The sequence below is a fragment of the Chlamydotis macqueenii genome, chromosome 35, assembly GCF_036417535.1.
Source record: "Chlamydotis macqueenii isolate bChlMac1 chromosome 35, bChlMac1.mat, whole genome shotgun sequence".
NCBI classification, from domain to species: Eukaryota; Metazoa; Chordata; class Aves; order Otidiformes; family Otididae; genus Chlamydotis; species Chlamydotis macqueenii.
In genome coordinates, this window is record NC_141590.1 from 140,020 (window position 1) to 279,533 (window position 139,514).

The following is a 139,514-nucleotide window of genomic DNA, read 5'->3' on the forward strand; positions in this document are numbered from 1 at the left end:
GGAAACAGTCAGGATTTGGGGTAAACGGTCGACATTTGGGGAAAAAAGTCAAGGTTTTGGCAAAAACCATCAATGTTTGGGGCAAAAGGTCAAGATTTTGGGCCAATGGTCAAGGTTTGAGAGAAAAAGCGTCTGAAATACGCGGCAAACAGTTGAGGTTTTGGGCAAATGGTTGATATTTGGCCAAAAATGTTTGAGGTTTGTGGCAAACGGTCAAGGTTTTGGCCAAAAATGGTCGAGATTTGGGGCAAAAAGATCAAATTTGGTCGAGAATTGTTGAGGTTTGTGGTTAAAGGCTGAGGTTTGGGGCAAGAACAGTTGAGATTTTTTGGGAAACAGTCAAGGTTTTGGGGAAAACGGTCGACGTTTGGGGCAAACGGTCAAGTTTTTTGCAAGAATGGTTGATGTTTGGGGCAAATGGTCAAGATTTGTGTCAGAATTGGTCAAGAGCTGAGTAAATGCTCGAGGTTTGGGACAAGAACGGTTGAGATATTGGGCAAACGGCCAAGGATTGTGGTAAAATCAGTTGAGGTTTGGAGCAAATGGTCGAGATTTGGTCAAAAACACCTGAAGTGCGGGGCACAACTTGGAGGCTGGGTGCCACCACCACCACCAGCATCAGCTTTCGCGCAGAAGTAGGTGGCGGTGTCGTCGGCCCTGAGGCTGTTCATCTGCAGCGTGAGCGTGCTCTGGGAGTTGTCCCTGGAGACGGTGAAGCGTCCCTTCACCGCCGGCGCGTATTCTGTGTAACTACCATCGCTGCCAATACTCGCGACCGGTTCGAGCCCCTTCCCGGGCGCCTGTCGCGCCCAAACCATGTGGAAGCTGCTGAAGGTGCCCAGCCCTGCCAGGTAGGCCCCAACGGCGTCGATCCCCCACCCGGGCGCGGATTTGGGGATTTTGAGCCGGGACGACTCAGATTTTTCACCTTTTCTCTCCTTTCCGCAGGGCTGCGGGCGGCCGTGCAGCTGGTGGAGTCCGGAGGCGGCCTCCAGCCCCCCGGGGGGTCCCTGACCCTCGTCTGCAAGGCCTCCGGCTTCACCTTCAGCAGTTTCTACATGGTTTGGGCGCGACAGGCGCCCGGGAAGGGGCTGGAGTACGTCGCATATATTAGCAGCAGTGGTAGCACAAGGTACGTGCCGGCGGTGAAGGGACGCTTCACCATCTCCAGGGACAACTCCCAGAGCACGACCACGCTGCAGATGAACAGCCTCAGGGCCGACGACACCGCCACCTACTTCTGCGCGAAAAGTAGTGGTGGTGGTGGTGGTGGCCCCGACCCCAGGCCTCAAAGTTCTGCCCCAAACTTCAGGTGGTTTCGACCAAACCTTGACTCTTTGCCCCAAGCCTCAGCAGTTTTTACTCCAGATCTCGACCATTTGCCCCAAACCTCAACTGGTTTTACCCAAACCTTCAACGTTTGCCCCAAACTCAACCATTTGTGACCCAAAACTCGACTGGTTTTGTGCCCAACTCAACCATTTGCTCCAAAACTCCACAAATGTTGCCCCATGTTTTGACTGTTCCTCCCCCAAACTTCAACCATTTCCCCAAACCACCATCTCTTACCCCAAATGGCTGCCTTTCACCCCAACCCCTGACTGTTGGCCTCAAACCTCAACTGTTCTTGCCCCAAACCTCGAGCATTTCCCTCAGATCTTGACCATTTCCACCAAACATTGACCATTCTTGCCAAACCCTTGACTGTTTTCCCCAAACGTCGACTGTTTACCCCAAAATCCTGACTGTTTCCCAAAAAATCTCAACTGTTCTTGCCCCAAACCTCAGCCTTTTACCCCAAACCTCAACAATTCTTGAGCAAATTTGGTCTTTTTGCACTAAACCTAAACATTTTGGCCCCAAACCTTGACCTTCTGCACCAACCCTTGACCATTTCCCCGAAATCCCAACCATTTGCCAAAAGCGTTGGCCGTTTGGCCCAAACATTGACCATTCTTGCCAAATCCTTGAGCGTTTTCCCCAAACGTCGACCGTTTACCCCAAATCCTGGCTGTTTAGCAAAAACCAGTCTCTACATTTGACCCCAAAACTTGAGCGTTTGCCCCAGACCTCGACCGGTTCCCCAAACCGAGGCAGTGCTGCTGAAGGTGCCCAGCCCTGCCAGGTAGGCCCCAACGGCACCGATCCCCCACCCCAGGGCGCGGATTTGGGGATTTTGGGCTGGGACAACTCAGATTTTTCACCTTTTCTCTCTTTTTCCGCAGGGCTGCGGGCGGCCGTGCAGCTGGTGGAGTCCGGAGGCGGCCTCCAGCCCCCCGGGGGGTCCCTGACCCTCGTCTGCAAGGGCTCCGGCTTCACCTTCAGCAGCTTCAGCATGGTTTGGGTGCGACAGGCGCCCGGGAAGGGGCTGGAGTGGGTCGCGCTTATTACCAGCAGTGGTAGCACATACTACGCGCCGGCGGTGAAGGGACGCTTCACCATCTCCAGGGACAACTCCCAGAGCACGACCACGCTGCAGATGAACAGCCTCAGGGCCGACGACACCGCCACCTACTTCTGCGCGAAAAGTAGTGGTAGTGGTGCTGGTGGCAGCCGGCCCCAGGCCTCAAAGTTCTGCCCCAAAATTCAGGTAGTTTTGACCAAACCTTGACTCTTTGCCCCAAACCTCAGCAGTTTTCACTCCAGATCTCGACCATTTGCCCCAAACCTCAACTGGTTTCACCCAAATCTCAAACGTACGCCCCGCATCTCAACTGCTTTCTCCCCAAACCTTGACCCGTTCCCCCAAACCTCAACTCTTTGCCCCAGACCTTCGCTGTCTCCCCCAGTCCTTGATCGGTTTTGCCCCGACTCTTTCCAGTTTTCACCCCAAATCTCATCCATACACCCCAAATCTCGACCGTACGCCTCCTAATCTTGACCGTTTATACCCCGATCTCAACCATTTGCCCCAAAAAGTGACCATTGGCCCCAGACCTCAACCATTTTTGCCACAAACCCTGACCGTTTACCCCAAACATTGATCCTTCTTGCCAAACCCTTGACCGTTTTCCCCAAACGTCGACCTTTTGCCCCAAAATCTTGACTGTTTCCCAAAAAATCTCAACTGTTCTTGCCCCAAACCTCAGCCTTTTACCCCAAACCGTGGTGCAGTCTGTGTAACTACCACTGCTGCTAATTTCCGCGACCGACTCCAGCCCCTTCCCGGGCGCCTGTCGCACCCACTCCATGGTGAAGCTGCTGAAGGTGAAGCCGGAGGCCTTGCAGACGAGGGTCAGGGACCCCCCGGGGGGCTGGAGGCCGCCTCTGGACTCCAGTGACGCTTTGGGGAAAACGGTTGAGGTTTGGGGCAAAACCAGTTGAGGTTTGAGGCCAACAGTTTGGGGCAAACGGTTGGGATTTTGGGCAAATGGTCAAGGGTTGGGGGAAGAAGCGGCTGAAATATGCGGCAAACAGTTGAGGTTTTGGGCAAATGGTTGATATTTGGCCAAAAATGATTGAGGTTTGGGGGGAAACGGTCAAGGTTTTGGCCAAAAATGGTTAGGTTTAGGCCAAAAAAACCATGTTTGGTCAAGAATTGTTGAGGTTTGGGATAAAAGGCTGAGGTTTGGGGCAAGAACAGTTGAGATTTTTTGGGAAACAGTCAAGGTTTTGGGGAAAACGGTCGACGTTTGGGGCAAACGGTCAAGTTTTTTGCAAGAATGGTTGATGTTTGGGGCAAATGGTCAAGATTTGTGTCAGAATTGGTCAAGAGCTGAGGGAAATGTTCCTGATTTGGGTCAAGAACGGTTGAGATATTGGGCAAACAACCAAGGTTTTGGAGCAAATGGCTGAGTTTGGTGCAAAACCAGGTGAGTTTTGGGTCAAAAATTGTTGAGATTTGAAGCAAACGTTGAAGGTTTGGGTAAAATCAGTTGAGGTTTGGGGCAAAGAGTCAAGGTTTGGTCAAAACCGCCTGAATTTTGGGGCAGAACTTTGAGGCCTGGGGCCGGGTGCTACCACCACTAGCAGTAGCTTTCGCGCAGAAGTAGGTGGCGGTGTCGTCGGCCCTGAGGCTGTTCATCTGCAGCGTGGTCGTGCTCTGGGAGTTGTCCCTGGAGATGGTGAAGCGTCCCTGCACCGCCGGCGCATAGTATGGGCTACTACCATCGCTGCTAATACCCGCGACGTACTCCAGCCCCTTCCCGGGCGCCTGTCGCATCCATCCCATGCCGAAGCTGCTGAAGGTGCCCAGCCCTGCCAGGTAGGCCCCAACCGGGCCGATCCCCTTCCCCCGGCGTGGATTTGGAGATTTTGGGCCGGGACAACTCAAACTTTTTGCCTCCTTTTTCTCGTTTCTGCAGGGCTGCGGGCGGCCGTGCAGCTGGTGGCGTCCGGAGGCGGCCTCCAGCCCCCCGGGGGGTCCCTGACCCTCGTCTGCAAGGGCTCCGGCTTCACCTTCAGCAGTTTCCCCATGGAGTGGGTGCGACAGGCGCCCGGGAAGGGGCTGGAGTACGTCGCGAGTATTTACAGCGATGGTAGTGGCACAGACTACGCGCCGGCGGTGAAGGGACGCTTCACCATCTCCAGGGCCAACTCCCAGAGCACGCTCACGCTGCAGATGAACAGCCTCAGGGCCGACGACACCGCCACCTACTTCTGCGCGAAACGTGCTGCTAGTGGTGGTGGCAGCCGGCCCCAGGCCTCAAAGTTCTTTGTCTCAAACCTCAACCATTTGTGCCCCGAACGTCGACCACTTCCCCCAACCTTGGCTACTTCTGCCACAAGCCTTGAGCATTTACCCCCACTCTTGACCATTTGCCCCAAATCTCAACCATCTCTGCCACCAACCGTGACAGCTTACCCCAAACCTTGGCCGTTTGCCCAATATCTCAACTGTTCTTGCCCCAAACCTCAGCCTTTTACCCCAAACCTCAACAATTCTTGACCAAATTTTGTCTTTTTGCCCTAAACCTAACCATTTTGGCCCCAAACCTTGACTGCTTGCCCCAAATCTCGACAATTTTAGGCCAAAACCTTGACCTTTTGCCCCAAACCTCAATCATTTTTGGTCAAATATCAACCATTTGCCCAAAACCTCAACTGTTTGTCGCGTATTTCAGCCGCTTTTTCCTGCCAAACCTTGACCATTTGCCCAAAATCTTGACCTTTTGCCCCAAACATTGACCATTCTTGCCAAACCCTTGACCGTTTACCCCCAATCCTGACTGTTCCCCAAAAAATCTCACCCCTTTTTGCCCCAACCTGCAACCGTTTGCCTCAATCCATGACCACTGACCCCAAATCTCTACATTTGACTCCAAAACTTGAGCGTTTGCCGCAGACCTCGACCGTTTCCCCAGCAGCGAGGGCCGGGGGCCGCCCGGCCTGGCTGCCTCCTGCGGTGACACCGCTCGCCCGCGGTTTTCCTGCCACACACGGGGTCGGGGCCGCCGCCACCGGCGCCACCACCAGCAGTACCAGCTTCTTTCGCGCAGAAGTAGGTGGCGGTGTCGTCGGCCCTGATGCTGTTCATCTGCAGCGTGAGCGTGCTCTGCGAGTTGTCCCTGGAGAGTTTGAAGCGTCCCTGCACCGCCGGTGCGTACCATGTGCCAGCACCCCTGTCAATACTCGCAACCGACTCCAGCCCCTTCCAGGGCGCCTGTCGCACCCAGGCCATTGTGGAGCTGCTGAAATCGTAGCCGGAGCCCTTGCAGACGAGGGTCAGGGACCCCCCGGGGGGCTGGAGGCCGCCTCCGGACTCCACCAGCTGCACGGCCGCCCGCAGCCCTGCGGAAAAAGAGAAAAAAGGTGAAAAATTTGAGTCGTGCCGGCCCGAAATCCCCAAATCCGCGCCCGGGGTGGGGGATCGGCGCCGTTGGGGCCTACCTGGCAGGGCTGGGCACCTTCAGCAGCTTCACCATGCAGTGGGCGCGACAGGCGCCCGGGAAGGGGCTGGAGTACGTCGCGGGTATTGACAGCTATGGTAGCACATACTACGCGCCGGCGGTGAAGGGACGCTTCACCATCTCCAGGGACAACTCCCAGAGCACGACCACGCTGCAGATGAACAGCCTCAGGGCCGACGACACCGCCACCTACTTCTGCGCGAAAGTAGATGATGATGGTGCTGGTGGTGGCCCCGACCCCAGGCCTCAAAGTTCTGCCCCACACTTCAGGTGGTTTTGACCAAACCTTGACTCTTTGCCCCAAACCTCAGCAGTTTTTACTCCAGATCTCGACCATTTGCCCCAAAACTCAACTGGTTTCACCCAAACCTCAAGCGTTTTCCTGAAACCCAACCATTTTTTACCCAAAACTCAACCATTTGCTCCAAAACTCCACAATTTTTGCCCCATGTCCTGACTGTTCTTACCCCAAACCCGGACGCCCCTGCCCTGCCTCCCAAAATCCCACCACCTTCCCCAAAATCCTTGCCCCGAGCGTCAGCACCCCTGCGGCCCAAAATCCCGTTATCTTCCCCAAAATTCCTTTCCCTGAGCACCAGCATCGCCAGTCTGAATCCCCAAATTCCCAGTATCTTCCCCCAAAATCCTTGCCCCGACCATCAGCATCCCAAATTTCTGGCCTTTTCCCCAAAACTCCGTTATTTTCCTCAAATTCCTTGCTCCCATCCCAGTTATCCCTGCGCTGCTTCCCAAATTCCCAGTATCTTCCCCAAAATTCCCAGTATCTTCCCCCAAAATCCCAGCATATTCCCCCAAAATTCCCAGCATCTTCCCCCAAAATTCTTATTATTTTTCCCAAAATCCCAGTATCTTCTCCCCGAATTCCCATTATTTTTCCCCAAATCCCAGTATCTTCCCCCAAATTCCCAGTATCTTCCCCCAAAATTCTCATTATTTTTCCCCAAATTCCCAGCATCTTCCCCCAAAATTCTCATTATTTTCCCCCAAATCCCAGTATCTTCCCCAAATTCCCAGTATTTTCCCCCAAATTCCCAGTATCTTTCCCCAAATTCCCAGCATCTTCCCCAAAATTCCCAGCATCTTCCCCAAAATTCTCATTATTTTTCCCTAAATCCCAGTATCTTTCCCCAAATTCCCAGCATCTTCCCCAAAATTCTCATTATTTTTCCCTAAATCCCAGTATCTTTCCCCAAATTCCCAGTATCTTCCCCCAAAATTCTCATTATTTTCCCCCAAAATTCTCATTATTTTCCCCAAATTCCCAGTATCTTCCCCAAATTCCCAGTATCTTTCCCAAAATCCCACTATCTTTCCCCAAATTCTCATTATTTTCCCCCAAATCCCAGTATCTTCCCCAAATTCCCAGCATCTTTCCCCAAAATTCCCAGCATCTTCCCCCCAAAATTCTCATTATTTTTCCCAAAATCCCAGCATCTTCCCCCAAATTCCCAGTATTTTTCCCCAAATTCCCAGCATCTTCCCCCAAAATTCTCATTATTTTTCCCCAAATCCCAGTATCTTCCCCAAATTCCCAGTATTTTTCCCCAAATCCCAGTATCTTCCCCAAATTCCCAGTATCTTTCCCCAAATTTCTCATTATTTTCCCCCAAATCCCAGTATCTTCCCCAAATTCCCAGTATCTTCTCCCAAATTCCCAGTATCTTCCCCCAAATTCCCAGCATCTTCCCCCAAAATTCTCATTATTTTCCCCAAATTCCCAGCATCTTCCCCAAAATTCCCAGCATCTTCCCCCAAAATTCTCATTATTTTTCCCAAATTCCCAGCATCTTCCCCCAAATCCCAGTATCTTCCCCCAAATTCCCAGTATCTTCCCCCAAAACCCCCGTCGCAGGGGTGGGGGAGGGGAGGGAGCTCCGGAACCGCTCGTTTCCGGCTTTTCTACCCCAAAACAACGCCGATGACGTCAGCCGGCAGCGAACTCCGGCCGGAGAAGCAATTAAATAATTAAGCGGAGGGCAATTAAGTAATTAAGCGCGAAGAAGTCGTTAGCGGCGCGAAGAGATTGTGACTAAATAATTCGGCGTCAGTAATTAATCAGGGCGATGCAGAGACTGCAGTTTAATTAATTAGGGTAAATAATTAATCAGGGTGCTGCAGAGACTGCAGTTCAATTAATTAGGGTAAATAATTAATCAGGGTGCTGCAGAGATTGTAATTAAAAAAATCGGTGTAACTAAATAATCAGGGTGCTGTAGAGATTGTAATTAACTTAATTAGGGTAAATAAATTATCAGGGTGCTGTAGTGATTGCAATTTAATTAATCAAGGTAAATAAATGATCAGGACTCTTCAGAGATGGCAATTAAATTAATCAGGGTAAATAATTAATCAGGCCACTGCAGAGATGGCAATTAAATTAATCAGGGTAAATAAATTATCGGGATCTTGTAGTGACTGCAATTAACTTAATCAGGGTAAATAATTAATCAGGGCTCTGAAGAGATTGCAATTAAAAAATTCAGCATAAATAAATGATCAGAGTGCTACAGAATTTTTAATTAATTTAATTAGGGGAAAAATGATCAACATGTTGTAGAGATGGCAATTAAATCAGTCAGGGTAAATAATTCGTTAGGGCACTGCAAGATTAATTAACTTAATCGGGGTAAATAAATAATAAGGACTCTTCAGAGCTTGCAATCAAATTAATCAGGGTAAGTAATTAATCAGGGCTCTGCAGAGATTGCAATTCAATTAAGCAGGGTAAATAATTAATCAGGGCTCTGCAGAGATTGCAATTAAAAAATTCGGTGTAAATAATTAATCAGGGTGCTGCAGAGCTTGCAATTAAATTAATCAGGGTAAATAAATGATCAGGGCAATGCAGAGATTGCAATTTAATTAATCAAGGTAAATTAATGATGAGGGCGCTGTAGAGACTGCAATTAAATTAATCAGGGTAAATGAATGATAAGGACTCTGCAGAGATTGCAACTTAATTAATCAAGGTAAATTAATGATAGGGGAGCTGCAGAGCTTGCAATTAAATTAATCAGGGTAAATAATTAATCAGGGGGCTGCAGAGATTGTAATTTAATTAATCAGGGTAAATAAATTATCAGGATGTTGTAGTGATTGCAATTAAATTAATCAGGGTAAATAAATGATGAGGGTGCTGCAGAGATTGCAATTGAAAAATTAAGTGTAAATAAATGATCAGGGTGCTGCAGAATTTGTAATTAAATTAATTAGGGTAAATAATCAGGGCGATGCAGAGATTGCAATTTAATTAATCAGGGTAAATAAATGATCGAGATGTGGCAGTGATTGCAATAAAATTAATTAGGGTAAATAAATTATGAGGGCGCTGTAGAGACTGCAATTAAGTTAATCAGGGTAAATAATTAATCAGGGCGATGCAGAGATCGCAATTAAATTAATCAGGGTAAATAAATGATAAGGACTCTACAGAGACTGCAATTAAATAATTCAGGATAAATAAATTATCAGGATGTTGAAGTGATTGCAATTAAATTAATTAGGGTAAATAAATGATGAGGGATCTGTAGAGACTGCAATTAAATTAATTAGGGTAAATTAATGATGAGGGATCTGCGGAGATTGCAATTAAAAAATTCGGCGTAAACAAGCGATCGGGCGCTGCAGACGTCGCAATTCAATAATTGCGCGTACACCTGCGATTAATTCCCTGGAGACGCCGCAATTAATTAATTAATGCGGCCTAGGTCGCTGACGAATTCCCCAGAGACGTCGTAATTAAATAATTGCCCCTACACCTGCGATTAATTCCCTGGAGACGCTGCAATTAATGAATTCCGTCGATTCCGGCGAGGCTAAAATTAAACAATCCGGCGTAAACAAGCTCGCCGTTGAACGGCCCAACGCTAACGAAGGCCCTGGCCGAGATTTGCAATTAAAACGCCCGGCGGGGCCTTGAGGGGGGACGCGGGGGAGGCCCCATGCAAATCCCTGCCGCCCCGCCGCCTTTAAAACGCCGCCGCGGCCGGCATGGTGGCACATCCCCTCCTTCCTCCTCCTCCTCCTCTCCGCCATGGGCGCCCACTTGGCCTCCACCTTCCTCCTCCTCCTCGCCGCCCTGCCAGGTAGGCCGCAACGGCGCCGATCCCCCACCCCGGGCGCGGATTTGGGGATTTCGGGCCGGCACGACTCAAATTTTTCGCCTTTTTTCTCTTTTTCCGCAGGGCTGCGGGCGGCCGTGCAGCTGGTGGAGTCCGGAGGCGGCCTCCAGACCCCCGGGGGGTCCCTGACCCTCGTCTGCAAGGCCTCCGGCTTCACCTTCAGCAGTTTCGGCATGGAGTGGGCGCGACAGGCGCCCGGGAAGGGGCTGGAGTGGGTCGCGGGTATTAGCAGCGGTGGTAGCACATACTACGCGCCGGCGGTGAAGGGACGCTTCACCGTCTCCAGGGACAACTCGCAGAGCACGACCACGCTGCAGATGAACAGCCTCAGGGCCGACGACACCGCCACCTACTTCTGCGCGAAAGCTGCTCACGGCGCCGCCCGGCCGGTGCGCGGCTGGGCAAAAACGAAGAAAAACGCCCAAAAAAAAAAAAACCCACAAAACAATCCATCCCCCACCCCAAAAAAAAAAAAAAAAATCACGAGGCGGCGCGGTCGCGCTGGGAAATGGAGGGCGGCCAGGCGGGCCGGCCAGGCGGGCCGCGCTCCGGCGGCTTCGCGCGGCGCCCGAACCCCCTTGCACGGAGGACGAGACCCTTTCCACGGGGCGTAGACACCTCGCACGGCGCCCGAACCCCCTTGCACGGAGCCCAAAAAAAAAAAAAATCTGTGGAAGAACTTCCCGGGGAAATATTTCAGCCATTTCAAAAAATACGGAAAAATTTCTGCCATTTCCGCCAAAATTTGCCTAAATTTGGGCACACTTCGCCTCTTCGCAGCAGTTTTGCCCTGAATCTGGGAATTTTTTTTCCATTTCTAATTATTTTTGCCCAAAAAAAGAGGAAAATTTTCCCTTTTTTGGCCGTTTTTGCCACAAATTTGGGGACGCTTCTCCCGTTGCGACAATTTCTGTCAGAAATTCAGCCAAAATTTTCCTCTTTCAGCCCAGTTTGGCCTCAAATCTGGAGGCGCCTTCACCTTTCTGGCCAGATTTCCCCTAAATATTGAACTTTTTTTGGATTTACGGCCATTTTTGCCGCGTATCCGGGAATATTTTCCCCTTTATGGATAATTTTGCCCTGACTGGGTGAATTTTTTTGCCTTTTCTGGGCATTTTTGACCCCAAAATGGGGTTTTAGTTCACCTTTACGGCTCTTTTAGCGCCAAATTCTGGGATGGATTTGTTCTTTGTGGCCGGTGGTGATGTCTGGATGATCACGGAGGTGCAGGCGGTGACAAAACCACCGTTTTCTGCCAAGCGTTGGGGCGGAGTTTGGCCTCTTTGGGGCGGTTTTGACCCACAGTCGAGCGCGTTTTGCCTCTCAAGGCCATTTTTGACCAGATTTGGGCAAACTTTGTCCCCTTTGTGCCATTTTTGATCCAAATCTGGGCTCGGTTCACCTCTGAAGGCCACTTTTGCCCCAAATCTGGGCCTGCTTTGTCTCGTTGGGCCAGTTTTGACCCAAATCTGGGCACGCTTTCCCCTTAGGAGTTCAGTTTTGCCTCAGGTCTGGGCACGCTTTGGCTCTTTGGCCATTCTAGGCCCAAATCTGGGCAAGTTTTGCCTTTTATGGCCAGTTTATCCCCAAATCTGGCCATCCTTTGTCCTTTATGACCCGTTTTGCTCCCAATGTGGGCCCACTTTGGCTCTCTGGGCCAATTTCACCCCAAATCTGGGTGTGCTTTGGCTCTTTGGGGCAGTTTTGACCCAAATCTGGACACGTTTTGACTCTGAAATCCAATTTTGACCCCAATCTGCACACGTTTTAGATCTTTGGACAAGTTTCAACCCAAATCCAGCCAGGCTTTTGCTCTTTGGGCCCTTCTTCTCCCAAATCTAGGCGTGTTTTGACTCGTCTGCTCAGTTTTGCCCTAAATCTCATTATGATTTGGCTCTTCTGACCCATTTCACCCCAAATCTGGGCAGGTTTTTTTTTCTTAGGGCAAATTTTGAACCAGAATTGGGCACATTTTGACCCTTTGGGCCAGTTTTCCCCCCAAATTTGGGAACGCTTTCCCTTTAGGAGTGGTTTTGGGTGGGGAGGGCCCAGCTGAGGCTGTGGGCGCTGGGGCGTGCGGCCCCGCAGAGGAGGGGGCTGCGCCGGGGGATTTTGTGCGGCTCTGTCTCACCGTGGGTGCTGGTTGTTGTGGTTATGAAGCTCCCGGTGGTGCAGGCGGTGACAAAAACGCTGCTGGGGGCTCAGCTCCCGGGGGACCAGCCCCCGCTTGTGCCCCCTTCCCCTTCCTGCCCACTTCCGCACCAAAACTCAGCATTTCCTGTCCTTTCTGCCCAATTTTGCACCAAATCCAGTGACACTTGGCCTCTAAACTCCATTTTCTATCAGTCTTTTGGGGGAATTGTAGCTCTTTGGGCCAGTTTTGACCCACAGTTGGGCACATTTTGGCTTCCAGGCCAGGATTGACACAAATCTGGGCACACTCTGCTTTTTTTTGGCCTGTTTTGACCAAAATTTGGACATACATTGGCTCTTCAGGCCAATTGTGACCAAAATCCATGATGCTTTGGCTCCGTGGGCTAGTTCTGACTCAAATTTGGGCACATGCTGGCTTTTTGGGCCAATTTCAGCCCAAATCTGGAGTGCTTTCAGCCAGTCTCAACCCAAATCAGGGCATATTTCCACTCTTCAGGCCCTTCTAGGCCCAAAAGTGAGAATAGATTCATCTTTTTGATGAATTGTGACCCAAATATGCCCATGCTTAGCTGTTTGAGCCAGCTTCAACCCCAAATCTGGACCCATTTTGGCTCTGAGGCCCCATTTTGACCCAAACCTGGAGATGTTTTGGCTCTTCAAGCCAGGTTCTTCTCTCCCAGTGCTGGTTCTGGCCGGGCTGGGTTTCCCATGGGCCTGAGCTGGGAGGGGAACTGGAGCTGTGGGCGGGGGACGCAGCTGGGCTCAGTTTGGCCCAAATTGGCCCCCAGCTGGGGTCAGTCCACCCCAATTGGCCCCAGGGCTGGCCCGTCCCATGGGACACCATGCCCAGTATATCAGTGAGGAGGGGGCTGAGGGGCGGCTCCTGCTACTGGGGGGGAAACTGGGCCTCAGGATTGGCTGTGAGCTCTTGTGCCGCGCTTTTTCCTCTTTTCATCCAAAGTTGATGCATTTTTGGGGTGTTTCTTGAAGTTTCCGAGCACGTGTTGGGCTGTTTGGCCTTTGGTGTCGGGTTTGGCCCCAAACCAGGCCACCTTGTGCTCTGGATGGCCGTGTTTTCCCCACATCCCAGTGCGTTTTCCCCTGCGTGCCCGCTTTTCCAGCCAATCCGGTGTCTCCCACTCTTCATTGTCTTTTTTTTCCCGAGGGATGAGGACGTTTTTGCTTCGTGTTCCCTGAAACCGGGGCCTGGTTTGCCCTCTACGGCCTGGTTTTCCCCAGATACTCAGGTAATTTTCCATTTTCCCCTGTTTTTCTCTTAAATCCTCGGATGCGTTTGCTCTTTATGGACATTTTGGCCACGCTGGGGATGGTTTAGCAGTTTCTGGTGGGTTTTTGAGGAAATGTGGGGTTGTTTCTGGCTTTGGGGGTCGTTTTGTGTGACGGGAGGGCCCAGCTGAGGCTGTGGGCGCTGGGGCGTGCGGCCCCGCAGAGGAGGGAGCTGCGCCGGGGGATTTTGTGCGGCTCTGTCTCACCGTGGGTGCTGGTGATTACAGTGCTGCTGCTGCTCACGGTGGTGCAGGCGGTGACAAAAACGCTGCTGGGGGCTCAGCTCCCGGGGGACCAGCCCCCGCTTGTGCCCCCTTCCCCTTCCTGCCCACTTCCGCACCAAAACTCAGCATTTCCTGTCCTTCCTGGCCCCTTTTGTGCCAAATCTGGTGTTAGTTTGCCTTTAAACTCCATTTTCTGCCCAGCTTTGGGTGGAGTTTGGCCTCTCTGGGCCAGTTTTGCCCCAAATCTGGCCGTGCTTTGGCTCTTTGGGCCAATTTTGCCCCAAATCTGAGCATGCTTCAGCTCTTCAGGCCCATTTTTCAGCAAACGTGGGGATGTTTTTTCCCTATTTTTCCACTTTTGCCCCCCATCTGGGGATGCTTTGGCTCTTTTTGCCGTTCTCGACCCAAATCTGGGCCTACTTCAGCTCTTAGGCCCACTTTCAACCCAAATCTGGGCCTGTTTTGCCTCTTTGGACCAGTTTTGCCCCAAATCTGGGCAGCTTTTGCCTCTTTGGGCCAATTTTGACTCAAATGTATGAATACTTTTGCCTCTTAAGCCCAGTTTTGCCCCAAATCTGGGCATTCTTTCACTCTTCAAACCAGTTTGGACCTAAACTTGGGCAACTTCTCCCCTTTTGGGCCTTTCTCTACCCAAACGTGTGCATGACTTTGCTTGGTTTAGCCCAGTTTTGGCCCAAATCTAGAATGTTTTGGCCTCTTTGGGGCAGTTTTGACCCAAATCTGGGCATATTTTGCCCTTTAGGGTTCAGTTTTGCCCCAAATCTGGGCACGCTTTGCCTCTTGGGGCAGTTTTTGACCCAGAGCTGGGTCAAAATTTCAGATTTTGGGCCAGTTTTCCCCCCAGATTTGGGAACGCTTTCCCTTTAGGAGTGGTTTTGGGTGGGGAGGGCCCAGCCGAGGCTGTGGGCGCTGGGGCGTGCGGCCCCGCAGAGGAGGGGGCTGCGCCGGGGGATTTTGTGCGGCTCTGTCTCACCGTGGGTGCTGGTCGTGATGTCTGGATGATCACGGTGGTGCAGGCGGTGACAAAAACGCTGCTGGGGGCTCAGCTCCCGGGGGACCAGCCCCCGCTTGTGCCCCCTTCCCCTTCCTGCCCACTTCCGCACCAAAACTCAGCATTTCCTCTCCTTCCTGCTCGATTTTGCACCAAATCCGGTGATACTTGGCCTCTAAACTCCATTTTCTATCAGTCTTTTTGGGGAATTTTAGCTCTTTGGGCCAGTTTTGACCCACAGTTGGGCACATTTTGGCTTTTCAGGCCAGGATTGACACAAATCTGGACATACTGTGCTTTCTTTTGGCCTGTTTTGAGCCAAATTTGGACATACATTGGCTCTTCAGGCCAGTTGTGACCAAAATCCATGATGCTTTGGCTCCGTGGGCTAGTTCTGACTCAAATTTGGGCACATGCTGGCTTTTTGGGCCAATTTCAGCCCAAATCTGGGATGCTTTCAGCCAGTCTCAACCCAAGTCAGCGCATATTTCCACTCTTCATGCCCTTCTAGGCCCAAAAGTGAGAATAGATTCGTCTTTTTGACGAATTGTGACCCAAATATGCCCATGCTGAGCTGTTTGAGCCAGCTTCAACCCCAAATCTGGACCCATTTTGGCTCTGAGGCCCCATTTTGACCCAAACCTGGAGATGTTTTGGCTCTTCAAGCCAGGTTCTTCTCTCCCAGTGCTGGCTCTGGCCGGGCTGGGTTTACCATGGGCCTGAGCTGGGAGGGGAACTGGAGCTGTGGGCGGGGGACGCAGCTGGGGTCAGTTTGGCCCAAATTGGCCCCCAGCTGGGGTCAGTCCACCCCAATTGGCCCCAGGGCTGGCCCGTCCCATGGGACACCATGCCCAGTATATCAGTGAGGAGGGGGCCGAGGGGCGGCTCCTGCTACTGGGGGGGAAACTGGGCCTCAGGATTGGCTGTGAGCTCTTGTGCCGCGCTTTTTCCTCTTTTCATCCAAAGTTGATGCATTTTTGGGGTGTTTCTTGAAGTTTCCGAGCACATCTTGGGCTGTTTGGCCTTTGGTGTCGGGTTTGGCCCCAAACCAGGCCACCTTGTGCTCTGGATGGCCGTGTTTTCCCCACATCCCAGTGCGTTTTCCCCTGCGTGCCCGCTTTTCCAGCCAATCCGGTGTCTCCCACTCTTCATTGTCTTTTTTTCCCGAGGGATGAGGACGTTTTTGCTTCGTGTTCCCTGAAACCGGGGCCTGGTTTGCCCTCTACGGCCTGGTTTTCCCCAGATACTCAGGTAATTTTCCATTTTTGCCCGTTTTTCTCTTAAATCCTCGGATGTGTTTGCTCTTTATGGACATTTTGGCCACGCTGGGGATGGTTTAGCAGTTTCTGGTGGGTTTTTGAGGAAATGTGGGGTCGTTTCTGGCTTTGGGGGTCGTTTTGTGTCACGGGAGGGCCCAGCTGAGGCTGTGGGCGCTGGGGCGTGCGGCCCCGCAGAGGAGGGGGCTGCGCCGGGGGATTTTGTGCGGCTCTGTCTCACTGTGGGTGCTGGTCGTGATGTCTGGATGATCACGGTGGTGCAGGCGGTGACAAAAACGCTGCTGGGGGCTCAGCTCCCGGGGGACCAGCCCCCGCTTGTGCCCCCTTCCCCTTCCTGCCCACTTCCGCACCAAAACTCAGCATTTCCTGTCCTTCCTGGCCCCTTTTGCGCCAAATCTGGGGATGTTTTCCCTCTAAACACCGTTTTCTGCCCAGCTTTGGGGGGAGTTTGGCCTCTCTGGGCCAGTTTTGCCCCAAATCTGGCCGTGCTTTGGCTCTTTGGGCCAGTTTTGCCCCAAATCTGAGCATGCTTCAGCTCTTCAGGCCCATTTTTCAGCAAACGTGGGGATGTTTTTTCCCTATTTTTCCACTTTTGCCCCCAGTCTGGGGATGCTTTGGCTCTTTTTGCCATTCTCGACCCAAATCTGGGCCTACTGCAGCTCTTAGGCCCACTTTCAACCCAAATCTGGGCCTGTTTTGCCTCTTTGGACTAGTTTTGCCCCAAATCTGGGCAGGTTTTGCCTCTTTGGGCCAATTTTGACTCCAATCTTCAAATATTTTTGCCTCTTAAGCCCAGCTTTGCCCCAAATCTCGGCATTCTTTCCCTCTTCAAACCAGTTTGGGCCTAAATTTGGGCAGCTTCTCCCCTTTCCGGCCTTTCTCTACCCAAACGTGTGCATGCCTTTGCTTGGTTTTGCCAGTTCTGGCACAAATCTAGAATGTTTTTGCCTCTTTGGGCCAGGTTTGACCCAAATCTGGGCAGCTTTTGCCTCTTTGTGCCAATTTTGACTCAAATCTACAAATACTTTTGCCTCTAAAGCCCAGTTTTGCCCCAAATCTACACCCTTTTTTGCCTCTTTAGGCCTATTTTGGCCAAAACCTGGGAATATTTTTGCCTCTTAAGCCCAGTTTTGCCCCAAATCTGGGCGTTCTTTCACTCTTCAGACCAGTTTGGACCTAAATTTGGGCACCTTCTCCCCTTTCAGGTCTTTCTCTACCTAAACGTGTGCATGATTTTGCTTGGTTTAGCCCAGTTTTGGCCCAAATCTAGACTGTTTTTTCTCTTTGGGCAGGCAGTTTTGCCCCAAATCTGTGCATGCTTTGCCTCTTGGGGCAGTTTTTGACCCAGAGCTGGGTCAAAATTTCAGATTTTGGTCCAGTTTTCCCCCCAGATTTGGGAACGCTTTCCCTTTAGGAGTGGTTCTGGGTGGGGAGGGCCCAGCTGAGGCTGTGGGCGCTGGGGCGTGCGGCCCCGCAGAGGAGGGGGCTGCGCCGGGGGATTTTGTGCGGCTCTGTCTCACCGTGGGTGCTGGTAGTGGTTGTTGTGGTTATGAAGCTCACGGTGGTGCAGGCGGTGACAAAAACGCTGCTGGGGGCTCAGCTCCCGGGGGACCAGCCCCCACTTGTGCCCTCTTCCCCTTCCTGCCCACTTCCGCACCAAAACTCAGCATTTCCTGTCCTTTCTGCTCGATTTTGCACCAAATCTGGTGATATTTTGCCTTTAAACTCCATTTTCTGCCAGGCTTTGGGGGGAGTTTGGCCTCTCTGGGCCAGTTTTTCCCCAAATCTGGCCGTGCTTTGGCTCTTTGGGCCAATTTTGCCCCAAATCTGAGCATGCTTCAGCTCTTCAGGCCCATTTTTCAGCAAACATGGGGATGTTTTTCCTTATTTTTCCACTTTCACCCCCAATCTGGGCATGCTTTGGCTCTTTTCACCGTTCTTGACCAGAATCTGGGCCTAATGCAGCTCTTAGGCCTCCTTTCAACCCAAATCTGGGCCTTTTTTGCCTCTTTGGACCAATTTTGCCCCAAATCTACAATTACTTTTGCCTGTTAAGCCCAGTTTTGCCCCAAATCTACACCCTTTTTGCCTCTTGAGGCCTATTTTGGCCAAAACCTGGGAATATTTTTGCCTCTTAAGCCCAGTTTTGCCCCAAATCTACACCCTTTTTCCTATTTAGGCCTATTTTGACTCAAATCTATGAATATTTTTGCCTCTTAAGCCCAGTTTTTCCCCAAATCTGGGCATTCTTTAACTCTTCAAACCAGTTTGGGCCTAAATTTGGGCACCTTCTCCCCTTTCAGGCTTTTCTCTACCCAAATGCGTGCATGCTTTTGCTTGGTTTTGGCCAGTTTTGGCCCAGATCTAGAATGTTTTGGCCTCTTTGGGCCAGGTTTACCCCAAATCTGTGCATGCTTTGCCTCTTGGGGCAGTTTTTGACCCAGAGCTGGGTCAAAATTTCAGATTTTGGGCCAGTTTTCCCCCCAGATTTGGGAACGCTTTCCCTTTAGGAGTGGTTCTGGGTGGGGAGGGCCCAGCTGAGGCTGTGGGCGCTGGGGCGTGCGGCCCCGCAGAGGAGGGGGCTGCGCCGGGGGATTTTGTGCGGCTCTGTCTCACCGTGGGTGCTGGTGCTGGTTGGGGTGCTGCTCACGGTGGTGCAGGCGGTGACAAAAACGCTGCTGGGGGCTCAGCTCCCGGGGGACCAGCCCCCGCTTGTGCCCCCTTCCCCTTCCTGCCCACTTCCGCACCAAAACTCAGCATTTCCTGTCCTTTCTGCCCAATTTTGCACCAAATCCAGTGACACTTGGCCTCTAAACTCCATTTTCTATCAGTCTTTTGGGGGAATTGTAGCTCTTTGGGCCAGTTTTGTCCCACAGTTGGGCACATTTTGGCTTTTCAGGCCAGGATTAATGCAAATCTGGGCACACTCTGCTTTTTTTTTGGCCTGTTTTGACCAAAATTTGGACATACATTGGCTCTTCAGGCCAGTTGTGACCAAAATCCATGATGCTTTGGCTCCGTGGGCTAGTTCTGACTCAAATGTGGGCACATGCTGGCTTTTTGGGCCAGTTTCAGCCCAAATCTGGGATGCTTTCAGCCAGACTCAACCCAAATCAGGGCATATTTCCACTCTTCAGGCCCTTCTAGGCCCAAAACTGAGAACATATTTCTCTTTTTGATGAATTGTGACCCAAATATGCCCATGCTGAGCTGTTTGAGCCAGCTTCAACCCCAAATCTGGACCCATTTTGGCTCTGAGGCCCCATTTTGACCCAAACCTGGAGATGTTTTGGCTCTTCAAGCCAGGTTCTTCTCTCCCAGTGCTGGTTCTGGCCGGGCTGGGTTTCCCATGGGCCTGAGCTGGGAGGGGAACTGGAGCTGTGGCCGGGGGACGCAGCTGGGCTCAGTTTGGCCCAAATTGGCCCCCAGCTGGGGTCAGTCCACCCCAATTGGCCCCAGGGCTGGCCCGTCCCATGGGACACCATGCCCAGTATATGAGTGAGGAGGGGGCTGAGGGGCGGCTCCTGCTACTGGGGGGGAAACTGGGCCTCAGGATTGGCTGTGAGCTCTTGTGCCGCGCTTTTTCCTCTTTTCATCCAAAGTTGATGCATTTTTGGGGTGTTTCTTGAAGTTTCCGAGCACATCTTGGGCTGTTTGGCCTTTGGTGTCGGGTTTGGCCCCAAACCAGGCCACCTTGTGCTCTGGATGGCCGTGTTTTCCCCACATCCCAGTGCGTTTTCCCCTGCGTGCCCGCTTTTCCAGCCAATCCGGTGTCTCCCACTCTTCATTGTCTTTTTTTTCCTGAGGGATGAGGACGTTTTTGCTTCGTGTTCCCTGAAACCGGGGCCTGGTTTGCCCTCTACGGCCTGGTTTTCCCCAAATACTCAGGTAATTTTCCATTTTCCCCTGTTTTCCTCTTAAATCCTCGGATGCGTTTGCTCTTTATGGACATTTTGGCCACGCTGGGGATGGTTTAGCAGTTTCTGCTGGGTTTTTGAGGAAATGTGGGGTTGTTTCTGGCTTTGGGGGTCGTTTTGTGTGAAGGGAGGGCCCAGCTGAGGCTGTGGGCGCTGGGGCGTGTGGCCCCGCAGAGGAGGGGGCTGCGCCGGGGGATTTTGTGCAGCTCTGTCTCACCGTGGGTGCTGGTGCTGGTTGGGGTGATTGGAGTGCTTCTCACGGTGGTGCAGGCGGTGACAAAAACGCTGCTGGGGGCTCAGCTCCCGGGGGACCAGCCCCCGCTTGTGCCCCCTTCCCCTTCCTGCCCACTTCCGCACCAAAACTCAGCATTTCCTGTCCTTCCTGGCCCCTTTTGTGCCAAATCTGGGGATGTTTTCCCTCTGAACACCATTTTCTGCCCAGCTTTGGGGGGAGTTTGGCCTCTCTGGGCCAGTTTTTCCCCAAATCTGGCCGTGCTTTTGGCTCTTTGGGCCAATTTTGCCCCAAATCTGAGCATGCTTCAGCTCTTCAGGCCCATTTTTCAGCAAAACGTGGGGATGTTTTTTCCCTATTTTTCCACTTTAGCCCCCCTATCTGGGCATGCTTTGGCTCTTTTTGCCGTTCTTGACCCAAATCTGGGCCTACTGCAGCTATTAGGCCCACCTTCAACCCAAATCTGGGCCTGTTTTGCCTCTTTGGACCAGTTTTGCCCAAAATCTGGGCAGGTTTTGCCTCTTTGGGCCAATTTTGACTCCAATCTACAAATATTTTTGCCTCTTAAGCCCAGCTTTGCCCCAAATCTGGGCATTCTTTCACTCTTCAAGTTAGTTTGGGCCTAAATTTGGGCAGCTTCTCCCCTTTCCGGCCTTTCTCTACCCAAACGTGTGCATGCCTTTGCTTGGTTTTGCCAGTTTTGGCACAAATCTAGACTGTTTTTGCCTCTTTGGGCCAGGTTTACCCCAAATCTGGGCACGCTTTGCCTCTTGGGGCAGTTTTTGACCCAGACCTGGGTCAAAATTTCCGATTTTGGGCCAGTTTTCCCCCCAGATTTGGGAACGCTTTCCCTTTAGGAGTGGTTTTGGGTGGGGAGGGCCCAGCTGAGGCTGTGGGCGCTGGGGCGTGCGGCCCCGCAGAGGAGGGGGCTGCGCCGGGGGATTTTGTGCGGCTCTGTCTCACCGTGGGTGCTGGTGCTGGTTATGGTTATGAAGCTCACGGTGGTGCAGGCGGTGACAAAAACGCTGCTGGGGGCTCAGCTCCCGGGGGACCAGCCCCTGCTTGTGCCCCCTTCCCCTTCCTGCCCACTTCCGCACCAAAACTCAGCATTTCCTGTCCTTTCTGCCCAATTTTGCACCAAATCCAGTGACACTTGGCCTCTAAACTCCATTTTCTCTCAGTCTTTTGGGGGAATTTTAGCTCTTTGGGCCAGTTTTGACCCACGGTTGGGCACATTTTGGCTTCCAGGCCAGGATTAATGCAAATCTGGGCACACTCTGCTTTTTTTTGGCCTGTTTTGACCAAAATTTGGACATACATTGGCTCTTCAGGCCAGTTGTGACCAAAATCCATGATGCTTTGGCTCCGTGGGCTAGTTCCGACTCAAATTTGGGCACATGCTGGCTTTTTGGGCCAATTTCAGCCCAAATCTGGGATGCTTTCAGCCAGTCTCCACCCAAATCAGGGCATATTTCCACTCTTCAGGCCCTTCTAGGCCCAAAACTGAGAATAGATTCGTATTTTTGATGAATTGTGACCCAAATATGCCCATGCTTAGCTGTTTGAGCCAGCTTCAACCCCAAATCTGGACCCATTTTGGCTCTGAGGCCCCATTTTGACCCAAACCTGGAGATGTTTTGGCTCTTCAAGCCAGGTTCTTCTCTCCCAGTGCTGGTTCTGGCCGGGCTGGGTTTACCATGGGCCTGAGCTGGGAGGGGAACTGGAGCTGTGGGCGGGGGACGCAGCTGGGGTCAGTTTGGCCCAAATTGGCCCCCAGCTGGGGTCAGTCCACCCCAATTGGCCCCAGGGCTGGCCCGTCCCATGGGACACCATGCCCAGTATATGAGTGAGGAGGGGGCTGAGGGGCGGCTCCTGCTACTGGGGGGGAAACTGGGCCTCAGGATTGGCTGTGAGCTCTTGTGCCGCGCTTTTTCCTCTTTTCATCCAAAGTTGATGCATTTTTGGGGTGTTTCTTGAAGTTTCCGAGCACGTGTTGGGCTGTTTGGCCTTTGGTGTCGGGTTTGGCCCCAAACCAGGCCACCTTGTGCTCTGGATGGCCGTGTTTTCCCCACATCCCAGTGCGTTTTCCCCTGCGTGCCCGCTTTTCCAGCCAATCCGGTGTCTCCCACTCTTCATTGTCTTTTTATTTCCCGAGGGATGAGGACGTTTTTGCTTCGTGTTCCCTGAAACCGGGGCCTGGTTTGCCCTCTACGGCCTGGTTTTCCCCAGATACTCAGGTAATTTTCCATTTTTGCCCGTTTTTCTCTTAAATCCTCGAATGCGTTTGCTCTTTATGGACATTTTGGCCACGCTGGGGATGGTTTAGCAGTTTCTGGTGGGTTTTTGAGGAAATGTGGGGTTGTTTCTGGCTTTGGGGGTCGTTTTGTGTGACGGGAGGGCCCAGCTGAGGCTGTGGGCGCTGGGGCGTGCGGCCCCGCAGAGGAGGGGGCTGCGCCGGGGGATTTTGTGCGGCTCTGTCTCACCGTGGGTGCTGGTGCTGGTGGTTGGGGTGCTGGTGATGCTTATCACGGTGGTGCAGGGGGTGACAAAAACGCTGCTGGGGGCTCGTCTCCCGGGGGACCAGCCCCCGCTTGTGCCCCCTTCCCCTTCCTGCCCACTTCCGCACCAAAACTCAGCATTTCCTGTCCTTCCTGGCCCCTTTTGTGCCAAATCTGGGGATGTTTTCCCTCTAAACACCGTGTTCTGCCCAGCTTTGGGGGGAGTTTGGCCTCTCTGGGCCAGTTTTGCCCCAAATCTGGCCGTGCTTTGGCTCTTTGGGCCAATTTTGCCCCAAATCTGAGCATGCTTCAGCTCTTCAGGCCCATTTTTCAGCAAACGTGGGGATGCTTTTTCCCTATTTTTTCACTTTTGCTCCCAATCTGGGGATGCTTTGGCTCTTTTTGCCGTTCTCGACCCAAATCTGGGCCTACTGCAGCTCTTAGGCCCACTTTCAACCCAAATCTGGGCCTGTTTTGCCTCTTTGGACCAGTTTTGCCCCAAATCTGGGCAGGTTTTGCCTCTTTGGGACTATTTTGCATCAAATGTATTAATACTTTTGCCTCTTAAGCCCAGTTTTGCCCCAAATCTGGGCATTCTTTCACTCTTCAAACCACTTTGGACCTAAATTTGGGCACCTTCTCCCCTTTCAGGCCTTTCTCTACCCAAACACGTGCATGCTTTTGCTTGGTTTAGCCCAGTTTTGACCCAAATCTAGAATGTTTTTGCCTCTTTGGGCCAGGTTTGCCCCAAATCTGTGCATTCTTTGCCCTTTAGGGTTCAGTTTTGCCTCGAATCTGTGCACGCTTTGTCTCTTTGGCCATTCTAGGCCCAGATCTGGGCTGGTTTTGGCCTTGATGGCCAGTTTATCCCCAAATCTGGCCATCCTTTGTCCTTTATGACCCGTTTTGCTCCCAATGTGGGCCCACTTTGGCTCTCTGGGCCAATTTCACCCCAAATCTGGGTGTGCTTTGGCTCTTTGGGGCAGTTTTGACCCAAATCTGGACAAATTTTGAGTCTGAAATCCAATTTTGACCCCAATCTGTCCACGTTTTAGATCTTTGGGCCGGTTTCAACCCAAATCCAGGCAGGCTTTTGCTCTTTGGGCCCTTCTTGTCCCAAACCTGGCCATGTTGTGCCTCATCTGCTCAATTTTTCCCTAAATCTCGTTATGGTTTGGCTCTTCTGCCCCATTTCACCCCAAATCTAGGCAGGTTTTTTTTTTTCTTAGGGCAAATTTTGACCCAGACTTGGGCACATTTTGACCCTTTCGGCCAGTTTTCCCCCAAGATTTGGGAACGCTTTCCCTTTAGGAGTGGTTCTGGGTGGGGAGGGCCCAGCTGAGGCTGTGGGCGCTGGGGCGTGCGGCCCCGCAGAGGAGGGGGCTGCGCCGGGGGATTTTGTGCGGCTCTGTCTCACCGTGGGTGCTGGTGCTGGTTGGGGTGCTGCTCACAGTGGTGCAGGCGGTGACAAAAACGCTGCTGGGGGCTCAGCTCCCGGGGGACCAGCCCCCGCTTGTGCCCCCTTCCCCTTCCTGCCCACTTCCGCACCAAAACTCAGCATTTCCTGTCCTTCCTGCCCGATTTTGCACCAAATCCGGTGATACTTGGCCTCTAAACTCCATTTTCTATCAGTCTTTTGGGGGAATTTTAGCTCTTTGGGCCAGTTTTGTCCCACGGTTGGGCACATTTTGGCTTTTCAGGCCAGGATTAATGCAAATCTGGGCACACTCTGCTTTTTTTTTGGCCTGTTTTGACCAAAATTTGGACATACATTGGCTCTTCAGGCCAGTTGTGACCAAAATCCATGATGCTTTGGCTCCGTGGGCTAGTTCTGACTCAAATGTGGGCACATGCTGGCTTTTTGGGCCAGTTTCAGCCCAAATCTGGGATGCTTTCAGCCAGTCTCAACCCAAGTCAGGGCATATTTCCACTCTTCAGGCCCTTCTAGGCCCAAAAGTGAGAATAGATTCGTCTTTTTGATGAATTGTGACCCAAATATGCCCATGCTTAGCTGTTTGAGCCAGCTTCAACCCCAAATCTGGACCCATTTTGGCTCTGAGGCCCCATTTTGACCCAAACCTGGAGATGTTTTGGCTCTTCAAGCCAGGTTCTTCTCTCCCAGTGCTGGTTCTGGCCGGGCTGGGTTTACCATGGGCCTGAGCTGGGAGGGGAACTGGAGCTGTGGGCGGGGGACGCAGCTGGGGTCAGTTTGGCCCAAATTGGCCCCCAGCTGGGGTCAGTCCACCCCAATTGGCCCCAGGGCTGGCCCGTCCCATGGGACACCATGCCCAGTACATCAGTGAGGAGGGGGCTGAGGGGCGGCTCCTGCTACTGGGGGGGAAACTGGGCCTCAGGATTGGCGGTGAGCTCTTGTGCCGCGCTTTTTCCTCTTTTCATCCAAAGTTGATGCATTTTTGGGGTGTTTCTTGAAGTTTCCGAGCACGTGTTGGGCTGTTTGGCCTTTGGTGTCGGGTTTGGCCCCAAACCAGGCCACCTTGTGCTCTGGATGGCCGTGTTTTCCCCACATCCCAGTGTGTTTTCCCCTGCGTGCCCGCTTTTCCAGCCAATCCGGTGTCTCCCACTCTTCATTGTCTTTTTTTTTCCCGAGGGATGAGGACGTTTTTGCTTCGTGTTCCCTGAAACCGGGGCCTGGTTTGCCCTCTACGGCCTGGTTTTCCCCAGATACTCAGGTAATTTTCCATTTTTGCCCGTTTTTCTCTTAAATCCTCGAATGCGTTTGCTCTTTATGGACATTTTGGCCACGCTGGGGATGGTTTAGCAGTTTCTGCTGGGTTTTTGAGGAAATGTGGGGTTGTTTCTGGCTTTGGGGGTCGTTTTGTGTGACGGGAGGGCCCAGCTGAGGCTGTGGGCGCTGGGGCGTGCGGCCCCGCAGAGGAGGGGGCTGCGCCGGGGGATTTTGTGCGGCTCTGTCTCACCGTGGGTGCTGGTGGTTATGGTTATCCAGCTCACGGTGGTGCAGGCGGTGACAAAAACGCTGCTGGGGGCTCAGCTCCCGGGGGACCAGCCCCCGCTTGTGCCCCCTTCCCCTTCCTGCCCACTTCCGCACCAAAACTCAGCATTTCCTCTCCTTTCTGCCCAATTTTGCACCAAATCTGGGGATGTTTTGCCTTTAAACTCCATTTTCTGCCAAGCTTTTGGGGGAGTTTTATCTCTTTGGGCCAGTTTTGACCCACGGTTGGGCACATTTTGGCTCTTCAGGCCACTTTTGACCAAAATCCATGGTGCTTTGGCTCTTCGGGCTCGTTTTAACTGACATTGGGGCAAATATTGGCTCTTTTGGCCAGTTTCAGCCCAAATCTGGGATGTTTTCAGCCAGTCTCAACCCAAATCAGGGCATATTTTCACTCCAGACCCTTCTCGACCCGGAAGTTTGACTCCTTTGGGGTTTCCAGGGAATTTCGAGCCAAATATGCACATCCTTAGCCTGTTTGGGTAAATTTCAACCAAAATCTGGACACGTTTTGGCTGCCAAGTTCAATTTTTACCTAAATCCTGACACCTTTGGGCTCCTCAGGCCAGTTTCAACCCAAACCCAGGCCTGCTGTTCCTCTTTAGACCGTTCTCGACCCAAACATTGCGAGTGTGGTGCCTTTTCTGGCCAATTTTGCCCAAACCTGTGCACAGTTTGACCCTTGAGGCCGGTGTTGACCTAAATCTGGGCATGCTTTGACTCTTCAGGTGGTTTTCAACCCAAATGTGGGCCCACTTCTGGCTTTTTAGGCAGGTTCGACCCAAATATGCAGACGCTGAGGCAGTTTGGACCGGCGTCAACCCACAATCTGGACACGTTTTGGCTCCGTGGGCCAGTTTGAACCCGCGTCCAGGAACACTTGGACTCTTTGGGGCATGGTTGACTCCAATTGGGGCCAATTTTGCCCCAAATCTGGGCATATTTTGCCCTTTCTAGCGAGTTTCACCCCAAAGCTGGGCACGCTTTGCTTCTGAGGGAGTTTTCAACCCAGACCTGGGCAGGCTTTGACCCTTTGGGCCAGCTTTTTCCCCCAAATTGGGGAATCCTTTCCCTTTAGGAGTGGTTCTGGGTGGGGAGGGCCCAGCTGAGGCTGTGGGCGCTGGGGCGTGCGGCCCCGCAGAGGAGGGGGCTGCACCGGGGGATTTTGTGCGGCTCTGTCTCACTGTGGGTGCTGGTGCTGGTTGGGTTGCTGCTGCTCACGGTGGTGCAGGCGGTGACAAAAACGCTGCTGGGGGCTCAGCTCCCGGGGGACCAGCCCCCGCTTGTGCCCCCTTCCCCTTCCTGCCCACTTCCGCACCAAAACTCAGCATTTCCTGTCCTTCCTGGCCCCTTTTGTCCCAAATCTGGGGATGTTTTCCCTCTAAACACCGTTTTCTGCCCAGCTTTGGGGGGAGTTTGGCCTCTCTGGGCCAGTTTTTCCCCAAATCTGGCCGTGCTTTTGGCTCTTGGGGCCAATTTTGCCCCAAATCTGAGCATGCTTCAGCTCTTCAGGCCCATTTTTCAGCAAACGTGGGGATGTTTTTTCCCTATTTTTCCACTTTTGCCCCCCATCTGGGGATGCTTTGGCTCTTTTTGCCGTTCTCGACACAAATCTGGGCCTACTGCAGCTCTTAGGCCCACTTTCAACCCAAATCTGGGCCTGTTTTGCCTCTTTGGACCAGTTTTGCCCCAGATCTGGGTAGGTTTTGCCTCTTTGGGCCAATTTTGTCTCAAATGTATGAATATTTTTGCCTCTTAAGCCCAGTTTTGCCCCAAATCTGGGCATTCTTTAACTCTTCAAGTTAGTTTGGGCCTAAATTTGGGCACCTTCTGCCCTTTCAGGCCTTTCTCTACCCAAATGCGTGCATGATTTTGCTTGGTTTTGGCCAGTTTTTGCTCAGATCTAGAATGTTTTTGCCTCTTTGGGCCAGGTTTACCCCAAATCTGGGCACGCTTTGCCTCTTGGGGCAGTTTTTGACCCAGAGCTGGGTCAAAATTTCAGATTTTGGGCCAGTTTTCCCCTCAGATTTGGGAACGCTTTCCCTTTAGGAGTGGTTTTGGGTGGGGAGGGCCCAGCTGAGGCTGTGGGCGCTGGGGCGTGTGGCCCCGCAGAGGAGGGGGCTGCGCCGGGGGATTTTGTGCGGCTCTGTCTCACCGTGGGTGCTGGTCGTGATGTCTGGATGATCACGGTGGTGCAGGCGGTGACAAAAACGCTGCTGGGGGCTCAGCTCCCGGGGGACCAGCCCCCGCTTGTGCCCCCTTCCCCTTCCTGCCCACTTCCGCACCAAAACTCAGCATTTCCTGTCCTTTCTGCCCGATTTTGCACCAAATCTCGTGATACTTGGCCTCTAAACTCCATTTTCTATCAGTCTTTTGGGGGAATTTTAGCTCTTTGGGCCAGTTTTGTCCCACAGTTGGGCACATTTTGGCTCTTCAGGCCAGGATTAATGCAAATCTGGACATACTTTGCTTTTTTTTGGCCTGTTTTGACCAAAATTTGGACATACATTGGCTCTTCAGGCCAGTTGTGACCAAAATCCATGATGCTTTGGCTCCGTGGGCTAGTTCTGACTCAAATGTGGGCACATGCTGGCTTTTTGGGCCAATTTCAGCCCAAATCTGGGATGCTTTCAGCCAGACTCAACCCAAATCAGGGCATATTTCCACTCCTCAGGCCCTTCTAGGCCCAAAAGTGAGAATAGACTCGTCTTTTTGATGAATTGTGACCCAAATATGCCCATGCTTAGCTGTTTGAGCCAGCTTCAACCCCAAATCTGGACCCATTTTGGCTCTGAGGCCCCATTTTGACCCAAACCTGGAGATGTTTTGGCTCTTCAAGCCAGGTTCTTCTCTCCCAGTGCTGGTTCTGGCCGGGCTGGGTTTACCATGGGCCTGAGCTGGGAGGGGAACTGGAGCTGTGGCCGGGGGACGCAGCTGGGGTCAGTTTGGCCCCAATTGGCCCCCAGCTGGGGTCAGTCCACCCCAATTGGCCCCAGGGCTGGCCCGTCCCATGGGACACCATGCCCAGTATATCAGTGAGGAGGGGGCTGAGGGGCGGCTCCTGCTACTGGGGGGGAAACTGGGCCTCAGGATTGGCGGTGAGCTCTTGTGCCGCGCTTTTTCCTCTTTTCATCCAAAGTTGATGCATTTTTGGGGTGTTTCTTGAAGTTTCCGAGCACATCTTGGGCTGTTTGGCCTTTGGTGTCGGGTTTGGCCCCAAACCAGGCCACCTTGTGCTCTGGATGGCCGTGTTTTCCCCACATCCCAGTGCGTTTTCCCCTGCGTGCCCGCTTTTCCAGCCAATCCGGTGTCTCCCACTCTTCATTGTCTTTTTTTTCCCGAGGGATGAGGACGTTTTTGCTTCGGATTCCCTGAAACCGGGGCCTGGTTTGCCCTCTACGGCCTGGTTTTCCCCAAATACTCAGGTAATTTTCCATTTTCCCCTGTTTTTCTCTTAAATCCTCGGATGTGTTTGCTCTTCACGGACATTTTGGCCACGCTGGGGATGGTTTAGCAGTTTCTGCTGGGTTTTTGAGGAAATGTGGGGTCGTTTCTGGCTTTGGGGGTCGTTTTGTGTCACGGGAGGGCCCAGCTGAGGCTGTGGGCGCTGGGGCGTGTGGCCCCGCAGAGGAGGGGGCTGCGCCGGGGGATTTTGTGCGGCTCTGTCTCACCGTGGGTGCTGGTGATTACAGTGCTGCTGCTGCTCACGGTGGTGCAGGCGGTGACAAAAACGCTGCTGGGGGCTCAGCTCCCGGGGGACCAGCCCCCGCTTGTGCCCCCTTCCCCTTCCTGCCCACTTCCGCACCAAAACTCAGCATTTCCTGTCCTTTCTGCCCAATTTTGCACCAAATCCGGTGATACTTGACCTCTAAACTCCATTTTCTATCAGTCTTTTTGGCGAATTTTAGCTCTTTGGGCCAGTTTTGACCCATGGTTGGGCACATTTTGGCTTCCAGGCCAGGATTGACACAAATCTGGGCACACTCTGCTTTTTTTTTTGGCCTGTTTTGACCAAAATTTGGACATACATTGGCTCTTCAGGCCAGTTGTGACCAAAATCCATGATGCTTTGGCTCCGTGGGCTAGTTCTGACTCAAATTTGGGCACATGCTGGCTTTTTGGGCCAATTTCAGCCCAAATCTGGGATGCTTTCAGCCAGTCTCAACCCAAATCAGGGCATATTTCCACTCTTCAGGCCCTTCAAGGCCCAAAAGTGAGAATAGATTCATCTTTTTGACGAATTGTGACCCAAATATGCCCATGCTTAGCTGTTTGAGCCAGCCTCAACCCCAAATCTGGACCCATTTTGGCTCTGAGGCCCCATTTTGACCCAAACCTGGAGATGTTTTGGCTCTTCAAGCCAGGTTCTTCTCTCCCAGTGCTGGTTCTGGCCGGGCTGGGTTTAGCATGGGCCTGAGCTGGGAGGGGAACTGGAGCTGTGGCCGGGGGACGCAGCTGGGGTCAGTTTGGCCCCAATTGGCCCCCAGCTGGGGTCAGTCCACCCCAATTGGCCCCAGGGCTGGCCCGTCCCATGGGACACCATGCCCAGTATATCAGTGAGGAGGGGGCTGAGGGGCGGCTCCTGCTACTGGGGGGGAAACTGGGCCTCAGGATTGGCGGTGAGCTCTTGTGCCGCGCTTTTTCCTCTTTTCATCCAAAGTTGATGCATTTTTGGGGTGTTTCTTGAAGTTTCCGAGCACGTGTTGGGCTGTTTGGCCTTTGGTGTCGGGTTTGGCCCCAAACCAGGCCACCTTGTGCTCTGGATGGCCGTGTTTTCCCCACATCCCAGTGCGTTTTCCCCTGCGTGCCCGCTTTTCCAGCCAATCCGGTGTCTCCCACTCTTCATTGTCTTTTTTTCCCGAGGGATGAGGACGTTTTTGCTTCGTGTTCCCTGAAACCGGGGCCTGGTTTGCCCTCTACAGCCTGGTTTTCCCCAGATACTCAGGTAATTTTCCATTTTTGCCCGTTTTTCTCTTAAATCCCCGGATGTGTTTGCTCTTCACGGACATTTTGGCCACGCTGGGGATGGTTTAGCAGTTTCTGGTGGGTTTTTGAGGAAATGTGGGGTTGTTTCTGGCTTTGGGGGTCGTTTTGTGTCACGGGAGGCCCAGCTGAGGCTGTGGGCGCTGGGGCGTGCGGCCCCGCAGAGGAGGGGGCTGCGCCGGGGGATTTTGTGCGGCTCTGTCTCACCGTGGGTGCTGGTAGTGGTTGTTGTAGTGCTTATCACGGTGGTGCCGGCGGTGACAAAAACGCTGCTGGGGGCTCAGCTCCCGGGGGACCAGCCCCCGCTTGTGCCCCCTTCCCCTTCCTGCCCACTTCCGCACCAAAACTCGGCATTTCCTGTCCTTTTTGCCTGATTTTGTACCAAATCTGGTGATATTTTGCCTCTAAACTCCATTTTCTGCCAGGCTTTGGGGGGAGTTTGGCCTCTCTGGGCCAGTTTTTCCCCAAATCTGGCCGTGCTTTGGCTCTTTGGGCCAATTTTGCCCCAAATCTGAGCATGCTTCAGCTCTTCAGGCCCATTTTTCAGCAAACGTGGGGATGTTTTTTCCCTATTTTTCCACTTTTGCCCCCCGTCTGGGCATGCTTTGGCTCTTTTTGCCATTCTCGACCCAAATCTGGGCCTACTGCAGCTCTTAGGCCCACTTTCAACCCAAATCTGGGCCTGTTTTGCCTCTTTGGGCCAATTTTGACTCAAATCTACGAATACTTTTGCCTCATAAGCCCAGTTTTGCCCCAAATCTATGCCCATTTTGCCTCTTTAGGCGCATTTTGACCCAAACCTGGGAATATTTTTGCCTCTTAAGCCCAGTTTTGCCCCAAATCTACACCGTTTTTCCTATTTAGGCCTATTTTGACTCAAATGTATGAATATTTTTGCCTCTTAAGCCCAGTTTTCCCGCATATCTAGGCATCCTTTCACTCTTCAAACCACTTTGGACCTAAACTTGGGCACCTTCTCCCCTTTCAGGCCTTTCTCTACCCAAACACGTGCATGCTTTTGCTTGGTTTAGCCCAGTTTTGGCCCAAATCTAGAATGTTTTGGCCTCTTTGGGCCACTTTTATCCCAAGTTCGGCCATCTTTGACCATTTGGGCCAGCAGTTTTGCCTCAAATCTGGGCAGGCTTTGCCTCTTGGGGCAGTTTTTGACCCAGAGCTGGGTCAAAATTTCCGATTTTGGGCCAGTTTTCCCCCCAGATTTGGGAACGCTTTCCCTTTAGGAGTGGTTTTGGGTGGGGAGGGCCCAGCTGAGGCTGTGGGCACTGGGGCGTGCGGCCCCGCAGAGGAGGGGGCTGCGCCAGGGGATTTTGTGCGGCTCTGTCTCACCGTGGGTGCTGGTGCTGGTTGGGGTGGTTATGAAGCTCACGGTGGTGCAGGCGGTGACAAAAACGCTGCTGGGGGCTCAGCTCCCGGGGGACCAGCCCCCGCTTGTGCCCCCTTCCCCTTCCTGCCCACTTCCGCACCAAAACTCAGCATTTCCTCTCCTTTCTGCCCGATTTTGCACCAAAACCAGTCATACTTGGCCTCTAAACTCCATTTTCTATCAGTCTTTTGGGGGAATTTTAGCTCTTTGGGCCAGTTTTGACCCACGGTTGGGCACATTTTGGCTTCCAGGCCAGAATTGACACAAATCTGGGCACACTCTGCTGGTTTTTTTGGCCTGTTTTGACCAAAATTTGGACATACATTGGCTCTTCAGGCCAGTTGTGACCAAAATCCATGATGCTTTGGCTCCGTGGGCTAGTTCTGACTCAAATGTGGGCACATGCTGGCTTTTTGGGCCAGTTTCAGCCCAAATCTGGGATGCTTTCAGCCAGTCTCCACCCAAATCAGGGCATATTTCCACTCTTCAGGCCCTTCTAGGCCCAAAAGTGAGCATAGATTCGTATTTTTGATGAATTGTGACCCAAATATGCCCATGCTGAGCTGTTTGAGCCAGCCTCAACCCCAAATCTGGACCCATTTTGGCTCTGAGGCCCCATTTTGACCCAAACCTGGAGATGTTTTGGCTCTTCAAGCCAGATTCTTCTCTCCCAGTGCTGGTTCTGGCCGGGCTGGGTTTCCCATGGGCCTGAGCTGGGAGGGGAACTGGAGCTGTGGGCGGGGGACGCAGCTGGGGTCAGTTTGGCCCAATTGGCCCCAGGGCTGGCCCGTCCCATGGGACACCATGCCCAGTATATGAGTGAGGAGGGGGCTGAGGGGCGGCTCCTGCTACTGGGGGGGAAACTGGGCCTCAGGATTGGCGGTGAGCTCTTGTGCCGCGCTTTTTCCTCTTTTCATCCAAAGTTGATGCATTTTTGGGGTGTTTCTTGAAGTTTCCGAGCACGTGTTGGGCTGTTTGGCCTTTGGTGTCGGGTTTGGCCCCAAACCAGGCCACCTTGTGCTCTGGATGGCCGTGTTTTCCCCACATCCCAGTGCGTTTTCCCCTGCGTGCCCGCTTTTCCAGCCAATCCGGTGTCTCCCACTCTTCATTGTCTTTTTTTTCCCGAGGGATGAGGACGTTTTTGCTTCGTGTTCCCTGAAACCGGGGCCTGGTTTGCCCTCTACGGCCTGGTTTTCCCCAGATACTCAGGTAATTTTCCATTTTTGCCCGTTTTTCTCTTAAATCCTCGGATGCGTTTGCTCTTCACGAATATTTAGGCCACGCTGGGGATGGTTTAGCAGTTTCTGGTGGGTTTTTGAGGAAATGTGGGGTTGTTTCTGGCTTTGGGGTCGTTTTGTGTCACGGGAGGGCCCAGCTGAGGCTGTGGGCGCTGGGGCGTGCGGCCCCGCAGAGGAGGGGGCTGCGCCGGGGGATTTTGTGCAGCTCTGTCTCACCGTGGGTGCTGGTAGTGGTTGTTGTGGTTATGAAGCTCACGGTGGTGCAGGCGGTGACAAAAACGCTGCTGGGGGCTCAGCTCCCGGGGGACCAGCCCCCGCTTGTGCCCCCTTCCCCTTCCTGCCCACTTCCGTACCAAAACTCAGCATTTCCTGTCCTTCCTGGCCCCTTTTGTGCCAAATCTGGGGATGTTTTCCCTCTGAACACCGTTTTCTGCCCAGCTTTGGGGGGAGTTTGGCCTCTCTGGGCCAGTTTTTCCCCAAATCTGGCCGTGCTTTGGCTCTTTGGGCCAATTTTGCCCCAAATCTGAGCATGCTTCAGCTCTTCAGGCCCATTTTTCAGCAAACGTGGGGATGTTTTTTCCCTATTTTTTCACTTTTGCCCCCAATCTGGGCATGCTTTGGCTCTTTTTGCCATTCTCGACCCAAATCTGGGCCTACTGCAGCTCTTAGGCCCACTTTCAACCCAAATCTGGGCCTGTTTTGCCTCTTTGGACCAGTTTTGCCCCAAATCTGGGCAGGCTTTGCCTCTTTGGGACTATTGTGAATCAAATGTATGAATACTTTTGCCTCTTAAGCCCAGTTTTGCCCCAAATGTGGGCATTCTTTCACTCTTCAAACCAGTTTGGGCCTAAATTTGGGCACCTTCTCCCCTTTCAGGCCTTTCTCTACCCAAACGCGTGCATGCTTTTGCTTGGTTTAGCCCAGTTTTGGCCCAAATCTAGAATGTTTTGGCCTCTTTGGGGCAGTTTTTACCCAAATCTGGGCATATTTTGCTTTTTAGGGTTCAGTTTTGCCCCAAATCTGGGCACGCTTTGCCTCTTGGGGCAGTTTTTGACCCAGAGCTGGGTCAAAATTTCCGATTTTGGGCCAGTTTTCCCCCCAGATTTGGGAACGCTTTCCCTTTAGGAGTGGTTTTGGGTGGGGAGGGCCCAGCTGAGGCTGTGGGCGCTGGGGCGTGCGGCCCCGCAGAGGAGGGGGCTGCGCCGGGGGATTTTGTGCGGCTCTGTCTCACCGTGGGTGCTGGTGCTGGTGATTGGGGTGCTGCTCACAGTGGTGCAGGCGGTGACAAAAACGCTGCTGGGGGCTCAGCTCCCGGGGGACCAGCCCCCGCTTGTGCCCCCTTCCCCTTCCTGCCCACTTCCGCACCAAAACTCAGCATTTCCTGTCCTTTCTGCCCGACTTTGCACCAAAACCAGTGGTACTTGGCCTCTAAACTCCATTTTCTATCAGTCTTTTGGGGGAATTTTAGCTCTTTGGGCCAGTTTTGTCCCACGGTTGGGCACATTTTGGAGTTCCAGGCCAGGATTGACACAAATCTGGGCACACTCTGCTTTTTTTGGCCTGTTTTGACCAAAATTTGGACATACATTGGCTCTTCAGGCCAGTTGTGACCAAAATCCATGATGCTTTGGCTCCGTGGGCTAGTTCTGACTCAAATGTGGGCACATGCTGGCTTTTTGGGCCAATTTCAGCCCAAATCTGGGATGCTTTCAGCCAGTCTTAACCCAAATCAGGGCATATTTCCACTCTTCAGGCTCTTCTAGGCCCAAAAGTGAGAATAGATTCATCTTTTTGATGAATTTTGACCCAAATATGCCCATGCTTAGCTGTTTGAGCCAGCTTCAACCCCAAATCTGGACCCATTTTGGCTCTGAGGCCCCATTTTGACCCAAACCTGGAGATGTTTTGGCTCTTCAAGCCAGGTTCTTCTCTCCCAGTGCTGGCTCTGGCCGGGCTGGGTTTACCATGGGCCTGAGCTGGGAGGGGAACTGGAGCTGTGGGCGGGGGACGCAGCTGGGGTCAGTTTGGCCCAAATTGGCCCCCAGCTGGGGTCAGTCCACCCCAATTGGCCCCAGGGCTGGCCCGTCCCATGGGACACCATGCCCAGTATATCAGTGGGGAGGGGGCTGAGGGGCAGCTCCTGCTACTGGGGGGGAAACTGGGCCTCAGGATTGGCTGTGAGCTCTTGTGCCGCGCTTTTTCCTCTTTTCATCCAAAGTTGATGCATTTTTGGGGTGTTTCTTGAAGTTTCCGAGCACGTGTTGGGCTGTTTGGCCTTTGGTGTCGCGTTTGGCCCCAAACCAGGCCACCTTGTGCTCTGGATGGCCGTGTTTTCCCCACATCCCAGTGCGTTTTCCCCTGCGTGCCCGCTTTTCCAGCCAATCCGGTGTCTCCCGCTCTTCATTGTCTTTTTTTTTCCCGAGGGATGAGGACGTTTTTGCTTCGTGTTCCCTGAAACCGGGGCCTGGTTTGCCCTCTACGGCCTGGTTTTCCCCAGATACTCAGGTAATTTTCCATTTTTGCCCGTTTTTCTCTTAAATCCTCGGATGCGTTTGCTCTTTATGGACATTTTGGCCACGCTGGGGATGGTTTAGCAGTTTCTGCTGGGTTTTTGAGGAAATGTGGGGTCGTTTCTGGCATTGGGGGTCGTTTTGTGTCACGGGAGGCCCAGCTGAGGCTGTGGGCGCTGGGGCGTGCGGCCCCGCACAGGAGGGGGCTGCGCCGGGGGATTTTGTGCGGCTCTGTCTCACCGTGGGTGCTGGTAGTGGTTGTTGTAGTGCTTATCACGGTGGTGCAGGCGGTGACAAAAACGCTGCTGGGGGCTCAGCTCCCGGGGGACCAGCCCCCGCTTGTGCCCCCTTCCCCTTCCTGCCCACTTCCGCACCAAAACTCAGCATTTCCTGTCCTTTTTGCCTGATTCTGTACCAAATCTGGTGATATTTTGCCTTTAAACTCCATTTTCTGCCAGGCTTTGGGGGGAGTTTGGCCTCTCTGGGCCAGTTTTTCCCCAAATCTGGCCGTGCTTTGGCTCTTCGGGCCAATTTTGCCCCAAAACTGAGCATGCTTCAGCTCTTCAGGCCCATTTTTCAGCAAACGTGGGGATGTTTTTTCCCTATTTTTTCACTTTTGCCCCCAATCTGGGCATGCTTTGGCTCTTTTTGCCGTTCTCGACCCAAATCTGGGCCTACTTCAGCTCTTAGGCCCACTTTCAACCCAAATCTGGGCCTGTTTTGCCTCTTTGGACCAGTTTTGCCCCAAATCTGGGTAGGTTTTGCCTCTTTGGGACTATTGTGAATCAAATGTATGAATACTTTTGCCTCTTAAGCCCAGTTTTGCCCCAAATCTGCGCATTCTTTCACTCTTCAAAACAGTTTGGGCCTAAATTTGGGCACCTTCTCCCCTTTCAGGCCTTTCTCTACCCAAACGTGTGCATGACTTTGCTTGGTTTAGCCCAGTTTTGGCCCAAATCTAGAATGTTTTGGCCTCTTTGGGGCAGTTTTGACCCAAATCTGGGCATATTTTGCCCTTTAGGGTTCAGTTTTGCCCCAAATCTGGGCACGCTTTGCCTCTTGGGGCAGTTTTTGACCCAGAGCTGGGTCAGAATTTCAGATTTTGGGCCAGTTTTCCCCCCAGATTTGGGAACGCTTTCCCTTTAGGAGTGGTTTTGGGTGGGGAGGGCCCAGCTGAGGCTGTGGGCGCTGGGGCGTGCGGCCCCGCAGAGGAGGGGGCTGCGCCGGGGGATTTTGTGCGGCTCTGTCTCACCGTGGGTGCTGGTGCTGGTTGGGGTGCTGCTCACGGTGGTGCAGGCGGTGACAAAAACGCTGCTGGGGGCTCAGCTCCCGGGGGACCAGCCCCCGCTTGTGCCCCCTTCCCCTTCCTGCCCACTTCCGCACCAAAACTCAGCATTTCCTGTCCTTTCTGCCCAATTTTGCACCAAATCCAGTGACACTTGGCCTCTAAACTCCATTTTCTATCAGTCTTTTGGGGGAATTTTAGCTCTTTGGGCCAGTTTTGACCACAGCTGGGCACATTTTGGCTTCCAGGCCAGAATTGACACAAATCTGGGCACACTCTGCTTTTTTTTTTGGCCTGTTTTGACCAAAATTTGGACATACATTGGCTCTTCAGGCCAGTTGTGACCAAAATCCATGATGCTTTGGCTCCGTGGGCTAGTTCTGACTCAAATTTGGGCACATCCTGGCTTTTTGGGCCAATTTCAGCCCAAATCTGGGATGCTTTCAGCCAGACTCAACCCAAGTCAGGGCATATTTCCACTCCTCAGGCCCTTCTAGGCCCAAAAGTGAGAATAGATTCGTCTTTTTGATGAATTGTGACCCAAATATGCCCATGCTTAGCTGTTTGAGCCAGCTTCAACCCCAAATCTGGACCCATTTTGGCTCTGAGGCCCCATTTTGACCCAAACCTGGAGATGTTTTGGCTCTTCAAGCCAGGTTCTTCTCTCCCAGTGCTGGCTCTGGCCGGGCTGGGTTTACCATGGGCCTGAGCTGGGAGGGGAACTGGAGCTGTGGGCGGGGGACGCAGCTGGGGTCAGTTTGGCCCAAATTGGCCCCCAGCTGGGGTCAGTCCACCCCAATTGGCCCCAGGGCTGGCCCGTCCCATGGGACACCATGCCCAGTATATCAGTGAGGAGGGGGCTGAGGGGCGGCTCCTGCTACTGGGGGGGAAACTGGGCCTCAGGATTGGCGGTGAGCTCTTGTGCCGCGCTTTTTCCTCTTTTCATCCAAAGTTGATGCATTTTTGGGGTGTTTCTTGAAGTTTCCGAGCACGTGTTGGGCTGTTTGGCCTTTGGTGTCGGGTTTGGCCCCAAACCAGGCCACCTTGTGCTCTGGATGGCCGTGTTTTCCCCACATCCCAGTGCGTTTTCCCCTGCGTGCCCGCTTTTCCAGCCAATCCGGTGTCTCCCACTCTTCATTGTCTTTTTTTTTCCCGAGGGATGAGGACGTTTTTGCTTCGTGTTCCCTGAAACCGGGCACTGGTTTGCCCTCTACGGCCTGGTTTTCCCCAAATACTCAGGTAATTTTCCATTTTCCCCTGTTTTTCTCTTAAATCCTCGGATGCGTTTGCTCTTTATGGACATTTTGGCCACGCTGGGGATGGTTTAGCAGTTTCTGCTGGGTTTTTGAGGAAATGTGGGGTTGTTTCTGGCTTTGGGGGTCGTTTTGTGTGAAGGGAGGGCCCAGCTGAGGCTGTGGGCGCTGGGGCGTGCGGCCCCGCACAGGAGGGGGCTGCGCCGGGGGATTTTGTGCGGCTCTGTCTCACCGTGGGTGCTGGTGCTGGTTATGGTTATGAAGCTCACGGTGGTGCAGGCGGTGACAAAAACGCTGCTGGGGGCTCAGCTCCCGGGGGACCAGCCCCGGCTTGTGCCCCCTTCCCCTTCCTGCCTACTTCCGCACCAAAACTCAGCATTTCCTGTCCTTCCTGCCCGATTTTGCACCAAATCCAGTGACACTTGGCCTCTAAACTCCATTTTCTCTCAGCCTTTTCGGGGAATTTTAGCTCTTTGGGCCAGTTTTGACCACAGTTGGGCACATTTTGGCTTCCAGGCCAGGATTGACACAAATCTGCGCACACTCTGCTTTTTTTTTGGCCTGTTTTGAGCCAAATTTGGACATACATTGGCTCTTCAGGCCAGTTGTGACCAAAATCCATGATGCTTTGGCTCCGTGGGCTAGTTCTGACTCAAATTTGGGCACATGCTGGCTTTTTGGGCCAATTTCAGCCCAAATCTGGGATGCTTTCAGCCAGTCTCAACCCAAATCAGGGCATTTTTTCACTCCTCAGGCCCTTCTAGGCCCAAAAGTGAGCATAGATTCGTATTTTTGATGAATTGTGACCCAAATATGCCCATGCTGAGCTGTTTGAGCCAGCTTCAACCCCAAATCTGGACCCATTTTGGCTCTGAGGCCCCATTTTGACCCAAACCTGGAGATGTTTTGGCTCTTCAAGCCAGGTTCTTCTCTCCCAGTGCTGGTTCTGGCCGGGCTGGGTTTCCCATGGGCCTGAGCTGGGAGGGGAACTGGAGCTGTGGGCGGGGGACGCAGCTGGGGTCAGTTTGGCCCAAATTGGCCCCCAGCTGGGGTCAGTCCACCCCAATTGGCCCCAGGGCTGGCCCGTCCCATGGGACACCATGCCCAGTATATGAGTGAGGAGGGGGCTGAGGGGCGGCTCCTGCTACTGGGGGGGAAACTGGGCCTCAGGATTGGCTGTGAGCTCTTGTGCCGCGCTTTTTCCTCTTTTCATCCAAAGTTGATGCATTTTTGGGGTGTTTCTTGAAGTTTCCGAGCACGTGTTGGGCTGTTTGGCCTTTGGTGTCGGGTTTGGCCCCAAACCAGGCCACCTTGTGCTCTGGATGGCCGTGTTTTCCCCACATCCCAGTGCGTTTTCCCCTGCGTGCCCGCTTTTCCAGCCAATCCGGTGTCTCCCGCTCTTCATTGTCTTTTTTTTTCCCGAGGGATGAGGACGTTTTTGCTTCGTGTTCCCTGAAACTGGGGCCTGGTTTGCCCTCTACGGCCTGGTTTTCCCCAGATACTCAGGTAATTTTCCATTTTCCCCTGTTTTCCTCTTAAATCCTCGGATGCGTTTGCTCTTTATGGACATTTTGGCCACGCTGGGGATGGTTTAGCAGTTTCTGGTGGGTTTTTGAGGAAATGTGGGGTTGTTTCTGGCTTTGGGGGTCGTTTTGTGTGAAGGGAGGGCCCAGCTGAGGCTGTGGGCGCTGGGGCGTGCGGCCCCGCAGAGGAGGGGGCTGCGCCAGAGGATTTTGTGCGGCTCTGTCTCACCGTGGGTGCTGGTGATTACAGTGCTGCTGCTGCTCACGGTGGTGCAGGCGGTGACAAAAACGCTGCTGGGGGCTCAGCTCCCGGGGGACCAGCCCCCGCTTGTTCCCCCTTCCCCTTCCTGCCCACTTCCGCACCAAAACTCAGCATTTCCTGTCCTTCCTGGCCCCTTTTGTGCCAAATCTGGGGATGTTTTCCCTCTAAACACCGATTTCTGCCCAGCTTTGGGGGGAGTTTGGCCTCTCTGGGCCAGTTTTTCCCCAAATCTGGCCGTGCTTTGGCTCTTTGGGCCAATTTTGCCCCAAATCTGAGCATGCTTCAGCTCTTCAGGCCCATTTTTCAGCAAACGTGGGGATGTTTTTTCCCTATTTTTCCACTTTTGCCCCCAGTCTGGGGATGCTTTGGCTCTTTTTGCCGTTCTCGACCCAAATCTGGGCCTACTTCAGCTCTTAGGCCCACTTTCAACCCAAATCTGGGCCTGTTTTGCCTCTTTGGACCAGTTTTGCCCCAAATCTGGGCAGGTTTTGCCTCTTTGGGACTATTTTGTCTCAAATGTATGAATACTTTTGCCTCTTAAGCCCAGTTTTGCCCCAAATCTGGGCATTCTTTCCCTCTTCAAACCAGTTTGGACCTAAATTTGGGCACCTTCTCCCCTTTCGGGCCTTTCTCTACCCAAATGTGTGCATGCCTTTGCTTGGTTTAGCCCAGTTTTGGCCCAAATCTAGAATGATTTTTCTCCTTGGGCCAGGTTTGACCCAAATCTGGGCACGCTTTGCCTCTTGGGGCAGTTTTTGACCCAGAGCTGGGTCAAAATTTCCGATTTTGGGCCAGTTTTCCCCCCAGATTTGGGAACGCTTTCCCTTTAGGAGTGGTTTTGGGTGGGGAGGGCCCAGCTGAGGCTGTGGGCGCTGGGGCGTGCGGCCCCGCAGAGGAGGGGGCTGCGCCGGGGGATTTTGTGCGGCTCTGTCTCACCGTGGGTGCTGGTGCTGGTGATTGGGGTGCTGCTCACGGTGGTGCAGGCGGTGACAAAAACGCTGCTGGGGGCTCAGCTCCCGGGGGACCAGCCCCCGCTTGTGCCCCCTTCCCCTTCCTGCCCACTTCCGCACCAAAACTCAGCATTTCCTGTCCTTTTTGCCTGATTTTGCACCAAATCTGGTGATACTTGGCCTCTAAGCTCCATTTTCTATCAGTCTTTTGGGGGAATTTTAGCTCTTTGGGCCAGTTTTGTCCCACGGTTGGGCACATTTTGGCTTCCAGGCCAGGATTAATGCAAATCTGGGCACACTCTGCTTTTTTTTTGGCCTGTTTTGACCAAAATTTGGACATACATTGGCTCTTCAGACCAGTTGTGACCAAAATCCATGATGCTTTGGCTCCGTGGGCTAGTTCTGACTCAAATGTGGGCACATGCTGGCTTTTTGGGCCAATTTCAGCCCAAATCTGGGATGCTTTCAGCCAGTCTCCACCCAAATCAGGGCATATTTCCACTCCTCAGGCCCTTCTAGGCCCAAAAGTGAGAATAGATTCGTCTTTTTGATGAATTGTGACCCAAATATGCCCATGCTTAGCTGTTTGAGCCAGCTTCAACCCCAAATCTGGACCCATTTTGGCTCTGAGGCCCCATTTTGACCCAAACCTGGAGATGTTTTGGCTCTTCAAGCCAGGTTCTTCTCTCCCAGTGCTGGTTCTGGCCGGGCTGGGTTTACCATGGGCCTGAGCTGGGAGGGGAACTGGAGCTGTGGCCGGGGGACGCAGCTGGGGTCAGTTTGGCCCCAATTGGCCCCCAGCTGGGGTCAGTCCACCCCAATTGGCCCCAGGGCTGGCCCGTCCCATGGGACACCATGCCCAGTACATCAGTGAGGAGGGGGCTGAGGGGCGGCTCCTGCTACTGGGGGGGAAACTGGGCCTCAGGATTGGCGGTGAGCTCTTGTGCCGCGCTTTTTCCTCTTTTCATCCAAAGTTGATGCAGTTTTGGGGTGTTTCTTGAAGTTTCCGAGCACATCTTGGGCTGTTTGGCCTTTGGTGTCGGGTTTGGCCCCAAACCAGGCCACCTTGTGCTCTGGATGGCCGTGTTTTCCCCACATCCCAGTGCGTTTTCCCCTGCGTGCCCGCTTTTCCAGCCAATCCGGTGTCTCCCACTCTTCATTGTCTTTTTTTTTCCCGAGGGATGAGGACGTTTTTGCTTCGTGTTCCCTGAAACCGGGGCCTGGTTTGCCCTCTACGGCCTGGTTTTCCCCAGATACTCAGGTAATTTTCCATTTTTGCCCGTTTTTCTCTTAAATCCTCGGATGTGTTTGCTCTTCACGAACATTTTGGCCACGCTGGGGATGGTTTAGCAGTTTCTGCTGGGTTTTTGAGGAAATGTGGGGTTGTTTCTGGCTTTGGGGGTCGTTTTGTGTGACGGGAGGGCCCAGCTGAGGCTGTGGGTGCTGGGGCGTGCGGCCCCGCAGAGGAGGGGGCTGCGCCGGGGGATTTTGTGCGGCTCTGTCTCACCGTGGGTGCTGGTGCTGGTTGTTGGGGTGCTGCTCACGGTGGTGCAGGCGGTGACAAAAACGCTGCTGGGGGCTCAGCTCCCGGGGGACCAGCCCCCGCTTGTGCCCCCTTCCCCTTCCTGCCCACTTCTGCACCTAAACTCAGCATTTCCTCTCCTTCCTGGCCCCTTTTGTGCCAAATCTGGGGATGTTTTCCCTCTAAACACCGTTTTCTGCCCAGCTTTGGGGGGAGTTTGGCCTCTCTGGGCCAGTTTTTCCCCAAATCTGGCCGTGCTTTGGCCCTTTGGGCCAATTTCGCCCCAAATCTGAGCATGCTTCAGCTCTTCAGGCCCGTTTTTCAGCAAACGTGGGGATGTTTTTTCCCTATTTTTTCACTTTTGCCCCCAATCTGGGCATGCTTTGGCTCTTTTTGCCATTCTCGACCCAAATCTGGGCCTACTGCAGCTCTTAGGCCCACTTTCAACCCAAATCTGGGCCTGTTTTGCCTCTTTGGACCAGTTTTGCCCCAAATCTGGGCAGGCTTTGCCTCTTTGGGCCAATTTTGACTCAAATGTATGAATACTTTTGCCTCTTAAGCCCAGTTTTGCCCCAAATCTGGGCATTCTTTCCCTCTTCAAACCAGTTTGGGCCTAAATTTGGGCAGCTTCTCCCCTTTCAGGCCTTTCTCTACCCAAACGTGTGCATGCTTTTGCTTGGTTTTGCCAGTTCTGGCACAAATCTAGAATGTTTTTGCCTCTTTGGGCCAGGTTTGACCCAAATCTGGGCAGCTTTTGCCTCTTTGTGCCAATTTTGACTCAAATCTACAAATACTTTTGCCTCTAAAGCCCAGTTTTGCCCCAAATCTACACCCTTTTTTGCCTCTTTAGGCCTATTTTGGCCAAAACCTGGGAATATTTTTGACTCTTAAGCCCAGTTTTGCCCCAAATCTGGGCATTCTTTCACTCTTCAAACCAGTTTGGACCTAAATTTGGGCACCTTCTCCCCTTTCAGGTCTTTCTCTACCTAAACGTGTGCATGATTTTGCTTGGTTTAGCCCAGTTTTGACCCAAATCTAGACTGTTTTTTCTCTTTGGGCCAGCAGTTTTGCCCCAAATCTGTGCATGCTTTGCCTCTTGGGGAAGTTTTTGACCCAGAGCTGGGTCAAAATTTCAGATTTTGGGCCAGTTTTCCCCCCAGATTTGGGAATGCGTTCCCGTTAAGAGTGGTTTTGGGTGGGGAGGGCCCAGCTGAGGCTGTGGGCGCTGGGGCGTGCGGCCCCGCAGAGGAGGGGGCTGCGCCGGGGGATTTTGTGCGGCTCTGTCTCACCGTGGGTGCTGGTGCTGGTTGGGGTGCTGCTCACGGTGGTGCAGGCGGTGACAAAAACGCTGCTGGGGGATCAGCTCCCGGGGGACCAGCCCCCGCTTGTGCCCCCTTCCCCTTCCTGCCCACTTCCGCACCAAAACTCAGCATTTCCTGTCCTTCCTGGCCCCTTTTGTGCCAAATCTGGGGATGTTTTCCCTCTAAACACCGTTTTCTGCCCAGCTTTGGGGGGAGTTTAGCCTCTCTGGGCCAGTTTTGCCCCAAATCTGGCCGTGCTTTTGGCTCTTGGGGCCAATTTTGCCCCAAATCTGAGCATGCTTCAGCTCTTCAGGCCCATTTTTCAGCAAACGTGGGGATGTTTTTTCCCTATTTTTCCACTTTTGCCCCCCATCTGGGGATGCTTTGGCTCTTTTTGCCGTTCTCGACCCAAATCTGGGCCTACTGCAGCTCTTAGGCCCACTTTCAACCCAAATCTGGGCCTGTTTTGCCTCTTTGGACCAGTTTTGCCCCAGATCTGGGCAGGTTTTGCCTCTTTGGGCCAATTTTGTCTCAAATGTATGAATATTTTTGCCTCTTAAGCCCAGTTTTTCCCCAAATCTGGGCATTCTTTAACTCTTCAAGTTAGTTTGGGCCTAAATTTGGGCACCTTCTGCCCTTTCAGGCCTTTCTCTACCCAAATGCGTGCATGATTTTGCTTGGTTTTGGCCAGTTTTTGCTCAGATCTAGAATGTTTTTGCCTCTTTGGGCCAGGTTTACCCCAAATCTGGGCACGCTTTGCCTCTTGGGGCAGTTTTTGACCCAGAGCTGGGTCAAAATTTCAGATTTTGGGCCAGTTTTCCCCTCAGATTTGGGAACGCTTTCCCTTTAGGAGTGGTTTTGGGTGGGGAGGGCCCAGCTGAGGCTGTGGGCGCTGGGGCGTGTGGCCCCGCAGAGGAGGGGGCTGCGCCGGGGGATTTTGTGCGGCTCTGTCTCACCGTGGGTGCTGGTCGTGATGTCTGGATGATCACGGTGGTGCAGGCGGTGACAAAAACGCTGCTGGGGGCTCAGCTCCCGGGGGACCAGCCCCCGCTTGTGCCCCCTTCCCCTTCCTGCCCACTTCCGCACCAAAACTCAGCATTTCCTGTCCTTTCGGCTCGATTTTGCACCAAATCTGGTGACACTTGGCCTCTAAACTCCATTTTCTATCAGTCTTTTGGGGGAATTTTAGCTCTTTGGGCCAGTTTTGTCCCACGGTTGGGCACATTTTGGCTTCCAGGCCAGGATTGACACAAATCTGGGCACACTCTGCTTTTTTTTTGGCCTGTTTTGACCAAAATTTGGACATACATTGGCTCTTCAGGCCAGTTGTGACCAAAATCCATGATGCTTTGGCTCCGTGGGCTAGTTCTGACTCAAATGTGGGCACATGCTGGCTTTTTGGGCCAATTTCAGCCCAAATCTGGAGTGCTTTCAGCCAGTCTCCACCCAAATCAGGGCATATTTCCACTCCTCAGGCCCTTCTAGGCCCAAAACTGAGAATAGATTCGTCTTTTTGACGAATTGTGACCCAAATATGCCCATGCTTAGCTGTTTGAGCCAGCTTCAACCCCAAATCTGGACCCATTTTGGCTCTGAGGCCCCATTTTGACCCAAACCTGGAGATGTTTTGGCTCTTCAAGCCAGGTTCTTCTCTCCCAGTGCTGGCTCTGGCCGGGCTGGGTTTACCATGGGCCTGAGCTGGGAGGGGAACTGGAGCTGTGGGCGGGGGACGCAGCTGGGGTCAGTTTGGCCCAAATTGGCCCCCAGCTGGGGTCAGTCCACCCCAATTGGCCCCAGGGCTGGCCCGTCCCATGGGACACCATGCCCAGTATGTCAGTGAGGAGGGGGCTGAGGGGCGGCTCCTGCTACTGGGGGGGAAACTGGGCCTCAGGATTGGCGGTGAGCTCTTGTGCCGCGCTTTTTCCTCTTTTCATCCAAAGTTGATGCATTTTTGGGGTGTTTCTTGAAGTTTCCGAGCACGTGTTGGGCTGTTTGGCCTTTGGTGTCGGGTTTGGCCCCAAACCAGGCCACCTTGTGCTCTGGATGGCCGTGTTTTCCCCACATCCCAGTGCGTTTTCCCCTGCGTGCCCGCTTTTCCAGCCAATCCGGTGTCTCCCACTCTTCATTGTCTTTTTTTTTTCCCGAGGGATGAGGACGTTTTTGCTTCGTGTTCCCTGAAACCGGGGCCTGGTTTGCCCTCTACGGCCTGGTTTTCCCCAGATACTCAGGTAATTTTCCATTTTTGCCCGTTTTTCTCTTAAATCCTCGGATGCGTTTGCTCTTCACGAATATTTAGGCCACGCTGGGGATGGTTTAGCAGTTTCTGGTGGGTTTTTGAGGAAATGTGGGGCTGTTTCTGGCTTTGGGGGTCGTTTTGTGTCACGGGAGGGCCCAGCTGAGGCTGTGGGCGCTGGGGCGTGCGGCCCCGCAGAGGAGGGGGCTGCGCCGGCGGATTTTGTGCGGCTCTGTCTCACCGTGGGTGCTGGTGGTTATGGTGCTGGTGATGCTTATCACGGTGGTGCAGGCGGTGACAAAAACGCTGCTGGGGGCTCAGCTCCCGGGGGACCAGCCCCCGCTTGTGCCCCCTTCCCCTTCCTGCCCACTTCTGCACCTAAACTCAGCATTTCCTGTCCTTCCTGGCCCCTTTTGCGCCAAATCTGGGGATGTTTTCCCTCTAAACACTGTTTTCTGCCCAGCTTTGGGGGGAGTTTGGCCTCTCTGGGCCAGTTTTTCCCCAAATCTGGCCGTGCTTTGGCTCTTTGGGCCAATTTTGCCCCAAATCTGAGCATGCTTCAGCTCTTCAGGCCCATTTTTCAGCAAACGTGGGGATGCTTTTTCCCTATTTTTTCCACTTTTGCCCCCAATCTGGGCATGCTTTGGCTCTTTTTGCCGTTCTCGACCCAAATCTGGGCCTACTGCAGCTCTTAGGCCCACTTTCAACCCAAATCTGGGCCTGTTTTGCCTCTTTGGACCAGTTTTGCCCCAAATCTGGGCAGGTTTTGCCTCTTTGGGACTATTTTCAATCAAATCTACAAATACTTTTGCCTCTTAAGCCCAGTTTTGGCCCATATCTAGGCATTCTTTCACTCTTCAAACCACTTTGGACCTAAATTTGGGCACCTTCTCCCCTTTCAGGCCTTTCTCTACCCAAACGCGTGCATGCTTTTGCTTGGATTAGCCCAGTTTTGGCCCAAATCTAGAACGTTTTTGCCTCTGTGGGCCAGGTTTGCCCCAAATCTGTGCATTCTTTGCCCTTTAGGGTTCAGTTTTGCCCCAAATCTGTGCACGCTTTGTCTCTTTGGCCATTCTAGGCCCAGATCTGGGCTGGTTTTGGCCTTGATGGCCAGTTTATCCCCAAATCTGGCCATCCTTTGTCCTTTATGACCAGTTTTGCTCCCAATGTGGGCCCACTTTGGCTCTCTGGGCCAATTTCACCCCAAATCTGGGTGTGCTTTGGCTCTTTGGGGCAGTTTTGACCCAAATCTGGACACGTTTTGACTCTGAAATCCAATTTTGACCCCAATCTGCACACGTTTTAGATCTTTGGGCCGGTTTCAACCCAAATCCAGGCAGGCTTTTGCTCTTTCGGCCCTTCTCGTCCCAAATCTAGGCGTGTTTTGACTCGTCTGCTCAGTTCTGCCCTAAATCTCGTTATGATTTGGCTCTTCTGCCCCATTTCACCCCAAATCTGGGCAGGTTTTTTTTTTTTTTTAGGGCAAATTTTGACCTAAATTTCTGCATATTTTGACCCTTTGGGCCAGGTTTCCCCCCCAAATTTGGGAACGCTTTCCCTTTGAGTGGTTTTGGGTGGGGAGGGCCCAGCTGAGGCTGTGGGCGCTGGGGCGTGCGGCCCCGCAGAGGAGGGGGCTGCGCCGGGGGATTTTGTGCGGCTCTGTCTCACCGTGGGTGCTGGTGCTGGTGGTTGGGCTGCTGCTCACAGTGGTGCAGGCGGTGACAAAAACGCTGCTGGGGGCTCAGCTCCCAGGGGACCAGCCCCCGCTTGTGCCCCCTTCCCCTTCCTGCCCACTTCCGCACCAAAACTCAGCATTTCCTGTCCTTCCTGGCCCCTTTTGTGCCAAATCTGGGGATGTTTTCCCTCTAAACACCGTTTTCTGCCCAGCTTTGGGGGGAGTTTGGCCTCTCTGGGCCAGTTTTTCCCCAAATCTGGCCGTGCTTTGGCTCTTTGGGCCAATTTCTCAGCAAACGTGGGAATGTTTTTTCCCTGTTTTTTCACTTTTGCCCCCAATCTGGGCATGCTTTGGCTTTTTTTGCCGTTCTCGACCCAAATCTGGGCCTACTGCAGCTCTTAGGCCCACTTTCAACCCAAATCTGGGCTTGTTTTGCCTCTTTGGGCCAATTTTGACTCAAATCTACAAATACTTTTGCCTCTTAAGCCCAGTTTTGCCCCAGATTTACACCCTTTTTCCTATTTAGGCCAATTTTGACTCAAATCTATGAATATTTTTGCCTCTTAAGCCAGTTTTTTCCCCAAATGTGGGCATTCTTTCACACTTCGAGCCAGTTTCGGGCTAAATTTGGGCACCTTCTCCCCTTTTGGGCCTTTCTCTACGCAAATGCGTGCATGATTTTGCTTGGTTTTGGCCAGTTTTGACCCAAATCTAGAATGTTTTTGCCTCTTTGGGCCAGGTTTGCCCCAAATCTGTGCATGCTTTGCCTCTTGGGGCAGTTTTTGACCCAGAGCTGGGTCAAAATTTCGGATTTTGGGCCAGTTTCCCCCCCAGATTTGGGAACGCTTTCCCTTTAGGAGTGGTTTTGGGTGGGGAGGGCCCAGCTGAGGCTGTGGGCGCTGGGGCGTGCGGCCCCGCAGAGGAGGGGGCTGCGCCGGGGGATTTTGTGCGGCTCTGTCTCACCGTGGGTGCTGGTGGTTATGGTCCTGCTGGTTCTTATCACGGTGGTGCAGGCGGTGACAAAAACGCTGCTGGGGGCTCAGCTCCCGGGGGACCAGCCCCCGCTTGTGCCCCCTTCCCCTTCCTGCCCACTTCCGCACCAAAACTCGGCATTTCCTGTCCTTTCTGCCCAATTTTGCACCAAATCTGGGGATGTTTTGCCTTTAAACTCCATTTTCTGCTCAGCTTTTGGGGGAGTTTTATCTCTTTGGGCCAGTTTTGTCCCACGGTTGGGCACATTTTGGCTCTTCAGGCCACTTTTGACCAAAATCCATGGTGCTTTGGCTCTTATGCCTAGTTTTAATTGACATTGGGGCAAATATTGGCTCTTTTGGCCAGTTTCAGCCCAAATCTGGGGTGCTTTCAGCCAGTCTCAACCCAAATCAGGGCATATTTTCACTCCAGACCCTTCTCGACCCGGAAGTTTGACTCCTTTGGGGTTTCCAGGGAATTTCGAGCCAAATATGCACATCCTTAGCCTGTTTGGGTCAATTTCAACCAAAATCTGGACACGTTTTGGCTATCGAGTTCAATTTTTACCTAAATCCTGACACCTTTGGGCTCCTCAGGCCAGTTTCAACCCAAACCCAGGCCTGCTGTTCCTCTTTAGACCGTTCTCGACCCAAACATTGCGAGTGTGGTGCCTTTTCTGGCCAATTTTGCCCAAACCTGTGCACAGTTTGACCCTTGAGGCCGGTGTTGACCTAAATCTGGGCATGCTTTTGCTCTTCAGGCGGTTTTCAACCCAAATGTGGGCCCACTTCTGGCTTTTTAGGCAGGTTCGACCCAAATATGCAGACGCTGAGGCAGTTTGGACCGGCATCAACCCAAAATCTGGACACGTTTTGGCTCCGTGGGCCGGTTTGAACCCACGTCCAGGAACACTTGGACTCTTTGGGGCATGGTTGACTCCGATTGGGGCCAATTTTGCCCCAAATCTGGGCATATTTTGCCCTTTCTAGCGAGTTTCACCCCAAAGCTGGGCACGCTTTGCCTCTGAGGGAATTTACAACCCAGACCTGGGCAGGCTTTGCCACTTTTGGCCAGTTTTTCCCCCAAATTGGGGAATCCTTTCCCTTTAGGAGTGGTTCTGGGTGGGGAGGGCCCAGCTGAGGCTGTGGGCGCTGGGGCGTGCGGCCCCGCAGAGGAGGGGGCTGCGCCGGGGGATTTTGTGCGGCTCTGTCTCACCGTGGGTGCTGGTGCTGGTGGTTGGGGTTATGAAGCTCACGGTGGTGCAGGCGGTGACAAAAACGCTGCTGGGGGCTGAGCTCCCGGGGGACCAGCCCCCGCTTGTGCCCCCTTCCCCTTCCTGCCCACTTCCGCACCTAAACTCAGCATTTCCTGTCCTTCCTGGCCCCTTTTGTGCCAAATCTGGGGATGTTTTCCCTCTAAACACCGTTTTCTGCCCAGCTTTGGGGGGAGTTTGGCGTCTCTGGGCCAGTTTTTCCCCAAATCTGGCCGTGCTTTGGCTCTTTGGGCCAATTTCGCCCCAAATCTGGGCATGCTTCAGCTCTTCAGGCCCATTTTTCAGCAAACGTGGGGATGTTTTTTCCCTATTTTTTCACTTTTGCCCCCCGTCTGGGCATGCTTTGGCTCTTTTTGCCATTCTCGACCCAAATCTGGGCCTACTGCAGCTCTTAGGCCCACCTTCAACCCAAATCTGGGCCTGTTTTGCCTCTTTGGGCCAATTTTGACTCAAATCTATGAATACTTTTGCCTCTTAAGCCCGGTTTTGCCCCAAATCTATGCCCATTTTGCCTCTTTAGGCCCATTTTAACCCAAACCTGGGAATATTTTTGCCTCTTAAGCCCAGTTTTGCCCCAAATCTACACCCTTTTTCCTATTTAGGCCAATTTTGACTCAAATCTATGAATATTTTTGCCCCTTAAGCCCAGTTTTGCCCAATATCTAGGCATTCTTTCCCTCTTCAAACCAGTTTGGACCTAAATTTGGGCACATTCTCCCCTTTCAGGCCTTTCTCTACCCAAACGCGTGCATGCTTTTGCTTGGTTTAGCCCAGTTTTGGCCCAAATCTAGAATGTTTTGGCCTCTTTGGGCCACTTGTATCCAAAGTTCGGCCATCCTTGAGCATTTTTGGCCAGCAGTTTTGCCCCAAATGTGGGCACGCTTTGCCTCTTGGGGCAGTTTTTGACCCAGAGCTGGGTCAGAATTTCAGATTTTGGGCCAGTTTTCCCCCAGATTTGGGAACGCTTTCCCTTTAGGAGTGGTTTTGGGTGGGGAGGGCCCAGCTGAGGCTGTGGGCGCTGGGGCGTGTGGCCCCGCAGAGGAGGGGGCTGCGCCGGGGGATTTTGTGCGGCTCTGTCTCACCGTGGGTGCTGGTGATTACAGTGCTTATGCTGCTCACGGTGGTGCAGGCGGTGACAAAAACGCTGCTGGGGGCTCAGCTCCCGGGGGACCAGCCCCCGCTTGTGCCCCCTTCCCCTTCCTGCCCACTTCCGCACCAAAACTCAGCATTTCCTGTCCTTCCTGGCCCCTTTTGTGCCAAATCTGGGGATGTTTTCCCTCTAAACACCGTTTTCTGCCCAGCTTTGGGGGGAGTTTGGCGTCTCTGGGCCAGTTTTTCCCCAAATCTGGCCGTGCTTTGGCTCTTTGGGCCAATTTCGCCCCAAATCTGGGCATGCTTCAGCTCTTCAGGCCCATTTTTCAGCAAACGTGGGGATGTTTTTTCCCTATATTTTCACTTTTGCCCCCAATCTGGGGATGCTTTGGCTCTTTTTGCCGTTGTCGACCCAAATCTGGGCCTACTGCAGCTCTTAGGCCCACTTTCAACCCAAATTCGGGCCTGTTTTGCCTCTTAAGCCCATTTTTGCCCCAAATCTGGGCATTCTTTCACTCTTCAAACCACTTTGGACCTAAATTTGGGCACCTTCTCCCCTTTCAGGCCTTTCTCTACCCAAATGCGTGCATGCTTTTGCGTGGTTTAGCCCAGTTTTGGCCCAAATCTAGAATGTTTTGGCCACTTTGGGGCAGTTTTGCCCCAAATCTGTGCACGCTTTGCCTCTTGGGGCAGTTTTAGACCCAGAGCTGGGTCAAAAATTCAGATTTTGGGCCAGTTTTCCCCTCAGATTTGGGAACGCTTTCCCTTTAGGAGTGGTTTTGGGTGGGGAGGGCCCAGCTGAGGCTGTGGGCGCTGGGGCGTGCGGCCCCGCAGAGGAGGGGGCTGCGCCGGGGGATTTTGTGCGGCTCTGTCTCACCGTGGGTGCTGGTGCTGGTTGTTGTGGTTATGAAGCTCACGGTGGTGCAGGCGGTGACAAAAACGCTGCTGGGGGCTCAGCTCCCGGGGGACCAGCCCCCGCTTGTGCCCCCTTCCCCTTCCTGCCCACTTCCGCACCAAAACTCAGCATTTCCTGTCCTTCCTGGCCCCTTTTGTGCCAAATCTGGGGATGTTTTCCCTCTAAACACCGTTTTCTGCCCAGCTTTGGGGGGAGTTTGGCCTCTCTGGGCCAGTTTTTCCCCAAATCTGGCCGTGCTTTGGCTCTTTGGGCCAATTTTGCCCCAAATCTGAGCATGCTTCAGCTCTTCAGGCCCATTTTTCAGCAAACGTGGGGATGTTTTTTCCCTATTTTTTCACTTTTGCCCCCAATCTGGGCATGCTTTGGCTCTTTTCACCGTTCTCGACCCAAATCTGGGCCTACTGCAGCTCTTAGGCCTCCTTTCAACCCAAATCGGGGCCTGTTTTGCCTCTTTGGGCTAGTTTTGCCCCAAATGTGGGCATTCTTTCACTCTTCAAACCAGTTTGGACCTAAATTTGGGCACCTTCTCCCCTTTCAGGCCTTTCTCTACCCAAATGCGTGCATGCTTTTGCTTGGTTTAGCCCAGTTTTGGCCCAAATCTAGAATGTTTTGGCCTCTTTGGGGCAGTTTTGACCCAAATCTGGGCATATTTTGCCCTTTAGGGTTCAGTTTTGCCCCAAATCTGGGCACGCTTTGCCTCTTGGGGCAGTTTTTGACCCAGAGCTGGGTCAAAATTTCCGATTTTGGGCCAGTTTCCCCCCCAGATTTGGGAACGCGTTCCCTTTAGGAGTGGTTTTGGGTGGGGAGGGCCCAGCTGAGGCTGTGGGCGCTGGGGCGTGCGGCCCCGCAGAGGAGGGGGCTGCGCCGGGGGATTTTGTGTGGCTCTGTCTCACCGTGGGTGCTGGTGCTGGTTATGGTTATGAAGCTCACGGTGGTGCAGGCGGTGACAAAAACGCTGCTGGGGGCTCAGCTCCTGGGGGACCAGCCCCCGCTTGTGCCCCCTTCCCCTTCCTGCCCACTTCCGCACCAAAACTCGGCATTTCCTGTCCTTTCTGCCCAATTTTGCACCACATCTGGTGATGTTTTGCCTTTAAACTCCATTTTCTATCAGTCTTTTGGGGGAATTTTAGCTCTTTGGGCCAGTTTTGACCCACGGTTGGGCACATTTTGTTTTTTCAGGCCAGAATTGACACAAATCTGGGCACACTCTGCTTTTTTTTTTGGCCTGTTTTCAGCCAAATTTGGACATACGTTGGCTCTTCAGGCCAGTTGTGACCAAAATCCATGATGCTTTGGCTCCGTGGGCTAGTTCTGACTCAAATTTGGGCACATGCTGGCTTTTTGGGCCAGTTTCAGCCCAAATCTGGGATGCTTTCAGCCAGTCTTAACCCAAATCAGGGCATATTTCCACTCTTCAGGCTCTTCTAGGCCCAAAAGTGAGAATAGATTCGTCTTTTTGATGAATTGTGACCCAAATATGCCCATGCTTAGCTGTTTGAGCCAGCTTCAACCCCAAATCTGGACCCATTTTGGCTCTGAGGCCCCATTTTGACCCAAACCTGGAGATGTTTTGGCTCTTCAAGCCAGGTTCTTCTCTCCCAGTGCTGGTTCTGGCCGGGCTGGGTTTACCATGGGCCTGAGCTGGGAGGGGAACTGGAGCTGTGGGCGGGGGACGCAGCTGGGGTCAGTTTGGCCCAAATTGGCCCCCAGCTGGGGTCAGTCCACCCCAATTGGCCCCAGGGCTGGCCCGTCCCATGGGACACCATGCCCAGTATATCAGTGAGGAGGGGGCTGAGGGGCGGCTCCTGCTACTGGGGGGGAAACTGGGCCTCAGGATTGGCGGTGAGCTCTTGTGCCGCGCTTTTTCCTCTTTTCATCCAAAGTTGATGCATTTTTGGGGTGTTTCTTGAAGTTTCCGAGCACGTGTTGGGCTGTTTGGCCTTTGGTGTCGGGTTTGGCCCCAAACCAGGCCACCTTGTGCTCTGGATGGCCGTGTTTTCCCCACATCCCAGTGCGTTTTCCCATGCGTGCCCGCTTTTCCAGCCAATCCGGTGTCTCCCACTCTTCATTGTCTTTTTTTTTTCCCGAGGGATGAGGACGTTTTTGCTTCGTATTCCCTGAAACCGGGGCCTGGTTTGCCCTCTACGGCCTGGTTTTCCCCAGATACTCAGGTAATTTTCCATTTTTGCCCATTTTTCTCTTAAATCCTCGGATGCGTTTGCTCTTCACGAATATTTAGGCCACGCTGGGGATGGTTTAGCAGTTTCTGGTGGGTTTTTGAGGAAATGTGGGGTCGTTTCTGGCTTTGGGGGTCGTTTTGTGTGACGGGAGGGCCCAGCTGAGGCTGTGGGCGCTGGGGCGTGCGGCCCTGCAGAGGAGGGGGCTGTGCCGGCGGATTTTGTGCGGCTCTGTCTCACCGTGGGTGCTGGTGCTGGTTATGGTTATGAAGCTCACGGTGGTGCAGGCGGTGACAAAAACGCTGCTGGGGGCTCAGCTCCCAGGGGACCAGCCCCCGCTTGTGCCCCCTTCCCCTTCCTGCCCACTTCCGCACCAAAACTCAGCATTTCCTGTCCTTTCTGCCCGATTTTGCACCAAATCCAGTGACACTTGGCCTCTAAACTCCATTTTCTCTCAGCCTTTTGGGGGAATTTTAGCTCTTTGGGCCAGTTTTGACCACAGTTGGGCACATTTTGGCTTCCAGGCCAGGATTGACACAAATCTGCGCACACTCTGCTTTTTTTTTGGCCTGTTTTGAGCCAAATTTGGACATACATTGGCTCTTCAGGCCAGTTGTGACCAAAATCCATGATGCTTTGGCTCCGTGGGCTAGTTCTGACTCAAATTTGGGCACATGCTGGCTTTTTGGGTCAATTTCAGCCCAAATCTGGGATGCTTTCAGCCAGTCTCCACCCAAATCAGGGCATTTTTTCACTCTTCAGGCCCTTCTAGGCCCAAAAGTGAGAATAGACTCGTCTTTTTGATGAATTGTGACCCAAATATGCCCATGCTTAGCTGTTTGAGCCAGCTTCAACCCCAAATCTGGACCCATTTTGGCTCTGAGGCCCCATTTTGACCCAAACCTGGAGATGTTTTGGCTCTTCAAGCCAGGTTCTTCTCTCCCAGTGCTGGTTCTGGCCGGGCTGGGTTTCCCATGGGCCTGAGCTGGGAGGGGAACTGGAGCTGTGGGCGGGGGACGCAGCTGGGGTCAGTTTGGCCCAAATTGGCCCCCAGCTGGGGTCAGTCCACCCCAATTGGCCCCAGGGCTGGCCCGTCCCATGGGACACCATGCCCAGTATATCAGTGAGGAGGGGGCTGAGGGGCGGCTCCTGCTACTGGGGGGGAAACTGGGCCTCAGGATTGGCGGTGAGCTCTTGTGCCGCGCTTTTTCCTCTTTTCATCCAAAGTTGATGCATTTTTGGGGTGTTTCTTGAAGTTTCCGAGCACGTGTTGGGCTGTTTGGCCTTTGGTGTCGGGTTTGGCCCCAAACCAGGCCACCTTGTGCTCTGGATGGCCGTGTTTTCCCCACATCCCAGTGCGTTTTCCCCTGCGTGCCCGCTTTTCCAGCCAATCCGGTGTCTCCCACACTTCATTGTCTTTTTTTTTCCCGAGGGATGAGGACGTTTTTGCTTCGTATTCCCTGAAACCGGGGCCTGGTTTGCCCTCTACGGCCTGGTTTTCCCCAGATACTCAGGTAATTTTCCATTTTTGCCCGTTTTTCTCTTAAATCCTCGGATGCGTTTGCTCTTCACGAACATTTTGGCCATGCTGGGGATGGTTTAGCAGTTTCTGCTGGGTTTTTGAGGAAATGTGGGGTCGTTTCTGGCTTTGGGGGTCGTTTTGTGTGACGGGAGGGCCCAGCTGAGGCTGTGGGCGCTGGGGCGTGCGGCCCCGCAGAGGAGGGGGCTGCGCCGGGGGATTTTGTGCGGCTCTGTCTCACCGTGGGTGCTGGTAGTGGTTGTTGTAGTGCTGCTCACGGTGGTGCAGGCGGTGACAAAAACGCTGCTGGGGGCTCAGCTCCCGGGGGACCAGCCCCCGCTTGTGCCCCCTTCCCCTTCCTGCCCACTTCCGCACCAAAACTCAGCATTTCCTGTCCTTTCTGCCCAATTTTGCACCAAATGTGGTGACACTTGGCCTCTAAACTCCATTTTCTATCAGTCTTTTGGGGGAATTTTAGCTCTTTGGGCCAGTTTTGTCCCACGGTTGGGCACATTTTGGCTTCCAGGCCAGGATTGACACAAATCTGGGCACACTCTGCTTTTTTTTTTGGCCTGTTTTGACCAAAATTTGGACATACATTGGCTCTTCAGGCCAGTTGTGACCAAAATCCATGATGCTTTGGCTCCGTGGGCTAGTTCTGACTCAAATTTGGGCACATGCTGGCTTTTTGGGCCAATTTCAGCCCAAATCTGGGATGCTTTCAGCCAGTCTCAACCCAAATCAGGGCATATTTCCACTCTTCAGGCCCTTCTAGGCCCAAACTGAGAATAGACTCGTCTTTTTGAGGAATTGTGACCCAAATATGCCCATGCTTAGCTGTTTGAGCCAGCTTCAACCCCAAATCTGGACCCATTTTGGCTCTGAGGCCCCATTTTGACCCAAACCTGGAGATGTTTTGGCTCTTCAAGCCAGATTCTTCTCTCCCAGTGCTGGTTCTGGCCGGGCTGGGTTTCCCATGGGCCTGAGCTGGGAGGGGAACTGGAGCTGTGGGCGGGGGACGCAGCTGGGGTCAGTTTGGCCCAAATTGGCCCCCAGCTGGGGTCAGTCCACCCCAATTGGCCCCAGGGCTGGCCCGTCCCATGGGACACCATGCCCAGTATATCAGTGAGGAGGGGGCTGAGGGGCGGCTCCTGCTACTGGGGGGGAAACTGGGCCTCAGGATTGGCGGTGAGCTCTTGTGCCGCGCTTTTTCCTCTTTTCATCCAAAGTTGATGCATTTTTGGGGTGTTTCTTGAAGTTTCCGAGCACATCTTGGGCTGTTTGGCCTTTGGTGTCGGGTTTGGCCCCAAACCAGGCCACCTTGTGCTCTGGATGGCCGTGTTTTCCCCACATCCCAGTGCGTTTTCCCATGCGTGCCCGCTTTTCCAGCCAATCCGGTGTCTCCCACTCTTCATTGTCTTTTTTTTTCCCGAGGGATGAGGACGTTTTTGCTTCGTGTTCCCTGAAACCGGGGCCTGGTTTGCCCTCTACGGCCTGGTTATCCCCAGATACTCAGGTAATTTTCCATTTTTCCCCTGTTTTCCTCTTAAATCCTCGGATGCGTTTGCTCTTTATGGACATTTTGGCCACGCTGGGGATGGTTTAGCAGTTTCTGCTGGGTTTTTGAGGAAATGTGGGGTTGTTTCTGGCTTTGGGGGTCGTTTTGTGTGAAGGGAGGGCCCAGCTGAGGCTGTGGGCGCTGGGGCGTGCGGCCCCGCAGAGGAGGGGGCTGCGCCGGGGGATTTTGTGCGGCTCTGTCTCACCGTGGGTGCTGGTGGTTATGGTCCTGGTGCTGCTCACGGTGGTGCCGGCGGTGACAAAAACGCTGCTGGGGGCTCAGCTCCCGGGGGACCAGCCCCCGCTTGTGCCCCCTTCCCCTTCCTGCCCACTTCCGTACCAAAACTCAGCATTTCCTGTCCTTCCTGGCCCCTTTTGTGCCAAATCTGGGGATGTTTTCCCTCTAAACACCGATTTCTGCCCAGCTTTGGGGGGAGTTTGGCCTCTCTGGGCCAGTTTTTCCCCAAATCTGGCCGTGCTTTGGCTCTTTGGGCCAATTTTGCCCCAAATCTGAGCATGCTTCAGCTCTTCAGGCCCATTTTTCAGCAAACGTGGGGATGTTTTTTCCCTATTTTTTCACTTTTGCTCCCAATCTGGGGATGCTTTGGCTCTTTTTGCCGTTCTCGACCCAAATCTGGGCCTACTGCAGCTCTTAGGCCCACTTTCAACCCAAATCTGGGCCTGTTTTGCCTCTTTGGACCAGTTTTGCCCCAAATCTGGGCAGGTTTTGCCTCTTTGGGACTATTTTCAATCAAATCTACAAATACTTTTGCCTCTTAAGCCCAGTTTTGGCCCATATCTAGGCATTCTTTCACTCTTCAAACCACTTTGGACCTAAATTTGGGCACCTTCTCCCCTTTCAGGCCTTTCTCTACCCAAACACGTGCATGCTTTTGCTTGGTTTAGCCCAGTTTTGACCCAAATCTAGAATGTTTTGGCCTCTTTGGGCCAGGTTTGCTCCAAATCTGTGCATTCTTTGCCCTTTAGGGTTCAGTTTTGCCTCGAATCTGTGCACGCTTTGTCTCTTTGGCCATTCTAGGCCCAGATCTGGGCTGGTTTTGGCCTTGATGGCCAGTTTATCCCCAAATCTGGCCATCCTTTGTCCTTTATGACCCGTTTTGCTCCCAATGTGGGCCCACTTTGGCTCTCTGGGCCAATTTCACCCCAAATCTGGGTGTGCTTTGGCTCTTTGGGGCAGTTTTGACCCAAATCTGGACAAATTTTGAGTCTGAAATCCAATTTTGACCCCAATCTGTCCACGTTTTAGATCTTTGGACCGGTTTCAACCCAAATCCAGGCAGGCTTTTGCTCTTTGGGCCCTTCTTGTCCCAAAGCTGGCCATGTTGTGCCTCATCTGCTCAATTTTTCCCTAAATCTCGTTATGGTTTGGCTCTTCTGCCCCATTTCACCCCAAATCTAGGCAGGTTTTTTTTTTTTCTTAGGGCAAATTTTGACCCAGACTTGGGCACATTTTGACCCTTTGGGCCAGTTTTCCCCCCAGATTTGGGAACGCGTTCCCTTTAGGAGTGGTTTTGGGTGGGGAGGGCCCAGCTGAGGCTGTGGGCGCTGGGGCGTGAGGCCCCGCAGAGGAGGGGGCTGCGCCGGGGGATTTTGTGCGGCTCTGTCTCACCGTGGGTGCTGGTGGTTATGGTGATTGGGCTCCTGCTCACGGTGGTGCAGGCGGTGACAAAAACGCTGCTGGGGGCTCAGCTCCCGGGGGACCAGCCCCCGCTTGTGCCCCCTTCCCCTTCCTGCCCACTTCCGCACCAAAACTCAGCATTTCCTGTCCTTTCTGCCCAATTTTGCACCAAATGTGGTGACACTTGACCTCTAAACTCCATTTTCTATCAGTCTTTTGGGGGAATTTTATCTCTTTGGGCCAGTTTTGTCCCACGGTTGGGCACATTTTGGCTTCCAGGCCAGGATTGACACAAATCTGGTCACACTCTGCTTTTTTTTTTGGCCTGTTTTGACCAAAATTTGGACATACATTGGCTCTTCAGGCCAGTTGTGACCAAAATCCATGATGCTTTGGCTCCGTGGGCTAGTTCTGACTCAAATTTGGGCACATGCTGGCTTTTTTGGCCAATTTCAGCCCAAATCTGGGATGCTTTCAGCCAGTCTCAACCCAAATCAGGGCATATTTCCACTCTTCAGGCCCTTCTAGGCCCAAAAGTGAGAATAGATTCGTCTTTTTGATGAATTGTGACCCAAATATGCCCATGCTTAGCTGTTTGAGCCAGCTTCAACCCCAAATCTGGACCCATTTTGGCTCTGAGGCCCCATTTTGACCCAAACCTGGAGATGTTTTGGCTCTTCAAGCCAGGTTCTTCTCTCCCAGTGCTGGCTCTGGCCGGGCTGGGTTTCCCATGGGCCTGAGCTGGGAGGGGAACTGGAGCTGTGGCTGGGGGACGCAGCTGGGGTCAGTTTGGCCCAAATTGGCCCCCAGCTGGGGTCAGTCCACCCCAATTGGCCCCAGGGCTGGCCCGTCCCATGGGACACCATGCCCAGTATATCAGTGAGGAGTGGGCTGAGGGGCGGCTCCTGCTACTGGGGGGGAAACTGGGCCTCAGGATTGGCTGTGAGCTCTTGTGCCGCGCTTTTTCCTCTTTTCATCCAAAGTTGATGCATTTTTGGGGTGTTTCTTGAAGTTTCCGAGCACGTGTTGGGCTGTTTGGCCTTTGGTGTCGGGTTTGGCCCCAAACCAGGCCACCTTGTGCTCTGGATGGCCGTGTTTTCCCCACATCCCAGTGCGTTTTCCCCTGCGTGCCCGCTTTTCCAGCCAATCCGGTGTCTCCCACTCTTCATTGTCTTTTTTTTTTCCCGAGGGATGAGGACGTTTTTGCTTCGTGTTCCCTGAAACCGGGGCCTGGTTTGCCCTCTACGGCCTGGTTATCCCCAGATACTCAGGTAATTTTCCATTTTTGCCCGTTTTTCTCTTAAATCCTCGGATGTGTTTGCTCTTCACGAACATTTTGGCCACGCTGGAGATGGTTTAGCAGTTTCTGGTGGGTTTTTGAGGAAATGTGGGGTTGTTTCTGGCTTTGGGGGTCGTTTTGTGTCACGGGAGGGCCCAGCTGAGGCTGTGGGCGCTGGGGCGTGCGGCCCCGCAGAGGAGGGGGCTGCGCCGGGGGATTTTGTGCGGCTCTGTCTCACCGTGGGTGCTGGTCGTGATGTCTGGATGATCACGGTGGTGCAGGTGGTGACAAAAACGCTGCTGGGGGCTCAGCTCCCCGGGGGACCAGCCCCCGCTTGTGCCCCCTTCCCCTTCCTGCCCACTTCCGCACCTAAACTCAGCATTTCCTGTCCTTCCTGGCCCCTTTTGTGCCAAATCTGGGGATGTTTTCCCTCTAAACTCCGTTTTCTGCCCAGCTTTGGGGGGAGTTTGGCCTCTCTGGGCCAGTTTTTCCCCAAATCTGGCCGTGCTTTGGCTCTTTGGGCCAATTTTGCCCCAAATCTGAGCATGCTTCAGCTCTTCAGGCCCATTTTTCAGCAATCGTGGGGATGTTTTTCCCTTATTTTTTCCACTTTCACCCCCCATCTGGGGATGCTTTGGCTCTTTTTGCCGTTCTCGACCGAAATCTGGGCCTACTTCAGCTCTTAGCCCACTTTCAAAGCAAATCTGGGCCTTTTTTGCCTCTTAAGCTCAGTTTTGCCCCAAATATGAGCAGGTTTTGCCTCTTTAGGCCTATTTTGTCTCAAATCTGGTAATATTTTTGCCTCTTAAGCCCAGTTTTGCCCCAAATCTGGGCATTCTTTCACTCTTCAAACCACTTTGGACCTAAATTTGGGCACATTCTCCCCTTTCAGGCCTTTCTCTACCCAAACGTGTGCATGCCTTTGCTTGGTTTAGCCCAGTTTTGGCCCAAATCTAGAATGTTTTGGCCTCTTTGGGCCACTTTTATCCCAAGTTCGGCCATCCTTGACCATTTGGGCCAGCAGTTTTGCCCCAAATCTGGGCACGCTTTGCCTCTTGGGGCAGTTTTTGACCCAGAGCTGGGTCAAAAATTCAGATTTTGGGCCAGTTTTCCCCCCAGATTTGGGAACGCTTTCCCTTTAGGAGTGGTTTTGGGTGGGGAGGGCCCAGCTGAGGCTGTGGGCGCTGGGGCGTGCGGCCCCGCAGAGGAGGGGGCTGCGCCGGGGGATTTTGTGCGGCTCTGTCTCACCGTGGGTGCTGGTGCTGGTGGTTGGAGTGCTGCTCACGGTGGTGCAGGCGGTGACAAAAACGCTGCTGGGGGCTCAGCTCCCGGGGGACCAGCCCCCGCTTGTGCCCCCTTCCCCTTCCTGCCCACTTCCGCACCAAAACTCAGCATTTCCTCTCCTTCCTGGCCCCTTTTGTGCCAAATCTGGGGATGTTTTCCCTCTAAACACCGTTTTCTGCCCAGCTTTGGGGGGAGTTTGGCCTCTCTGGGCCAGTTTTTCCCCAAATCTGGCCGTGCTTTGGCTCTTTGGGCCAGTTTTGCCCCAAATCTGAGCATGCTTCAGCTCTTCAGGCCCATTTTTCAGCAAACGTGGGGATGTTTTTCCCTCATTTTTTCCACTTTCACCCCCCATCTGGGCATGCTTTGGCTCTTTTTGCCGTTCTTGACCCAAATCTGGGCCTAGTGCAGCTCTTAGGCCCACTTTCAACCCAAATCTGGGCCTGTTTTGCCTCTTTGGACCAGTTTTGCCCCAAATCTGGGCAGGTTTTGCCTCTTTGGGACTATTGTGAATCAAATGTATGAATACTTTTGCCTCTTAACCCAGTTTTGCCCCAAATCTGGGCATTCTTTCCCTCTTCAAACCAGTTTGGACCTAAATTTGGGCACCTTCTCCCCTTTCAGGCCTTTCTCTACCCAAACGTGTGCATGCCTTTGCTTGGTTTTGCCAGTTTTGGCCCAAATCGAGAATGTTTTGGCCTCTTTGGGCCACTTGTATCCCAAGTTCGGCCATCTTTGACCATTTGGGCCAGCAGTTTTGCCCCAAATCTGGGCAGGCTTTGCCTCTTGGGGCAGTTTTTGACCCAGAGCTGGGTCAAAATTTCAGATTTTGGGCCAGTTTTCCCCCCAGATTTGGGAACGCTTTCCCTTTAGGAGTGGTTTTGGGTGGGTGTCCTGGTTCTGGCCAGGATAGAGTTAATATTTACCTGAGCTGGGTGGAGAACTGAAGCTGGTAGCCCCTATGGCTGGGATAGTTCAATAATTAGCTAACAGCTGGGGTTAATTTACCCAAATTAGCCAAAGGGCTATTCCATCCCATCTGACATCATGCTCAGTATATAAGTGAGGAGGGTGCTGAAGGGAGGCCCTTGCTAGTTGGAAGAGACTGGATGTGGAGTTCTGTTGTGAGTTATTGTACTGTATTTGTGTTCCATCACTGTCTTGTTTTCTTCTGTCATTACTGTTCAATTTACTTTTTGTTCAATCTCAACCCGCGTGTTTGGTTTTTTTTTCCTGGTTTTCTTTTGTTTGTCAAATCTCCTCCTATTCTCTCGGAGAGTGGGGGGAGTGAGAGAGAGACTGCGTAGTCTGGTCCCCGTTGGGGCTGAACTACGACAGTGGGGAGGGCCCAGCCGAGGCTGTGGGCGCTGGGGCGTGCGGCCCCGCAGAGGAGGGGGCTGCGCCGGGGGATTTTGTGCGGCTCTGTCTCACCGTGGGTGCTGGTGCTGGTTGGGTTGCTGCTGCTCACGGTGGTGCAGGCGGTGACAAAAACGCTGCTGGGGGCTCAGCTCCCGGGAGACCAGCCCCCGCTTGTGCCCCCTTCCCCTTCCTGCCCACTTCCGCACCAAAACTCGGCATTTCCTGTCCTTTTTGCCTGATTTTGTACCAAATCTGGTGATATTTTGCCTTTAAACTCCGTTTTCTGCCAGGCTTTGGGGGAGTTTGGCCTCTCTGGGCCAGTTTTTCCCCAAACCTGGCCGTGCTTTGGCTCTTTGGGCCAATTTTGCCCCAAATCTGAGCATGCTTCAGCTCTTCAGGCCCATTTTTCAGCAAACGTGGGGATGTTTTTTCCCTATTTTTCCACTTTTGCCCCCCGTCTGGGCATGCTTTGGCTCTTTTTGCCATTCTCGACCCAAATCTGGGCCTACTGCAGCTCTTAGGCCCACTTTCAACCCAAATCTGGGCCTGTTTTGCCTCTTTGGGCCAATTTTGACTCAAATCTACGAATACTTTTGGCTCTTAAGCCCAGTTTTGCCCCAAATCTACACCGTTTTTCCTATTTAGGCCTATTTTGACTCAAATGTATGAATATTTTTGCCTCTTAAGCCCAGTTTTCCCCCATATCTAGGCATCCTTTCACTCTTCAAACCACTTTGGACCTAAACTTGGGCACCTTCTCCCCTTTCAGGCCTTTCTCTACCCAAACACGTGCATGCTTTTGCTTGGTTTAGCCCAGTTTTGGCCCAAATCTAGAATGTTTTTGCCTCTTTGGGCCACTTCTATCCAAAGTTCGGCCATCTTTGAACATTTGGGCCAGCAGTTTTGCCCCAAATCTGGGCAGGCTTTGCCTCTTGGGGCAGTTTTTGACCCAGAGCTGGGTCAAAATTTCAGATTTTGGGCCAGGTTTCCCCCCAAAAATTTGGGAAAGCGTTCCCATATAGGAGTGGTTTTGTGTGACGGGAGGGCCCAGCTGAGGCTGTGGGCGCTGGGGCGTGCGGCCCCGCAGAGGAGGGGGCTGCGCCGGGGGATTTTGTGCGGCTCTGTCTCACCGTGGGTGCTGGTGGTTATATTGCTGTAGCTGGTTGGGTTGCTGCTGCTCACGGTGGTGCAGGCGGTGACAAAAACGCTGCTGGGGGCTCAGCTCCTGGGGGACGACCCCGCGCTTGTGCCCCCTTCCCCTTCCTGCCCACTTCCGCACCAAAACTCAGCATTTCCTGTCCTTCCTGGCCCCTTTTGTGCCAAATCTGGGGATGTTTTCCCTCTAAACACTGTTTTCTGCCCAGCTTTGGGGGGAGTTTGGCCTCTCTGGGCCAGTTTTTCCCCAAATCTGGCCGTGCTTTGGCTCTTTGGGCCAATTTTGCCCCAAATCTGAGCATGCTTCAGCTCTTCAGGCCCATTTTTCAGCCAACGTGGGGATGCTTTTTCCCTATTTTTTCACTTTTGCCCCCATCTGGGGATGCTTTGGCTCTTTTTGCCGTTGTCGACCCAAATCTGGGCCTACTTGCAGCTCTTAGGCCCACTTTCAACCCAAATCTGGGCCTGTTTTGCCTCTTTGGGCCCATTTTGACTCAAATCTACGAATACTTTTGCCTCTTAAGCCCAGTTTTGCCCAATATCTAGGCATTCTTTCCCTCTTCAAACCACTTTGGACCTACATTTGGGCAACTTCTCCCCTTTCAGGCCTTTCTCTACCCAAACACGTGCATGCCTTTGCTTGGTTTAGCCCAGTTTTGGCCCAAATCTAGAATGTTCTGGCCTCTTTGGGCCACTTTTATCCCAAGTTCGGCCATCTTTGACCATTTGGGCCAGCAGTTTTGCCCCAAATCTGGGCAGGCTTTGCCTCTTGGGGCAGTTTTTGACCCAGAGCTGGGTCAAAATTTCAGATTTTGGGCCAGTTTCCCCCCCAGATTTGGGAACGCTTTCCCTTTAGGAGTGGTTTTGGGTGGGGAGGGCCCAGCCGAGGCTGTGGGCGCTGGGGCGTGTGGCCCCGCAGAGGAGGGGGCTGCGCCGGGGGATTTTGTGCGGCTCTGTCTCACCGTGGGTGCTGGTTGTTGTGGTTATGAAGCTCACGGTGGTGCAGGCGGTGACAAAAACGCTGCTGGGGGCTCAGCTCCCGGGGGACCAGCCCCCGCTTGTGCCCCCTTCCCCTTCCTGCCCACTTCCGCACCAAAACTCAGCATTTCCTGTCCTTCCTGGCCCCTTTTGTGCCAAATCTGGGGATGTTTTCCCTCTAAACACCGTTTTCTGCCCAGCTTTGGGGGGAGTTTGGCCTCTCTGGGCCAGTTTTTCCCCAAATCTGGCCGTGCTTTGGCTCTTTGGGCCAATTTTGCCCCCAATCTGAGCATGCTTCAGCTCTTCAGGCCCATTTTTCAGCAAACGTGGGGATGTTTTTTCCCTATTTTTCCACTTTTGCCCCCCGTCTGGGCATGCTTTGGCTCTTTTTGCCATTCTCGACCCAAATCTGGGCCTACTGCAGCTCTTAGGCCCACTTTCAACCCAAATCTGGGCCTGTTTTGCCTCTTTGGGCCAATTTTGACTCAAATCTACGAATACTTTTGGCTCTTAAGCCCAGTTTTGCCCCAAATCTACACCGTTTTTCCTATTTAGGCCTATTTTGACTCAAATGTATGAATATTTTTGCCTCTTAAGCCCAGTTTTCCCCCATATCTAGGCATCCTTTCACTCTTCAAACCACTTTGGACCTAAACTTGGGCACCTTCTCCCCTTTCAGGCCTTTCTCTACCCAAACACGTGCATGCTTTTGCTTGGTTTAGCCCAGTTTTGGCCCAAATCTAGAATGTTTTTGCCTCTTTGGGCCACTTCTATCCAAAGTTCGGCCATCTTTGAACATTTGGGCCAGCAGTTTTGCCCCAAATCTGGGCAGGCTTTGCCTCTTGGGGCAGTTTTTGACCCAGAGCTGGGTCAAAATTTCAGATTTTGGGCCAGGTTTCCCCCCAAAAATTTGGGAAAGCGTTCCCATATAGGAGTGGTTTTGTGTGACGGGAGGGCCCAGCTGAGGCTGTGGGCGCTGGGGCGTGCGGCCCCGCAGAGGAGGGGGCTGCGCCGGGGGATTTTGTGCGGCTCTGTCTCACCGTGGGTGCTGGTGGTTATATTGCTGTAGCTGGTTGGGTTGCTGCTGCTCACGGTGGTGCAGGCGGTGACAAAAACGCTGCTGGGGGCTCAGCTCCTGGGGGACGACCCCGCGCTTGTGCCCCCTTCCCCTTCCTGCCCACTTCCGCACCAAAACTCAGCATTTCCTGTCCTTCCTGGCCCCTTTTGTGCCAAATCTGGGGATGTTTTCCCTCTAAACACTGTTTTCTGCCCAGCTTTGGGGGAGTTTGGCCTCTCTGGGCCAGTTTTTCCCCAAATCTGGCCGTGCTTTGGCTCTTTGGGCCAATTTTGCCCCAAATCTGAGCATGCTTCAGCTCTTCAGGCCCATTTTTCAGCCAACGTGGGGATGCTTTTTCCCTATTTTTTCACTTTTGCCCCCATCTGGGGATGCTTTGGCTCTTTTTGCCGTTGTCGACCCAAATCTGGGCCTACTTGCAGCTCTTAGGCCCACTTTCAACCCAAATCTGGGCCTGTTTTGCCTCTTTGGGCCCATTTTGACTCAAATCTACGAATACTTTTGCCTCTTAAGCCCAGTTTTGCCCAATATCTAGGCATTCTTTCCCTCTTCAAACCACTTTGGACCTACATTTGGGCACCTTCTCCCCTTTCAGGCCTTTCTCTACCCAAACACGTGCATGCCTTTGCTTGGTTTAGCCCAGTTTTGGCCCAAATCTAGAATGTTCTGGCCTCTTTGGGCCACTTTTATCCCAAGTTCGGCCATCTTTGACCATTTGGGCCAGCAGTTTTGCCCCAAATCTGGGCAGGCTTTGCCTCTTGGGGCAGTTTTTGACCCAGAGCTGGGTCAAAATTTCAGATTTTGGGCCAGTTTCCCCCCCAGATTTGGGAACGCTTTCCCTTTAGGAGTGGTTTTGGGTGGGGAGGGCCCAGCCGAGGCTGTGGGCGCTGGGGCGTGTGGCCCCGCAGAGGAGGGGGCTGCGCCGGGGGATTTTGTGCGGCTCTGTCTCACCGTGGGTGCTGGTTGTTGTGGTTATGAAGCTCACGGTGGTGCAGGCGGTGACAAAAACGCTGCTGGGGGCTCAGCTCCCGGGGGACCAGCCCCCGCTTGTGCCCCCTTCCCCTTCCTGCCCACTTCCGCACCAAAACTCAGCATTTCCTGTCCTTCCTGGCCCCTTTTGTGCCAAATCTGGGGATGTTTTCCCTCTAAACACCGTTTTCTGCCCAGCTTTGGGGGGAGTTTGGCCTCTCTGGGCCAGTTTTTCCCCAAATCTGGCCGTGCTTTGGCTCTTTGGGCCAATTTTGCCCCCAATCTGAGCATGCTTCAGCTCTTCAGGCCCATTTTTCAGCAAACGTGGGGATGTGTTTTCCCTGTTTTTCCACTTTTGCCCCCAGTCTGGGGATGCTTTGGCTCTTTTTGCCGTTCTCGACCCAAATCTGGGCCTACTGCAGCTCTTAGGCCCACTTTCAACCCAAATCTGGGCCTGTTTTGCCTCTTTGGACTGGTTTTGCCCCGAATCTGGGCAGGTTTTGCCTCTTTGGGCCAGCTTTGACTCAAATCTACAAATACTTTTGCCTCTTAAGCCCAGTTTTGCCCCAAATCTACACCCTTTTTGCCTCTTTAGGCCTCTTTTGGCCAAAACCTGGGAATATTTTTGCCTCTTAAGCCCAGTTTTGCCCCAAATCGACACCATTTTTCCTATTTACGCCTGTTTTGGCTCAAATGTATGAATATTTTTGCCTCTTAAGCCCAGTTTTGCCCCAAATGTGGGCATTCTTTCACTCTTCAAACCAGTTTGGACCTAAATTTGGGCACCTTCTCCCCTTTCAGGCCTTTCTCTACCCAAATGCGTGCATGCTTTTGCTTGGTTTAGCCCAGTTTTGGCCCAAATCTAGAATGTTTTGGCCACTTTGGGGCAGTTTTGCCCCAAATCTGTGCACGCTTTGCCTCTTGGGGCAGTTTTAGACCCAGAGCTGGGTCAAAAATTCAGATTTTGGGCCATTTTTCCCCTCAGATTTGGGAACGCTTTCCCTTTAGGAGTGGTTTTGGGTGGGGAGGGCCCAGCTGAGGCTGTGGGCGCTGGGGCGTGCGGCCCCGCAGAGGAGGGGGCTGCGCCGGGGGATTTTGTGCGGCTCTGTCTCACCGTGGGTGCTGGTGATTATAGTGCTGATGCTGCTCACGGTGGTGCCGGCGGTGACAAAAACGCTGCTGGGGGCTCAGCTCCCGGGGGACCAGCCCCGGCTTGTGCCCCCTTCCCCTTCCTGCCCACTTCCGCACCAAAACTCAGCATTTCCTGTCCTTTCTGCCCGATTTTGCACCAAATGCAGTGACACTTGGCCTCTAAACTCCATTTTCTATCAGTCTTTTGGAGGAATTTTAGCTCTTTGGGCCAGTTTTGTCCCACGGTTGGGCACATTTTGGCTTCCAGGCCAGGATTAATGCAAATCTGGGCACACTCTGCTTTTTTTTGGCCTGTTTTGACCAAAATTTGGACATACATTGGCTCTTCAGGCCAGTTGTGACCAAAATCCATGATGCTTTGGCTCCGTGGGCTAGTTCTGACTCAAATGTGGGCACATGCTGGCTTTTTGGGCCAATTTCAGCCCAAATCTGGGATGCTTTCAGCCAGTCTCAACCCAAATCAGGGCATATTTCCACTCCTCAGGCCCTTCTAGGCCCAAAACTGAGAATAGACTTGTCTTTTTGATGAATTGTGACCCAAATATGCCCATGCTTAGCTGTTTGAGCCAGTTTCAACCCCAAATCTGGACCCATTTTGGCTCTGAGGCCCCATTTTGACCCAAACCTGGAGATGTTTTGGCTCTTCAAGCCAGGTTCTTCTCTCCCAGTGCTGGCTCTGGCCGGGCTGGGTTTCCCATGGGCCTGAGCTAGGAGGGGAACTGGAGCTGTGGCCGGGGGACGCAGCTGGGGTCAGTTTGGCCCAAATTGGCCCCCAGCTGGGGTCAGTCCACCCCAATTGGCCCCAGGGCTGTCCCGTCCCATGGGACACCATGCCCAGTACATCAGTGAGGAGGGGGCCGAGGGGCGGCTCCTGCTACTGGGGGGGAAACTGGGCCTCAGGATTGGCTGTGAGCTCTTGTGCCGCGCTTTTTCCTCTTTTCATCCAAAGTTGATGCATTTTTGGGGTGTTTCTTGAAGTTTCCGAGCACGTGTTGGGCTGTTTGGCCTTTGGTGTCGGGTTTGGCCCCAAACCAGGCCACCTTGTGCTCTGGATGGCCGTGTTTTCCCCACATCCCAGTGCGTTTTCCCCTGCGTGCCCGCTTTTCCAGCCAATCCGGTGTCTCCCACTCTTCATTGTCTTTTTTTTTCCCGAGGGATGAGGACGTTTTTGCTTCGTGTTCCCTGAAACCGGGGCCTGGTTTGCCCTCTACGGCCTGGTTTTCCCCAAATACTCAGGTAATTTTCCATTTTCCCCTGTTTTTCTCTTAAATCCTCGGATGTATTTGCTCTTCACGAACATTTTGGCCACACTGGAGATGGTTTAGCAGTTTCTGGTGGGTTTTTGAGGAAATGTGGGGTTGTTTCTGGCTTTGGGGTCATTTTGTGTCACGGGAGGGCCCAGCCGAGGCTGTGGGCGCTGGGGCGTGCGGCCCCGCAGAGGAGGGGGCTGCGCCGGGGGATTTTGTGCGGCTCTGTCTCACCGTGGGTGCTGCTTGGAGTTATCCAGCTCATGGTGGTGCAGGCGGTGACAAAAACGCTGCTGGGGGCTCAGCTCCCGGGGGACCAGCCCCCGCTTGTGCCCCCTTCCCCTTCCTGCCCACTTCCGCACCAAAACTCAGCATTTCCTGTCCTTCCTGGCCCCTTTTGTGCCAAATCTGGGGATGTTTTCCCTCTAAACACCGTTTTCTGCCCAGCTTTGGGGGGAGTTTGGCCTCTCTGGGCCAGTTTTTCCCCAAATCTGGACGTGCTTTGGCTCTTTGGGCCAATTTTGCCCCAAATCTGAGCATGCTTCAGCTCTTCAGGCCCATTTTTCAGCAAACGTGGGGATGTTTTTTCCCTATTTATTTACTTTTGCCCCCAATCTGGGCATGCTTTGGCTCTTTTTGCCGTTCTCGACCCAAATCTGGGCCTACTGCAGCTCTTAGGCCCACTTTAAACCCAAATCTGGGCCTGTTTTGCCTCTTTGGGCCAGTTTTGCCCCAAATCTGGGCAGGCTTTGCCTCTTTGGGACTATTTTGACTCAAATGTATGAATACTTTTGCCTCTTAAGCCCAGTTTTTCCCCAAACCTGGGCATTCTTTCACACTTCAAACCAGTTTGGACCTAAATTTGGGCACCTTCTCCCCTTTCAGGCCTTTCTCTACCCAAACGTGTGCATGCTTTTGCTTGGTTTAGCCCAGTTTTGGCCCAAATCTAGAATGTTTTTTCTCTTTGGGCCAGGTTTGCCCCAAATCTGGGCACGCTTTGCCTCTTGGGGCAGTTTTTGACCCAGAGCTGGGTCAAAATTTCAGATTTTGGGCCAGTTTTCCCCCCAGATTTGGGAACGCTTTCCCTTTAGGAGTGGTTTTGGGTGGGGAGGGCCCAGCTGAGGCTGTGGGCGCTGGGGCGTGCGGCCCCGCAGAGGAGGGGGCTGCGCCGGGGGATTTTGTGCGGCTCTGTCTCACCGTGGGTGCTGGTTGGGGTGCTGTTGCTGCTCACGGTGGTGCAGGGGGTGACAAAAACGCTGCTGGGGGCTCAGCTCCCGGGGACCAGCCCCCGCTTGTGCCCCCTTCCCCTTCCTGCCCACTTCCGCACCAAAACTCAGCATTTCCTGTCCTTTCTGCCCAATTTTGCACCAAATCCGGTGATACTTGGCCTCTAAACTCCATTTTCTATCAGTCTTTTGGGGGAATTTTAGCTCTTTGGGCCAGTTTTGACCCACAGTTGGGCACATTTTGGCTTCCAGGCCAGGATTGACACAAATCTGGTCACACTCTGCTTTTTTTTTTGGCCTGTTTTGACCAAAATTTGGACATACATTGGCTCTTCAGGCCAGTTGTGACCAAAATCCATGATGCTTTGGCTCCGTGGGCTAGTTCTGACTCAAATGTGGGCACATGCTGGCTTTTTGGCCAATTTCAGCCCAAATCTGGAGTGCTTTCAGCCAGTCTCCACCCAAATCAGGGCATATTTCCACTCTTCAGGCCCTTCGAGGCCCAAAAGTGAGAATAGATTCGTCTTTTTGATGAATTGTGACCCAAATATGCCCATGCTTAGCTGTTTGAGCCAGCTTCAACCCCAAATCTGGACCCATTTTGGCTCTGAGGCCCCATTTTGACCCAAACCTGGAGATGTTTTGGCTCTTCAAGCCAGGTTCTTCTCTCCCAGTGCTGGCTCTGGCCGTGCTGGGTTTACCATGGGCCTGAGCTGGGAGGGGAACTGGAGCTGTGGGCGGGGGACGCAGCTGGGGTCAGTTTGGCCCAAATTGGCCCCCAGCTGGGGTCAGTCCACCCCAATTGGCCCCAGGGCTGGCCCGTCCCATGGGACACCATGCCCAGTACATCAGTGAGGAGGGGGCTGAGGGGCGGCTCCTGCTACTGGGGGGGAAACTGGGCCTCAGGATTGGCGGTGAGCTCTTGTGCCGCGCTTTTTCCTCTTTTCATCCAAAGTTGATGCATTTTTGGGGTGTTTCTTGAAGTTTCCGAGCACGTGTTGGGCTGTTTGGCCTTTGGTGTCGGGTTTGGCCCCAAACCAGGCCACCTTGTGCTCTGGATGGCCGTGTTTTCCCCACATCCCAGTGCGTTTTCCCCTGCGTGCCCGCTTTTCCAGCCAATCCGGTGTCTCCCACTCTTCATTGTCTTTTTTTTTCCCGAGGGATGAGGACGTTTTTGCTTCGTGTTCCCTGAAACCGGGGCCTGGTTTGCCCTCTACGGCCTGGTTTTCCCCAAATACTCAGGTAATTTTCCATTTTTGCCCGTTTTTCTCTTAAATCCTCGGATGCGTTTGCTCTTTATGGACATTTTGGCCACGCTGGGGATGGTTTAGCAGTTTCTGCTGGGTTTTTGAGGAAATGTGGGGTTGTTTCTGGCTTTGGGGGTCGTTTTGTGTGACGGGAGGGCCCAGCTGAGGCTGTGGGCGCTGGGGCGTGCGGCCCCGCAGAGGAGGGGGCTGCGCCGGGGGATTTTGTGCGGCTCTGTCTCACCGTGGGTGCTGGTTGGGGTGCTGTTGCTGCTCACGGTGGTGCAGGCGCTGATAAAAACGCTGCTGGGAGCTCAGCTCCCGGGGGACCAGCCCCCGCTTGTGCCCCCTTCCCCTTCCTGCCCACTTCCGTACCAAAACTCAGCATTTCCTGTCCTTCCTGGCCCCTTTTGTCCCAAATCTGGGGATGTTTTCCCTCTAAACACCGTTTTCTGCCCAGCTTTGGGGGGAGTTTGGCCTCTCTGGGCCAGTTTTTCCCCAAATCTGGCCGTGCTTTGGCTCTTTGGGCCAATTTTGCCCCAAATCTGAGCATGCTTCAGCTCTTCAGGCCCATTTTTCAGCAAACGTGGGGATGTTTTTTCCCTATTTATTTACTTTTGCCCCCAATCTGGGCATGCTTTGGCTCTTTTTGCCGTTCTCGACCCAAATCTGGGCCTAGTGCAGCTCTTAGGCCCACTTTCAACCCAAATCTGGGCCTGTTTTGCCTCTTTGGGCCAGTTTTGCCCCAAATCTGGGCAGGCTTTGCCTCTTTGGGACTATTTTGACTCAAATGTATGAATACTTTTGCCTCTTAAGCCCAGTTTTTCCCCAAACCTGGGCATTCTTTCACACTTCAAACCAGTTTGGACCTAAATTTGGGCACCTTCTCCCCTTTCAGGCCTTTCTCTACCCAAACGCGTGCATGCTTTTGCTTGGTTTAGCCCAGTTTTGGCCCAAATCTAGAATGTTTTGGCCTCTTTGGGCCACTTTTATCCCAAGTTCGGCCATCCTTGACCATTTGGGCCAGCAGTTTTGCCCCAAATCTGGGCACGCTTTGCCTCTTGGGGCAGTTTTCCCCCCCAGATTTGGGAACGCTTTCCCTTTAGGAGTGGTTTTGGGTGGGGAGGGCCCAGCTGAGGCTGTGGGCGCTGGGGCGTGCGGCCCCGCAGAGGAGAGGGCTGCGCCGGGGGATTTTGTGCGGCTCTGTCTCACCTTGGGTGCTGGTGCTGGTTGGGGTGCTGCTCACGGTGGTGCAGGCGGTGACAAAAACGCTGCTGGGGGCTCAGCTCCCGGGGGACCAGCCCCCGCTTGTGCCCCCTTCCCCTTCCTGCCCACTTCCGCACCAAAACTCAGCATTTCCTCTCCTTCCTGCCCGATTTTGCACCAAATCCAGTGACACTTGGCCTCTAAACTCCATTTTCTATCAGTCTTTTGGGGGAATTGTAGCTCTTTGGGCCAGTTTTGTCCCACAGTTGGGCACATTTTGGCTTTTCAGGCCAGGATTAATGCAAATCTGGACATACTTTGCTTTTTTTTGGCCTGTTTTGACCAAAATTTGGACATACATTGGCTCTTCAGGCCAGTTGTGACCAAAATCCATGATGCTTTGGCTCCGTGGGCTAGTTCTGACTCAAATTTGGGCACATGCTGGCTTTTTGGGCCAATTTCAGCCCAAATCTGGGATGCTTTCAGCCAGTCTCAACCCAAATCAGGGCATATTTCCACTCTTCAGGCCCTTCTAGGCCCAAAAGTGAGAATAGATTCGTCTTTTTGATGAATTGTGACCCAAATATGCCCATGCTTAGCTGTTTGAGCCAGCTTCAACCCCAAATCTGGACCCATTTTGGCTCTGAGGCCCCATTTTGACCCAAACCTGGAGATGTTTTGGCTCTTCAAGCCAGGTTCTTCTCTCCCAGTGCTGGCTCTGGCCGGGCTGGGTTTCCCATGGGCCTGAGCTGGGAGGGGAACTGGAGCTGTGGCCGGGGGACACAGCTGGGGTCAGTTTGGCCCAAATTGGCCCCCAGCTGGGGTCAGTCCACCCCAATTGGCCCCAGGGCTGGCCCGTCCCATGGGACACCATGCCCAGTACATCAGTGAGGAGGGGGCTGAGGGGCGGCTCCTGCTACTGGGGGGGAAACTGGGCCTCAGGATTGGCGGTGAGCTCTTGTGCCGCGCTTTTTCCTCTTTTCATCCAAAGTTGATGCATTTTTGGGGTGTTTCTTGAAGTTTCCGAGCACGTGTTGGGCTGTTTGGCCTTTGGTGTCGGGTTTGGCCCCAAACCAGGCCACCTTGTGCTCTGGATGGCCGTGTTTTCCCCACATCCCAGTGCGTTTTCCCCTGCGTGCCCGCTTTTCCAGCCAATCCGGTGTCTCCCACTCTTCATTGTCTTTTTTTTCCCGAGGGATGAGGACGTTTTTGCTTCGTGTTCCCTGAAACCGGGCACTGGTTTGCCCTCTACGGCCTGGTTTTCCCCAGATACTCAGGTAATTTTCCATTTTTGCCCGTTTTTCTCTTAAATCCTCGGATGCGTTTGCTCTTCACGAATATTTAGGCCACGCTGGGGATGGTTTAGCAGTTTCTGGTGGGTTTTTGAGGAAATGTGGGGTTGTTTCTGGCTTTGGGGTCGTTTTGTGTGACGGGAGGGCCCAGCTGAGGCTGTGGGCGCTGGGGCGTGCGGCCCCGCAGAGGAGGGGGCTGCGCCGGGGGATTTTGTGCGGCTCTGTCTCACCGTGGGTGCTGGTAGTGGTTGTTGTGGTTATGAAGCTCACGGTGGTGCAGGCGGTGACAAAAACGCTGCTGGGGGCTCAGCTCCCGGGGGACCAGCCCCCGCTTGTGCCCCCTTCCCCTTCCTGCCCACTTCCGCACCAAAACTCAGCATTTCCTGTCCTTTTTGCCTGATTCTGTACCAAATCTGGTGATATTTTGCCTTTAAACTCCATTTTCTGCCAGGCTTTGGGGGGAGTTTGGCCTCTCTGGGCCAGTTTTTCCCCAAATCTGGCCGTGCTTTGGCTCTTCGGGCCAATTTTGCCCCAAAACTGAGCATGCTTCAGCTCTTCAGGCCCATTTTTCAGCAAACGTGGGGATGTTTTTTCCCTATTTTTTCACTTTTGCCCCCAATCTGGGCATGCTTTGGCTCTTTTTGCCGTTCTCGACCCAAATCTGGGCCTACTTCAGCTCTTAGGCCCACTTTCAACCCAAATCTGGGCCTGTTTTGCCTCTTTGGACCAGTTTTGCCCCAAATCTGGGCAGGCTTTGCCTCTTTGGGACTATTGTGAATCAAATGTATGAATACTTTTGCCTCTTAAGCCCAGTTTTGCCCCAAATGTGGGCATTCTTTCACTCTTCAAAACAGTTTGGGCCTAAATTTGGGCACCTTCTCCCCTTTCAGGCCTTTCTCTACCCAAACGTGTGCATGACTTTGCTTGGTTTAGCCCAGTTTTGGCCCAAATCTAGAATGTTTTGGCCTCTTTGGGGCAGTTTTGACCCAAATCTGGGCATATTTTGCCCTTTAGGGTTCAGTTTTGCCCCAAATCTGGGCACGCTTTGCCTCTTGGGGCAGTTTTTGACCCAGAGCTGGGTCAGAATTTCAGATTTTGGGCCAGTTTTCCCCCCAGATTTGGGAACGCTTTCCCTTTAGGAGTGGTTTTGGGTGGGGAGGGCCCAGCTGAGGCTGTGGGCGCTGGGGCGTGCGGCCCCGCAGAGGAGGGGGCTGCGCCGGGGGATTTTGTGCGGCTCTGTCTCACCGTGGGTGCTGGTGCTGGTTGGGGTGCTGCTCACGGTGGTGCAGGCGGTGACAAAAACGCTGCTGGGGGCTCAGCTCCCGGGGGACCAGCCCCCGCTTGTGCCCCCTTCCCCTTCCTGCCCACTTCCGCACCAAAACTCAGCATTTCCTCTCCTTTCTGCCCAATTTTGCACCAAATCCAGTGACACTTGGCCTCTAAACTCCATTTTCTATCAGTCTTTTGGGGGAATTTTAGCTCTTTGGGCCAGTTTTGACCACAGCTGGGCACATTTTGGCTTCCAGGCCAGAATTGACACAAATCTGGGCACACTCTGCTTTTTTTTTTGGCCTGTTTTGACCAAAATTTGGACATACATTGGCTCTTCAGGCCAGTTGTGACCAAAATCCATGATGCTTTGGCTCCGTGGGCTAGTTCTGACTCAAATTTGGGCACATCCTGGCTTTTTGGGCCAATTTCAGCCCAAATCTGGGATGCTTTCAGCCAGACTCAACCCAAGTCAGGGCATATTTCCACTCCTCAGGCCCTTCTAGGCCCAAAAGTGAGAATAGATTCGTCTTTTTGATGAATTGTGACCCAAATATGCCCATGCTTAGCTGTTTGAGCCAGCTTCAACCCCAAATCTGGACCCATTTTGGCTCTGAGGCCCCATTTTGACCCAAACCTGGAGATGTTTTGGCTCTTCAAGCCAGGTTCTTCTCTCCCAGTGCTGGCTCTGGCCGGGCTGGGTTTACCATGGGCCTGAGCTGGGAGGGGAACTGGAGCTGTGGGCGGGGGACGCAGCTGGGGTCAGTTTGGCCCAAATTGGCCCCCAGCTGGGGTCAGTCCACCCCAATTGGCCCCAGGGCTGGCCCGTCCCATGGGACACCATGCCCAGTATATCAGTGAGGAGGGGGCTGAGGGGCGGCTCCTGCTACTGGGGGGGAAACTGGGCCTCAGGATTGGCGGTGAGCTCTTGTGCCGCGCTTTTTCCTCTTTTCATCCAAAGTTGATGCATTTTTGGGGTGTTTCTTGAAGTTTCCGAGCACGTGTTGGGCTGTTTGGCCTTTGGTGTCGGGTTTGGCCCCAAACCAGGCCACCTTGTGCTCTGGATGGCCGTGTTTTCCCCACATCCCAGTGCGTTTTCCCCTGCGTGCCCGCTTTTCCAGCCAATCCGGTGTCTCCCACTCTTCATTGTCTTTTTTTTTCCCGAGGGATGAGGACGTTTTTGCTTCGTGTTCCCTGAAACCGGGCACTGGTTTGCCCTCTACGGCCTGGTTTTCCCCAAATACTCAGGTAATTTTCCATTTTCCCCTGTTTTTCTCTTAAATCCTCGGATGCGTTTGCTCTTTATGGACATTTTGGCCACGCTGGGGATGGTTTAGCAGTTTCTGCTGGGTTTTTGAGGAAATGTGGGGTTGTTTCTGGCTTTGGGGGTCGTTTTGTGTGAAGGGAGGGCCCAGCTGAGGCTGTGGGCGCTGGGGCGTGCGGCCCCGCACAGGAGGGGGCTGCGCCGGGGGATTTTGTGCGGCTCTGTCTCACCGTGGGTGCTGGTGCTGGTTATGGTTATGAAGCTCACGGTGGTGCAGGCGGTGACAAAAACGCTGCTGGGGGCTCAGCTCCCGGGGGACCAGCCCCGGCTTGTGCCCCCTTCCCCTTCCTGCCTACTTCCGCACCAAAACTCAGCATTTCCTGTCCTTCCTGCCCGATTTTGCACCAAATCCAGTGACACTTGGCCTCTAAACTCCATTTTCTCTCAGCCTTTTGGGGGAATTTTAGCTCTTTGGGCCAGTTTTGACCACAGTTGGGCACATTTTGGCTTCCAGGCCAGGATTGACACAAATCTGCGCACACTCTGCTTTTTTTTTGGCCTGTTTTGAGCCAAATTTGGACATACATTGGCTCTTCAGGCCAGTTGTGACCAAAATCCATGATGCTTTGGCTCCGTGGGCTAGTTCTGACTCAAATGTGGGCACATGCTGGCTTTTTGGGCCAATTTCAGCCCAAATCTGGGATGCTTTCAGCCAGTCTCAACCCAAATCAGGGCATATTTCCACTCTTCAGGCCCTTCTAGGCCCAAAAGTGAGAATAGACTCGTCTTTTTGATGAATTGTGACCCAAATATGCCCATGCTTAGCTGTTTGAGCCAGCTTCAACCCCAAATCTGGACCCATTTTGGCTCTGAGGCCCCATTTTGACCCAAACCTGGAGATGTTTTGGCTCTTCAAGCCAGGTTCTTCTCTCCCAGTGCTGGCTCTGGCCGGGCTGGGTTTACCATGGGCCTGAGCTGGGAGGGGAACTGGAGCTGTGGGCGGGGGACGCAGCTGGGGTCAGTTTGGCCCAAATTGGCCCCCAGCTGGGGTCAGTCCACCCCAATTGGCCCCAGGGCTGGCCCGTCCCATGGGACACCATGCCCAGTATATGAGTGAGGAGGGGGCTGAGGGGCGGCTCCTGCTACTGGGGGGGAAACTGGGCCTCAGGATTGGCTGTGAGCTCTTGTGCCGCGCTTTTTCCTCTTTTCATCCAAAGTTGATGCATTTTTGGGGTGTTTCTTGAAGTTTCCGAGCACGTGTTGGGCTGTTTGGCCTTTGGTGTCGGGTTTGGCCCCAAACCAGGCCACCTTGTGCTCTGGATGGCCGTGTTTTCCCCACATCCCAGTGCGTTTTCCCCTGCGTGCCCGCTTTTCCAGCCAATCCGGTGTCTCCCACTCTTCATTGTCTTTTTTTTTCCCGAGGGATGAGGACGTTTTTGCTTCGTGTTCCCTGAAACCGGGGCCTGGTTTGCCCTCTACGGCCTGGTTTTCCCCAAATACTCAGGTAATTTTCCATTTTCCCCTGTTTTTCTCTTAAATCCTCGGATGCGTTTGCTCTTTATGGACATTTTGGCCACGCTGGGGATGGTTTAGCAGTTTCTGCTGGGTTTTTGAGGAAATGTGGGGTCGTTTCTGGCTTTGGGGGTCGTTTTGTGTGAAGGGAGGGCCCAGCTGAGGCTGTGGGCGCTGGGGCGTGCGGCCCCGCAGAGGAGGGGGCTGCGCCGGGGGATTTTGTGCGGCTCTGTCTCACCGTGGGTGCTGGTGGTTATGGTCCTGCTGATTCTTATCACGGTGGTGCAGGCGGTGACAAAAACGCTGCTGGGGGCTCAGCTCCCCGGGGACCAGCCCCCGCTTGTGCCCCCTTCCCCTTCCTGCCCACTTCCACACCAAAACTCAGCATTTCCTGTCCTTTCTGCCCAATTTTGCACCAAATCCAGTGACACTTGGCCTCTAAACTCCATTTTCTATCAGTCTTTTGGGGGAATTTTAGCTCTTTGGGCCAGTTTTGTCCCACGGTTGGGCACATTTTGGCTTCCAGGCCAGAATTGACACAAATCTGGGCATACTCTGCTTTTTTTTTTTGGCCTGTTTTGAGCCAAATTTGGACATACATTGGCTCTTCAGGCCAGTTGTGACCAAAATCCATGATGCTTTGGCTCCGTGGGCTAGTTCTGACTCAAATTTGGGCACATGCTGGCTTTTTGGGCCAATTTCAGCCCAAATCTGGGATGCTTTCAGCCAGTCTCCACCCAAATCAGGGCATATTTCCACTCTTCAGGCCCTTCTAGGCCCAAAACTGAGAATAGATTCGTCTTTTTGATGAATTTTGACCCAAATATGCCCATGCTTAGCTGTTTGAGCCAGCTTCAACCCCAAATCTGGACCCATTTTGGCTCTGAGGCCCCATTTTGACCCAAACCTGGAGATGTTTTGGCTCTTCAAGCCAGGTTCCTCTCTCCCAGTGCTGGTTCTGGCCGGGCTGGGTTTCCCGTGGGCCTGAGCTGGGAGGGGAACTGGAGCTGTGGGCGGGGGACGCAGCTGGGGTCAGTTTGGCCCAAATTGGCCCCCAGCTGGGGTCAGTCCACCCCAATTGGCCCCAGGGCTGGCCCGTCCCATGGGACACCATGCCCAGTATGTCAGTGAGGAGGGGGCTGAGGGGCGGCTCCTGCTACTGGGGGGGAAACTGGGCCTCAGGATTGGCGGTGAGCTCTTGTGCCGCGCTTTTTCCTCTTTTCATCCAAAGTTGATGCATTTTTGGGGTGTTTCTTGAAGTTTCCGAGCACGTGTTGGGCTGTTTGGCCTTTGGTGTCGGGTTTGGCCCCAAACCAGGCCACCTTGTGCTCTGGATGGCCGTGTTTTCCCCACATCCCAGTGCGTTTTCCCCTGCGTGCCCGCTTTTCCAGCCAATCCGGTGTCTCCCACTCTTCATTGTCTTTTTTTTTCCCGAGGGATGAGGACGTTTTTGCTTCGTGTTCCCTGAAACCGGGGCCTGGTTTGCCCTCTACGGCCTGGTTATCCCCAGATACTCAGGTAATTTTCCATTTTCCCCTCTTTTCCTCTTAAATCCTCGGATGCGTTTGCTCTTTATGGACATTTTGGCCACGCTGGGGATGGTTTAGCAGTTTCTGCTGGGTTTTTGAGGAAATGTGGGGTTGTTTCTGGCTTTGGGGGTCATTTTGTGTGACGGGAGGGCCCAGCTGAGGCTGTGGGCGCTGGGGCATGCGGCCCCGCAGAGGAGGGGGCTGCGCCGGGGGATTTTGTGCGGCTCTGTCTCACCGTGGGTGCTGGTTGGGGTGCTGTTGCTGCTCACGGTGGTGCAGGCGGTGACAAAAACGCTGCTGGGGGCTCAGCTCCCGGGGGACCAGCCCCCGCTTGTGCCCCCTTCCCCTTCCTGCCCACTTCCGCACCAAAACTCAGCATTTCCTGTCCTTCCTGGCCCCTTTTGTGCCAAATCTGGGGATGTTTTCCCTCTGAACACCGTTTTCTGCCCAGCTTTGGGGGGAGTTTGGCCTCTCTGGGCCAGTTTTTCCCCAAATCTGGCCGTGCTTTGGCTCTTTGGGCCAATTTTGCCCCAAATCTGAGCATGCTTCAGCTCTTCAGGCCCATTTTTCAGCAAACGTGGGGATGTTTTTTCCCTATTTTTTCACTTTTGCCCCCAATCTGGGCATGCTTTGGCTCTTTTTGCCGTTCTCGACCCAAATCTGGGCCTACTTCAGCTCTTAGGCCCACTTTCAACCCAAATCTGGGCCTGTTTTGCCTCTTTGGACCAGTTTTGCCCCAAATCTGGGCAGGTTTCGCCTCTTTGGGCCAATTTTGACTCAAATGTATGAATACTTTTGCCTCTTAAGCCCAGTTTTGCCCCAAATGTGGGCATTCTTTCACTCTTCAAACCAGTTTGGACCTAAACTTGGGCAACTTCTCCCCTTTTGGGCCTTTCTCTACCCAAATGTGTGCATGCCTTTGCTTGGTTTAGCCCAGTTTTGGCCCAAATCTAGAATGTTTTGGCCTCTTTGGGCCACTTTTATCCCAAGTTCGGCCATCCTTGACCATTTGGGCCAGCAGTTTTGCCCCAAATCTGGGCAGGCTTTGCCTCTTGGGGCAGTTTTTGACCCAGACCTGGGTCAAAATTTCCGATTTTGGGCCAGTTTTCCCCCCAGATTTGGGAACGCTTTCCCTTTAGGAGTGGTTTTGGGTGGGGAGGGCCCAGCTGAGGCTGTGGGCGCTGGGGCGTGCGGCCCCGCAGAGGAGGGGGCTGCGCCGGGGGATTTTGTGCGGCTCTGTCTCACCGTGGGTGCTGGTTGGGGTGCTGTTGCTGCTCACGGTGGTGCAGGCGGTGACAAAAACGCTGCTGGGGGCTCAGCTCCCGGGGGACCAGCCCCCGCTTGTGCCCCCTTCCCCTTCCTGCCCACTTCCGCACCAAAACTCAGCATTTCCTGTCCTTTCTGCCCAATTTTGCACCAAATCCGGTGATACTTGGCCTCTAAACTCCATTTTCTATCAGTCTTTTGGGGGAATTTTAGCTCTTTGGGCCAGTTTTGTCCCACAGTTGGGCACATTTTGGCTTCCAGGCCAGGATTGACACAAATCTGGGCACACTCTGCTTTTTTTTTTGGCCTGTTTTGACCAAAATTTGGACATACATTGGCTCTTCAGGCCGGTTGTGACCAAAATCCATGATGCATTGGCTCTGTGGGCTAGTTCTGACTCAAATTTGGGCACATGCTGGCTTTTTGGGCCAATTTCAGCCCAAATCTGGGATGCTTTCAGCCAGTCTCAACCCAAATCAGGGCATATTTCCACTCTTCAGGCCCTTCTAGGCCCAAACTGAGAATAGACTCGTCTTTTTGAGGAATTGTGACCCAAATATGCCCATGCTTAGCTGTTTGAGCCAGCTTCAACCCCAAATCTGGACCCATTTTGGCTCTGAGGCCCCATTTTGACCCAAACCTGGAGATGTTTTGGCTCTTCAAGCCAGGTTCTTCTCTCCCAGTGCTGGTTCTGGCCGGGCTGGGTTTACCATGGGCCTGAGCTGGGAGGGGAACTGGAGCTGTGGGCGGGGGACGCAGCTGGGGTCAGTTTGGCCCAAATTGGCCCCCAGCTGGGGTCAGTCCACCCCAATTGGCCCCAGGGCTGGCCCGTCCCATGGGACACCATGCCCAGTATATCAGTGAGGAGGGGGCTGAGGGGCGGCTCCTGCTACTGGGGGGGAAACTGGGCCTCAGGATTGGCTGTGAGCTCTTGTGCCGCGCTTTTTCCTCTTTTCATCCAAAGTTGATGCATTTTTGGGGTGTTTCTTGAAGTTTCCGAGCACGTGTTGGGCTGTTTGGCCTTTGGTGTCGGGTTTGGCCCCAAACCAGGCCACCTTGTGCTCTGGATGGCCGTGTTTTCCCCACATCCCAGTGCGTTTTCCCCTGCGTGCCCGCTTTTCCAGCCAATCCGGTGTCTCCCACTCTTCATTGTCTTTTTTTTTCCCGAGGGATGAGGACGTTTTTGCTTCGTGTTCCCTGAAACCGGGGCCTGGTTTGCCCTCTACGGCCTGGTTTTCCCCAGATACTCAGGTAATTTTCCATTTTTGCCCGTTTTTCTCTTAAATCCTCGGATGCGTTTGCTCTTTATGGACATTTTGGCCACGCTGGGGATGGTTTAGCAGTTTCTGGTGGGTTTTTGAGGAAATGTGGGGTTGTTTCTGGCTTTGGGGGTCGTTTTGTGTGACGGGAGGGCCCAGCTGAGGCTGTGGGCGCTGGGGCGTGCGGCCCCGCAGAGGAGGGGGCTGCGCCGGGGGATTTTGTGCGGCTCTGTCTCACCGTGGGTGCTGGTGGTTATGGTTATCCAGCTCACGGTGGTGCAGGGGGTGACAAAAACGCTGCTGGGGGCTCAGCTCCCGGGGGACCAGCCCCCGCTTGTGCCCCCTTCCCCTTCCTGCCCACTTCCGCACCAAAACTCAGCATTTCCTGTCCTTCCTGGCCCCTTTTGTGCCAAATCTGGGGATGTTTTCCCTCTGAACACCGTTTTCTGCCCAGCTTTGGGGGGAGTTTGGCCTCTCTGGGCCAGTTTTTCCCCAAATCTGGCCGTGCTTTGGCTCTTTGGGCCAGTTTTGCCCCAAATCTGGGCAGGTTTCGCCTCTTTGGGACTATTTTGACTCAAATGTATGAATACTTTTGCCTCTTAAGCCCAGTTTTTCCCCAAACCTGGGCATTCTTTCACACTTCAAACCAGTTTGGACCTAAATTTGGGCACCTTCTCCCCTTTCAGGCCTTTCTCTACCCAAACGCGTGCATGCTTTTGCTTGGTTTAGCCCAGTTTTGGCCCAAATCTAGAATGTTTTGGCCTCTTTGGGCCACTTTTATCCCAAGTTCGGCCATCCTTGACCATTTGGGCCAGCAGTTTTGCCCCAAATCTGGGCACGCTTTGCCTCTTGGGGCAGTTTTCCCCCCCAGATTTGGGAACGCTTTCCCTTTAGGAGTGGTTTTGGGTGGGGAGGGCCCAGCTGAGGCTGTGGGCGCTGGGGCGTGCGGCCCCGCAGAGGAGGGGGCTGCGCCGGGGGATTTTGTGCGGCTCTGTCTCACCGTGGGTGCTGGTTGGGGTGCTGTTGCTGCTCACGGTGGTGCAGGCGGTGACAAAAACGCTGCTGGGGGCTCAGCTCCCGGGGGACCAGCCCCCGCTTGTGCCCCCTTCCCCTTCCTGCCCACTTCCGCACCAAAACTCAGCATTTCCTGTCCTTCCTGCCCGATTTTGCACCAAATCCGGTGATACTTGACCTCTAAACTCCATTTTCTATCAGTCTTTTGGGGGAATTTTAGCTCTTTGGGCTTTTTTTTGACCCACAGTTGGGCACATTTTGGCTTTTCAGGCCAGGATTAATGCAAATCTGGGCACACTCTCCTTTTTTTTTTTTTTGGCCTGTTTTGACCAAAATTTGGACATACATTGGCTCTTCAGGCCAGTTGTGACCAAAATCCATGATGCTTTGGCTCTGTGGGCTAGTTCTGACTCAAATTTGGGCACATGCTGGCTTTTTGGGCCAGTTTCAGCCCAAATCTGGGATGCTTTCAGCCAGTCTCAACCCAAATCAGGGCATATTTCCACTCTTCAGGCCCTTCTAGGCCCAAAACTGAGAATAGATTCGTCTTTTTGACGAATTGTGACCCAAATATGCCCATGCTTAGCTGTTTGAGCCAGCTTCAACCCCAAATCTGGACCCATTTTGGCTCTGAGGCCCCATTTTGACCCAAACCTGGAGATGTTTTGGCTCTTCAAGCCAGGTTCTTCTCTCCCAGTGCTGGCTCTGGCCGGGCTGGGTTTACCATGGGCCTGAGCTGGGAGGGGAACTGGAGCTGTGGGCGGGGGACGCAGCTGGGGTCAGTTTGGCCCAAATTGGCCCCCAGCTGGGGTCAGTCCACCCCAATTGGCCCCAGGGCTGGCCCGTCCCATGGGACACCATGCCCAGTATATCAGTGAGGAGGGGGCTGAGGGGCGGCTCCTGCTACTGGGGGGGAAACTGGGCCTCAGGATTGGCTGTGAGCTCTTGTGCCGCGCTTTTTCCTCTTTTCATCCAAAGTTGATGCATTTTTGGGGTGTTTCTTGAAGTTTCCGAGCACATCTTGGGCTGTTTGGCCTTTGGTGTTGGGTTTGGCCGCAAACCAGGCCACCTTGTGCTCTGGATGGCCGTGTTTTCCCCACATCCCAGTGCGTTTTCCCCTGCGTGCCCGCTTTTCCAGCCAATCCGGTGTCTTCCACTCTTCATTGTCTTTTTTTTTCCCGAGGGATGAGGACGTTTTTGCTTCGTGTTCCCTGAAACCGGGCACTGGTTTGCCCTCTACGGCCTGGTTTTCCCCAGATACTCAGGTAATTTTCCATTTTCCCCTGTTTTTCTCTTAAATCCTCGGATGCGTTTGCTCTTTATGGACATTTTGGCCACGCTGGGGATGGTTTAGCAGTTTCTGGTGGGTTTTTGAGGAAATGTGGGGTCGTTTCTGGCTTTGGGGGTCGTTTTGTGTCACGGGAGGCCCAGCTGAGGCTGTGGGCGCTGGGGCGTGCGGCCCCGCAGAGGAGGGGGCTGCACCGGGGGATTTTGTGCGGCTCTGTCTCACCGTGGGTGCTGGTTGGGGTGGTGTTGCTGCTCACAGTGGTGCAGGCGGTGACAAAAACGCTGCTGGGGGCTCAGCTCCCGGGGGACCAGCCCCCGCTTGTGCCCCCTTCCCCTTCCTGCCCACTTCCGCACCAAAACTCAGCATTTCCTGTCCTTCTTGGCCCCTTTGTGCCAAATCTGGGGATGTTTTCCCTCTAAACACCGTTTTCTGCCCAGCTTTGGGGGGAGTTTGGCCTCTCTGGGCCAGTTTTTCCCCAAATCTGGCCGTGCTTTGGCTCTTTGGGCCAATTTTGCCCCAAATCTGAGCATGCTTCAGCTCTTCACGCCCATTTTTCAGCAAACGTGGGGATGTTTTTTCCCTATTTTTTCACTTTTGCCCCCAATCTGGGCATGCTTTGGCTCTTTTTGCCGTTGTCGACCCAAATCTGGGCCTACTGCAGCTCTTAGGCCCACTTTCAACCCAAATCTGGGCCTGTTTTGCCTCTTTGGGCCCATTTTGACTCAAATCTACGAATACTTTTGCCTCTTAAGCCCAGTTTTGCCCAATATCTAGGCATTCTTTCCCTCTTCAAACCAGTTTGGACCTAAATTTGGGCACCTTCTCCCCTTTCAGGCCTTTCTCTACCCAAACGCATGCATGCCTTTGCTAGGTTTAGCCCAGTTTTGGCCCAAATCTAGAATGTTTTGGCCTCTTTGGGGCAGTTTTGACCCAAATCTGGGCATATTTTGCCCTTTAGGGTTCAGTTTTGCCCCAAATCGGGGCACGCTTTGCCTCTTGGGGCAGTTTTTGACCCAGAGCTGGGTCAAAATTTCAGATTTTGGGCCAGTTTTCCCCCCAGATTTGGGAACGTGTTCCCTTTAGGAGTGGTTTTGGGTGGGGAGGGCCCAGCTGAGGCTGTGGGCGCTGGGGCGTGCGGCCCCGCAGAGGAGGGGGCTGCGCCGGGGGATTTTGTGCGGCTCTGTCTCACCGTGGGTGCTGGTGCTGGTTGGGGTGCTGCTCACGGTGGTGCAGGCGGTGACAAAAACGCTGCTGGGGGCTCAGCTCCCGGGGGACCAGCCCCCGCTTGTGCCCCCTTCCCCTTCCTGCCCACTTCCGCACCAAATCTGCGGATCCTTTTACCCTTTATGACCATTTTGAAAGTAATATGAAGATATTTTTGCATTTTAAGTCTCATTTTGCAGCAATTCTGAGGTTAATTTCCATTTTTGAGCATTTTAGCCTGCTGGAGTGCCCCTTCTAGGGTCTCTGCTCCTCTCTGGGCCTGCTTTGCCTCTTGGGGACACTTTTCTTACAAATCTGCCTGTATTTTGCACTTTATTGCCAATTTTCCCTCTACTTGGGCCAAACTTTTCCTCTTTGGGCCGGTTTTTCCCCAAATCTGGCCGTGCTTTGGCTCTTTGGGCCAATTTTTTCCTAAATCTGAGCATGCTTCAGCTCTTCAGGCCCATTTTTCAGCAAACATGGGGATGTCGTTTCCCTGTTTTGGCATTTTTGCCCCAAATCTGGGGATGCCTTGCCTCTTGGGGTTGATTTTCCCCCAAATCTGGGCATCCGTTGAATTTTCTCACCGTTCTTCACCCAAATCTGGGCCTACTTCAGCTCTTTAGCCCCCCTCTCAACTCAAATCTGGGCCTGTTTTGCCTCTTTAGACCGTTTTTGCCCCAAATCTACGCCCTTTTTGCCTCTTTAGGCCTATTTTTGTCTCAAATCTGGTAATATTTTTGCCTCTTAAGCTCAGTTTTGCCCCAAATCTGGGCATTCTTTCACTCTTCAAACCAGTTTGGACCTAAATTTGGGCACCTTCTCCCCTTTCAGGCCTTTCCCTACCCAAACGTGTGCATGATTTTGCTTGGTTTTGTCCCGTTTTGGCCCAAATCTAGACTGGTTTTGGCCTCTTTGGGCCACTTTTATCCCAAATTTGGCCATCTTCGACCATTTGGGCCAGTTTTATCCCAAATCTGGACGCGTTTTTGGCTCTTTAGGGCCTTCTCGACCCAAATCTGGGCCTACTTCAGCTCTTAGATGCCATTTTGCCCAAAATTTTGGATATTTTTTACCCATTATGCCTCTCTTTTTGCCCCAAGTCTGGGGCCATTTGTGCCTCTTTCTCTTTTCTGGCCAATTTCACCCAAATATTTGGATAATTTTACCGTTTATGTCATTTTTTTTCCCCAAAATATGGCATTTCTCTGCCTTATATGGGCCTTGTGTTCACCAACATGGAAGTTTTTCCTCTTTTGGCTGTTTTTGCCCCAAATATTCAGAAGCTTTTGCCTTTTTATGGTGTTTTCTCCCCAAATAGAGAATTTTTATGGTCAGAGTAGTTGCAAATATGGGGTTTTCTCCTCTTTTTGGCCATCTTTACCTCAAATATTTGGATGTTTTTACCTCTTTTGGCCTTTTTTTTGCCCCAAATATTTGGATGTTTTTCCCTTTATGCTCATTTTTTCCTCAAATTTGGGTATTTCTCTGCCTTATTTGGGCACCGTGATCCCAAATCTGGATTTTTCTCTTCTTGATGTCCACTTTTGCCCCAAATATGATTTTTTTTTTTCCTTTTGTGGCTCCTTTTTCCTTTTTCTCTCATTTTTTTTTCCCATTTTTTGCGCGATATCAACATTTTTGCACAACTCTGCACGGTGCACCGGAGGAGGAGGAAAAAAAATTAAAATAATTTGACAGAATGCACTTTAAAAGGACCAAAACCTGTAATTTTTTAAAAAATTAAATTTTTTTGGATGCACCTAGGGGAGAAAAAACCCACAAATTGGTTAAAAATAGGGTTTTCGCCCCAAAAATGGCCGGGGGAGGAGTTTTTGTGCGGCGGGACGCGGGTTTCGCCTCACCGTGGGAATGCTGGTGGTATCGACGCGTGGGGCAGCGGGACCATCGTCACCGTCTCGTCCGGTAAGTCTTCGTCCCCAACGTCTCGTCGTGACGAATTTCGGTCTTTTTCGCCCAAAATTTTAGCCGGGGGGGGGCCTTGAGGGCGAGACACCCCCCCTTTCCGGGGTCGAAACGGCGGTCGGCGGGTCAAAATCTCGGTTTCGGGGCATTTTGGGGGACAAAATGTCAATTTGGAGGTGATTTAAGGGCAAAAAGTCAGGTTTTTTGGTGGGGCAATGTCGATTTGAGGGCAAAAAGTCAATTTTGGGGGTTTTTTAGGAGCCAGGGACTTGGCCGGTGGCAATTTGATGGTCAAAAATGGGGTCAAAGAGTTGATTTTGAGGATTTTTTAATGGGCAAAAATTCTCCCTGAGGCTCTTTGATGGCGAAATGGGGCAAAAAAATCGATTTTAGGGTCTTTTTTTAAAGTGAAAAAATAATAATAGGTGGTTTAATGGCAGATTTTGGCAAAAAAAAATTCAATTTCCGGGGTTTTTAGGTGATATAATGGCAGATTTTAGCCAAAAAAGTTGATTTTAGGGTTGTATTTTAGGCAGAAAGAATGATCCGTGGGTGATTTAATGACAAATTTTGGGGGAAAAAAATCAATTTCAGGGTCTTTTGGGGGGCAAAAATTAATTTTGAGGTGATTTGGTGGTCAAAGATAGGTCAAATTTTCAATTTTTAGGGTTGTTTTTAGGGCTGGAAATGATCTGCGGGTGATTTTGGGGGGCAAAAAAGTTGATTTTTAGCGTCTTTTTGGTCGTAGGAATTAATCCGGAGGCAGTTTGGCAAAAATGGCCCAAATTTGGGCATTTTTAGTGTGGTTTTTGGGCAAAAAGTGAGATTTGGGGTCAAAAAGGCAGGTTTTGCGGCTCAGTCTGTAGATATTTTTATTTTTTTTGGTGCTGGGAGATGGATTTTTTGGTGCGAAAAATGACATTTTCCTCCAATATTGAATTGAACTGAAGGGATTTTGGGTCGAGTAAAAATAGCGATTTTTTTTTTTCCTCCCCTGAATATAATCTTTAATTTGATTTTTATTTTTGAGGGGAGAAATTGCTGAATTTGGGCAAAATCGGGAGGAAAAAAAAAAAAAGGACTTTTGCGGCAAAATAAGCCGCAAAAAGGATTTGATAGATTGGATAGGACTTTAAATTTTTTTTTTTTAAATTTTGTGGATTTTTTTTAAAGTGCTTGGTTGTTGGATTTTTAAAAAAATATATAAAAATATAAATATAGTTATATTTATATAAAATATAGAAATATTTTATATTTATCAAAATATATCTATTTTGTAGAAAATATAAATATTTTATATTTGTAGAAAATATAAATATTTTTATATTTATATAAATATTTTAATTTATATAAGATATAAATATTTTATATAATATATGACAATTTAGAATTTATATTTTTTTTAATCGGACCGTTTGACTATCAAGTCTTCTGGCCATGCCCTAAAAATGGCTTTTTTTCTTTTTTAAAAAAAGATTTTTGGGGCAAAAAAGGGCAGAAAAATCCCAATTTTTAATGAAGCCGCTCCAGGAGGTTCGTTAATTATTTGGGGAAAAAAATTAGCGTGAAGATTGAGGCTGAAAGGTGATATTTTAAAGAATATTTCAATTTTTTGAGCCATTTGGGGAGATTTTGAGTTCAATTTGGGGGTGAAAATCCCTGAATTTGGGTCTCTGTGAGTATTTGTCATTTTTTTTCTGCGAAAAAAAAATTTAATTTGTCATTTTTTGAGGCTATTTCGGAGAAATTTGACTTTAGGACCCAAAAAATCAGTGTTAAAATCTTTATAACAGGAGATTCATGGTTTAATTCCCTCGTTAATAGAAAAAAATATTAATTAAATTCGAAACAATTATTTTTTTCCCCACAAATTTGGCTATTTAATCATTAATTGTTAATTAAGAAAATGTTAATTTTGAAGCGGGGACCTGATTGAGGTGATTTTTTTTTCCCCCCTTTTTGTTCATTATTGTGAATTTTATAGAAACTTTTAATTTTTTTCTTCCCTATTTACCAATAACCGCACAAAATCTCCCCATTAATCTTAATTTTTCATTAATTAGAGATAATTAGGGTGGCGGGCAGGGCGCTTTCCGTTGGTATTTTGCAGTTCGCAGGCTTAGGGAGGGCCATTTTGGGGTAAAAAAAGTGAATTTTGGCAATTTGAGGGGCAAAATAGTGATTTTTTTTTAATTTTTAAAGGGTGTTTTCTGAAAAAAATTAATTAAAAATAGGTGAAAAAGGGGCAAAAATTGAATTTTCAGGAGCAGGGAGGCTCTTTGTTGTAGGGAAAACTCATTTAATCACACTTATTAATTAAATATAAAAGATAACGAAGCATTTCAGGGCGCGTGATGCGTTTTTAATGGCAATTCTTGCAGTAATCTGAATTTTTTTTTTTAATTTTAAGGGGTTTTAGGTCAAATTTGGGGTGATTCATGGCGCAGGTTGTGGGTTTAAAAGTTAATAATTAAAAAAAATTAGAATATATTAAAAATATATTAAAATATCTAGCGTATGTCGGTATAGATAACATAAAATATATTAAATATATAAAAATCTATCAAATATATTGAAATATTTTTAGGTATTTGGTAGATTTTATACATTTAATATATTTTATTTGATATATCTTTATATCTTAGATATATTAAATAAATATATTTATATTAAATATATTAAAACTATTAAAAAATCTTAAATATTCCCAATATCTTAAATATATTTAATATCGAAATAATACGAAATTTGTTAAATATCTAAAATATATCAAAATATAGCAAGAAATATATCCAAATTTATATTTTTAAAATAGATTTTTCAAAATTAAAATATTTAAAATTCAGGGCTCTGAATTGGTGATAAATTAGCACAAAAAATCCTCTTTTTTTCCCAATTTTTTCCATTTTTTCACCATTTTTTTCGCCCTTCAGAGACGCCGACTTCGCGGCAGCCCCAAAATATAAAGAAATAAAAATAAAAGTCGATTTTTAAAATTTTGTTTCGCCCCTAAAATGGCGGATTTTCGCCCACCTGCACTTGTTTATTTTTTTTTTCAGCCCAGAATTGCCCAAAATAGCTCACTTTTGGTTTCGAAAACAGCAAAAAAAGGAGAAGTGGGTTTTTTCCCCAATTCCTCTTTTTTTTATTTTTTTGTTTTTTTGTCGCACAAAAAATATTTTTTTTTTATTTAAAAAAAAAAACCCAACCAGGCGCAACCGGCCTGAAAAACAACACCTGCTTTGGGTGAAAAAATAACATTTTTTGGCACGTAAATGGCCGCTTTGGGTTGAATTCGGGCGGTTTTGGGCAAAGTCGTTTCCCTGAAAGTGTATTTTTTTTTTTAACAAACTTTTTTTTTAACGTAGATGGGGAAAATAGATCTGGGAAAAAAAATAAATTATTTATTTGGTTAATAGGGGATTAATAGGGGATTTATTTGTTTAATAGGGGATTAATAGAGGATGAATAGGGAATTTATTTGTTTAATAGGGGATTGATAGAGGATTAATAGAGAATTTATTTGTTTAATAGGGATTAATAGAGGATTAATAGAGAATTTATTTGTTTAATAGGGGATTAATAGAGGATTAATAGGGAATTTATTTGTTTAATAGGGGATTAATAGAGGATTAATAGAGAATTTATTTGCTTAATAGGGATTAATAGAGGATTAATAGAGAATTTATTTGTTTAATAGGGATTAATAGAGAATTTATTTGTTTTATAGGGGATTAATAGAGGATTAATAGAGAATTTATCTGTTTAATACGGGATTAATAGAGGATTAATAGAGAATTTATCTGTTTAATACGGGATTAATAGAGGATTAATAGAGAATTTATCTGTTTTATAGGGGATTAATAGGGGATTTATTAGTTTTATAGAGGATTAACAGAGCATTAATAGAGAATTTATTAGTTTTATAGGGGATTAATAGAGGATTAATAGGGTATTTATTTGTTTTATAGGGGATTAATAGAGATTTTATTTGTTTAATAGGGGATTAATAGAGCATTAATAGAGAATTTGTTTTATAGGGGATTAATAGAGAACTTATTTGATTAATAGAGGATTAATAGAGGATTAATAGGGAATTTACTTGTTTTATAGGGGATTAATAGAGGACTAATAGAGGATTTATTTGTTTAATTGAGAATTTAATAGAGAAATTTTAATTTAATTAGCGATTTATCGCTAATTTATCTATTTTATATAGCTACATTAATATCGCCATTAATCAGTATTAATAATTTAATAGATAAGAATAAATCTGGCCAATCTATAAAATAATAATAATGTAATTAATTAAATAAGATCGAATCTTGATAACATCAATATTATAATTTCTAGATTATCCATAATTGGGATATTTATTAATTGGCCTATTATCTCTATTAATATACCTACAGTAATAGATTAATAAATTCTATAATTAATCTATTACTATAAAATACATTAATTTATTTAATAATAACTCAATCAAGCCTAATTAGCTCTGATCGATGCCGCCCTTGCTATCTAGAATCGCGGTATTAATACCCAGATATTAATTAATTATTAATTAATATCCCAGGCAAACTGGGCCTCTCGCCCTTGATAAGGGCCGCACTTAATTAATTAACCCCCAGCTAATTATCCGCCAGGCCATTAATTAAGCTCTTGGAGACAGGCAGGAGATTGGCTTCATTAATTAACTCTAATTAATGGTTTTAATTTTTTTTAATGAGGTTTTTTTTGGGGCCGAGAGGCAATTAGGAGTTAATGAGCGGGATTAATTAATTAATTAGGCTGTTAATTACAGGCTGCATGACACCCTGGGGGGGTATTAATGAGGGGCTGGGTTATTAATTAGAGTAATTAGGTTAATTAATCAGAGGGGCATGCTGGGCGGTGGGCATTAATTGCATTAATTAATTGTGTTAATTGCCTGGAGTTGATTGGTACTGGTGGGGTACTGGGGCAGCTATGGGGCAACTGGTTCTGGTCCAGTATGGGGCAACTGGTCCCAGTACCGGGACTGGTCCTGTACTGGTTCTGTAGGAGCAGCTATGGCGTCCTGGTACTGGTCCCAGTACGGATACTGGTCCCATAGGGGCGGCTGTGGGGTGCTGGTACTGGTCCCATACTGGTCCCATAGAGGCAGCTATGGGGCGGCTGTGGGGTGCCGGTACTGGTCCCAGTACGGATACTGGTCCCATACTGGTTCTGTAGAAGCAGCTGTGGGGCGGCTGTGAGGTGCCGGTACTGGTCCCAGTACGGCTACTGGTCCCATACTGGTCCCATAGAGGCAGCTATGGGGCGGCTGTGGGGTGCCGGTACTGGTCCCAGTACGGATACTGGTCCCATACTGGTTCTGTAGAAGCAGCTATGGGGCGGCTGTGAGGTGCCGGTACTGGTCCCAGTACGGCTACTGGTCCCATACTGGTCCCATAGAGGCAGCTATGGGGCGGCTGTGGGGTGCCGGTACTGGTCCCAGTACGGATACTGGTCCCATACTGGTTCTGTAGAAGCAGCTATGGGGCGGCTGTGGGGTGCCGGTACTGGTCCCAGTACAGATACTGGTCCCATACTGGTTCTGTAGAAGCAGCTATGGGGCGGCTGTGGGGTGCCGGTACTGGTCCCAGTACGGATACTGGTCCCATACTGGTTCTGTAGAAGCAGCTATGGGGCGGCTGTGGGGTCCCGGTACTGGTCCCAGTACGGATACTGGTCCCATACTGGTTCTGTAGAAGCAGCTATGGGGCGGCTGTGGGGTGCCGGTACTGGTCCCAGTACAGATACTGGTCCCATACTGGTTCTGTAAAAGCAGCTATGGGGCGGCTGTGAGGTGCCGGTACTGGTCCCAGTATGGCTACTGGTCCCATACTGGTCCCATAGAGGCAGCTATGGGGCGGCTGTGGGGTCCCGGTACTGGTCCCAGTACGGATACTGGTCCCATAGAGGCGGCTGTGGGGTCCCGGTACTGGTCCCAGTACGGATACTGGTCCCATACTGGTTCTGTAGAAGCAGCTATAGGGCGGCTGTGGGGTCCCGGTACTGGTCCCAGCACTGGTCCCATACTGGTCCCATAGAGGCAGCTATGGGGCGGCTGTGGGGTGCCGGTACTGGTCCCAGTACAGATACTGGTCCCATAGAGGCGGCTGTGGGGTGCCGGTACTGGTCCCAGTACGGATACTGGTCCCATACTGGTCCCATAGAGGCAGCTATAGGGCGGCTGTGGGGTCCCGGTACTGGTCCCAGTACAGATACTGGTCCCATACTGGTTCTGTAGAAGCAGCTCTAGGGCGGCTGTGGGGTGCCGGTACTGGTCCCAGTACGGATACTGGTCCCATACTGGTTCTGTAGAAGCAGCTATGGGGCGGCTGTGGGGTGCCGGTACTGGTCCCAGTACGGATACTGGTCCCATAGAGGCGGCTGTGGGGTCCCGGTACTGGTCCCAGTACGGATACTGGTCCCATACTGGTTCTGTAGAAGCAGCTATGGGGCGGCTGTGGGGTCCCGGTACTGGTCCCAGTACGGATACTGGTCCCATAGGGGCGGCTGTGGGGTGCCGGTACTGGTCCCAGTACGGATACTGGTCCCATAGGGGCGGCTGTGGGGTGCCGGTACTGGTCCCAGCACTGGTCCCATACTGGTCCCATAGAGGCAGCTATGGGGCGGCTGTGGGGTGCCGGTACTGGTCCCAGTACGGATACTGGTCCCATACTGGTTCTGTAGAAGCAGCTATGGGGCGGCTGTGGGGTGCCGGTACTGGTCCCAGTAGGGATACTGGTTCCATAGGGGCGGCTGTGGGGTGCCGGTACTGGTCCCAGTACCGGTGCTGGTCCCATACTGGTTCTGTAGAAGCAGCTATGGGGCGGCTGTGGGGTCCCGGTACTGGTCCCAGTACGGATACTGGTCCCATAGGGGCGGCTGTGGGGTGCCGGTACTGGTCCCAGTACGGATACTGGTCCCATAGGGGCGGCTGTGGGGTGCCGGTACTGGTCCCAGCACTGGTCCCATACTGGTCCCATAGAGGCAGCTATGGGGCGGCTGTGGGGTGCCGGTACTGGTCCCAGTACGGATACTGGTCCCATACTGGTCCCATAGAGGCAGCTATGGGGCGGCTGTGGGGTCCCGGTACTGGTCCCAGTACGGATACTGGTCCCATAGGGGCGGCTGTGGGGTGCCGGTACTGGTCCCAGTACGGATACTGGTCCCATAGGGGCGGCTGTGGGGTGCCGGTACTGGTCCCAGCACTGGTCCCATACTGGTCCCATAGAGGCAGCTATGGGGCGGCTGTGGGGTGCCGGTACTGGTCCCAGTACGGATACTGGTCCCATACTGGTTCTGTAGAAGCAGCTATGGGGCGGCTGTGGGGTGCCGGTACTGGTCCCAGTAGGGATACTGGTTCCATAGGGGCGGCTGTGGGGTGCCGGTACTGGTCCCAGTACCGGTGCTGGTCCCATACTGGTTCTGTAGAAGCAGCTATGGGGCGGCTGTGGGGTCCCGGTACTGGTCCCAGTACGGATACTGGTCCCATAGGGGCGGCTGTGGGGTGCCGGTACTGGTCCCAGTACGGATACTGGTCCCATAGGGGCGGCTGTGGGGTGCCGGTACTGGTCCCAGCACTGGTCCCATACTGGTCCCATAGAGGCAGCTATGGGGCGGCTGTGGGGTGCCGGTACTGGTCCCAGTACGGATACTGGTCCCATACTGGTTCTGTAGAAGCAGCTATGGGGCGGCTGTGGGGTGCCGGTACTGGTCCCAGTAGGGATACTGGTTCCATAGGGGCGGCTGTGGGGTGCCGGTACTGGTCCCAGTACCGGTGCTGGTCCCATACTGGTTCTGTAGTAGCAGCTATGGGGCAGCTGTGGGGTCCCAGTACTGGTACTGGTCCCATACTGGTCCTGTAGAGGCAGGTATGGGGTGGCTGTGGGGTGCTGGAACTGGTCCCAGTACAGATACTGGTCCCATAGGGGCAGCTGTGGGGTGCTGGTCCTGGTCCCAGTACTCGTACTGGTCCTGTACTGGTTCTGTAGGAGCAGCTGTGGGGTGCCGGTACTGGTCCCAGTACTGGTACTGGTCCCATACTGGTTTTGCAGAAGCAGCTCTAGGGTGGCTGTGGGCTCCCGGTACTGGTCCCAGTATGGATACTGGTCCCATAGGGGCAGCTGTGGGGTACCGGTACTGGTCCTGTAGAGGCACCTATGGGGCAGCTGTGGGGCACCAGTGCTGGTACTGGTCCTGTACTGGTTCTGTAGGAGCAGCTGTGGGGTGCTGGTACTGGTCCCAGTACTCGTACTGGTCCTGTACTGGTTCTGTAGGGGCAGCTGTGGGGTTCCAGTACTGGTACTGGTCCTGTACTGGTCCAGTACTGGTTCTGTAGGAGCAGCTGTGGGGTGCTGGTGCTGGTCCCAGTACTGGTACTGGTCCTGTACTGGTCCCCTAGGGACAGCTGTGGGGTGCTGGTACTGGTCCCAGTACCGGTACTGGTCATGTAGAAGCAGCTATGGGGCAGCCATGGGTTGCCAGTACTGGTCCCAGTACTGGTACTGGTCCTGTAGAGGCACCTATGGGGCAGCTGTGGGGCACCAGTGCTGGTACTGGTCCTGTACTGGTTCTGTAGGAGCAGCTGTGAGGTGCTGGTACTGGTCCCAGTACTCGTACTGGTCCTGTACTGGTTCTGTAGGAGCAGCTATGGGGTCCCGGTACTGGTCCCATACTGGTCCCATAGGGGCGGCTGTGGGGTGCCGGTACTGGTCCCAGTACCGGTACTGGTCCCATACTGGTTCTGTAGAAGCAGCTATGGGGCGGCTGTGGGGTGCTGGTACTGGTCCCAGTACCGATACTGGTCCTGTACTGGTTCTGTAGGAGCAGCTGTGGGGTGCCAGTACTGGTCCCAGTACAGATACTGGTCCCATAGGGGCGGCTGTGGGGTGCTGGTACTGGTCCCAGTACCGGTACTGGTCATGTAGAAGCAGCTATGGGGCAGCCATGGGTTGCCAGTACTGGTCCCAGTACTCGTACTGGTTCCGTGGGGGCACCTATGGGGATCTGATGCTGGTCCCATACTGGTTCTGTAGTAGTTATGGGGTGCTTTACTGGTCCCAGTACCGGTACTGGTCCCATAGAAGCAGCTATGGGCGGCCGTGGGGTCCAGTACTGGTCCCAGTACCGATACTGGTCCTGTACTGGTCCCGTAGAGGCAGCTGTGGGGTCCAGTACTGGTCCCAGTACCGATACTGGTCCTGTAGAAGCAGCTGGGGGGCGGCCGCGGGCTTTTGCACCAAAATTGGGGATTTCTGCCCCAAAATTGCAAATTTGGCACCGAAATTGGGGAATTTTGCTCAAAATTGCAAATTTTGCACCAAAAATTGGCGGGTTTTGCCCCAAAATGGCGGGTTTTGCCCCAAAATGGCGGGTTTTGCTCGTGCACGGGGTGAATTTTGGCTGCTTTGGACCTTTTTTTTTGAGTTTCTGGGGATTTTGGGGGGGAGTTTTTGGCATTTTGGGGGCGTTTTTGGGGAGTTTTGGGCGTTTTTGGGGAGTTTTGGGCGTTTTGGGGGAGTTTTGGGCGTTTTTGGGGAGTTTTTGGGCGTTTCTTGGGAGTTTTTTGGGAGTTTTTGGCTTTTTTGGGGAGTTTTTGGCATTTTTTGGGCGTTTTTGGGGAGTTTTTGGCGTTTCTTGGGAGTTTTTGTGGGTGTTTTTGGCGGTTTTGGGGAGTTTTTGGCTTTTTTTGGGAGTTTTTGGCATTTTTTTGGGCGTTTTTTGGGAGTTTTTGGCATTTTTTTGGCATTTTTTGGGAGTTTTTGGCGTTTTTTGGGAGTTTTTGGCGTTTTTTGGGCGGTTTTGGCTTTTTTGGGCGTTTTTTTGGGAGTTTTTGGCGTTTTTTGGGCATTTTTGGGGAGTTTTTGGCTTTTTTTTTGTAGAATTTGGTGTTTTTGGGGAGTTTTTGGCGTTTTGGGGGCGTTTTTGGGCGGTTTTGGGGAGTTTTTGGCGGGTTTTGGGCGTTTTTGGGGAGTTTTTGGCATTTTTGGGGATTCTTTGGCGGTTTTTTGGGAGTTTTTGGGGAGTTTTGGGGGCGTTTTGGGGGAGTTTTGGGCGTTTCTGGGGAGTTTTGGGCGTTTTTGGGGAGTTTCTGGGGAGTTTCGGGGAGTTTTTGGCATTTCTGAGGAGTTTCTGGGGAGTTTTTGTGGCGTTTTTTGGAGTTTCCGGGGAGTTTGGGGGAGTTTTCGGCATTTCTGGAGAGTTTCTTGGGAGTTCTTCGCATTTCTGGGGTGGTTTTTTGGGGAGTTTTTGGCATTTCTTGGGAGTTTTTGTGGCATTTTTGGCGTTTCCGGAGAGTTTCTTGGGAGTTTTTGGCGTTTCTGCAGAGTTTCTTGGGAATTTTTGGCGTTTCTGCAGAGTTTCTTGGGAATTTTTGGCGTTTCTGGGGAGTTTCTTGGGAATTTTTGGCGTTTCCGGGGAGCTTCTTGGTGTTCTTTCGGCGTTTTTGGCCCTTCTTGTGCCGTTTTTGGGGGTAGCTCGGCGCGTTTTCGCGTTCTCTCGCCCCGCCCGCGCCCGCCGCCTCCCTCGCCCCTAACTCTTCTCCCCCCCCGCCCTCCTCCCCGCCCTCCCCAGAGGGTCCCCAGCCCCCCAGCCTCTTCCCGCTGGTCCCCTGCGGCGCCGGCGCCACCGCCCCGCGAGACCTCTACTCGGTGGGTTGCGTGGCCTTGGCCTTCCTCCCCGACCGCCTCGCCTTCGCCTGGACCGACCGCGCCAACCGCAGCGTCGCCTCCCGCGGCGGGACGGTGGCCGACTTCTCCCCCGTCCCCGCCGCCGGCCGCTACGTCGCCGCCAGCCGCATCGCTTTCCCCGCGGCCGACGGGAAGAGCCTGCAGCCCTTCTACTGCCAAGCCACCCATTCCGCCGGGAATGCCGTCGTGAAGGTGTCCAATCCCGGTGAGTTGAGCCCCTTCCGGGGAGTTTTTGGGGGTTTTTGGGTTTTTTTTTTTTTCCCCTGGGATCTGGTGTCCGTCCCGCCCTGAGCATCCTTTCCCTGCGTCCCAGTGCTGCCCCATCCTTCCCAGAGCATCCCAGTATTGCATCCCAGTGCATCCTCCTCGGAGCATCCCAGTGCTGCCGCAGCCTTCCCAGGGCATCCCAGTATTGCATCCCACTGCATCCCAGTTTTGCATCCCAGTGCCACTGCATCCCAGTATTGCATCCTGGACCATCCCAGTGCCACTGCATCCCAGTATTGCATCCCAGAGCATCCCAGTTTTGCATCCCAGTGCCACTGCATCTCAGTGCATCCCAGTATTGCATTCCAGTGCATCCCAGTGCCGCTGCATCCCAGTATTGCATCCCAGTGCATCCCAGTATTGCATCCCGGTGCCACTGCATCCCAGTATTGCATCCCAGTGCATCCCAGTATTGCATCCTGGTGCCACTGCATCCCAGTATTGCATCCCAGTGTATCCCAGTGCTGGATCCCGGTGCCACTGCATCCCAGTATTGCATCCCAGTGCATCCCAGTGCTGCATCCCGGTGCCGCTGCATCCCAGTATTGCATCCCAGTGCATCCCAGTGCTGCATCCCGGTGCCGCTGCATCCCAGTATTGCATCCCAGTGTATCCCAGTGCTGCATCCCGGTGCCGCTGCATCCCAGTATTGCATCCCGGTGCATCCCAGTGCTGCATCCCGGTGCCGCTGCATCCCAGTATTGCATCCCAGTGTATCCCAGTGCTGCATCCCAGTGTATCCCAGTGCTGCCACATCCCAGACCACTTTTTGGTTTTGTTTTGGGGGTGGGATTTTTGTTTTTTGGGGGTGGTTTTGGGGATTTGGGGGATTTTTTGGGAGAAGGGGGCAAGACCCCCCACCCCGCTCACCCCCTCCCCCCCCCCACCAGGCTCCAGCGTCCCCCCGTTCTCCATCGTCACCCTCCACCCCCCGTCCCGCGAGGAATTCGAAGGCCCCTTCCGCAACTCCAGCCTCCTCTGCCAAATCCGGCGCAACCGCCCCTCCCCGCCCCCCGCCATTCGCTGGCTGAAGAACGGCCTCCCCCTCCTGGAGGGGGTGACGACGGAAACGGGGACGCCGACCAATCAGGAGGGGGTCTACGTCACCAGCAGCTGGGCCGGAGTCACCGAAGCCGAGTGGGACGCTGGCACCGCCTACACCTGCGAAGCCGACGGCGAGTTGCGGAACGCCAGCAAAGCGTTGGAGTGCGGCTGTAAGGGCGCGGGATTTTAAATGTTGAAAAATTTTAAATTTAATTTTTGACATTTGACATTTGAAAGACTGAAATTCTGAAATGCTGACATTTGAAATTCTGAAATTCTGAAAGACTGAAATTCTGAAAGACTGAACTTTGACATTTGACACTTGAAATTCTGAAATTCTGACATTTTACATTTGGCATTTGAAAGACTGAAATTCTGACATTTGAAATTCTGAAATTCGGCATTTTACATTTGAAATTCGGCATTTGAAAGACTGAAATACGGAAATTTGACATTTGACATTTGAAAGACTGAAATTTGACATTTGAAAGACTGAAATTTGACATTTGAAATTCTGAAATTCTGAAAGACTGAAATTCTGAAAGACTGAAATTCTGAAAGACTGAAATTTGGCATTTTACATTTGAAATTTGGCATTTGAAAGACTGAAATACGGAAATTTGACATTTGAAAGACTGAAATTTGACATTTGAAAGACTGAAATTTGACATTTGAAAGACTGAAATTTGACATTTGAAAGACTGAAATTTGACATTTGAAATTCTGAAATTTGACATTTGAAAGACTGAAATTTGACATTTGAAAGACTGAAATTTGACATTTGAAATTCTGAAATTTGACATTTGAAATTCTGAAATTTGACATTTGAAATTCTGAAATTTGACATTTGAAAGACTGAAATTTGACATTTGACACTTGAAAGACTGAAATTTGGCATTTTACATTTGAAATTTGGCATTTTACATTTGAAATTTGGCATTTTACATTTGAAATTTGGCATTTGAAAGACTGAAATATGGAAATTCTGAAATTTGACATTTGAAAGACTGAAATTTGACACTTCAAATTCTGAAATTCGGCATTTGAAATTCGGCATTTGAAATTCGGCATTTGAAATTCGGCATTTGAAATTCGGCATTTGAAATTCGGCATTTGAAATTCGGCATTTGAAATTCGGCAAGACTGAAATTCTGAAAGACTGAAATTCTGAAAGACTGAAATTCTGAAAGACTGAAATTCTGACATCTGACATTCTGAAATTCTGAAATTTGACATTTGACATTCTGAAATTCTGAAATTTGACATTTGACATTCTGAAATTCTGAAATTTTAAAGTTTACGTCTTAAATTTTCCGTTTCTTCTGTGAAATCGCCCCAAAATGCTCACCGCAAACGTTTCTCCTAGACGCCCCCGACAGCAACGACGAGGAAATCGCCGTGACGACGGTGCCGCCGTCCTTCGCCGACATGTTCTGGGAGAAGACGGCCAAGCTGACCTGCAAGGTGACCAACCTGCCGGCCACCGAAGGTTTGGAGGTCTCCTGGCGGAAAGCGAGCGGCGAGAAATTGGAGACGCGGGTGTCGTCGCCCGTCTTGCAGAGCAACAGGCTCTTGACCGTCGAAGGGGTGGCCGACGTCTCTGTCAAGGATTGGGACAAGGGGGAGGTCTACACCTGCAAGGTCAGCCACCCCGAGCTCCTCTTCCCCGCCGAGGTCGAGCTGCAGAAGGAGAGCGGTGAGTTTTGGAGGATTTAAAAAAAATTACAAAAAAAAAAAAATTGGAGGGGGAAACGGGCGCGATTGCATCGAGGGTTTGGCAAATTTGGAAAGAAATGGGGCGGTTGCAGCGAGATTTTTGGAAATTTGGGGAAAATTGGTGCGATTGCATGGACATTTTTGGAAATTTGAGGAAAATTGGTGCAGTTGCATCGACATTTTTGGAAATTTGAGGAAAATTGGTGCGATTGCATTGAGATTTTTACAAATTTGGAAGAAAATGGGGAAGTTGTATTGAGATTTTTGGAAATTTGGGGCAAATTGGTGCGTTTGCATCAACATTTTTGGAAATTTGGAAGGAAATGGGGCAGTTGCATCGACATTTTTGGAAATTTGAGGAAAATTGGTGCGGTTGCGTCTAAATTTTTGGAAATTTGGGGAAAATTGGTGCGATTGCATTGAGATTTTTTGCAAATTTGGAAGAAAATGGGGAAATTGTAAAGAGATTTTTGGAAATTTGAGGAAAATTGATGCGATTGCATTGAGATTTTCGCAAATTTGGAAGGAAATGGGGCAGTTGCGTCTAAATTTTTGGAAATTTGGGGAAAATTGGTGCGATTGCATTGAGATTTTTGCAAATTTGGAAGAAAATGGGGAAATTGTAAAGAGATTTTTGGAAATTTGGGGGAAATTGGTGCGTTTGCATCAACATTTTTTGAATTTTGGAAGGAAATGGGGCAGTTGCATCGACATTTTTGGAAATTTGAGGAAAATTGGTGCGGTTGCGTCTAAATTTTTGGAAATTTGGGGAAAATTGGTGCGATTGCATTGAGATTTTTGCAAATTTGGAAGAAAATGGGGAAATTGTAAAGAGATTTTTGGAAATTTGAGGAAAATTGGTGCGATTGCATTGAGATTTTCGCAAATTTGGAAGGAAATGGGGCAGTTGCGTCTAAATTTTTGGAAATTTGAGGAAAATTGGTGCGATTGCATCGGCATTTTTGGAAATTTGGAGGAAAATGGGAGAAATTGTATTGAGATTTTTGGAAATTTGGGGAAAATTGGTGCGATTCCATAGAAATTTTGGGAAATTTCGGAAAACTGGGTGCAATTACCTTGACTTTTTTGGAAATTTGGGGGAAAATTGGTGCGATTCCATAGAAATTTTTGGAAATTTCAGAAAAAGTGGTGCAATTACCTCAACTTTTTTGGAAATTTGGGGGAAAATTGGTGTGATTCCGTAGAAATTTTTGGAAATTTCAGAAAAAGTGGTGCGATCACCTCGACTTTTTTTGAAATTTGGGGAAAACCGGGCGCGACTCCACCCGAGGGCCGCCACCGCCATGTTTCTTTTCCAAATTCTGCGCCCTCGCCGCGGCGGGTCGCCCCGTTTCCTCCCGAAACCCCTCGGCCAACCGCCCCCCTCCTCCCGCCATCTTTTCAGCCCGCTCCGCCAAAGCGCCCTCGGTCTACGTCTTCGCGCCGCCGCCGGAGCAGCTGTCCCTGCGCGAGTCGGCCACCCTGACCTGCCTGGTGAAGGGCTTCAACCCCCCCGACCTCTTCGTCCGCTGGCTGCGCAACGGCGAGCCGCTCCCCGCCGCCGACTACGTCACGCTGCCGCCCGCCGCCGAAAAGCCCGCCCCCGCCGCCGCCCCCGCCGCCTTCTTCACCTACAGCACGCTGACGGTGAGCGGCGAGGACTGGGGGGCCGGCAACGTCTTCACCTGCCTGGTGGGGCACCCCCAGCTGCCGCTGCAGCTGGTGCAGAAGTCGGTGGACAAGGCCTCGGGTAAACCCACCGCCGTCAACGTCTCGCTCGTCCTCTCCGACGCCGCCAGCGCCTGCTACTGACCTTCCCCCCCGCCCCCCCTCTGCCTCTTTTATTTTTTATTTTATTTTTACTTTAATTTTTCCATTTTTTAAATTTTTCTTTTCTTAATTTTCGTTTTCTTAAATTTTAATTTTCGTTTTCTTAAATTTTAATTTTCGTTTTCTTAAATTTTAATTTTTGTTTTCTTAATTTTTAATTTTTGTTTTCTTAATTTTTAATTTTTGTTTTCTTAAATTTTAATTTTCGTTTTCTTAAATTTTAATTTTTGTTTTCTTAATTTTTAATTTTCGTTTCCTTATTTTTTAATTTTCATTTTTTCTTTTCCTTTTTTATTTTCTTTTCCTCTTTTTCATTTTATTTTTCCTTTTTCGTTTGATTTTTCCTTTTTCGTTTGATTTTTCCTTTTTTGTTTCTTCTTTCTAAATTCTATTTTCTCCTTTTATTTTATTTTTCCTTTCTAATTTTTTTCCTTTTTTATTTTTCCTTTCCTAAATTTTTTCTCGTTTTTTTCTTTTTTTAATTTTCTTTTTCCTTTTTAAACTTTTTTCTTCTTTCCCTTTTTTATTTTATTTTTCCTTTTTAAATTTTTTTCTTTTTTTCCCTTTTTTATTTTTCCTTTTATTTTTTCTTTGCCTTCTTCATTTTCTTCTTTTCCTTTTTTTTTTTTTTCCCCCACCCTTCCCACCTTTCCCAACCCCCTTGGAATTTTCTGAAAAACCTCACAAAAAAAAAAAAAACGGCAATAAAATCAATTTTTTGATGGAACACGAGCGCCGCCGCGCCCAATCTTTTGCGTCGGGGTCGGGGCGGGGCAGGGGGGACGTTTTGGCACTGCATTCCCGGGTGTTTTTGGGGTGAAATTTGGGGTTTTTGGTGTTTTGGGGGTGAATTTCTGATTTTTTTGGGTGGATTTTTGGGTTTTTTTTTTTTTTCATTAAAAATTGGGAGGAGCTTGGTTTTTCTGGGAGGGTTCTAGGTCCTGGCTGCCGGCCGGCGTCGCACGGCCTCGTGCGAGCGGCGTCCTCGTGCGAGCGGCTGCGTCCTCGTGCGAGCGGCTGTGCCCTCTTGCACCGTTCTCTTGCGCGCATCCTCGTGCGAGCTGCATCCTCGTGCGAGCTTCTCTGTCCTCGTGCACGCACCCTCCGCTTGCTGCGTCCTCGTGCGTCATCCTCGTGCGAGCTTCTCTGTCCTCGTGCGAGCTTCTCTGTCCTCGTGCACGCACCCTCTACTTGCTCCGTCCTCGTGCGAGCTCCGTCCTCGTGCACGCACCTTCTGCTTGCTCCGTCCTCGTGCGAGCTTCATCCTCGTGCGAGCTGCTCTGTCCTCGTGCGCGCATCCTCTACTTGCTCTGTCCTCGTGCGAGCGTCGTCCTCGTGCGAGCTTCTCCGTCCTCTTGCCGCGTCCTCTCGCACGCTCCTCGTGCGCCGCCGTTTGCACGTCCTCGTGCACGCCGCCCTTGCCGGCAGCCCCCCTTTTTATTTTTTTTTTTTATTTCCCTCTCCCCAAATCCTGCAAAATTTGCAACATTTCCCCCAAAAAATGGGGAAATTTGCCCCACGCCGGCCCTCCCGCCAAAATTTTGGGTCAAAAAGCGGCAATTTTGGGGCACAAACTCTGGGTTTTGGGGTGCAAACCTCGATTTTGAGGCGCGCACCTCAGATTTTGGGGTGCAAGCACCAGATTTTGGGGTTGAAGCCCAGATTTTGGGGTAAAACTCCCAGATTTTGGGGTGTGCACCTTGAATTTTGGGGTACAAACCCAGATTTTGGGGCACGAATCTGAAGTTTTGGGGCACAAATCCAAATTTTTGAGGAATGTAACTCAGATTTTGGGGTACAAATCTAGATTTTGGGGTGCAAACCCAAATTTTTGGGGTGCAAATCCAAATTTTTGAGGCACTTAACCCAGATTTTTGGGGTGCAAACCCAGATTTTTGGGGTACAAACCCAGATTTTGGGGTACAAATCTGAATTTTTGAGGCATGTAACCCAGATTTTGGGGTACAAACTCAAATTTTGGGGCAGAAACCCAGATTTTGGGTTACAAATCCAAATTTCTGAGGCTTGTAACCCAGATTTTGGGGTACAAATCTGAATTTTTGAGGCATGTAACCCAGATTTTTGGGTACAAATCCAAATTTCTGAGGCTTGTAACCCAGATTTTGGGGTACAAATCTGAATTTTTGAGGCTTGTAACCCAGATTTTGGGTTACAAATCCAAATTTCTGAGGCACGTAACCCAGATTTTGGGGTACAAATCCAAATTTTGGGGGTACAAACCCAGATTTTGGGGTACAAATCCAAATTTCTGAGGCTTGTAACCCAGATTTTGGGGTACAAATCCAAATTTCTGAGGCACGTAACCCAGATTTTGGGGGTACAAATCCAAATTTTGGGGGTACAAAACCAGATTTTGGGGTACAAATCCAAATTTCTGAGGCACGTAACTCAGATTTTGGGGTACAAATCTGAATTTTTGAGGCATGTAACCCAGATTTTGGGCTACAAACTCAAATTTTGGGGCAGAAACCCAGATTTTGGGGTACAAATCCAAGTTTCTGAGGCACGTAACCCAGATTTTGGGGTACAAATCCAGATTTTGGGCTACAAACTCAAATTTTTGGGGCAGAAACCCAGATTTTTGGGTACAAATCTGAATTTTTGGGGCACAAATCCAAAATTTGGAGGCATGTAACCCAGATTTTGGGGTACAAATCCAAATTTTTTGGGGAGAAACCCAGATTTTGGGGTACAAATCTGAATTTTCGGGGTACAAATCTGAATTTTTGAGGCATGTAGCCAGATTTTGGGGCAGAAACCCAGATTTTGGGGTATGAATCCAAATTTTTGAGGCATCTGACCCAGATTTTGGGGTACAAACCCAGATTTTTGGGGCAGAAACCCAGATTTTTCTGGTACGAACCCAGATTTCGGGGTACAAGTCCAAATGTTTGGGGTACAAACCGAGATTTTTGAGGGGCACAGCCCAGATTTTGGGGCGCATCCCCCCAATTTTGGGCTCCACGTCCCCCCCGTCGCTTGCCGAGCGGCCCCCGAATGCAGTGCCGGTCCCCCCCACCCCGGTGACCCCCGCACCCCAACCTCCCAAACGGCCCCAAATCCCCCCAAAACGGGCGCCCCCCCCCCCCCCGTCCCCCCTCCCTTTGCGCACCCAAGGGTGCTCCCCCCGGCTCGGTGACGACGCTAACAAATATTTTTTTTTTTCCGTGTTTTTTTGTCCCCTTCGCCCCAAAGCCTTCCTCGACGGCTTCACGGAGGCGGAGGAGGAAGACCTCAACAACCTCTGGGCGACGGCCTCGACCTTCATCGTCCTCTTCGTCCTCAGCCTCTTCTACAGCGCCACGGTCACCTTGATCAAGGTACGGGGCTCCCCTCTCCTCCTTCCCACAAATCCCTATTTTTTCCCCCAAATCCCTATTTTTTTTTTCCTTAAATCCCTATTTTATTCCCCAAAACCCAATTTTCCCCCCCATTTTTGACAAATCGTTGGGGGTTTTCCCCAAATCCTTACCAAAAATCCCTATTTTCCCCCCAATCCTTACCAAAAATCCCAATTTCCTCCCAATCTTTACTAAAAATCCCAATTTTTCCCCAAATCCTTACCGAAAATCCCAATTTTTCCCCCAATCCTTACCAAAACTCCCAATTTTCCCCCAATCCCTACCAAAAATCCCAACTTTTCCCGAGTCCTTACAAAAAAATCCCTATTTTCCCCCGAATCCCTACCAAAAATCCCTATTTTTCCCCCAATCCTTACCAAAAATCTCAATTTCCTCCCAATCTTTACTAAAAATCCCAATTTTTCCCCAAATCCTTACCAAAAATCTCTATTTTCCCCCAATCCTTCCCAAAAATCCCAGTTTTCCCCCAATCCCTACCAAAAATCCCAATTTTTCCCAAGTCCTTACAAAAAAAATCCCTATTTTCCCCCCAATCCTTACCAAAAATCCCAATTTCCTCCCAATCTTTACTAAAAATCCCAATTTTCCCCCAAATCCTTACCAAAAATCCCTGGTTTTCCCCCAATCCTTACCAAAAATCCCAATTTTCCCCGAGTCCTTACAAAAAAATCCCTATTTTCCCCCCAATCCCTACCAAAAATCCCTATTTTTCCCCCAATCCTTACCAAAAATCTCAATTTCCTCCCAATCTTTACTAAAAATCCCAGTTTTCCCCCCAATCCTTCCCAAAAATCCCAGGTTTTCCCCCAATCCCTACCAAAAATCCCAGGTTTTTCCCCAATCCCTACCAAAAATCCCAATTTTTCCCCAATCCTTACCAAAAATACCACTTTTCCCCCCAATCCCTACCAAAAATCCCAATTTTTTCCCCAATCCTTACCAAAAATACCAATTTTCCCCCAATCGCTACCAAAAATCCCTATTTTTTCCCCCAATCCTTGCCCCAAAAATTCCATATTTTCCCCCTCTCCTTGCAAAATCCTTATTTCTCCCTCCATTTTTTTCCAAAAATCCACATTTCCCCCCCATTTTTCCCAAAAAAAAATTCCCAATTTCCCCCCATTTTGCCTAAAATCTCTATTTTCCCCCCAATTTTTGCTAAAATTACAAATTTCCCCCCAATTTTTGCTAAAATTCCCGATTTTTTTCCCTTCTCCCCGATTTTTTTGCCTCCATCCCATCCCAACGGCATTTTTTTTCCTCGAATCCGACCGGAAAAGCCGGGATTGGATGCGCCCCCCCCTCCCCCCGCCCCCTCCTGTCGCCCCAAAATTTCCCGATTAACGATTTAATTCCCGTTTTGTTTTTTTTTCCCCCCGTTCCAGGTGAAATGACCCGGCTCCCAGCGCGTTTCTCCGCCTCCGGACGCCACCGGACGTTGCCGGAATTTTTCGGGATTCTCCCACCACACTTGTGTTCCCCTCCCCCTCCCGTTGTAAATATTCTCCCTCCGAAAAATAAAATTTTCCAGTTTTTCCGATGTTTTCCACTTGGTTTTCTCTGGGATTTCTCCAGGATGTCCTGCTGGGAGATGTTTCGGGGTCCAACCATAGGACATGTCCTCCTAGGAGATGTTTTGGGGTCCAGCTATGGGACGTGTCCTCCTAGGAGATGTTTTGGGGTCCAGCTATGGGACGTGTCCTCCTAGGAGATGTTTTGGGGTCCAGCCATGGGACGTGTCCTCCTAGGAGATGGTTTTGGGGGTCCTGCTGTGGGATGTGTCCTCCTAGGAGATGTTTTGGGGTCCTGCCATTGGACTTGTCCTCCTAGGAGATGTTCTGGAGGTCCAGCTGTGGGACGTGTCCTCCTAGGAGATGTTTTGGGGTGTCCAGCTATGGGACGTGTCCTCCTAGGAGATGGTTTTGGGGGTCCTGCTATGGGATGTGTCCTCCTAGGAGATGTTCTGGAGATCCATCTATGTGATGTGTGCACCTAGGAGATGGTTTGGAGGCCCAGCCATGGGACGTGTCCTCCTTGGAGATGGTTTTGGGGGTCCTGCTACCGGACGTGTCCTCCTAGGAGATGGTTTGGGGGTCCTGCTGTGGGACGTGTCCTCCTAGGAGATGTTTTGGGGTGTCCAGCCATGGGACGTGTCCTCCTAGGAGATGTTTTGGGGTCCAGCTATGGGATGTGTCCTCCTAGGAGATGTTCTGGAGATCCATCTATGTGATGTGTGCACCTAGGAGATGGTTTGGAGGCCCAGCCATGGGACGTGTCCTCCTTGGAGATGGTTTTGGGGGTCCAGCTATGGGACGTGTCCTACTGGGAGATGTTTTGGGGTCCTGCTGTGGGACTTGTCCTCCTTGGAGATGTTCTGGAGGCCCAGCTATGGGACGTGTCCTCCTAGGAGATGGTTTTGGGGTACAGCTATGGGATGTGTCCTCCTAGGAGATGTTTTGGGGTGTCCAGCCATGGGACGTGTCCTCCTAGGAGATGGTTTTGGGGTACAGCTATGGGACGTGTCCTCCTAGGAGATGTTCTGGAGGTCCTGCTGTGGGACGCATCCTCCTAGGAGATGTTTTTGGGGGTCCTACTATGGGACATGTTCTACTGGGAGATGTTTTGGGGTCCTGCTGTGGGATGTGTCCTCCTAGGAGATGTTTTGGGGTCCTGCCATTGGACTTGTCCTCCTGGGAGATGTTCTGGAGGTCCAGCTCTGGGACATCTCCTCCTAGGAGATGTTTTGGGGGTCCTGCAACGGGACATGTCCTCCTTGGAGACGGTTTGGGGGTCCTGCTATGGGACGTGTCCTCCTAGGAGATGTTCTGGAGGTCCAGCTATGGGACTTGTCCTCCTAGGAAATGTTTTGGGGTGTCCAGCTATGGGACTTGTCCTCCTGGGAGATGTTTTTGGGGGGTCCTGCTGTGGGACGTGTCCTCCTAGGAGATGTTCTGGAGGCCCAGCTCTGGGACGTGTCCTCCTCGGAGATGTTTTGGGGTCCTGCTATGGGGCGTGTCCTCCTAGGAGATGGTTTGGGGGTCCTGCTGTGGGACGTGTCCTCCTAGGAGATGTTCTGGAGGTCCTGCTGTGGGACGCATCCTCCTAGGAGATGTTTTTGGGGGTCCTGCTATGGGACATGTCCTACTGGGAGATGTTTTGGGGTCCTGCCATTGGACTTGTCCTCCTAGGAGATGTTCTGGAGGTCTAGCTCTGGGACATCTCCTCCTAGGAGATGTTTTGGGGTGTCCAGCCATGGGACTTGTCCTCCTGGGAGATGTTTTTGGGGGGTCCTGCTGTGGGACGTGTCCTCCTAGGAGATGTTCTGGAGGTCCAACCACACCTCACGACCTCCTGGGAGATGTTTGTGGGCGTGTCCCTCACCCTCCCTTCCCCCTCTTCCAGTCAAGACGTCACGCCCCAACGTCTTCTCCCTCTCCTCCTGCTGCCTTCCCGCCGCCGCCGCCGCCACCACCACCGTCTTGACCTGCCTGGTGACCGACTTCTTCCCCCCCGTCATCTCCATTGGCTGGCACCCCGAAATCTCCGCCCCCCTCGCCGCCGCCCCGGTCAAGAAGTCCAAGGAGACCTCTTACATCACCAGCAGTCACGTGACCGCCGCCGCCGCCGGTGGAGACTTCCAGTGCCAGGTCCACCACTCCGGTTCCACCATCTCCGCCTCGTTCTCCAACAAGGGTAGGAGAAGTTCTGGGAGGGGGAGTGGCCGGGTGGGCGTGGCCAGCTGCCGCATCCCCTTTTTCCCATAGGCTGCAGGCGGCCGCCCCCTCCTCCTCCTCCTCCTCCTCCTCTCCGCGTTTTATTGGCCGGGCCGGGCTGCGGGGACGAGGAGGAGGCGGAGCTGGAGATCGGTTGCGTTTTTTGGAGTCCCACCGCCGAGGAGAAGACGACGGGGGAGGCCGCCGTCTCCTGGCGGCGCAACGGCCAGGCGTTGGGCGACGCCCACCTCGTCGCGGGGGGGAGGAGCCAACTGAAGGTGACGCGGGAGAGTTGGGAGAAGGGGGACGTCTACACCTGCGAGGTGACGGCGGTGGGACGGGGGACAACGGCTCGCAACACCAGCAGGTGCACGGGTAAGGCGGGGCGGGGCTCAAGATGGCGGCGGGAGGGGGGGGCGGGGCCAAACACGGCGTGGGGGACGGAGGTGTGGGCGGATGGAGGCGGAGGGCGTGGGCGGTGGGTGGGTGGGGCGCGGGGCGGCGGGCGGGGAGATGGTTGGGTGAAGCCTCCTGAGATGTGGGGTGGGGGCTGCGGGGTTGGGGGGGGGAGAAATGGACGGGGTGGGTGGGGAGACAGCAGGTGATGGAAGGTTGAGGAGCTCCAAGAGATGATGGAAGGCTGAGGAGCTCCAAGAGATGGTGGAAGGCTGAGGAGCTCCAAGAGATGGTGGAAGGCTGAGGAGCTCCAAGAGATGGTGGAAGGCTGAGGAGCTCCAAGAGATGGTGGAAGGCTGAGGAGCTCCAAGAGATGGTGGAAGGTTGAGGAGCTCCAAGAGATGGTGGAAGGTTGAGGAGCTCCAAGAGATGATGGAAGGTTGAGGAGCTCCAAGAGATGATGGATGGAAGGTTGAGGAGCTCCAGGAGATGATGGATGGAAGGCTGAGGAGCTCCAGGAGATGATGGATGGAAGGTTGAGGAGATAGGAGAGACGATGGATGGAAGATTGAGGAGCTCCAAGAGATGATGGAAGGTTGAGGAGCTAGGAGAGATGATGGATGGAAGGTTGAGGAGATAGGAGAGACGATGGATGGAAGGTTGAGGAGCTCCAGGAGATGATGGATGGAAGGTTGAGGAGATAGGAGAGGTGATGGATGGAAGGCTGAGGAGCTCCAAGAGATGATGGATGGAAGGTTGAGGAGATAGGAGAGACGATGGATGGAAGGTTGAGGAGCTCCAGGAGATGATGGATGGAAGGTTGAGGAGATAGGAGAGGTGATGGATGGAAGGCTGAGGAGCTCCAAGAGATGATGGATGGAAGGTTGAGGAGATAGGAGAGACGATGGATGGAAGGTTGAGGAGCTCCAGGAGATGATGGATGGAAGGTTGAGGAGATAGGAGAGGTGATGGATGGAAGTTTGAGGAGATAGGAGAGACGATGGATGGAAGATTGAGGAGCTCCAAGAGATGATGGAAGGTTGAGGAGCTCCAAGAGATGATGGATGGAAGGTTGAGGAGATAGGAGAGGTGATGGATGGAAGGTTGAGGAGCTCCAAGAGATGATGGAAGGTTGAGGAGCTCCAAGAGACGATGGATGGAAGGTTGAGGAGATAGGAGAGGTGATGGATGGAAGGTTGAGGAGATAGGAGAGGTGATGGATGGAAGGTTGAGGAGATAGGAGAGGTGATGGATGGAAGGTTGAGGAGCTCCAAGAGATGATGGAAGGTTGAGGAGCTCCAAGAGACCATGGATGGAAGATTGAGGAGCTCCAAGAGACGATGGATGGAAGGTTGAGGAGCTCCAGGAGATGATGGATGGAAGGTTGAGGAGCTCCAAGAGACCATGGATGGAAGGTTGAGGAGATAGGAGAGACGATGGATGGAAGATTGAGGAGCTCCAAGAGATGATGGAAGGTTGAGGAGCTCCAAGAGATGATGGAAGGTTGAGGAGCTAGGAGAGATGATGGATGGAAGGTTGAGGAGATAGGAGAGACGATGGATGGAAGGTTGAGGAGCTCCAAGAGATGATGGAAGGTTGAGGAGCTCCAAGAGATGATGGAAGGTTGAGGAGCTAGGAGAGATGATGGATGGAAGGTTGAGGAGATAGGAGAGACGATGGATGGAAGGTTGAGGAGCTCCAAGAGATGATGGATGGAAGGTTGAGGAGCTCTGAGAGCCAATGGCTGCACGAGGAGCCAGGAGAACCAATGGGTGGACGAGGCGCCCCCACCCACCCCCCGTGACCACACCCCCTCGCCCCACAGCCTGCTGGGAAGCCTTGCTCCCCCCCCAGCTCTTCATCACCCCCCCGTCCTACGCGGACCTCCTGGCCGGCCGGGCCACGGCCACCTGCCTCCTCCTCCTCGCCGGCTCATTGGACGGCGCCATCCTCCAATGGGGGGAGGGCGGGGGGGTGGCTCCGCCCCCCAGCCCCACCCGCCACGCCAACGGGACGCGGAGTCTTCTCCTCGCCCGCCCGGTGGGCCTGGAGGAGTGGGGGAGGGGCACGGCCCTGGAGTGCCGGGCCGCCGTCCCCTGCCACGCCCCCCTGGTGCTGCGCCAGCCAATGGGGCCCGGCCGTGAGTTTGAGGGGCGGGGCGATGTGGGGCGGCCTGGGCCTACGTGGGGCCTATGGGGTGGTACGAGGCCTATGGGGCACTGTGGGGCAGCGTGGGCCTATGTGGGGCCTATGGGGCGCTATGGGGTGATGTGGGCACTATGGGGCGGTATGGCGCCTATGGGGTGGTACGGGGTGCTATGGGGCCTATGGGGCTCTACGGGGTGCTATGGAGCCTGTGGGGTGCTGTGGGGCAGCGTGGGCCTACGTGGGGCCTATGGGGCACTATGGGGCCATGTGGGCGCTATGGGGTGATATGGGGTGCTATGGGGCCTATGGGGTGCTATGGGGCCTATGGGGTGCTATGGGGCCTATGGGGTGGTACGGGGTGCTATGGGGCTCTATGGGGCCTATGGGGCTCTACGGGGTGCTATGGGGTGGTATGGGGCCTGTGGGGCGCTGTGGGGCAGCGTGGGCCTACGTGGGGCCTATGGGGCGCTATGGGGCCATGTGAGCGCTATGGGGTGGTATGGGGCACTATGGGGCCTATGGGGTGCTATGGGGTGGTATGGGGCCTATGGGGTGCTATGGGGCGGTATGGGGCCTATGGGGCTCTATGGGGCTCTACGGGGTGCTATGGGGCTCTATGGGGGCCCTATGGGGCCTACGGGGCGCTATGGGGCGGCCCAGCCCCACAACCGGCCTGGTCACCCCCCAGCCGGGCCGAGGAAGGCCCCGAAGGTGACGATGCGCCGCGTCCCCGCCGGCGAGGGGCGGGGCGGCCTCCTCCTCTGTGACGTCAGCGGCTTCGCCCCCCGGGAAATCGACGTCCAATGGGAAGGCGGGAAAGACCTGGGGGCCCGGGCCCAAACGGGGCCCGTCACCGGCCGGGAGGTCTTCTCCGTCTTCAGCCTCCTCCGATTGGAGGAGGGCGAGGAGGGGAGGGGCTACGCCTGCGTCGTGCGGCACCCCGCCCTCACCCAACCCGCGTACGCCGAGGAAGAGGCCGGTGAGGGTGGTGGTCCCACGTGGGTTGGCATCTCCAAGGGGTTGGGTCTCCATCTCCAAGGGGTTGAGGTTCTCCATGGAAGCCCACCAACCACCTGATCCTTTTTTTTTTGGGAGCAACCAAACCCATCTCGATGGTGTTTTGGGGTCCTGCTCACGTCCTACGTGGGTTGGCATCTCCAAGGGGTTGGGTCTTCATCTCCAAGGGGTTGGGTCTTCATCTCCAAGGGGTTGGGTCTCCACCTCCAAGGGGTTGAGGTTCTCCATGGAAGCCCACCAACCACCTGATCCTTTTTTTTTGGGAGCAACCAAACCCATCTTGATGGCGGTTTGGGGTCCTGCTCACGTCCTACATGGGTTGGCATCTCCAAGGGGTTGGGTCTCCATCTCCAAGGGGTTGAGGCTCTCCATGGAAGCCCACCAACCACCTGATTCTTCTTTTGGGGAACAACCAAACCCATCTCGATGGTGTTTTGGGGTCCTGTTCACGTCCTACATGGGTTGGCATCTCCAAGGGATTAGGGCTCCATCTCCAAGGGGTTGAGGTTCTCCACGCCAAGCCCACCCCCACCACCATCCACCTCCCCCCCCAACTTTTGCAGGTCCCACCACACCATCCCCTACCCCCGAGCCGTGGGAGAAGCCCTCGTCCCACCAAGGTGAGCTCTGCGCCTCGCTTGGACCCCCCCATCCCCCCCCATTTCAAACCGGTTTGGGGTGGTCAAGATGGAGGCCCACCACCCAACCCCCCACCCCAACGTTCTTCAGGTTGCCCCACGCCTCCCCCCGCCTCCCTGCAACCGCCCTCCTTCCATGAGCTCTTCCTCCGCGGGGCGGCCAACTTGACCTGCGCCACCCCCTTGGCCAACGCCAGCCTGGATTGGACGGCGGGGGGCCGGCCGGTGGAGCCGGCGGCGGTGGAGGCCGATCGCGGCGAAGCGCCGGGGACCAGGAGCCGCTTGAGGGTCGCCTTGGAGGAGTGGAAGGGCACGGCCAACTTCTCCTGCCGGGTGCGGGCCGGCGGGGACGAGGCGCGGCTGGAGATCAGCCGGAGGATGGGTGAGGAGGTGCAAAAAGCCTTGAATTGGGGAAAAAAATCCTTGAATTTGTGCAAAAAAAATCCTTAAAATGGCGGAAAAATTCTTGAATTGGGGAAAAATTCTTGAAATGGTGAAAAAAAAATTCTTGAATTCATGAAAAAATCCTTGAATTGGTGAAAAAAAATTCTTGAAATAATGAAAAAATTCTTGAAATGGTGAAAAATATTCTTGAATTGGTGAAAAAAATCCTTGACTTGGTGGAAAAATCCTTGAATTGGTGAAAAAAATCCTTGAAATAATGAAAAAAAATCTTGAAATGGTGAAAAAAATCCTTGAATTGGTGCAAAAATTCTTGAAATAATGAAAAAATTCTTGAAATGGTGAAAAATATTCTTGAATTGGTGAAAAAAATTCTTGAAATGGTGGAAAAATCCTTCAATTGGTGAAAAAATCCTTCAATTGGTGAAAAAAATCCTTGACTTGGTGAAAAAAAATCCTTGAATTGGTGCAAAAATCCTTGAATTGGTGCAAAAATTCTTGAAATAATGAAAAATAAATCCTTGAAATGGTGGAAAAATCCTTGAATTGGTGAAAAAAAAATCCTTGAAATGGTGCAAAAATCCTTGAAATGGTGGAAAAATCCTTGAATTCGTGAAAAAAGTCCTTGAAATAATGAAAAAAAATCTTGAAATGGTATAAAAAATTCTTGAATTGGTGCAAAAATTCTTGAAATAATGAAAAAAAATCCTTGAAATGGTGGAAAAATTCCTGAAATAATGAAAAAATTCTTGAAATGGTGAAAAAATCCTTGAATTGGTGAAAAAAATCCTTGAAATAATGAAAAAAAATCTTGAATTGGTGAAAAAATCCTTTAATTGGGGAAAAAAATCCTTGAATTGGTGCAAAAATCCTCACAACACTGCAAAAAAACCCCTTGGAATGTGGCAAAAAATTCTTGCAATGCAGCAAAAAATCTTTGTACTGTGACAATAAAGTCTTGCGACGTGTCCTAAATTCTTGCGACACGGGAAAAAATTCTTGCAAAATGGCAAAAATTCTTGCAACGTGGCAAAAATTCTTGCAAAATGGCAAAAAAATCTTGCAAAATGGCAAAAAATCTTGCAAAATGGCAAAAATTCTTGCAACACAACAAAAAATTCTTGTGATTCGGCAAAAAATTCTTGCAAAATGGCAAAAAAATTCTTGAAAATGGCAAAAATTCTTGCAATACAACAAAAAATTCTTGCGATGCGGCAAAAATTCTTGTGAAATGGCAAAAATTCTTGCAAAATGGCAAAAAATTCTCACAAAATGGCAAAAATTCTTGTGATACAGCAAAAAAATTCTTGCGAAATGGTAAAAATATCTTGCGAAATGGCAAAAATTCTTGCGATGCGGCAAAAAATCCTTGTGAAATGGCTAAAAATTCTCACAAAATGTCAAAAAATCTTGCAAAATGTCAAAAATTCTTGCGAAATGGCAAAAAATTCTTGCAAAATGGCAAAAATTCTTGCAAAATGGCAAAAATTCTTGCAAAATGGCAAAAACTCTTGCAACACAACAAAAAATTCTTGTGATTCGGCAAAAAATTCTTGCAAAATGGCAAAAATTCTTGCAATGTGGCAAAAATTCTTGCAAAATGGCAAAAATTCTTGCTAAATGGCAAAAATTCTTGCAAACTGGCAAAAAAATTCTTGCAAAATGGCAAAAATTCTTGCAAACTGGCAAAAAAATTCTTGCAAAATGGCAAAAATTCTTGCGATGCGGCAAAAAATTCTTGCAAAATGGCAAAAAAATTCTTGAAAATGGCAAAAATTCTTGCAACACAACAAAAAATTCTTGTGATTCGGCAAAAAAATTCTTGCAAAATGGCAAAAATTCTTGCGATGCGGCAAAAAATTCTTGCAAAATGGCAAAATATCTTGCGAAATGGCAAAAATTCTTGCGATGCAGCAAAAAAATCCTTCTGAAATGGCCAAAAATTCTTGCAAAATGGCAAAAATTCTTCCAAAATGGCAAAAATTCTTGCGAAATGGCAAAAATTCTTGCGACACGGCAAAAACTTCTTGCATGTCGCCCCGCAGGTCCCTTGAAGCCACCCAGCCTCCACCTCCTGCCGGCCTCGCCCGCCGAGGCCTGCGCCGGCCGCGCCTTCACCCTCTTCTGCCTGGCGAAGGACTTCTACCCGCCGGAGATCGCCGTCTGGTGGCGCCGGGGCGCGGCCCAGTGGCCGGCGGAGGAGGCGGCGCCAAGTTGCGACCACCAAAGCCAGCGCTGCTCCCTGGTGGTGGCCGTGGAGGTGGCCCGGGGCGAGTGGGCCGGGGGCGCCGCCTACGGCTGCTTGGTGGCTCACGTCTCCTCCGAGAAGATCGCCGAGGTGGCCGTGGACGCCGGCGCCGGTAGGGTCGCAAACCCTAGGGTTGTCCATCCTTGGTCGTATTGTGTGGCCATGGGTTGGGTTGTCCATCCTTGGTCTTCTTGCTTGGCCATGGGTTGGGTTGTCCATCCTTGGTCATGTTGCTTGGCCATGGGTTGAGTTGTCCATCCTTGGCTTGGGTTGTCCATCCTTGGTTGCCTTGCTTGGCCATGGGTCGGGTTGTCCATCCTTGGTTGCCTTGCTTGGCCTTGGGTTGGGTTGTCCATCCTTGGTCACGTTGCTTGGCCTTGGGTTGGGTTGTCCATCCTTGGTCACGTTGCTTGGCCAGGGGTTGGATTGTCCATCCTCGGGTTGGGTTGTCCATCCTTGGTTGCCTTGCTTGGCCATGGGTCGGGTTGTCCATCCTTGGTCATGTTGCTTGGCCAGGGGTTGAGTTGTCCAACCTTGGCTTTAGTTGTCCATCCTTGGTCATGTTGCTTGGCCATGGGTTGGGTTGTCCCTCCTTGGTTGCCTTGCTTGGCCATGGGTCGGGTTGTCCATCCTTGGTTGCCTTGCTTGGCCAGGGGTTGGGTTGTCCATCCTTGGGTTGGGTTGTCCATCCTTGGTTACATTGCTTGGCCATGGGTTGGGTTGTCCATCCTTGGTTGCGTTGCGTGGCCATAGGTTGGGTTGTCCATCCTTGGGTTGGGTTGTCCATCCTTGGTTGTGTTGTGTGGCCATAGGTTGGGTTGTCCATCCTTGGTGGTGTTGCTTGGCCATGGGTTGAGTTGCCCATCCTTGGTTGCGGCGGGGTCGTTAAGAGGTTTAATTACCGCCGTGGTTCCACCTCTTCCATCTTCTCGCAGACCCCTGGGACTGCGCCGGGCTGCGCTTCCTGCCTTGCGGTTTATTGGGCGACGGCGATGACCTGGAGCCGGAAGAGGACGGTAGCGCCTGGACCACCATCTCCACCTTCGTGGTGCTCTTCCTCCTCCTCATCTTCTACAGCGGCTTCGTCACCTTCATCAAGGTTGGAGGGGGGGTTGCGTTGCCCGTTCTTGGGTTGGGTTGTCCATCCTTGGTTGCGTTGCTTGGCCGTGGGTTGGGTTGTCCATCCTTGGGTTGGGTTGTCCATCCTTGGTTGTGTTGCTTGGCCATGGGTTGGGTTGTCCATCTTTGGTTGTGTTGCTTGGCCATGGGTTTGGTTGTCCATCCTTGGTTGCGTTGCTTGGCCATGGGTTGGGTTGTTTGGCCATGGGTTGGGTTGTCCATCCTTGGTTGCGTTGCTTGGCCATGGGTTGCATTGCCCGTTCTTGGGTTGGGTTGCTTGGCCATGGGTTGGGTTGCTTGGCCATGGGTTGGGTTGTCCATCCTTGGTCATGTTGCTTGGCCATGGGTTGGGTTGCTTGGCCATGGGTCACCTTCTCCATCCTTGGGTCACCTTCTCCATCCTCGGGTCTCCTTCTCCACCCTTGCGTTGGGTTGACTCGCCGTACCCTTCCCACCCCGCGCCCCGTACCCCCTCACGCCCGCCATTTCCCCTCCCCCACAGGTGAAGTGACCCCCTCCCCCGCACCAACCCCCCGAGAAACGCCGGAGAAGCTCCAAAACGGGGAGAAAAACGCCCAAAAAGGGGCTCGACGCCCAATTTTATTCCAAATTCCTCGTTTCCGCGCGGATTTTCCAATAAAATCCCTTTTTTTTTCCCTCATTTTCGATTTGTCACCTCATTTTTTCTTTCTCACGGGAACGGAGGGGGGCGTTTTGGGGTGAAAAGCCGCTATTTTGGGTGCGGCTTGGCCACCCTGCTGTTTTGTTTTTCGGCTGAGTCAGAGGGCGAAACGCCGCCGCCGTAAACAGGACGCACCTGCTTCCTCCTCCCCTCCCGATCCAGATGTTCGCGGTCGAGCTGGGGCCATTTTTGTTCCAAAAATGACTCGGATCGCCCCAAAAAAACACCCTCGACCGAAAGGAGGGGGGAGAAACGAAACGCCCTTTTACCGGCAACGGAGTCGAGGGGGATTTTTTCGGGGGAGGCGAAATTTCGCGTCCGCCGGCACGTAGCCGCCGCACGAAGGGGTGTGGGGGGGCGAAACGGGGACAAATTGTTTTTTTTTTTGAGAATTTAGTGGCGAGCGGCGACAAAAAATTGAATTATTTCGGGGGAAAAACGGAGATTTTTGGCGCTGGATGGGAATTCGGGGCGATGCGGAGACGTGAAATTGAATTTTGGGGGGGGGAATTGATTTTTTTTGGGGGGAAATTGACTTTTTGAGGGGAAAATTGATTTTTTTGGGGTAGTTTGATGGGAATTTGGGGTGATGGACCAAGAAAAATTGGGTTGATTTTGAGGGAAAATGGGATTTTGGAAGCTCGATGGGAATTTGGGAGCGATGCGTGATGTGAAATTGATTTGTGGGGGAAAAAAAATGATTTTTGGGGGGGAAAAATCGGGTTTTTGGTAGCTTGATGGGAATTTGGGGTGATGTACCAACAAAAAATTGGGTTGATTTGGAGGGAAAACGGGATTTTGGAAGCTCGGTGGGAATTCGGGGGCGATGCGTGATGTGAAATTGATTTTTTGGGCGGAAATTGGTTTTTTTGGGGGGGGGAAATTGGGGTTTTTTGGTAGTCTGATGGGAATTTGGGGTGATTTTCCGACGGAAAACGGGCTCATTTCAGGGAAAACCGGGATTTTGGGGAGCTCGATGGCCACTGGGCTGCGATGCCCTGGTGAAAATGGGCTGATTTCACGGGAAAATGGGCTTTTGGGGGCGTTTTTTTCCTTTCCCAGTTCGTTCTATTCCAGGAATCTTCGGAAAAAAATCCCACAAAATGGCCCCAGGGCACCGCTCGGCCGTGGGGGGGCGGGGCGACCTTTGGTCCCCCTCACAGGACCTGGGGGAGAGAGGGAGAATTAATTAATCGGCCTTAATTACTCGGCGGCGGCCCACCCGCCGACGCCGTTACCTTGAAGACGGTGACGCCGGTGCTGTAGCAGAGGCTGAGGAGGAAGAGGATGACGAAGGTCACGGCCGTCCAGAGGTCGGTGGCGTCTTCCTCCCCCTCGGCTTGCGTCTCCTCGCCCACCACCACCGAGACGCCTTCTGGGGAGGGGGCGAGAAGAAGGGGTCAGCGGGGGGCGGAGACCCCTCCTTTCCCCACCCCATCGCCCAAAACCCGCCGGGCGACCAAAAATTCGTGAGGATTTTTGGGGCGCGGAGCAAAAAAATCCCCATTTTCAGCCATTTTTAGCCCATTTTAACCCATTTTAACCCATTTTTAGCCATTTTCAGCCCATTTTAACCTATTTTAACCCATTTTTAGCCATTTTAGCCCATTTTAACCCATTTTTAGCCATTTTAAACCTGTCTTTACAGATTTTTACCCATTTTTACCCATTTGCCACCCCATCCTGGCACAAAATTCTCCTGCGAGCCCAAGGGTGGTGAAAATTTTTGGCGCACGCAGCGAAAAACTCATTTTTGACCCATTTTTCACCTGTTTTCACCCATTTCCACCCCTTTTAACCCATTTTTCACCGATTTTCAGCCATTTTCACCCATTTTTCACTGATTTTTGACCCATTTTCACCCATTTTCACCCATTTTCACCCATTTTAACCCATTTTCGACCCATTTTAACCCATTTTTAACCCATTTTTATCCATTGTCACCCGTTTTTCACTCATTTTCGACCCATTTTCACCTATTTTCACCCATTTTTCACCCATTTTTCTCTCATTTTCCACCCATTTGAACCCATTTTAACACATTTTCAATCATTTTTAACCCATTTTCACCCATTTTCACCCATTTTTCACTCATTTTCGACCCATTTTTCACCCATTTTTCACTCATTTTCGACCAATTTTTAACCAATTTTAACCCATTTTCACCCATTTTCACCTATTTTCACCCATTTTTCACTCGTTTTCGACACATTTTCACCCATTTTCACCCATTTCCACCCATTTTTCTCCCCAACCCTTGCTAAAAACCCTCTGTGAGCAAAGGGGCCACGAGAATTTTCGGTGCGTGCGGCAAAAACCCCGTTTCTGCCCGTTTTCTACCCAAATCTTGTGCAAAAACCGGCTACAAGCAAAGCGGTCATGACTATTTTTGGTGTGCAACCAAAAAAAAACCCCATTTTCTACCCAAAATTCGTCCAAAAAAATCTACGAGCAGAGGGAGCAGAGGGATTTTCGGGGCAAAAATCCCATTTTCCCCCGTTTTCTACCCAAAATTCATCCAAAAAAATCTACGAGCAGAGGGAGCAGAGGGATTTTGGGGGCAAAAATCCCATTTTCCCCCGTTTTCTACCCAAAATTCGTCCAAAAAAATCTCCCACGAGCGAGGATTTTTCGGCGCAGCGGCAAAAATCCCATTTTCCCACCCTTTTTTTCCCTCCCCCGCCCCCAAAATTCCCCAAAACCTCCGGAAAACAACTCCCTTCTCTTCCCCCCCCCACCCCCGCACGTCAATTTTTAGGGTGAAAAACGCCGTTTTCCGGCAAATTTCCCTTTCCCGCGCCAGAAAACGCCTCCCTTCTCTTTCAATCCCCTCACCGCCTCGATTTTTAGGGTGAAAAACGCCGTTTTCCGGCAAATTTCCCTTTCCCACGCCAGAAAACGCCTCCCTTCTCTTTCAATCCCCTCACCGCCTCGATTTTTAGGGTGAAAAACGCCGTTTTCCGGCAAATTTCCCTTTCCCACACCGGAAAACACCTCCCTTCTCTTTCAATCCCCTCACCGCCTCGATTTTTAGGGTGAAAAATGCCGTTTTCCGGCAAATTTCCCTTTCCTGTGCCCAACGCCACACCGAATTTGTTGTTGCCGTTCAATTTTTCGAATTTTGGGGGATCTTTTTTCGGAATTTCGCTTTTATTGGCACGCGCAATCGCGACGCCGCCCCCGCGCTCAGTAGCAGGTGACGTCGGAGTCGGCGAGGACCACCGAGACGTTGACGGCGGTGGGTTTACCGACGCTCTTGTCCAAGTTCTTCTGGATGAAGTTCAAGGGGATGCCGTCGTGGCCCACCACGCAGGAGAAGGAGTCGCCCCGTTGCCACTCGCCCGCCGGCACGCTCAACATGCTGTAGACCGCGAAGGTCTCGCCGACTTCTTGAGGACCGAAAACGGAGAAGCTCCCGGGGGCGACGGGTCGATCCTGTTGGGTCCAGGTGACCAAGATGTCGCGGGGACTGAAGCCCAACGCCAGGCAGGTCAAGGTGGCCGTTTCTTGCTGGGCCAACTCTTCGGCCGGCGGGGGGAAGACGTAGACGGTGGGCGCCTTCACGGAAGCGGCTGCGGGGGCGGGCGCGAGAGAAGGTCAAGGGGGGACAGAGCTGGCCCGGCTTCCTCCGGTTGGCTGGCCCAGTTGGCCCTTCCAGTAGACTAGACCCTTCCAGTAGACTGACCTAGCTGGCCTTTCCAGTTGGCTAGACCCTTCCAGTTGGCTAGACCCTTCCTGTAGACTGGTCTCTTCCAGTAAACTGGCCCAGTTGGCCCTCCCAGTTGGCTAGTCCTTTCCAGTAAACTAGACTCTTCCAGTAGACTGGCCCAGTTGGCTCTCCCAGTTGACTAGACCCTTCCAGTAGACTGGCCCAGTTGGCCCTCCCAGTTAGCTAGACCTTTCCAGTAGACTAGACTCTTCCAGTAAACTGGCCCAGTTGGCCCTCCCAGTTGGCTAGACCCTTCCAGTAGACTGGCTCAATTAGCTCTCCCAGTAGACTAGACCCTTCCAGTAGACCCACCTCTCCCAGTAGGCCCTCCCAGTTGACCTCTCCAGCAGACAAACTCCTCCCAGTAGACCAGACTCCTTCCAGCAGACTGGCCCAGTTGCCTCTCCCAGTAGCCCTAGGCTCTCCCACTAAGACCCTTCCAGTCACCCAACCTCTCCCAGTAGGTTCTCCCAGTAGCCTCGACTTTTCCAACCGGCTCCTTCCACGCCCAAAACCCCGCCCTCTGCCGTTCCACCCGACTTCTCGGCCACCAACCGCCTGGGAAGGGGACCCCCGGGGCCAAACTGGGAAGACTGGGAGCGAACTGGGAGAGAGAGAGAAGAGCGCCGCCTACCTATGTCTTTCTTAATGGTTTTGTTCACGACCTCAGCGAATCCGGGGGCCTTGACGCTGCAGGTGAACCCCTCGCCGGAATTCCATTCGTCGGCGCAGATCTTCAAGGTGCTGCTGAGGGCGTAGAGCCCATTGGGTAATTTTTCCGACGACCCAGGGATGACGTCACCGGCCACGCCATTCTCCCGGCTCCAGGAGAATTGGACTTCTTCGGGCGATTCCACGTTGGTGGCCACGCAGGTGACGCTGGCGTTTTGGCTCAGGAACAGCTCCTCCAAGGACGGGGGGATGAGGGTCACCTCCGCTTTGGGTTGGATGCAATCTACTAGGGGGGCGGGGCCAAGGGTCAGGCGCCGAATTCCGGGAATTCCACGAAATTCCCGCCAAAAAAAAAAAAAAAAAAGAAGGCAAAGCGCCGCGAAAAACTTCCTCTCTGTGAATTTTTTCAGCCTATCTGGCAGGAATTTCCACCTCGAAATCCCCAAATCCGTGTTTTTCGGCTGATTCAGCGGGAATTTCCACCTCGAAATCCCCAAAATCCACGTTTTCTGGCCGATCTGGCGGGATTTTCTGCCTCGAAATCCCCAAAATCAGCATTTTTTTGGCCAATCCGGCAGAAATTTCCACCTCAAAATCCCCCAAATCCACGGTTTTTGGCCAATCCGCCGTGAAATTCCCCAAAATCCGCATTTTCTGGCCGATCCGGCAGAAATTTCGACCTCAAAATCCCCCAAATCCACGTTTTTTGGCCGATCCGGCAGGAATTTCCACCTCGAAATCCCCAAATGTGCATTTTTTGGCTGATCCGGCAGGAATTTCCACCTCGAAATCCCCAAAATTCATGTTTTTTGGCCGATCCGGTGGGAAATTCCCCAAAATCTGCCTTTTTTTGGCCGATCCGGTGGGAATTTCCACCTCGAAATCCCCCAAGTCGGCGTTTTTGGGGTTTTTTTTTAGAAGACACGGGGTTCACCGGGGGGTTGAGGTGGTGGTTGGACCTCCATCCACCCATCCCTTGGCTCCACCAACCCGTCCGCCTTGAGCTCCGCCCACCTGCCCCTTCTCCGGCCAACCAGACGGCCGGTTTTTGGCCCCGCCCAGCCCCACCCCGGCCTCACCGTGGCAGAAGATGTTGATGTCTTTCGTGGTGGATCCTTCCAGTGACGGGTGGGTCACCCGGCAGGAGAAGGTGGCGCCTTTCTCCCAGTCTTGCCGGGAGACGTTGACCTTGCTCATGAAGGTGGTTTTCCCGTCGGAGCACTGGTCGCAGCCGAGGTTCTCCTGGTTGACCTCCATCACGGCCTTGTCCTTCAGCCATTCCACCTGGGCGTCGCCGGCCGCCTGCCCTTCCACCAGGCAGACCAGTAGGACCTGGGCTTCCGGTTGGTCCTCTTTGGGGTCGGTCAGGAGAGTCACGGTCACGGGGCAAATCGGCTTGCATGGATCTGCTGGATGGGAGAAGAGGGTTGGCCAAGACGTCGTGTAAGGCTGGAGGCAAGGCCAAGCCATCTAGGTGTCCACCAAGACCTCAACCAAGGCTGGGAGCAACACCAATCCATTTAGAAGGTCCACCAAGATGTCAACTAAGGCCAGGAGTGAGACTAGGAGCAACCTCAACCCATCTAGAAGGTCCACCAAGACCTCAACCAAGCCTGGGAGCAACCTCAACCCATTTAGAAGGTCCATCAAGACATCAGCCAAGGCTGGGAGCAACCTCAACCCATCTAGGTGTCCACCAAGACCTCAACCAAGACTGGGAGCAAGACTAGGAGCAACCTCAACCCATCTAGAAGGTCCACCAAGACCTCAACCAAGCCTGGAGCAACCTCAACCCATCTAGGTGTCCACCAAGACCTCAACCAAGACTGGGAGCAAGACTAGGAGCAACCTCAACCCATCTAGAAGGTCCACCAAGACCTCAACCAAGCCTGGGAGCAACCTCAACCCATCTAGGTGTCCACCAAGACCTCAACCAAGCCTGGGAGCAACCTCACCCCATCTAGAAGGTCCACCCAGACCTCAACCAAGCCTTCTTCTTACCGGGAATCTTCACGGTGATGGTGGAGTCGGTGGTGCTGTGCTCCACCCTGCACTGGAAGGTGCTGCTGTCCAAACTGGCGGCGGGGACGGTGAACTGGGAGCTGAGGGTGAAGTAGCTGTCGGAGCCCTGGACGGCGGGGTAGGTCAGGTTGTCCCCGGCCGCGCCGGAGATCCACGTGACGGCCACGGGTTGGGGGAAGAAGTCGTTGACCAAGCAGCCGAAGGTGACCTCGTCCCCGCACTCGCCGAGGGAGACCAGCGGGTACACGGCCGGCGCCGTGGCCTTCACTGCGGGGGAGGACAATCCCGGGTTTCCCTTTTTTCCACCCATTTTTCCCATCATTTTCCCAATTTCCCCCCATTTTCCCTCCATTTTTCCCCCATTTTTCCCAATTTCCCCCCATTTTTCCCCCATTTTTCCCCCATTTTTCCCCCATTTTTCCCCCATTTCCCCCATTTTTCCCAATTTTCTCCATTTTTCTTCCTTTCCCCCTGCATTTTCCCCATTTTTCCCCTCATTTTCCCAATTTTCCCCATTTTTCCCCCATTTTCCCCATTTCCCCCCCATTTTCCCCCCATTTTCCCCATTTCCCCCCCATTTCCCCCATTTTCCCCCCATTTTCCCCCATTTTTTCCCCCTTTTTCCTTTTTTTCTCCCCATTTTTCCTCCCATTTTTCACTTTTTTCCCTCCGTTTCCCCCCTTTTTCCTCATTTCCTCCCCATTTCCCCTTTTTCTCTCCATTTTTCCCCAAATTTTTTGCCCATTCCCCCAATTTTCCCTATTTTTCCCCCCATTTCCCCATTTCCCCATTTCCGCCCCTTTTCCCCTTTATTTCCCCTTTATTTCCCCGTTTTCCCCCTTTTTCCGGTTTATTTTCCTCCCTTTCCCCCATTTCCCCCCCTTTTCCCCTTTATTTCCCCCCTCTTTCCCCGTTTTCCCCCTTTTCCCAGTTTATTTTCCTCCCTTTCCCCATTTCCCCCCTTTTCCCCTTTATTTCCCCCTTCTTTCCCCGTTTTCCCCCTTTTTCCGGTTTATTTTCCTCCCTTTTCCCCATTTCCCCCCTTTTTCCCATTTTCCCTTCAATTTTTCCCCTTTTTCCCCCTTTTTCCCCCATTTCCTCCTTTTTCCCCTTTATTCTCCTCCTTTTCCCTTTAATTTCCCCCTTTTTTCCCCCCTTTTCCCCCCCTTTCCCCCTTTTTTCCCCTCTCTTTTCCCCTTTTCCCCCATTTTCCCCCTTTTTCCCCATTTTCCCTTCAATTTTCCCCTTTTTTCCCCTTTTTTCCCCTTTTTTCCCCTTTTTTCCCCTTTTTTCCCCTTTTTTCCCCTTTTTTCCCCTTTTTTCCCCTTTTTTCCCCTTTTTTCCCCTTTTTCCCCCTTTTTCCCCCTTTTTTCCCCTTTTTTCCCCCTTTTCCCCCCTTTTCCCCCCTTTTTCCCCTTTTTTCCCCTTTTTTCCCCCTTTTTTTCCCCTTTTTTCCCCTTTGCCCCCATTTCCCCCTTTTTCCCCATTTTCCCTTCAATTTTCCCCTTTTTTCCCCTTTTTTCCCCTTTTTTCCCCTTTTTCCCCCTTTTTCCCCCTTTTTCCCCCTTTTTTCCCCTTTTTTCCCCCTTTTCCCCCCTTTTCCCCCCTTTTTCCCCTTTTTTCCCCTTTTTTCCCCCTTTTTTTCCCCTTTTTTCCCCTTTGCCCCCATTTCCCCCCTTTTTCCCCATTTTCCCTTCAATTTTCCCCTTTTTTCCCCTTTTTTCCCCTTTTTTCCCCCTTTTTTCCCCTTTTTCCCCCTTTTTCCCCCTTTGCCCCCATTTCCCCCTTTTTCCCATTTTCCCTTCAATTTTTCCCCCATTTCCGCCTTTTTTCCCCCATTTCCCCCCTTTTTCCCCCATTTTCTCTTTAATTTCCCCCATTTTTCCCCCAATTCCCCCCATTTCCCCCCTTTTCCCCCCCTTTTCCCCCGTTCCCCCCCCGCCGCCCCCCCCCGCCCCCCGCTTTTGCCGAAAGACGATGTGAAAGCGCCGCGGGCGCGGGGTCAAAGGTCGCCGCCGGCAGGGGGAAGTCCCCCGGGGGCCTCCCCGTTTCCCCCGCCGCCGCTTCCCCCCCAAAAAAACAACCCCCCCGCAGCCCCCGCCCCCCCCCATGACGTCACAAGGGGGATATCCCCTCCCCCCCCCCACCCCTCGCCCCCCAATTTCGCCGGGAGGGTGAGTGGCTCGGCTTAGGCTCGGTTTTAGGCGGCTTTTGGGGTCTCCTCTGCTTTGGGGTGGGGGTCTCTGCATTTTTTTGGGGTGGGGGGGGACGCTTTGGGGGCTCAGCGCAACTTAAACCCAGCTTAAACCCAGCTTAGACCCAGCTTAAACCCAATTTAAACCCAGCTCAAACCTGGCTTAGACCCAGCTGAAACCTGGGTTAAACCCAGTTTAGACCCAGCTTAAACCTGGCTTAAACTCAGCTTAAACCCCAGTTAAACCTGGCTTAAACTCAGTTTAGAACCCAATTAAACCTGACTTAAACCCAATTTAAACCTGACTTAAACCCAATTTAAACCTGGCTTAAACCCAATGTAAACCTGGCTTAAACCCAGCTTAGACCCCAGTTAAACCTGGCTTAAACTCAGCTTGCCTAGAAGAACTGGAGGCTGAGCTTAAGGCACGAGGAAAGCTCGAGGCTGGGCTTCCCTAGAGGAGCTTAAAGTTGAGCTTGGCTTGCACGGCTCAAAACTGGGCTTTGCTAGGGAAGACTTAGACTGAGCTTGGCTTGCGTGGCTTAATGTTGGGCTTTCCTAGACAGGCTTAAAGCTGAACTTTGCTTGCACAACTCAAAGCCGGGCTTTCCTAGAGGCACTTTTAGACTTGAGCTTGGCTTACGCGGCTCTAGGACTTTCCGAGAGAAGATTAAGACTGAGCTTGGCTTCCACAACTTTAAGCCAGGTTTTTCTAAGGAAGATTTAGACTGAGCTTGGCTTGCGCGGCTTAAAGTTGGGCTTTCCTAGACGGGCTCAAAGCTGAGCTTGACTTGCACGACTCAAAGCCGAGCTTTCCTAGGCAGACTCAAAGCTGAGCTTGGCTTACATAATTCAAAGCTGGGCTTTCCTAGAAGGGCTTAAGACTGAGCTTTCCTAGACAGGCGTGAAACCAAGCAGGGCTTGCCCGGCTCAAAGCTGGACTTTCCTAGAGAAGATTAAGTCTGAGCTTGACTTGCATGACTCAAAGCTGGGCTTTCCTAGACAGACTCGAAGCTGAGCTTGGCTTACACGGCTTTAGGACTTTCCTGGAGAAGATTAAGGCTGAGCTTGGCTTGCACAAATCTAAGCTGAGCTTTCCTAGAGAAGATTAAGGCTGAGCTTGGCTTGCACAACTCAAAGCCGGGCTTTTCTAAAAGAGATTTAGACTGAGCTTGGCTTGCGTGGCTTAAAGTTGGGCTTTCCTAGACAGGCTTGAAGCTGAGCTTGGTTTCTGTAACTCAAAGCCGGGCTTTTCTAGGAAAGATTTAGACTGAGCTTTGCTTGCACAACTCTAAGCCGGGGTTTTTAGACAGACCCAAAGCTGAGCTTGGCTTACACAACTCAAAGCCGGGCTTTCCTAGAAGGGCTTAAACTTGAGCTTGGCTTACACGGCTCTAAGACTTTCCTGGAGAAGATTAAGGCTCAGCTTTGCTTTCAAAGCTCAAAGCTGGGCTTTCCTAGACAGACTCAAAGCTGAGCTTTGCTTGCACTAATCTAAGCTGGGCTTTCCTAGAAGAGCACAAAGATCAGCTCGGCTTGCAGAACTCAAAGCTGAGCTTTACTAGAGATTAAGTCTGAGCTTTGCTTGCAGGACTCTAGGACTCTCCTAGCAAAGATTAAAGCTGAGCTTGGCTTGGGCGACTCAAAGCCGAGCTTTCCTAGACCACCTCAAGGCTACCGAGGCTCCAAGCTGGGCTTCTCTACGGGAGATCAAGGCTCGGCGTCGCCAGCTCGGCTCTAAGCTGAGCTTTTCCAGGTAATAGCGAAGCTAAGCATGGCTAGCACAGCTCTAAGCCGGGCTTTGCTGGGTGATATTGACGCTGAGCATGCCTAGGGCAGCTCTAAGCTGGGCTTTGCTGGGTGATATTGACGCTGAGCATGGCTAGGATGGCTCTAAGCTGGGCTTTGCTAAGGAATGTTGAGGGTCAGCATGGCTAGCAGGGCTCTAAGCCAGGCTTTACTGGATGATATTGCCACTGAGCACGGCTAGGATGGCTCTAAGCCAGGCTTTGCTGGATAAAACTGAAGCTGAGCTTGGCTGGCACGGCTAGGTAAGCACAGCTGGCAAAGCTCGACGTTGAGCTTGGCTAGCAGAGCTCTAAGCCGGGCTTTCCTAGAGAATAGCAAAGCTGAGCACGGCTAGGACGGCTCTAAGCTGGGCTTTGCTGGAGAATATTGAAGCTCAGCATCTCTAGCACAGCTCTAAGCTGAGCTTTTCTGGGTAATAGCAAAGCTGAGCATGGCTGGGAAGGCTCTAAGCTGAGCTTTGCTAGAGAATGTTGACACTGAGCATGGCTAGCGCAGCTCTGAGCTGGGCTTTACTAGCTAATCCTGAGGCTGAGCTTGGCTAGCAGAGCTCTAGGCTGGGCTTTGCTGGGTGATATTGGGGCTGAGCACGGCTAGGAAGGCTGTAAGCCGGGCTTTGCTAGGGAATGTTGAGGCTCAGCATGGCTAGCACAGCTCTGAGCTGAGCTTTTCTGGATAATATCAAAGCTGGGCAGTCCTAGCAAGGCTCTAAGCTGAGCTTTGCTAGAGAATATCAAAGCTCAGCATGGCTAGGAAGGCTCTAAGCCGGGCTTTGCTGGGTGATACTGATGCTGAGCACGGCTAGGATGGGTCTAAACTGGGCTTTGCTAGAGAATATCGAAGCTCAGCGTCTCTAGCAAGGCTCTAAGCCAGGCTTTGCTAGAGAATGTTGACGCTCAGCATGGTTGGCACAGCTTTAAGCTGGGCTTTGCTGGCTAAAGCAGAAGCTGAGCTTGGCTGACACGGCTCGGTAAGCACAGCTGGCAAAGCTCGACGTTGAGCTTGGCTAGCAGACCTCTAAGCTGGGCTTTGCTGGGTGATATTGACACTGAGCATGGCTAGGATGGCTCTAAGCTGGGCTTTGCTGGGTGATATTGACGCAGAGCATGGCTAGGACGGCTCTAAGCCAGGCTTTGCTGGGAATATTGAGGCTTAGCATGGCTAGCAGGGCTCTAAGCCAGGCTTTACTGGATGATATTGGCACTGAGCATGGCTAGGATGGCTCTAAGCTGGGCTTTGCTGGCTAAAGCAGAAGCTGAGCTTGGCTGGCACAGCTAGGTAAGCACAGCTGGCAAAGCTTGACGTTGAGCTTGGCTAGCAGAGCTCTAAACTGGGCTTTGCTGGGTGATATTGACGCTGAGCATGGCTAGGATGGCTCTAAGCCAGGCTTTGCTAGGGAATGTTGAAGCTCAGCATGGCTAGCAGGGCTCTAAGCCAGGCTTTACTGGATGATATTGGCACTGAGCATGGCTAGGATGGCTCTAAGCTGGGCTTTGCTGGCTAAAGCAGAAGCTGAGCTTGGCTGGCACGGCTAGGTAAGCACAGCTGGCAAAGCTCGACGTTGAGCTTGGCTAGCAGAGCTCTACCTGGGCTTTGCTGGGTGATATTGATGCTGAGCATGGCTAGGAGGGCTCTAAGCTGGGCTTTACTGGGTGATATTGACGCTGAGCATGGCTAGGATGGCTCTAAGCCAGGCTTTGCTGGATAAAACTGAAGCTGAGCTTGGTTGGCACGGCTTGGTAAGCACAGCTGGCAAAGCTCGACGTTGAGCTTGGCTAGCAGAGCTCTAAGCTGGGCTTTCCTAGAGAATAGCAAAGCTGAGCACGGCTAGGACGGCTCTAAGCTGGGCTTTGCTGGAGAATGTTGACGCTGAGCATGGCTAGCACAGCTCTGAGCTGGGCTTTTCTGGATAATCCTGAGGCTGAGCTTGGCTAGCAGAGCTCTAGGCTGGGCTTTGCTGGGTGATATTGGCACTGAGCATGGCTAGGAAGGCTGTAAGCCGGGCTTTGCTAGGGAATGTTGAGCCTCAGCATGGCTAGCAGGGCTCTAAGCCGGGCTTTACTGGATGATATTGGCACTGAGGGTGGCCAGGATGGCTCTAAGCTGGGCTTTGCTGGATAAAGCAGAAGCTGAGCTTGGCTGGCACGGCTCGGTAAGCACAGCTGGCAAAGCTCGACGTTGAGCTTGGCTAGCAGAGCTCTAAGCTGGGCTTTGCTGGGTGATATTGACGCAGAGCATGGCTAGGATGCTCTAAGCCGGGCTTTGCTAGGGAATGTTGAGCCTCAGCATGGCTAGCAGGGCTCTAAGCCAGGCTTTACTGGATTATATTGGCGCTGAGGATGGCTAGGATGGCTCTAAGCCGGGCTTTGCTGGATAAAACTGAAGCTGAGCTTGGCTGGCACGGCTCTGAGCTGGGCTTTGCTGGGTGATGCTGATGCTGAGCATCCCTAGCAGACCAATCCCAGTGGGAATCCCCCAATCCCAGTCTGAATCCCACCCACTCCCAGTCAGAATCCCCAATCCCAGTTCAGAATCCGCGATTCCTGGTTCAAAATTCCTGATTCCCAGTCAGAATCCCCATTCCCAGTTTAGAATCCCCAAATTGCAGACAGAATCCCCCAAATCCCAGTCCGAATCCCACATTCCCAGTTGAAATCCCCCAATCCCAGTTCAAAATCCCCATTCCCAGTCAGAATCACCCAATCCCAGTTCAAAATCCCCGATTCCTGGTTCAAAATCCTCCAATCCCAGTCCAAATCCTCAAATCCCAGTCAGAATTCCCCCAATCCCAGTTTAAAATCCCCATTCCCAGTTCAAAATCCCCCATTCCCAGTTCAGAATCCCCCTTTCCCAGTTCAAAATCCCCATTCCCAGTCAGAATCCCCCAATCCCAGTTCAAAATCCCACAATCCCAGTTCAAAATCCGCAATCCCAGTTCAGAATCCCCCTGTTCCCAGTTAAAAATTCCCCAATCCCAGTCAGAATCCCCAATCCCAGCTGAAATCCCCCAATCCCAGTTCAAAATTCCCCAATCCCAGTTCCGAATCCCCAATCCCAGTTGAAATCCATGATTCCCAGTTCAAAATCCCCATTCCCAGTTTAAAATCCCCATTACCAGTTAAAACTCCCCATTTCCCGTTCAAAATCCCCAATCCCAGTTCAAAATCTCCCAATCCCAGTTCACAATCCCCAATTCCCAGTTAAAAATTCCCCAATCCCAGTCAGAATCCTGAAATCCCAGTTCAAAATCCCCAATCCCAGTTCAAAATCCCCAATCCCAGTCAGAATCCCCCATTCCCAGTTCAGAATCCCTGATTCCCAGTTCAAAATCCCCCAATCCCGGTTCAAAATCCCACAATTCCAGTTAAAAATCCTCAAATCCCAGTCGGAATCCCCAATCCCAGTTAAAAATCCCCAGTCCCAGTTCAAACTCCCCATTCCCAGTTCAAAATCCCCAATCCCAGTTCAAAATCCTCAATCCCAGTTGAAATCCCCCATTCCCAGTTCAGAATCCCTGATTCCCAGTTCAAAATCCCCCAATCCCGGTTCAAAATCCCACAATTCCAGTTAAAAATCCTCAAATCCCAGTCAGAATCCCCAATCCCAGTTAAAAATCCCCAGTCCCAGTTCAAAATCCCCAATCCCAGTTCAAAATCCCCAATCCCAGTTCAAAATCCTCAATCCCAGTTGAAATCCCCCATTCCCAGTTGAAATCCCCCAATCCCAGTTCAGAATCCCTGATTCCCAGTTCAAATCCCCCAATCCCAGTTCAGAATCCCCAATCCCAGTTCAGAATCCCCAATCCCAGTTGAAATCCCCCAATCCCAGTTCAGAATCCCTGATTCCCAGTTCAAAATCCCCCAATCCCAGTTCAGAATCCCCAATCCCAGTTGAAATCCCCCATTCCCAGTTCAAAATCCCCCATTCCCAGTTCAAAATCCCCAATCCCAGTTCAAAATCCCCATTCCCAGTTCAAAATCTCCCAATCCCAGTTCAGAATCCCCAATTCCAGTTGAAATCCCCCAATCCCAGTTCAAAATCCCCCGTTCCCAGTTCAAAATCCCCAATCCCAGTTGAAATCCCCAATCCCAGTTCAGAATCCCCATTCCCAGTTCAGAATCCCCCTGTTCCCAGTTCAAAATCCCCCGTTCCCAGTTTGAAATCCCCCGTTCCCAGTTGACGCTCCCCGTTCCCAGTTCGGAGCCCCGCCCACTCCCAGTTCCCACTGGGCCCCACCTGGCTCCGCCCCCTCCGGGCCCACGGCCGCCGCCTGCAGACGGGAAAATTATCGATTATTGATCCCATCGGTTATTGATCCGATCGGTTATTGATCCGATTGGTTATTGATCCGATCAGTTATTGATCCGATTGGTTATTGATCCCATCGGTTATTGATCCGATTGGTTATTGATCCGATCAGTTATTGATCCCATCGGTTATCGATCCCATCGGTTATTGATCCCATCGGTTATTGATCCGATTGGTTATTGATCCCATCGGTTATCGATCCCATCGGTTATTGATCCCATCGGTTATTGATCCGATTGGTTATTGATCCGATCAGTTATTGATCCGATTGGTTATCGATCCGATCGGTTATTGATCCCATCGGTTATTGATCCCATTGGTTATCGATCCGATCGGTTATTGATCCGATCGGTTATTGATCCGATTGGTTATTGATCCCATCGGTTATTGATCCCATCAGTTATTGATCCGATCAGTTATTGATCCCATCGGTTATTGATCTGATTGGTTATCGATCCGATCGGTTATTGATCCCATCGGTTATCGATCCCATCGGTTATCGATCCCATCGGTTATTGATCCGATCAGTTATTGATCCCATCGGTTATTGATCCCATTGGTTATCGATCCGATCGGTTATCAATTCAATTGGTTATTAATTTGATTGATTATTAATTGTATTAGTTATTCATTTTATTGATTATTGATCTGATCGGCTATCGATCTGATCAGTTATTGATTTGATTGCTTATTAATTTGATTGATTATTAATTTTATCAGTTATTAATCTTCTTAGTTATTCATTTTATCAGTTATTGATTATTGATCTGATCAGTTATCGATCTGATTGGCTCTCAATCAGCTTGCCTATTAACTTGATCGATTATTAATTTGATTGATTATTAATTTTATCGGTTATTTATTGTATCATTATTGATTTATTGGTTATTGATTCAATCATTATCGATCCGATTGGCTATCGATCCGATCGCTTATCAATTGGTTATTGATCCTATTGATTATCAGTCCTACTAATTACTGATCCCATTGCTTATCAATCCTATTAATTATTGATCCCATTGGTTATTGATCCTGTGGGTTATCGGTCCTATTAATTATCGATTCTCATAATTATTGAATCTAGTGATTATTGATCCTATTGATTATTGATCCGATTAATTATCAATTCTATTGATTATAGATACTAGTTACTATTGATTCTATTGATTATCGATCCTATTGGTTATCGATTCTGGTGATTATTGATCCTATTGATTATTGATCCTGTTAATTATCGATTCGAGCAATTACCGCTCCCGGCAATTATTGATCCCATCGGTTATCGGTCCCGTTAATTATCGATTCTAGTAATTATTGATCCTACGGGTTATCAATCCTATTAATTATCGGTTATTGATTATTGATTTAGTAAATAGTGATTATTAACTCTAGTTATTATTGATCCTGGTGATTATTGATTATTGATCCTATTGATTATTGATCCTATTGGTTATCAATTCTGGTTATTATTGATCCTGGTGATTATTGATCCTATCGATTATTGATTCTTTTAATTATAGATTCTAGTTATTATTGATTCTAGTGATTATTGACCTTATTAATTATCGATTCTATTGATTATAGATTCTAGTTATTATTGATTCTATTGATTATCGATCCTATTGGTTATCGATTCTGGTGATTATTGATCCTACTGATTATTGATCCTGTTAATTATCGATTCGAGCAATTACCGCTCCTGGCAATTATTGATCCCGTTGCTTCTCAGCCCTATTAATCATTGCTTATCGATTCCGATCGATTATCGATCGCCCCCTAAGGAAGCCGGGAGGCGATTTGGGCACCCAGCCCCGCCCCCCCTCCCCCCCGCCGTGACCGATTTCGGCAGAAATTCACCCAAATCGGAGGAAGCGCGGGGGAGGTGACGCCCGGGCGCCTTTTTCCACCGGGGGTGGACCTTTTCTGGGCGATCTCTGCTCTCGCCGGGGTTTTAATTTTTCTCTCCTCGGGGGGAGGAGCGGCCCCAAAACTCCCCGGTTCGGACCCAAAACGGCGCCACAGAGCGCGGGGCTCCGGCGCCGAGGCAAAAAATGGGCGTTCTGGACCCAAAAATGGGCATTCTGGACCCAAAAATGGGCGTTCTGGACCCAAAATTCGGCGTGGTGGACCCAAAAATGGGCATTCTGGACCCAAAAATCTTCATTTTGGACCCAAAATTTCAGGGTGGAGCCAGGAATTTCCAGGATGGAGCCAAAAATCGGCATTCTGGACCCAAAAATCGGCATTCTGGACCCAAAATTCGGCGTGGTGGACCCAAAAATGGGCAGGATGGACCCAAAAATCTTCATTTTGGACCCAAAAATCTTCATTTTGGACCCAAAAATCGGCAGGATGGACCCAAAATTCGGCGTGGTGGACCCAAAAATCTTCATTTTGGACCCAAAAATCTTCATTTTGGACCCAAAAATGGGCAGGATGGACCCAAAAATCGGCATTCTGGACCCAAAATTCGGCGTGGTGGACCCAAAAATGGGCAGGATGGACCCAAAAATCTTCATTTTGGACCCAAAATTCGGCGTGGTGGACCCAAAAATCTTCATTTTGGACCCAAAAATCTTCATTTTGGACCCAAAAATCGGCATTCTGGACCCAAAATTCGGCGTGGTGGACCCAAAAATGGGCATTCTGGACCCAAAAATCTTCATTTTGGACCCAAAATTTCAGGGTGGAGCCAGGAATTTCCAGGATGGACCCAAAAATCGGCATTCTGGACCCAAAAATCGGCATTCTGGACCCAAAATTCGGCGTGGTGGACCCAAAAATGGGCAGGATGGACCCAAAAATCTTCATTTTGGACCCAAAAATCTTCATTTTGGACCCAAAAATCGGCAGGATGGACCCAAAATTCGGCGTGGTGGACCCAAAAATCTTCATTTTGGACCCAAAAATCTTCATTTTGGACCCAAAAATCGGCAGGATGGACCCAAAAATCGGCATTCTGGACCCAAAATTCGGCGTGGTGGACCCAAAAATGGGCAGGATGGACCCAAAAATCTTCATTTTGGACCCAAAATTCGGCGTGGTGGACCCAAAAATCTTCATTTTGGACCCAAAAATCGGCATTCTGGACCCAAAATTCGGCGTGGTGGACCCAAAAATCTTCATTTTTGACCCAAAAATCGGCAGGATGGACCCAAAAATCTTCTTTTTGGATCCAAAATTTCAGGATGGACCCAAAAATCTTCATTTTGGACCCAAAATTTCAGGATGGACCCAAAAATCTTCATTTTGGACCCAAAAATGAGGATTCTGGACCCAAAAATTCAGGACGGACCCAGGAATCTCCAGGATGGACCCCAAAATCGGCCGGATGGACCCAAAAATCTTCATTTTGGACCCCAAATTCTTCATTCTGGCCCCAAAACCTCCGTCCCGGACGGAGGGGCTCCAGCGCGGACCCAAAATCCGAGGAATACACCCCAAAATGGCCACTCGTGGTCAAAAATCTGAAATTTTGGACCTCAAAATCTCAAATTTTGATGAAAAATCTCAAATTTTTGACCAAAAATCTCAAATTTTGCTGAAAATTTGCAAATTTTGCTGAAAAATCGCAAATTTTGCTGAAAAGATCACAAATATTGCCTGTAAATCGCAAATTTTGCCTGAAAATCGCAAATTTTGCCTGAAAATCGCAAATTTTGACCGAAAAATATCAAATTTTGACCAAAATTTCTCAGATTTGGATGAAAAGTCTCAAATTTGGAGGGCAAATCTCAAATTTTAATTTAAAAATCTCCAATTTTGACGAAAAATAGCAATTTGGATGAAAAATCGCAAATTTTGACCCGAAAATCTCAAATTTTGACTGGAAATCTCAAATTTTTGACCAAAATTCTCAAATTTTTAACCAAAAATCTCAGATTTTGACCAAAAATCTCAAATTTTCACTGACAATCTCAAATTTTGACCGAAAATCTCCGTTCTGGACCCAAAAATCGTCGCTTTTCGTCAGGGACCCAAAACCGGCCGGTACAGACCCAAAACGGGGCCCGGGGGGCTGTGGGGCCGGGGAGGTGTGGGGCAGGGGGAGCTGTGGGGCAGGGGAGAGCTGTGGGGCTGGGGAGCTGTGGGGCTGGGGAGCTGTGGGGCAGGGGAGCTGTGGGGCTGGGGTAGCTGTGGGGCAGGGGGAGCTGTGGGGTGGAGGAGCTGTGGGGCTGGGGAGCTGTGGGGCTGGGGAGCTGTGGGGCACAGGAGCTGTGGGGCAGGGAGAGCTGTGGGGCTGGGGGAGCTGTGGGGCTGGGGCAGCTGTGGGGCAGGGGGAGCTGTGGGGTGGGGGAGCTGTGGGGCAGGGGAGCTGTGGGGCACAGGAGCTGTGGGGCAGGGAGAGCTGTGGGGCTGGGGGAGCTGTGGGGCTGGGGCAGCTGTGGGGCAGGGGGAGCTGTGGGGTGGGGGAGCTGTGGGGCTGGGGAGCTGTGGGGCACAGGAGCTGTGGGGCAGGGGCAGCTGTGGGGCTGGGGGAGCTGTGGGGCTGGGGCAGCTGTGGGGCTGGGGAGCTGTGGGGCAGGGGAGGTGTGGGGCTGGGGAGCTGTGGGGCAGGGGGAGCTGTGGGGCAGGGAGAGCTGTGGGGCTGGGGAGCTGTGGGGCAGGGGAGCTGTGGGGCTGGGGCAGCTGTGGGGCAGGGGAGCTGTGGGGCAGGAGGAGCTATGGGGCAGGGGAGCTGTGGGGCAGGGCAAGCTGTGGGGCAGGGGAGCTGTGGGGCAGGGCAAGCTGTGGGGCAGGGGGAGCTGTGAGGCTGGGGAGCTGTGGGGCTGGGGAGCTGTGAGGCTGGGGAGCTGTGGGGCTGGGCAGCTGTGGGGCAGGGGGAGCTGTGGGGCTGGGGAGCTGGGGGGCAGGGGCAGCTGGGGGGCAGGGGCAGCTGTGGGGCTGGGGAGCTGTGGGGCAGGGGAGCTGTGGGGCTGGGGAGCTGTGGGGCAGGGAGAGCTGTGGGGCTGGGGAGCTGTGGGGCGGGGAGAGCTGTGGGGCGGGGAGCTGTGGGGCTGGGGAGCTGTGGGGCTGGGGAGCTGGGGGGCAGGGGCAGCTGTGGGGCTGGGGAGCTGTGAGGCTGGGGAGCTGTGGGGCTGGGGAGCTGGGGGGCAGGGGCAGCTGTGGGGCTGGGGAGCTGTGGAGCTGGGCAGCTGTGGGGCTGGGGAGCTGTGGGGCAGGGCGAGCTGTGGGGCTGGGGAGCTGTGGGGCAGGAAGAGCTGTGGGGCTGGCTAGCTGTGGGGCAGGGAGAGCTGTGGGGCAGGGGCAGCTGTGGGGCAGGGGGAGCTGTGAGGCTGGGGAGCTGTGGAGCTGGGGAGCTGGGGGGCAGGGGAGCTGTGGGGCAGGAAGAGCTGTGGGGCAGGGGAGCTATGGGGCAGGGCGAGCTGTGGGGCAGGGGAGCTGTGGGGCTGGGGAGCTGTGGGGCTGGGGAGCTGTGGGGCAGGGGAGCTGTGGGGCTAGGGGAGCTATGGGGCAGGGCGAGCTGTGGGACAGGAGGAGCGGTGGGGCAGGGGAGCTGTGGGGCAGGAAGAGCTGTGGGGCACAGGAGCTGTGGGGCAGGGAGAGCTGTGGGGCAGGGGCAGCTGTGGGGCAGGGGGAGCTGTGAGGCTGGGGAGCTGTGGAGCTGGGGAGCTGGGGGGCAGGGGAGCGGTGGGGCAGGGGAGCTGTGGGGCAGGAAGAG

At 51.9% G+C, this 139,514-nt stretch overlaps 4 gene segments (V, D, J or C); 2 read left to right on the plus strand and 2 right to left on the minus strand.

Annotated features, from left to right (window-relative positions):
* Positions 1-557: 557 nt before the first annotated feature.
* On the minus strand, positions 558-4,171 carry LOC147596865 (Ig heavy chain V region 6.96-like). The segment is given in 3 exon segments: positions 558-800; positions 3,174-3,283; positions 3,961-4,171. Coding segments are annotated over 3 exon segments (564 nt in total).
* Positions 4,172-9,888: 5,717 nt separating this feature from the next.
* LOC147596866 (Ig heavy chain V region 914-like) lies at positions 9,889-23,297 on the plus strand. The segment is given in 3 exon segments: positions 9,889-9,955; positions 10,055-10,380; positions 23,244-23,297. Coding segments are annotated over 3 exon segments (432 nt in total).
* A 1,569-nt stretch (positions 23,298-24,866) lies between these two features.
* Positions 24,867-118,970, plus strand: LOC147596867 (Ig mu chain C region-like). The segment is given in 10 exon segments: positions 24,867-24,954; positions 87,659-87,817; positions 98,423-98,743; positions 99,696-100,019; positions 101,216-101,545; positions 102,971-103,343; positions 114,804-115,072; positions 117,138-117,452; positions 118,276-118,439; positions 118,962-118,970. Coding segments are annotated over 10 exon segments (2,352 nt in total).
* A 3,308-nt stretch (positions 118,971-122,278) lies between these two features.
* On the minus strand, positions 122,279-131,164 carry LOC104483200 (Ig alpha-1 chain C region-like). The segment is given in 5 exon segments: positions 122,279-122,713; positions 123,485-123,808; positions 124,602-124,928; positions 125,524-125,811; positions 131,131-131,164. Coding segments are annotated over 5 exon segments (1,359 nt in total).
* Between the last annotated feature and the right edge of the window lie 8,350 nt (positions 131,165-139,514).